This window comes from Lepus europaeus, chromosome 19 (assembly GCF_033115175.1).
Source record: "Lepus europaeus isolate LE1 chromosome 19, mLepTim1.pri, whole genome shotgun sequence".
In the NCBI taxonomy this organism is placed as follows: domain Eukaryota; kingdom Metazoa; phylum Chordata; class Mammalia; order Lagomorpha; family Leporidae; genus Lepus; species Lepus europaeus.
Window position 1 is genome coordinate 70,988,620 of NC_084845.1, and position 112,618 is coordinate 71,101,237.

Sequence of the window (112,618 nt, forward strand, 5' to 3'; positions counted from 1 at the left end):
TGTACCTGTTGGCCAGGGCGCAGGGCGCACGGAATTCGGGTGACTTCGGGGTAGCCCCACTTGCACTTAATTTACGGGGGGAGAGGGCGGGATTCGCCAAATACACATTTTTCCGAGGCGAGCGCCCCTCTGCCACCACGCTGGGGCCGCAGCTGCCCGGGAGAAGACGCATGGGTCGTTTGTCTCGGCGAAAAACCACCTGTGTCTGCAACCAGCCTCTGCAGCGAGTCCGGTCAGGGCCAGGCGGCGCGGGCGGGAGCCCCGAGGAGCGGCGGTGCGCGGGGGAGGCCCGGGGCAGGGGCTCCCCAGGCAGCCCGACTCCACCTCCCGGCTCCCCGTAGGGCGCACAGAGCGCCCTGGGTTACGCAGTTCCTGTCCCTTTAAATCTAAGTCCCGGGAAGGCGAGGCTGGGGCGCCCCGGCTGGACCCCTGAGTCCAGGCCCACGGCGCCCCTGGGGACTCGGGGGGCGAGCCGGAGGGTGGGGGCTGCGGAGGGCGGGGCGCCCCGCGGTCCCCGCCGGCGCGCCGCGCCCTAGGCCCGGCCGGGCAGCGCCCCTCTCCGGGCCGTGCGCGCGCGGGGGGCCGGGGGCCGGGCCGGGGGCGCGCGGGCGGGCCGGGCGCGCGCGAGCCGGCCGGAGCGCGCGAGCCGGGCCCCGAGCGCACGCCGCCGCCGCCGTCGCCGCCGCCGCCGCCGCCGCCCGGGCCCGCCGCATTGCTGCTGCTGCTGCCGCCGCGCCCCGCGCCCGGCCGCGGCCCCCGACATGGTGCAGCCGCCCGCGCCGCCGTCCGTGCCGCCGCCCGTGCCGCCGCCGCCGCCGCCGCCGCGCGCGGGCCCCGCCGCCGCCCCCCGGCGCCCGCAGCGCGGCAGCCGCAGGTGGGGGGCCGCGGCCCGGGCCTGAGCCCGCGCCCTCCCCGCGGCCCGCGGGCGCGGGGCCCTGGCGCTGAGCAGAGCCGCGGGCACGGCCGCGGCGCTCCTGCCCCCTCCCTGCGCCGCCCGCCGCCCCTCCCCCGCCTCCGGTCCCGGCTCCAGCGGGAGCGCGAGACGCCGGCCGGGCTCCGCGGCGCAGCTCGGGGAGCGTCGCCCCCGGTGACTTAGAGCCCGCCGGAGCCCGCGCCGCGGCCGCCGCGCGTCCGCTCGCCGCGCCTCCCCCAAGCCGGGTCGCAGCACAAAGCGGCGGCCGGGACTCCGGGCTGGGGCTCGCCTCGGGCTTTTTCACCGCGTGCGGCTCCGCGGACCGAGTTTCATGCATGTCCAGTGGGGGTAGGTTTAATTTTGACGATGGAGGGTCCTACTGCGGAGGCTGGGAGGACGGCAAGGCGCACGGCCATGGCGTCTGCACCGGCCCGAAGGGCCAAGGCGAATACACCGGCTCGTGGAGCCACGGCTTCGAGGTGCTTGGCGTCTACACCTGGCCCAGCGGCAACACGTACCAGGGCACCTGGGCGCAGGGCAAGCGCCACGGCATCGGCGTGGAGAGCAAGGGGAAGTGGGTGTACAAGGGCGAGTGGACGCACGGATTTAAGGGGCGCTACGGGGTGCGGGAGTGCACGGGCAACGGAGCCAAGTACGAAGGGACCTGGAGCAACGGGCTGCAGGATGGCTACGGGACGGAGACCTACTCGGATGGAGGTAGGTGCTGCGGGGGCTGGGGGAGGGCGGGTGTGCGGGGCTCGCCCCTTCTGGTGATCCCCGGGGAAGTTGAGCTGCTCCCTGCGCATACCACCCATCTCCCCGAGGGCTTGCGGCCCTTGGCTACAGGTTGCCTCTGCCTGGCGGGGGGCAGTGCCCCCGGGCCAACAGCCAGGTGCTGGGTGCACGGAGCCGGCCTGGGGCTGGGGAGCTGAGCCGTCTCCAGGGTGCATCATCCAGTAGCAGGCCAGAGCCCTGCGGAAGGCCCCGCTGGGGCCTGGCCGCCCCTGTGCTCCACCAAGGCTGGGCCCGGGGCGGGGGGCTGCCTGAGGGCCCCCTCCCCTGCTGACGTTGCCCCTTGGTGTGTGGGGGGGTCAGGCCCCAGGCTGCTGCTTGTTTTCCTGCCGCCCCGGGGCCGCCCTCAGCCCTGAATCAACCCGAGCCAATGAGAAGGGAGCGGCGGGGGTGCCAATCCCAGCCCAAACAGCAAGGCAGTAAACTTCCAGGTGGTTGGACCGGAGCTGCCGAGGGAGGGGGAGGCCCATCTGTGTAGCCGGAGCCCAGGGATCTCGCCTTTCAGTGGCTGAATCATGTCGGTTGTTGAGGGGACCGCGCGCTGTGCCTCGGCTGGGAGATGCCTCCACATTCCGGGCAGAGCCTGGTGCCGGAAGCCAGGGAGCCGCCTGCCGGGAGCGGGTTTCCAGGCCGGGAGCCTCTGGCGGCTCTGCAGCTGCCCTGGTGTCTGGACACCCCAGCCTGCGCTCCTGCCAGCCCCGCGTCTGCCTCCGGGGAGCAGTCTGTTCCTGGAAGCCAGACCCCACACCATCCCGCCTCCCAGACGTCCCTCCCCCATTCCGGAGCGCTGCCTGGGAAGGCAGTGAGCGCAGCCGTGGCCTGCGCTGCCGCCGCCAAGCAGCGAGATCCTGGGCGTGCATGTGGCCGCCCTGCCTGTTGGCTGCCTGGGAGCCCGGGGTGGGGAGCACTGAGCACCTGCTGCCGGGCCACGCCGAGTGACGGAGGGCCACATACTAATTATTATTTTGGCTTATGCAACTGAAGGCAGGTTTGTTATTGCCCAGAGCGGAGGCGGAGTCTGGGGCAGTTAATTATATAATGCTCCTGCCTGTCAGAGCCGTGCCCAGCCCCAGTCCCAGGCGGCCTCTTCTGTGCTGTGTTGTCTCTCGGAGCAGATCGGAGAGCTTCCCTCACCCCGGGGTGCAGGGCCAGGCGCAGCAGAAGGCCCTGCCTGGGATCCAGGCGTGGGCCTGTGCGTGCGTGCGCGCGCGTGTGTGCGTGTGTGTGTGTGCGCGTGTGCTCGCACATGCAGGCACAGCGAGGCCCAGGCAGCAGCTGTGGGTGGCTGAGGCGGGCGTGCGAGCAGCTTGGCGCTCCCAGCCGGGCTGTTGGGGAGCCCAGGGCCAGTTGGCGCCCCTGGGCTGTGGCCCCGCTGCTCTGCAGAACGCTCCTGCAGAGGGGCTCTCCACGGAGTCTGCCCGGGCACCTGCACACCTGCTTCGTGGCCTAGGAAGCCCAACCCACACGGGGCCTGGGGAGGGGAGGGTCTCGGTCGCAGCCCCCTCCAGTGTCTGTGTGCATTTGAGAGTGAGCGTGAGTTCCTAGTGACCTCTAGTGACCTAAGGACTTCTTTCCTTCATTCAGAAAACATTGCTTGAGCACTGACTGTGACCAGGTGCCCCATGCCCTGGGGGGAACGACCGGGGCAAAGCGGGTGGTGCAGAGGGGTGTGGCCGTCGGCCAGGGCTAGCGAGTCTCTGGTTCTGGGGCCAGCCGTGAGCCCAGGGCCTGAGGGGGGACTTGAGCATTGTTCCTTTCCGTGGACGGACCCCCTCGGGCTGCTTACCCCTCCCCCAGCCAGCCCCAGGAACGTTCCTCTTCCCAGGGCACCATCGTCCCCACATCCCGCCGGGTTAGGTCCATTTTGCGAGTGAGCTGGGGACATGTGAGCCGGGTCCCCCGTCTGCCCGAGGCCTCCTGGCTCAGCACTGCCCCTCCCGGGGCAGGGGGCAGTGCCCAGAGTGTCACTGTTTTCCCGAGGGACCGTGGGCCTCTGCTGTCTTGGGGGTGCAGGGAGGCAGGTGCACCTGCAAGGCTCCAGCACGGGTCTCTGTTGGCGGGCGACATGGCGCCGTGGAAAATTGGAGTGGCCCTACTGGCCTGGGACAGTCAGGCCCAGACGTCCCAGGGCTTTTCTGGACTGTTCCCAGCTTCTCAGGAAGGAGGTGACTTGGAAACATGAGCCCTCAGGGTGTGGCATTCGGCCCAGTGGAACAGGGGCTCCGGCTGTCTCCCCTGCCCCCTGGGGGGCACCCCGGGAAGCACGTTCCTGACTCCTGTCTGTCCCTTAGCTGGAGAGGGGCGCTCTGGGCTGACATCAGCAGTGCTCCTGAGCTCCCTCAGCCCGGCTCCCAGCACTGACGTTGGGGAAGTGGAGCCTCGCATGAGTAACGCTTGGTGGCAAATGGAGTCTGCGTTTGGCTGGCATTGGAGCGGAGACTGGGGCCTCCTCCCCCCACCCCGGCTCACCCTCCCTGGGCACGGAGCACAGAGGAGTTGCTTCCTGATGCGTGCCAAGCCTTCTAGTCTGTTGGTGAGGCCTAGGGGTGTGGCATGGGTGCCGGGTTTGGAGCTGTGGCCCTGGCGTCAGCCCGCGTCATGACCCTGGGTATGTTCCGGAACTTCGTCCTGAGCTGCTGTCTCCCCACTTTCACAAAGCGCTGGTGGTTCTGGTAATGTAGGTGAGGGCGGAGAACGCAGCACGTGGAAGCCCGGCCATCGTCCACCATCATGCTTAGCCCGGCCATCGTCCACCATCATGCTTAGCCCGGCCATCGTCCACCGTCATGCTTAGCCTCACGTTCAGTGAGCCTCGCTTGAAACAGTGGTGATCATGAGGACAAGACTACCTGGAGGTATCAGCTGCTGTGTGCCGGGCAGGTGCCAGGGTTTGCGTGCGCCGAGGCATTGCATCCGTAAGCTTCCGCAGGACGGACGGCCCCTTCTCCCATTTTGCACCCTGGGAAGCGGAAGCTGCCTTCAGATGAGCCTGGGTGGAACCCGGGTTCAGGCTCCAGGGAGCAATTCCAGTCTTCTGCTTCCTGGTGCCAAAGATGCTTCTTCCACTTCCGTACGCCCCTCTGGGGTCCGGGAGCGGAGTTGTAGGCACATCCGTGCACAGATGTGCAAACTCTAGGTCCCCCTCTGGTTGCACCCCCACCCCCGGGCCCCTGTGCTGTGCATCTCCGGTCAGTGCTTCCCCCTGAGGGCTTGGACACAGAACCCCGGGGACCAAAGGTACCCTTTTCAACATGCATCTGCCCACACCCCGAAAGACTGAGTCATCACGCCCCGGCCTCGCCCCCTCACACGCAGGTCCCGCTCACCGGCCCAGATTCCGCAGCCCACACACATCGCACACACCCACGGCGGGCTGCAGAGCCGCACAGGCGCCTGCGCACACATGCGCACGACACACAGCTGCCGCACGGCGACACATCCCGTGCGGTTGCCAGCACGGCCTCGCACACCCCTCAGCTCTGTCCAGCCCGAGGCACGGGGAGCGGTCGTGGGCTGTGCTTCCGTTGTAAACACACCGTGCTGTGCAGCCAGCGCCACCACCCAGCTGAGCGCCTGCGCCCCGGTGTCCGGGTGGTGCTGGGAGGAGCAGTGGACCTGTGTAAATGGAGACGCCTAGGAGGAGGGCGCAGTCCGTGGAGTGGCAGAGGCTCCCTTCTGGAACAAGAAGTTCGCCCCTGGCAACCGGAGGCAGAGCGTTTGCTCAGCCCGGCAGCCCCTGGCAGGGGGCTTGGAAGGAAACAGCAGATAACCGGTTACAGGAGCAAGAGGTGCCACAGGGGGTGCCCTCGCCCCACTCGGCCCTCATGTGAGAGGAGCCTGGGGCGAGCTGGTGGGGAGCGAGCAGCCCTCCCTGAACCAGTGGTTAACACGCCCACCCCAGGGGAGAGAGCTCTGCTCCCTCTCTCTGAGGACCCTGGCATAGGGCGGGGGTCCCCTTGCATGAGGTTTTTTTTTTGTCTTCCTCAGTTTGTTTCTCCCGGGCCTCCAAGGCTCTAGGTGTGGCCAGCTGTCAGCTGTGAGCTGATGGTTTTATGTGACCGGGTCCTTGTGGCCTCAAATGATAAAGATAGTTACCTTCGTGAGTACATAGAGGGGCGTGTGTGTGAATTGCCCTCCGTGGTCCACCTCTCTCTGGGCCAGCCACTAACTCAGCTGCTGGTTTCCTGGCTCGTTAGATGGAGCCCTGCGTGGGGGTCCCGGATTTGGCACCGTCCTGGGGCTGCGTCTCCTGTCTTCATCCAGGAGAGCAGTGAGGCGGGATTTCAGCACCTTGGACAGCGCTCCCAGCCCCGCCGGTCTCACGTCCTGCCAGCCTCCAGCTGATCGGATCTCTTTAAGCCAGACTGCGCCTCCCTCTCGCCCTCACCTGTGACCCTGCAGTGAGCTTCACCATCAGGCGTCTGCCTGGCCCCCTCTGCTAGTGGGTGGGGCCCAAGCTCCAGGAAACACCACCACTTGGGGTGCTTGTTTCCACCCCAAGACCATCCGTCTTCCTGGAAAAGCAAAGGCCTGCTGGCACCCCTGTGTCCTGGTCACTGAGAGAGCAGCTCTTAGCAGAGAGCAGAGGGCTGGGAGCCGGGGCCGGGGCCGGGGCCGGGGCCGGGGTAGGAGTGGGAGCCGGGGCTGGTGCTGGGGCTGGGGCTGGGGTAGGAGTGGGGGCGGGGGCCGGGGCTGGGGTAGGAGTGGGGGCCGGCGCCGGGGCCGGGGCCGGGGCTGGGGTAGGAGTGGGGGCCAGGGCTGGGGTAGGAGTGGGGGCCGGGGCTGGTGCCGGGGCTGGGGTAGGAGTGGGGGCCAGGGCCGGGGCTGGGGCTGGGGCTGGGGCCGGGGTAGGAGTGGGGGCCGGGGCCGGGGTAGGAGTGGGGGCCGGGGCCAGGGTCGGGGCTGGGGTAGGAGTGGGGGCCGGGGCTGGGGTAGGAGTGGGGGCCGGGGCCGGGGCTGGGGTAGGAGTGGGGGCCGGGGCTGGGGTAGGAGTGGGGGCGGGGGCCGGGACCAGGGCTGGGGCTGGGGCTGGGGTAGGAGTGGGGGCCGGGGCCAAGGCTGGGGCTGGGGTAGGAGTGGGGACCAGGGCTGGGGCTGGGGTAGGAGTGGGGGCCGGGGCTGGGGTAGGAGTGGGGGCCGGGGCCAAGGCTGGGGCTGGGGTAGGAGTGGGGGCCGGGGCCGGGGCCGGGGCTGGGGTAGGAGTGGGGGCGGGGGCGGGGGCGGGGGCCGGGGCCGGGGCCGGGGCTAGGGTAGGAGTGGGGGCCGGGGCCGGGGCCGGGGCTGGGGTAGGAGTGGGGGCGGGGGCCGGGGCTGGGGCTGGGGTAGGAGTGGGGGCCGGGACCAGGGCTGGTGCCGGGGCTGGGGTAGGAGTGGGGGCCGGGACCAGGGCTGGTGCCGGGGCTGGGGTAGGAGTGGGGGCCGGGACCAGGGCTGGTGCCGGGGCTGGGGTAGGAGTGGGGGTGGGGGCCGGGGCCGGGGCTGGGGTAGGAGTGGGGGCGGGGGCCGGGGCCGGGGCTGGGGTAGGAGTGGGGGCCGGGGCCGGGGCCGGGGCTGGGGTAGGAGTGGGGGCCGGGGCTGGGGCTGGGGCTGGGGTAGGAGTGGGGGTGGGGGCCGGGGCCGGGGCTGGGGTAGGAGTGGGGGCGGGGGCCGGGGCCGGGGCTGGGGTAGGAGTGGGGGCCGGGACCAGGGCTGGTGCCGGGGCTGGGGTAGGAGTGGGGGCCGGGGCCGGGGCCGGGGCTGGGGCTGGAGCAGGAGTTCTAGAAGACCTGTGGAAGTCGCTGTGAAGTCTGAGGTTTGCAGTGCCCCGGCTGTGTCCCGTGCGGCTGTAGGTGTACAACCGAGGGCAGACAGGAACGGCTTGTCTAGGGCAGACATGGGGACATTCCCCTCCATTCTTTATTAAGATTTTTTTAAAAATTTAGTTGAAAGGTGGAGTTAGAGACAGAGGGAGAGAAAGATTTCGCTGTATCCTCCATCTGCTGGTTTACTCCCCAGATGGCATCAATGGCTGGGGCTGGTCCAGGCCAAAGACAGGAGCCGGGAGCTCCATCAGGGTCTCTTGTGGGTGGCAGGGGCCCAAGCGCTTAGGACATTCTCTCTTTTTCTAGGTGCATTAGCAAGGAGCTGGATCAAAAGTGGAGCAGCCAGGACTCGAACGGCACTCCTACGGGATGCTGGAGTCACGGGCAACAGCTTAACCTGCTGTGCCGTGATGCCGGCCCGTCCCTCTAGTCTGCATTGGCATCCATGGACTTTTCATCTGGTCCAGCCTTTCCCAGCACAGTGGCCACTTGGCTGTTTAGGTTTAAGTTCATTAAATGCAATGCAGTGTAGAAGTCAGCTGCTTGGGGGCTGGCGCCATGGCTCACCTGGTTAATCCTCTGCCTGCGGCGCCGGCACCCAATATGGGTGCTGGGTTCTAGTCCCAGTTGCCCCTCTTCCAGTCCAGCTCTCTGCTGTGGCCTGGGAAGGCAGTGCAGGATGGCCCAAGTGCTTGGGTGCCTGTACCCACGTGGGAGACCAGGAAGAAGCACTTGGCTCCTGGCTTCGGATTGGCATAGCTCCGGCTGTAGCGGCCATTTGGGGGGTGAACCAACGGAAGGAAGACCTTTCTCTCTGTCTCTCTTCCTCACTGTCTAACTCTGTCTGTCAAATAAAAAAAGAAGTCAGCTGCTTGGCTGCACCCTCCAGCTTCCATCGCTCGGTATCCGTGGGTGATTCACGGCTGCCACATTGGACAGCACAGAGCTAGAACGTTCCACCAGCCGTGCGCTCTGCTGGGTGCCGCTCGGACGGGCGGGTGCGTGTCTGCTGGTCCTTGCTGTGCCAGGGACTGCCGCAGGCTGGCGCTCGGTGAGTGGGATCACTCGGTGAGTACCTGTGGTTGGATGCGTCCTGCAGACACGCGCGGTGGGGTTTGGCGGTTCCACTTCCCACTGTCGTTTCACACGTCCCGTTCGTGGTGAGAATGTCACACTGGTCGTAGTTAAAGGGCAGTGCCTCCCCGAGACCCTGCTGTCCACAGCCGGCCTCAGCTTCGATGTCTGTGAGCGGCTGTGTGGTCGCTCCCCGGTCAGCTGTACTGTCGCTGGGAGGGACAGCCGGGTCTTCCCTGAGCACGGCAGGTGGTGGTGAGTGACCTGCAGGCTGCCGGGGTCCCCTGCTGTGAAGTAGGCGGGACACGGAGTCATGGGGACCACATCCTAATGAGTGGCGCCCACGGCAGAGCCAGGAAGGACAAGCAGGAGGCGGGGCCTCTCGCCCGTCTACGCTGCTGCTGTTTCCCTGGCTCGACTCGCAGGGGCCAGAGGTCAGGGCACAGCGCAGGGGCGCTTGGGACGAGCCCAGCGAGCGTTGCTGTGGCTTCCAGTACGACGAAGGCCGGGAGAAACACAGACACACAACAGATAAAGCCCAAGGCATGGGAGGCACGGTGTCCACCAAAAGGAATTACGCAGCCTGGACGGGGACGGGTGGGAGACGCAGATCTGAACCGGTGTCCTCTGGTCGGCCCCCGCGGCTTCTACAGGTCAGGCGGGCGAGGGCTCCAGGCGGGGAGGGACACGCTGCGTCCCGGGGGGGAGAGTTGAGTCTGGGAGGGGAGGCAGGGTGACTGGCATCCCCAGACTGTCTCTCCCCTTGTAGGAGGCGTCTTCACCCTCGGCCTCAGTTTTCCCGTCTCTGTGGTGGACTCATACCAGTTTTTCTTCTTGACACATGCTGTATTCCTCCCCTCCCCCAAGAATGTCACAGGTGTCAGAGCCCCAGGAGGGCTCCCTGGTGCACGGGCTCTGAGAGAGCCGGGAGTCGCCCTGCTGCTGCCGCCGGTGCTTGGGCCTGTGCAGTCTCTGGCTGGCGCTGGGCCCGGGCTTCCCCGACGGGTGTGTCAGGACGGAGCGGGCCCCGCCCCTCAGTTTCCAGGTGTCACTGTTTCTGACAAGTTTCTGGTGCTACTCTGGAAACTCCACTTTGAGAACCATGGCAGTAGGCTGGTGCCTGCCGATCCCAGCCACACCTTAGGGTCCCCAGATCCGATCCCACCCACCCAGAACGTGGAAATGCAGGCTCTTAGCTCCCCACCCCGCAGGCCCCAGGGTTGGAATCTGCGAGACGCCGTGGTCCCCTGCGTGGGGCAGGTGCAGGGCACCATCTGGTGACTGCTCTGCCCAGCGTGCTGCTCCAGGTGGTCTGGGGGCAGCCTGGCCTTGGGATTCTCTTTTTGGGTTTTTAAAAGACTTTGTTATTTGTTTTTATTCATCTGAAAGGCGGAGTGGCAGAGAGAGACAGAGATCTCTCGTTTTACTGGTTACTCCCTGGACGCCTGCAATAGCCGGGGCTGAGCCTGGCTGAAGCCAGGAGCCAGGAACTCCAGCCAGGTCTCCCATGTGGGTAGCAGGGACACAGGCGCTGGTGCCATCACCTGCTGCCTCCCGGGGTGCATGCCAGCAGGAGGCTGCATTGGAAGTGGAGTCGCCAGGACTCAAACCAGGCGTCCAGAGGCCCAGACGGCAGCTTTTGAGATCGCTGTGGATGCCCAGGCAGCCGCAAGAGACTGCCAACGGGGGCGAAGGCGTCACTCGGTGCCACGATGCTGACACGGACATGAACAGGGCATAGGGGCGAAGGCGTCACTCGGGTGCCACGATGCTGACACGGACATGAACAGGGCATAGGGGCGAAGGTGTCACTCGGGTGCCACGATGCTGACACAGACATGAACAGGGCATAGGGGCGAAGGCGTCACTCGGGTGCCACGATGCTGACACAGACATGAACAGGGCATAGGCACCGGCCCTGAGGCCCCCTCCCATTGCCTTTCTGCTAGCCCTGCCGACTCCCCGAGCCCGGCCACGGCCGAGCTGTGCCCAGTTCTGCGCTTGTCTCGTTGGGAGTGCTCTGTGGGTGGCTCACAGGCCTGTGGTCTTTGGGGCGTGGCTTTGCTCACACATGCCGGTTCTGAGCAGACTCGCTCAGGGGTCTGTGCCTCAAGGACCTCTCGGGGGGTTCCCGTGGGAGTGCTTTTCTGAATGGGGTGCTGTGAGCTTCCCTGTGCCACGTGCTGGGTGGACGTGAGCCTGCGTCTTTGTGGGGGTAAATGCCCAGGAGCGCCGTCGCTGGCCCACAGGGTGGCTCCTCTGGCTGCCGGGAGGGCAAGGAAGCGGGGCCCGAGCGGCTGCAGGCTGGGGCAGAGGCCGGGCCGGGTGGAAGAGACGGTGGTGGATCTGCCGGCAGTGGAGGCGGGAGGGAGGGCAGAGCCCTGGCTTTGGGGCTGGTGCTGGGGGTCTCTTCTGTGACAGAGGGGACCTCAGAGGAGGCAGGTGCAGAGCCCGAGCTACGCTGGGGCTGTTTGGTGTGAGCAGCTGGGACAGATACCAGAGGGGTCCCAGGGCTGCACAGTGTGGCCAGGGAGGGGCAGGGCTGGAGATGCTGCACAGGCGCCCGATGGGCAGGCCATGGGCAGCCAGGGGAGCCGGCGGTGCCCTGCAGGCCAGGGACTCTGCACTTGCTGGTGCCTGGCCGTCCTCACGCTCCCGCTCCGATGCCTGGCGCTGGGAGGGTTCCGGTCACCACAGCCCTGGTTGCCACACTTCCACTCCCCACTCTGTGTCCAGGAGGTTCTGTGTCGGGCCTGCTCCCTGGGAGGTGACGGGTGGCACCAGGGTCGCATCTATCTCTGGGGAGTACGGTTTGCAGACCATGAAGCACCCCCATTGAGCTGTAAGTTCAGGGGTCTTCCGGATGCTTCCGGAGTTGTGCGCCATCGCCCGATCTAAGTGCAGCCACCTGACCACCCCAGAGAAGCCCGGCGTTCGCAGCCACTGCCCGACCTGGCCGCCCCGTCTCCTCTCTGCCTCTGCCCGCTGCGGACGTCTCCCGGGCAGAGTCGGCGAACGCGGGGCTGTTGTGGCGCTCGGCGCCGCTCCCGGGTCGGTCCACAGCAGCTTGGATCGGAGCTTCCTTCTTGTGGCTGAGTGATACTGGGCCGTGTGGCTGGGCCGGGTTTGTTTATCCACTCGCCTGCCGCTGGGCGTGTCGGCGGTGCAGGCAGTGCTGCTGGGAGCATCTGCACACAGCCCCCGGGGACACTGGCGTGGAATCGCCAGGTCAGGCAGTGACCCTGTGTCACCTCTGGGGACCCAGCAGGCCGCTGTCCACAGCGGCTGTGTCGTTTTCTGCTCCGCTGGCTGTTGTGCCAGTCTCTCCGAGCCCTTGCACCCCCTGCTGCCGACAGCCTGGTGGGGGTGCGGGGCGTCGCCCCCCCTCCCCCCCGTGCTTGCTGGCTGTGTGCTTCTCTCCTCCGTAGCAATGTCGCTCGGACCCCTGCCACCTAACACCGGGGTCCCTTGTCATCTGGTTGCTGAGCTGTGAGCTTTTCTGGGCCGGAGACCACGGTGGGTGCTCACCTTTCTCCTGCCCCCAGGGCACCCAGTGGGTGCTCACTGAGTGCAGGCCGGCTGGAGCCAGGTGGCTGCCACCTGTCGGAGGGAGCCTGGGCTCAGCAGTCCCCGTCCTGCTTCTCCCCGAGGAGGCTGTGGTCACTGCTTTCAGAGGACAGCAGGAGGCCTGGGGAGAGGCGGGCCCACATAGGCCTTCTATTGAGCACCTTCTGTGTGCCGGCCACAGGCTGGCAGAGGGCCGAGGACCTTGTGGTGCTGTTGGACTTGCGACTTGCCAGGGACTGTGTCCACCAGCCCGGCTTCCTTGTCCAGCTGATCTGATGGGGCGAGGAGGGGGCCGGGGAGAGCAGGGGTGTGGCTGGGGCCTGAGGGAAGCTTCTGGGGGTGACATCTGAGTGGAGACAGGTGAGATTGGGGGGATGGAGGAGGGCCAGGGTCCCCCAGACTTTAGGAGAAGCAGAGGGAGCCGGGTCACCAGGGCACAGGAGCACAGGGGTGCGTGAAGGGGCCAGACCCTGAGGCCCTCCGCTTCACCCCCTGGGGTACACAGACCAGTCCAGCTGTTAGAAAGCGAGAGCCAGGTCTTCGGCCACAGCACCCTGAACGCAACGCGCTTATCTCACCTGCAAACAAAAGCCAGGAGGAAGAGCTGGGACACCCAGCTGCCAGCCGGCCTGGAGGGAGCAATGCCTTCATCACCTGCAGCTCGGCCAGCAGCGGCAGCGGGGACCTGGGGTCCCTGCCCGGGGCTGTGTCCACACCGCAGGGCTCAGCTGGTGTGGCCGGGCTGCGCACCCCTGGGGACCTCAGAGGGGTCAGCTGCCAGGTGCCAGTGACCGCGAGGTGCTCACAGGGACAGGGGAGGAGAGCGGGGGAGCTGGAAGACAGGGAAGGGGTGGGAGACGGAGTGGGATGGGGGGAGAGGGGAGTCTGAGTGGGAGGGGTCAGGGGCCACAACGGCTCCCTTCCCTCTCCCCTGTGCGTTCAGGCTGCCGTCTGCACGTGTGCGCCCTAGCAGGGGCTGCGTTGTGTGCATTTGACCCTTGGGTGCCCTGGGCATCCCTCCAGGCCGTGGCCTTGGCATCCTGGGATGTCTCCTGCTCCAGGCTGGGCACGAGCCTGGCGCCAGTGTCCAAGGGGCCGCAGGGGCCGGTGTGGGGGTGTGGGTGCCGCAGCCCTTCGCCTGCTCTACCTCCACCCTCTCACGTCCAGCTGGGTGGGCCTGGGTTCATCTGGCCCAGGACTGTGGCTGTGCCGCGGGATGCCTGCGTGCGCCGTCCTGCACCTGTTGCTCCCACAGTGACCACAGCGCTGACACCTGCTCTAGTTTAAGGAACGCTGGGTTTCAGGTAGCAGTTAGTGGATGTCTCCCAGCACACTGAGTCTGTCATGGACCCCTCGGAGTCCACAGAGCCCAGGTGGGGGCCCCTGCCTCTCCCCCTTGGGCACAGGAGCTCCGTGGGCCATGGCCTGCCCCACTGCACGGCCCTTCTGGGCAGACTTTGGGGTGTTCTTTGGAGGTTTGGGAAGAGCAAAGCTTTCTGGGAAACCCACATCCTGCCAGAGCCCCCAGCACTGGGACGGAGGAGTATGGTCATTGACGGGGGTCCCGGTGTGGACAGTGTACCTGTGCCATCAGCAGCAGGATGGAGACCCCCACTCCCCTCCTCGGGCAGACGCAGGGAAGGCCCGGGCTGGAGCTGTCCCCAGCACTGGGACGGAGGAGTGTGGTCATTGACGGGGTCTCGGTGTGGACAGTGTACCTGTGCTGTCAGCAGCAGGATGGAGACCCCCACTCCTCTCCTCGGGCAGACGCAGGGAAGGCCCGGGCTGGAGCACTGGGACGGAGGAGTGTGGTCATTGACGGGGTCTTGGTGTGGACAGTGTACCTGTGCCGTCAGCAGCAGGATGGGGACCCCCACTCCCCTCCTCGGGCAGACGCAGGGGAGGCCCGGGCTGGAGCTGCCCCTGCAGCCCCGTTGGAAAGAGGCTCTGGTATCTCACAAACACGCACACGCACAAGCTATGTTGACATGTATCCATACGGTCCCCCCACAAAAGCGTCCAATTCAGTGGCTCCTGGGGCTGTCCAGCCGCCACCACATGGATTTCGGAAGATTCTCAGAATCTCCGTACGAAACCCAGCCCGTGGCCCCCCCCCCCAAGCCCAGGGCTGCCTGGCTGCTTCCTGGTCTGGCTGCCCGTGCCCCACCCCCTGGCTGTCCCCCAACACCGGGGATGCCATTCGGTCAGCCCCCGTGAGGGCTCTGGTGCACAGGTGAGGACGAGGTTCTTGTTTCTAAAAGGTCTATTTATTTATTTCCAAGAACTGAGAGAGAGAGAGAGAGACAGACAGACAGATAGAAAGGTCTTCCATCCGCTGGTTCACTCTCCAATTGGCTGCAACGGCCAGAGCTGTGCCAATCTGAAGCCAGGAGCCAGGAGCTTCTTCCAGGTCTCCCATGCAGGTGCAGGGGCCCAAGGACTCAGGCCACCTTCTACTGCTTTCCAGGCCATGGCAGAAAGCTGGATTGGAAGTGGAACAGCTGGGACTCGAACCGGCGCCCATATGGGATGTGGCGGCTTTACCCGCTGCGCCACAGCAACGGCCCCCAGGGGAGCTCCTAAAGCCCCGGGGTGTCCAGGCCTCCCGCAGCCCAGGGCAGTGTCCGGGGCTGGCTGGGTGGTATCAGGAGCTCACACGCTGAGCTCCCCAGGTGGTGCTGGGGGAGGCTCTGCTCTGCCCGAGAGCCATGGTCCTAGCCTGGAGGGGCATCGTCCTCCCTGAGTGGGGCCCCGAGGGGCCAGGGTGAGCTCGAGAACCTGCCTTTCAGCCAGCTTCAGGCAGCCGCAACCCAGAACCCCCCACCCCCGTGCCCCCGCCAGGCCCCTAACTGGCAGGTGAACTCTGTGTGCGGGCGTCAGCCACGAGCTTTGCATGCAGGGGTCCGTCTGTGCCACACAGTGACCCCCCCCCAAGCAGATGCTGTCATCGTCCCATGTTTCCGGAAGGGAGACGGAGGCCTGGCAGCTCGTCTGACAGCAGCAAGGGTTGGGCAGCCTGGCTGCGGCCACCCGGCTCTTCATTCCTGGGCTCGGCCCTGGGACTTTGAGGGAAACCATTCCCACCCGCATTTTGTAGGTCAGCAGTTCTGCCCAGGGTCACGGCCAGGCGGCCGGGGGAGCAGGACCTGCGCTCAGACCTGCCCACGTCTGCCCGCTGTGGCCGAGGGGCTTCTCCTTGGAGGGGTGCCCGCCCCCGGGGGCTGTCTCTGCTCAGGTGTAGACCAGCAGCACCGGGGAGTAATGCAGGCCACCTGCCGGCCCTGCCTCCTGCGCCTCAGACCCCGCCCTCAGGCAGGCGTGAGCCCCTCGTGCTGGGCGCAAACGTGCTCCCAGAATGCACAGGGGCAGGCAGTGTGGGTCCGGGAAGGGCAGGGCTGGGGCTGCCCCGTCCTGGCCTGCCCCTGCCCCCCCTTCCTCGCCCACAGTGAGAACCAGCGGGAGTGGTGGTGGGAGTGGGGGAGCCGAGGAGGAGTCCGGGGCCTGTGCTCACAAGGCCTGGCTGGACGTACAAGGGGCCGGGACCCGGAAGCCGGCCGGACGCCCAGGTCCTGCACACCTGAGCCGCCCAGCCGGGAGAGGCAGCCGCTCCCCTGCCCCAGGACAAGACTGCGTGCGGCGAGGGAGCCCCGAGCTGCCTGGGTGCCTCTGTTCCGGGTGAGCCCTCCTGCCAGTGTCCCTCTGCATCCCAGGCGTGTGAGTGGGGGCCCCGCGGGGGTGCCAAGACCGGAGCCAGAGTCGCTTCCCCTTCTCGGAGTTTCCGTGGGCTGCGAAATCACACACACCTGCCGTGGGGGCTAGCGCGTCAGGTTGTGCCTCAGTGTGTGCATCCCTAAAATGGGTCTGACAGCGGAGCCGTGTCTGCTGGGGTCGGGTGGAACCGGGCCAGTGGCCCACAGAAGCCCTTAACTCACAGGTTGCACTGTGATCCGTGGGCAAGTCGGGGGGGCTTGTGCTCCCTGGGTGAGGTTGGGAAGATCGCGGGCGGCCAGGGAGTGTGGGAGGGGACAGTGTGGAGCCACCAGCCCTGCAGTACCCACCTGGGCGGCTGCAGACCAGCCCCTCGTAGACTGCCCTGGGCGTGCCCCGTCAGCCTGCCTCTGTTAGGGAGGTGAGACAGCGCCCGCGGCTGCGCCGAGCTCTGCAGGTGGCCGAGTGGGGAAGAGGTGCGTGTGGCCTTGCCTCTCAGAGCCCCGTGTGCCGTCGGGAAACCACACCGCCTGGCGCCGGCTCAGTACCGGGGGCACCGCGCTCCGGGTTCTTGGCTTTGTCTTCCAGCCCTGCCGGCAGCCTTGGCTTCAGCCAGCTCGCTGCTGCTCTGTGGGCACTCGCTGGTTCTGCAGGGGGGTCTCGCCTCCTGGGGACCTCAGCAGTCCCCCTCCCCCTCCCCGTGCAGTTGTGGTCGCTGTCTCTTCCCTCTGAGGATTTCTCCCAGGACCCTTGGCTGTCCAGGGAGCAGAAGGCTGTTGGGGGCTGCGTGTGTGCCCACCTCTGGCTGGGCCGGCGTCCTCAGGGCTCGGGCTCTGCACCGTCTCCCTCCTGACCCTGTGGCTCGTCCTCAACTCGGGGGAGGGCACCTCCCGCTCAGCCCTGTGCTCGCCCTGCCCCTCAGCACCCTGTGGGGTTTCCTGGTGCTGTTTGCCCAGGGGGTTCTGCAGGAGGGGTCCTCGGGAGGGAGGGCCCTGCTCCTGATTGGCTGTCACTCTCTGTCCCGGCCCTCCGCCTGTCCTAGGGCTCCAGGGTCCCTGGTCAGGGACCGAGGATCCCGTGTGTCTCCAGGGCTGCCGTGAACTGGCGCTGCCCATGGGGTGCAAACAGCAGGGGCCCAGTTTTTGGTGCTGCAGACCCCAGAGAGGTGGCCCCCGTGTGCCGCCCCGGGGTCCCTTCTCCAAGGATGGGCGTGTAAGGGGGGCTCTCCAGCGGCTCCATCGCTGCCACCACCTCTCCAGAGACCCTGCCTGTGGGTCCTGGTGGGGTCGGGGGGAGGTTGGCAGCTCAGCCCGCATCGAGCAGATGCGGCTGTTCTGAGCCCGGCTGGAGACCACACGTGGTGCTCTGTGGAGCTGCTGGCGACGGGGGAGGCGTCGTTCCTGCCCTCTTTCCAATGCCAGTTTATCCAAAACTCTACAAGTGCCAGCTTCTGACCAGGGCTGGAGCTCCGCACTGTGTGCGAGCAGCGAGAAATGACTTCCCCGCATCACAGGGTTCGCTGTGATTTATACTCTCGTGAAAGATTCATGCCGCGGACTATTACGCAGCCATTATTAACGAGGGAGGAAGAACTGGAGGAGGGTCATGATCTATTTAAAGAGGAAGGTTCCGGAACACAGCCCTGCTGCACGCGCTCTGACGCCCGTTTGAAACAGTGGCGTCGCCTCCCTGGTCCTCTGAGGAGGGAAACCGAGTATGGGAGGTGTGCAGGTCCTCCTGAGACCCAGCGGCTCAGCCAGGGCCACCTGCCCCGATGCCAGCCCCGGGGCTGAGCCTCGGCCGCCTGGGGGCCACCTGCCCCGATGCCAGCCCCGGGGCTGAGCCTCGGCCGCCTGGGGGCCACCTGCCCCGATGCCAGCCCTGGGGCTGAGCCTCGGCCGCCTGGGGGCCGCCTGCCCCGATGCCAGCCCCTGGGGCTGAGCCTCGGCCGCCTGGGGGCCACCTGCCCCGATGCCAGCCCCGGGGCTGAGCCTCAGCCGCCTGGGGGCCACCTGCCCCGATGCCAGCCCCGGGGCTGAGCCTCGGCCGCCTGGGGGGCCACCTGCCCCGATGCCAGCCCCGGGGCTGAGCCTCGGCCGCCTGGGGGCCACCTGCCCCGATGCCCAGCCCCCCGGGGCTGAGCCTCAGCCGTCTGGGGGTCAGCTGCCCCTTCAGCCCTCGCTGTAGTCCGCTTCTTCCTCCTGGGGTGGCTGCAGGGCCAAACCCACGTCCCTGTCCTGGGACTTGCAGCAGACTGTGGCCGCCCCACCCCTTCCCCACCCTGGAGGTGGACCTCGGTTGGAGCTGGGCCCCGCCCTCCCCCATTCCCTTGCTCGGCTCCACCCCCTGCCCGCCCGCTCGCCTCACATTCCCCCTTTTCCTGGAACCCGCCCCCCCACAATGGATCCTGGTCCCTGGGTTCCAGTCTGATTCCAGCGGCTCTTAAACAGCTGCTGCAGTGCGTGGTACCCACTGCCCCCCCTTGGCGCATGGGAGCCTCAGGACCATTGTGGCCAGGGGCGGCTGGCCTGTGTGTGCGGCATGTGGGAGGGGGCTTCAGCAGGGCTGGATCGGGTCGGATTGAACTGGCGAAGAGGGGGCCGGGGAGCTGGGGTGGGGGTTGTGGGCAGAGGCTGCAGGGGATGGGGACAGGCCAGGGCCTGGGCTCTGTGTGGGCCACGCTTGGGGTAGGACGTGGCAGTGAAGTGCCACCCAGGCCGGCACAGCAGAGTGGGGGCAGCGAGGCGGTCTGGAGAGGTGTGCCCTGTCCAGCCCCTGCCCCACCGCCAACCCCACCTGCGGAGACACGAGAAGCCGAGCGTTCACGTGCCATTGCCTGGCTTTGAAACGGTGGCTCTGAGTCAGCATTTGGTAAACCCTCTGTGCAGGGCAGGTGGAGCTGGCACAGCGGTGAGGCCCAGCTCCCGGGCTGGCGGTCGGCAGTGGCCACCACAGACACCCTCTCCCCACAAAGCCGTTGGCAGTCGGCAGGGCAGAGCGTCCCTCGGTGCGCTCGGTGCCGGTGACTCGTGTGGGCCAGGCTGGGGCTCGCTCACTGCCGCAGAGACCGGTGTTGTGAGCTTTGGTCCGCGGAGGGTCGTGGTGGGTCAGCAGCTCACCCGCGGTGTGATGGGAGGGGCGGGGACGTGTAGCCACGTCTGGTAGTTGATCCTCTACACCCCGCTGTGGGGAGCCGCAGGTGACGAGAGGTTGGCCCTTTTCAGCCACGTGCAGGTGTGTGGTGTCCGTGAGTCCACGGCGCTGTCCAGCATCCCTGTGGCTTCCAAAGCCCGCCCGTTCCCCGCCATCCCAAAAAACTCCGTGGCCTTTGAGTGCCGACTCCCCGTCCTCGCTCCTCCCTGTCTGTGCCTCCCAGCCTCTGGGAGTGGCCTGTCATGCTCAGGTGGCGAGTGCTGGCCGGTGCCGGGAGCCCTCCCGTCACGTGGCTGGCAGGTGTTGCCCTGGGGGGAGTGACGTACCCAGCCCTGGGCGCTGGGGGTCTTCACTCCTGCTGGCGGCTGCTGCCAGGGGGCCGGGAGTGCGAGCTTCCATTCCCACCTCTGCTGCTTGGGTTTCTCAGCTCTGCTGATTGTGGTGCCCAGGGGTCAGGGGTCACGGGCCACGGCACCTTCCCCACGCCACCACGCCCCCAGTAGTCTGTGGACTCTTCCTTGGGGAGCTCGCTGCCTCCCGAGCCCCCACCCGCGTGCCTGCAGCTGCCCTACAGCCTGTTTGGGGGTCACTCACCCAGGGTGCCCGTGCCCCTACTGCACCACAGACCCCGGCCCCTCCTGGGAGAGGAGGAGGGAATCTGGCGGGGGTGGGGGTGGGGGCAGGGGGGCGGCAGTGCCCTAAGCTAAACACACACCTGGGGCAGCACCTGCCCCTCCTGTCCCCCACCCCTCCCCTCCTCCCCCTCCCCTCCTTCTCCCTTCCCCTCCCCTCCTCCACTTCCCCTCCCCTTCTCCTCTCTCTCCCCTCCCCCTCCTCCCCCTTCTCCCCTTCCCCCCTTCCCCCTTCCCTTCTCCCCTCCCCTCCTCCCCCTTCCCCCCTTCTCCCCTTCTCTCCTCCCCTTCTCCCCTTCCCTCCTCCCCTTCTCCCCTTCCCTCCTCCCCTTCCCTTCCTCCTCCCCCTCCTCCCCTTCCATTCCCTCACCTCCCCTCCCCCTTCCTCCCCCTCTCCCCCTCCTCCCTCCCCTCCCCCTCCTTCCCCTCCCCATCCTTCCCCTCTCCTCCCTCCTTCCCCTCTTCCCCCTCCTCAGCCTCTCCCTCCTCTCCCTCCTCCCCCTCCTCCCCCATTCCCCTCCCCCTCTTCCCCCTCCCTTCCCATCTCCCCTCCGCCTCCCCTCCCTCCCCCTCCTCCCCCTCCTCCCCTCCCCTCTCCCCTCCCCCTCCCCCTCCCCTCCCCCTCCCCCTCCGAGGTCCATGCGCTCACCCCGCTCTCCTCGTCTCCCCAGGCACCTACCAGGGCCAGTGGGTCGGCGGCATGCGCCAAGGCTACGGCGTGCGGCAGAGCGTCCCCTACGGCATGGCGGCGGTCATCCGCTCTCCTCTGAGGACGTCCATCAACTCCCTGCGCAGCGAGCACACCAACGGCACCGCGCTGCACCCGGACGCCTCCCCGGCCGTGGCCGGCAGCCCGGCCGTGGCCCGCGGCGGCTTCGTGCTGGTGGCCCACAGCGACTCCGAGAGCCTCAAGAGCAAGAAGCGGGGGCTGTTCCGGCGCTCACTGCTGAGCGGGCTGAAGCTGCGCAAGTCGGACTCCAAGAGCAGCCTGGCCAGCCAGCGCAGCAAGCAGAGCTCCTTCCGCAGCGAGGCGGGCATGAGCACCGTGAGCTCCACGGCCAGCGACGTGCACTCCACCATCAGCCTGGGCGAGGCGGAGGCCGAGCTGGCCGTGCTGGAGGCCGACATCGACGCCACCACCACCGAGACCTACGCGGGCGAGTGGAAGAGCGACAAGCGCTCCGGCTTCGGCGTGAGCCAGCGCTCGGACGGGCTCAAGTACGAGGGCGAGTGGGCCAGCAACCGGCGGCACGGCTACGGCTGCATGACCTTCCCCGACGGCACCAAGGAGGAGGGCAAGTACAAGCAGAACCTCCTGGTGAGCGGCAAGCGCAAGAACCTCATCCCGCTGCGCGCCAGCAAGGTCCGCGAGAAGGTGGACCGGGCCGTGGAGGCGGCCGAGCGCGCCGCCACCATCGCCAAGCAGAAGGCCGAGATCGCGGCTTCCAGGTAGGACGTGCGGCCGTGGCCCCGGCCCTGGGGCGGGCGAGGGCGTCTGTGCCGCGCGATGGCGCTCGAGGAGGTGGCTGTGGTGTCGGCCGCGGGCTCAGCGAGGGCTGATGTCCACGCCCCCATGCCCGCGGCCCAGGTCCCCGTGGAAGCCCCTGGCTCTGAGCAAGCCGGGTTACAAGTGCCACGTGAGACGGGCTGTGTGGATTGGTGGCTTCCCCGCCCGGGCTGTGGGAGGTTGGTGGCTGTGGGACGCCGTGTGGCTGCGGGTGGGTGCCAGGTGGTGTAGGTGCCCTCGGGGCTGGGAGGCTGCACAGGTGGCACAGGCTTCCCTGGGGTAGGCCAAGGGCTGCAGGTGGATGCTCCTGGGCTGCACTGTGACCGAGTCCCCTTACGGCTTTGCCAGGAAAGCTGAGAGCCCCAGTCACGTGGGGCCCTTGGGGTCTGCCCTGAGCGTCCTGGCATGGGGCGGGCAGCTGGGACCTGCTGTGGAGGCCAGGACACCCCCAGGTTTTCTGGATGATTCTGCACCCCCAGCTCAGGGCAGCTCAGCCCCCCGGACCCCAGTGCTGTTTCACAGGGAGCCCCTGTGGCTCCTGGTGGGGACCTTGGACCCCCAGTGAAGAGCTAAGGTGGGGCCAAGGCCTGGGGGGAAGCCCATTGCTCTCAGTGTCTGCGGCACTGGGGGTGGAGTGGGTGCCGCCCCAGAGGCCGAGAGAGAAGCGGAGTTGCTCCCTGGGCTTCGGGGCCCCTTTGTGTCCCCCAGGGCTGTCCAGACAGGAAGTTAAAGGTGCGGCCCTTAGGCCCGGGCACCCGGCGGTTTAAGAACAGATGGAGTCCGTTGGTTCTGCGCCTGGGAACGTGAAGCTTGCTCCGTGTGGGAGGGAGGAAGCCACCGAGGGAAGAGGCGCCGGCGGCCGTGGCCGATCCATGTCCCCAGCGCTCGCTGCCGTGTTCCCGCACGGCCCCTTTGTCCAGCTGTGGCCCTCTGAGCTTCCTGGGAGGGAGGTGGTCGATGGGGTGGGGGCCAGCTCGGGACTGAGTGCCTCTAGTGAGTCACCAGCCCCATGGGGCGCTGGCCAGCAGCCTTGGTGTGGCCGCGTGCACCTGTGCCTCCTGGGACGCCTGGGCCAGGTTTTACCAAGTGAACAGAAGGGCGGGGCGGGAGGGGCTGGCGTTCGAGCCCAGGCTCGTCTTCTGCACAGATGGGGTCACCAGGAGGGGCCGGCGCTGAGGGTGTTGGGGGTGTCAGGGAGTGACGTGGACCCCTGGTTCCAAGGACCCAGGAGTAGGATTTTGCATCCAGCCCCTCAGTGAGATAGGGACTGGCCGACTGAAGTGGTCACACCCGCCACCACTGCCCACCTGCTGGCCCTGAGACGTGCAGGGGTGGGAGGTGCTGCCCGTGTCCGCTCCGTGCCCTCTGTCCCCTCCTGGGCGGGTCTTTAGCTCAGCAGCACAGCCTGGCACCAAGAGTGAGTCTGGGAGAGAGATGCTGTCGGGCCCTCCCCCGCACCTGCTTCTCAGAGACCCCTGGGCCCTCATCCAGCTGGGTGAGCCCCCGGCAGGCTGGGCCATCAGGAACCAGTGGGGCCGAGCGTGTGGCTGGAGCTGACGGCATTGCCGCTGTCACTCCCTGGCCTGCTGTGGCAGGTGTGGCCCCAGGGGTCTCAGCCACTACGCCAGGCACAGGTGCCTCTCTGAGCTTACGGGTGTGGCCTGCCCTACCCGTTCCCTGGAGTCACCCCCGGGAGGCGGCGCTGTGTCCTGTGGCAACGTGAGGCCAGGCCTCCGTTCCGAGCTGCAGACTGGAGCTGTGTTTCCTGCGTTTTCTCAATGGGTTTAGAACACGGCACAAAAAAAAAAAAAAAAAAAAAAGAAAGAAAGAAAGAAAAGAAAAAAAAAAGCCAGGCTGGAACCGAGGCCGCCGTCCTCGGGAAGCCGGCAGCTGAGTGGCTGTGGGCACACGGCCTCAGGGCCCCCGCCACTGGAGCATGAGTGCCGCGGCCACGTGGGGCTGCAGAGTGGCCAGCCCTGGGCAGACCGGCCCCAGGCGGACTCTGCCACTGTGCTGGCCTGGACATTGGGTGTGGGGGGCTGGGCAAGCCATGCAGCGGTGAGCTGTGACCTTGTCGGAGCAGCCCAGCGGGAGTGGCTGAGTGGGGTTGGCCCTGCGCCTTCCGGCGGGGGTGCGGCGGGCCTGGAGCTCTCGTCCTGAGAGCAGAGCTGCTGACGACCAACCTGTGTCCCGTAGCCAGGGCAGCGAGAGCCGGGGTCCTCCCCAGGGCTGGGGTCCGAGTCCTGGAGATCTCCACGTGATTCATGAGGCCCGCAGAGCTTGTGGGAAGGCAGTAGCCGCCTTGCCCCCAGACTCTGCAGGGGTGGGGGGAACCCAAGAACCTGTGTCTCCTCCCCCAAGCTCCAGACGCTGGTGCTGTCATCGGGATCCCCAGGCCGGCCACCTGGCCGAGGAGACATGGGGCAGGGGTGGGTGAGGGAAGGTGGTCCCGGGCAGGGCAGGGGTGGGTGAGGGAAGGTGGTCCTGGGAGGTGGGAGCAGGTGCAGCCGCAGCCCTGGGGGGCTCCTGCTTTGCTAGAGCCACACGTCGGACACTCGGCTCCCCACCCCCCGCAGCCCCCCGCCAGCGCCCAGCTGCCCGGGCAACTCGCCGACCCCAGTCTCCTGGCAGCTTGTCCCTGCTCTGTGCTGGCCAGGCACGCACAGTCTTCCCGGGCCCGGCTCTCATCCAGAAGGTGCCCAGGTTGCCCGGCTGGCCGTAGAGCAGGCTCAGAGAGCACCTGGCCTGTGTGGTGGCCACACTGCGAATGCTGGCGCCAGAGCTCCCAGCCCAGACAGGGGCATGGATGCCCCCGGGGTCTGACTGGGAGAGGGGGTCCGTTGTGGCCGCTTTGCCCCCTGCTCTGCCGGCTCCAGGTTGGGGAGGAGTCTGGTGCTGTGACCCCTCGTCATGTGTGCCGAGGGTGCAGGAAGCCAGGGTGCCTCTGGGGCCCCACAGGGGTCTGGTGAGGAGACCCCCGCCTGGCCATGATGCCGCCCACAGACCTGTTGCTGGGAGGAGAGGCGGAGGAGGGTGGGCTCTGTCTGCGGGAACAGGAGCCCCACGGGGCTGGGGCTGCGTCTGCCCCTGGGCCCGCGGCGTCTGCTCCATCGCTGTTCTGTGGGCGAGGGAACCATGACCGCTGAGGCCCGCTTCCCCAGGGAGCCGCATCCCTTCCTTGAGTACCGGGGACCAGGAGGTGGCCCTGGTGTTGTGACCGAGTTCACAAGGGACCGAGAAGGAGGTGCCCACGCCACACCACGCCCCAGTCCTCCCCAGAGCTCGCCGGGCCTTCTCCTTCTTGGGCTCACAGATGTCCCAGGGTGCCAGGTGGGCGCTCCTGGGCCCGGCGAGCTGGGCTCCTGGTGGCTTAGCCCGGTGTGGGTGGGCGGTCGCCAGTAGCAGGTGCTGGATCCCTGTGTGGCCTCCACAGCTCCGCCCACGGCACCAGGCCCACAGCCAGGAGCTCAGAGTCAACCGTGTGCCTGGGGTGATCCCCTGTGCTTGGGGCATCGGGCTGGGGTGGCCAGGAACAGCGCTGGAGAGGCCGGCTGTGCCTGGTGTGGGCAGGTGGCGGGAGCGCGTGGAGGTGGCCCTGTGGGTGATGGTACTCGCAGCAGACCTGCATGCTCACGTCCGTGGTGCTTGGCTGACCATGCAGGGGCCCAGGTCCCCGGCGCCTCCACTGCCCCCAACCCACGGAACACATGGGTGATGGACCAGCCGCGTCCCCAGGGCACCTCGTGGGAGGCTGTGGACGCCGCCTGTTTGCGGCTCTAGGAAGCGGGGTCGTGACTGATGGCCGTGTTGTTGAGTTTCTCCCGAGCAGACTGGATGACGACCCCCACAGACCAGGTCCTGAGCCCTGGCGCCTCGTGGGCAGAGGGGGCTTTCCCTGTGGGGTTAAGGATTGCTTGTGGGGCCCAGAATCGTCCCAGGGTCCCACGGCAGGGGGGAGACGGCACAGCAGAGGCTCCGCTGTGGAGTTGCAGGTGGAGGAGGGGCGAGAGAGCACGGGGAAGGCCAGGAACTGCCAGGAGCCTCCGGGAGCTGGCCTGCCGCGCCCAGCCGTCAGCCCAGGGAGGCTCGGTTTGCTCTCTGACCTCTGGTGTCCAGGAGAATAAATGTGCGTTTTAAACCAGTAAGGTTGAGGCCATTTGTTCAGGCAGCTGCAGGTCACTCGGGCTGGGGACGGTGCCTCCCTCCTGGCCCTGTCTGGTGGCTGCTCAGCTCCCAGGCCCTGCAGCTTCCTGCCTCCACCGGAGCGCGGGCCCATCTGTCCTGCCGCGGCCTGGGGACGGGCGCGGGAATGCTGGCGGTGACGGGCCCGAGGCCTGCCCCCAGGGCTGTGCCTCGGAGTCCCAGAAGTCCAGTTTGTTTGTTTGTTTCCAAGAGTGAGAGATCTTCCATCAGGTGGTTCACTCCCCGATGGCTGCAATGGCCTGGGCTGTGCCAGGCCAAAGCCAGGAGTCCAGAGTTCCCTGAGTCCCCGGCATGACCACAGGGACCCAGGGACTTGGGCCATCTTCTACTGCTTTCCCCAGTGCGTTAGCAGGGAGCTGGATTGGAAGTGGAGCAGCCAGGTCTCAAACCAGCCCCATGTAGGATGCCAGTGTTGCAGGTGGCGGGTTAACCCGCTGTGCCACAGCCCCAGTCCATGATCCAGTCTTGACGTTGGGTGCATATTTGGTGTCTCGGAGGCACCTTTGGGCTGGCAGGTGTCGGGGCCCTGGGGAGCCAGCTCCTGCCCCCACATCCTGGTCCTGGTCCTCGCCCTCGCCGTGGGTCTGGACTGACCTCATGTGCAGCTGCCCGCCGGTCAGCTGGGGCGCGAGGCCTCTTTGCCTCATCCCAGGGCAGCTTCCACCCGGCCTCGGGAGGCACCTGGGACGAGAGGCAGGCGGCCATGTGCGGCAGACCCGGGCCTGGGGGTCTGGGATTCCCCGGGCCCGTGGGATGGGGTCTTCCCAAGGGAAGCTGCTGGCACTGAAAAGGCCCCAGGGGAGACCCCGGTGCCCCAGGGCTTCTCCCCCGATCCAACCCCCAGCCTCTCCCGGGCTGGAGTCCGTTCCTGGCCCCTCCACTCCCGGGAAGCAGTTCAGCTGTTTGCTCTCTGGCCATGAGCGAGAGGCTTCAGCTTGGTGGGGGGGTGGGTGGCAGTGTGTGCCTGCGGGTCACAGGGGGAGGGTGTGGTCAGGCTGCCAGCTCAGGCCCACACACCAGTGTCGCTGGTCACTGTGGCCATCGCCAGAGCCTCAGCACAAATCGCTGGGCACCGATTACTCAGCACCCTTGGACACGTGCACTCCTGCTCATGCCTGTAGGTCCCAGAGCCCAGACTTCGTGCCCCGCTGTGCCCAACCCACGGGGCGGTCAGCAGGTGCTTCTTCCTGCACGCCCTCTGTCTGTCCTGTGCCTTCCCGAAGTTTGTATCTATTTTATATATAATATACATGCTAAGGTTGTTATCTATGTGAAAAGTTTACGTACACAGAGGTTGTTATTTATTGGAAAGGGAGAGAGAAGGAGAGGAGGCAGGAGAGAGGAAGAGAGAGAGAGGTCTTTCATCTGCTGGCTCACTCAAATGGCTTCAACAGCCAGGGCTGGGCCCGACTGAAGCCAGGAGCCAGGAACTCCGTGCTGGTCTCCCCTACGAGTGGCAGGAGCCCCAGCACTTGGGCCGTCATCCGCCGTATCCTGGACTCACTAGCAGGGAGCTGGATCGGGAGCCGAGCGGTTAGGACTCGAACGAGCACTTGGGTAAGGGATGCAGGCATGCCGGGGGGCGGCTTAGCCGTCTGCACACCCCCACCTGGCTCTGTGTGGGACACGGCCCAGGTCCCCTGGCCTCCAGGGCCCCCGTGGCGGTGGGGTGGGGGGACGCTGTGCTAGCTTTGCTTGTAACGATGGTGCTGGAGCAGGCGGGGGAGGCCTCGACGGCCTTGGGCGGTCACCGAGCTCAGTTCTCGCACTCGAGGGGAGCAGTGCGCCCGGTGCTCCTGGCTGGTCTGTTTGATGCCAGCCTGGCGTGGATCCCACCCGCACCCTCTCCCCCGACTCTGGTTCCTTCCTCTTGGCCAGGTGGCGCGTGTGGTCAGTGGCATGGGCTAGAGGGTCCCTGAGAGGCCACGGGGTCTCCTCAGCCCCGCGAGAACGCACTCCCAGGAGTCCCGGGTGAGAGGCCCTCGGGAAGAGCGTGGCCGCAGGAGGGAGAGTCCAGGGTGACTGAAGCCACGTGCGGTGGGTTTGGTTTCCAAGGGGTGACCGCTCCAGGTGGCAGTGCCGGGAGCTCATGGACGCGGCACCTGCGATGGTTGTTGAAGGCGGAGCATCAGGCCCGACACACTACAGCCCCGGCCACCAGGGGTGCTCCTGACCCTGCCTGCCCATCCTGCAGCCCTGGACAGAGCGACACGGAGGAGGTGGCCGAGGCCGAGGTGGCTCGTGCTCTCTCTGGAGACCAGAAGCCCAAATCAGGGTCCGTGGGAAGGGGCTCCAGGGCAGGACCCCTCCTCTCCTCCCGGTTGCCCCAGCTGGCCTTGCTGTGGCCCGTCCCCTGGTCTCTGCCGCCTGTGAGGGCACGGGTCATTAGATCTAGCCCCACCCCCGCCGGTGGTTAATCCACGCATCTGCCAAGACCCCATCAACAGACGCCTCCCGGCTGCAGGTGGAGTGGCTGGGGGTGGGGACAGCGTTCAGCCCCGCCTACTCCGGAGCTCCCTGCGTCTGGTCTCGGGGTTCGAGCCCCATCCTCACCCTCACCTGGTGCCGCGTGTGCCCCGTGCACTGTACCTGCGTCTCACAGCAGGTGCCGGGGCCCAGGGCTCCGGCGTGGGAGGAGCACCCCCTGCTGTCAGGCACCTCCAGGCTCTGCCCTGGGCCCCTTTCTGCAGAGGCACTGGGGAGCCCTAAAATTACTGCACTTTCCACCCTGGAGGCGGGAGGGAGAAGCGGGCAGGGGCCGCCCCCATGCAGCCATTGTCTCACAGCAGAGCGCGACGCTGTGCACGGCCACTCGAGCTCTGAGCGGTGGCGCTGAGCACCGGAGGCTTCCTGTGTGCCCATGGCCACAGGTGACAGGCGTGGCTGCACTGTGGTGGGCGTGGCTGTGGTGGGCGTGGCTTCCCTGTGAGGGGCGTGGCTGCGCTGTGATAGATGGGCGTGGCTGTGCGGCGTCAGTCACATCTAACAGGTGCCTCCTTGGACCTCGCTCCCTGGGTCGGCCGCAGACACAGCTGGATCCAGCGACTCCGATGCCGGCAGGGCTCGGCTTTCCCCTGTTTCTTTTTTCTTAACACTTATTTTATTTATTTAAAAGGCAGAGTTACAGAGAAAGAGAGGTCTTCCATCCCCTGGTTCACTCCCTAAACGGCTGCAACAGCCAGGGCTGGGCCAGGCCAAAGCCAGGAGCTTATCCCGGGTCTCCCACGCAGGTGCAGGGGCCCAGGCGCTCGGGCGTCTCCCACTGCTTTCCCAGGCCACAGCAGGGAGCTGGATCTGAAGTGCAGCAGCCAGGACTCGAACCTGCGCCCATGGGGGATGCCGGCGTTGCTGGCGGCGGCCTTACCTGCTGCACCACAATACCCCCACAGCTTGTTTTTGGGCACACATCCAGGAGGGGATGATGCTGGCGTGAGCGTCCGTGTGTGGATATCCACGTGGACGGGCGTCTTCGGTTCCTTCAGGAGTGGGATGCTGGGCTGCGGAGCCAGCGGCCGTGGCGTGGGTCCCGGTTCTTGCGCACTGTCGGCTGATCACCTGTGAGTGGGTGTGGGGCGGGGTCTCACCGCGGCTGTGGTCTCCACCTCCCCAAAGGTGAACAGCATCCAGCTGTGTGTTCAGGGCTGCTCGGTGCCTTCTCTGGGGGTCGTGTACAAGTTGGGCCTTTGGCAAACATTTGTGTCCCGTGAGCTCTCTGCCCGTGAGCTCCTTGGGGACAGGAGGTGCCCGGTTCTGCTCTGTGGCCGCTGACGCAGCGGGCACCAGGAGCACACCGGTGGGGGCCGGGGCAGGGTATGTGGTAGACCCTGGGGGGGCTCCCTCACGTGGTACACCCTGGGGCACGTGGTAGACCCTGGGGGCCTCTCTCAGGGGCAGGGCCACGCTGGCCCCAGACGTAGAACTGGCCTGACCCTCCCTCAGCCTATGTGACCGTGGCTTTCGTGGCTGTGGCCAGAGGCGCCCTCTGATGCCGGCTAAGGCCTGAAAGCCCATCAGCTCCTCATGCTGGGGGTGGGGGAGTCCCCGCTGTGCCCCTCGGGCCGCAGTCCCCCGAGGAGGGGCCCTGCGCTTCAGGGCTGGGGAGGAGCGGAGTCCGGAACCAGCCATGGAAAAGTCTGTCTGTCTCACTCTGCCTTTCAAATAAATGAAAATAAGCAAACATTAAGGAGACACGGTCCTGGGGGAGCCCCGTGACAACAGAGGGGGAGGCTGGTGCTGCAGCCGCCGTGCACGGGACACGCGGAGCCCAGGAGCTGGAGAGGTGGGGGCCCCCATCCTGCAGCCCACACGGGGCCTGCAGCTCTGCCTGCAGCTGGACTCCGGGGCTGTGGGAGAAGAAACAACCAGGCTGCGGCCTCTGACAGCAGCAACCACACAGCCCTCGGCCAGCGGTCCCCACCCTGCTCCTCCCTCCCAGGCTGCCTTGAGTGGGAATCTTCCTGGCGCAAAAGGAAATTGGAACCCGAGCAAGGCCAGGGGCCCCCTGCCCAGCTGATGCGTGGCGCGGGGTGTCCAAGGAGGAGCAGCCAGCTGCTCACCCACCTGCCCACCTCCTCTGCTTCCTGGGTGCACAGCCTCCTGTGCGGTGGGAAGTGACCCTCCCCGTGAGGTCCTCATGCCAGCCCCTACACAGACACCTGGGAGCCAGGTGTGGCAGGTGGCGGAGACGGAGCCCCGCCGGGGTGAACCCTCGGGAACCCAGGCCCACTCTCCCCAGCAAAGCCCCACATCACCTTGCAGCCTCTGCGGGACAAGTGTAGCTCCTGTCCTAACAGCTCTGCGGCCCCAGGGTCATGATCCCACCTAAAAAGTAGCACCACACCCGAACGCGAATCTGAACCCCCGGTGCTCGTGGCTTCCTGTATTAGCTGAGCTGATTGGCGTGGAGCGAGACTCGCATCCGTGTTTCCGTGAGGGCTGGAGTGGTCGTGATGTGGGGGGTGACTGTGGCTCTTGCCCGCGTCCCTGGGAGACCTGCTTCTCCCCAGCGCCCCCTCTGCGTGTCGTCGTCAGCTTCCTCCTCTTAACTGTGTAATCGGCTCCAAACCGCAGTGCGGCCGATGGGGTGCTGGGAGCTCGGGGGGTGCGTGTGAATCCCCTGTCACCGTCTGCCACGGTGGGCTGTGGAGACCAGATCGGCCCCCTCCGCCGTCCTGGGCGAAGCCGCAGCCACGGTGAAACCTCCGGGTGCAGGAGGCCCTGAGACGGAGACTGACACGCATGTCCCCCGAGCGATGCGATGCTGGGCCTCGGGAGCCATTTCCAAACCCCCTCCCCCTCGCCCGTGACGCCTGCTGCATGGTGCGTGTCCGCTGGGCTGACAGGTGCGGCTGCATCGTCTGGGGGGACAGAGGCAGCTGTGAGGGTTCTTGGCCGCAAAGTCCCCGGAGCGGGGGACCAGGAGGCCTCGGGAAGGGCCAGGGTGTTAGCCACAGGCCCCCTCGAGTCCACGACCTGCCCTGCTCACGGTTGACAAGGCCGGTCTCAGGGGTCTGGGTGTACAGAGGGCCGCTGTCCTCACCGCGCCAGGAGGAGCTAACAGGGAGACGGGCGCCCGATGCCTGCCCCGTGACGCCCTCCTCCGGGACAGCCCGTAGCCGCCCACCATCCTGCCTCTGCCGCCGTCTCCGCAGTGGACAGACCGGCCGGGCGGAGGCTGAAGGAACAGCAAGCCGCCCTCTCCATTGGTCAGGTTCCTCGGAGAAAGGCCAGGCTGCCCTGCACGGCCTCCCGTTCCCCAGAGTCTGGCCTCATGTCCCGCCAGCCTCTGGCCAGCGGCCTGCGCTGCCACACCCACCCCGGCCATCCACACACGCCCCGGGCCGCCGCCTTTGCACCTGCCGCTCCTCGCTCCTCGCTCCTCGGAACACTCTTCCTCCCAGCTCTGCGAGTCCGATTCAGACGCACCTCTCTGAGCTCGCCCCGCCTCCCAGAGGGACTGGGTGCCTCCTTTCTGTGGCCGCCAGGCCCTGACTCTGCCCCCTGCGTCGGGCTCTAACCTACGGTACTGTTTTTATTTACTTGCCTTCTTGGCACCCGGCAGGTGCGGGAATGGGGGAGGGAGAAGTTGGTTTGCTAACAAAGATGGACACACCCGAGCAGGTATAGATCATGGGTTGCCAGCCCGGCCCACCTGTGCCGTGCAGGGTCGTGCGGGCTCGTGGGCTGCCAGCCCAGCCCACCTGTGCCGTGTGGGGTTGTGGGCTGCCAGCCCGGCCCACTTGTGCTGTGTGGGGTTGTGGGCTGCCAGCCCGGCCCACCTGTGCCGTGTGGGGTTGTGGGCTGCCAGCCCGGCCCACCTATACTGTGTGACCTCACGCAAGCCTTCGTCTCAGCCATGGTTTTCACGTCTGTCCGTCAGGTAAGACGAGCAGAGGACTCCGCCTCCAGGCACAGCTGGGCGGGCCCGCCTGGAGGACCGCTCGGTGTGCCCTGGCCTCCCCAGGGCCCTCCGGTGTTGCAAGCACCTGTGTTGCTGTGTTGGCCATGGCGTCTGTGGGGCAGGTTGCCCTGCGCCACCAGCCGGCTGCACAGGGCCCTGGGGGACTTCTCGGCACAGAGATGCCGCTGTGGCTTCTGCTCACTGCTCGGCCTCATCCTGTGGGAGCCAGCAGCCCCAGCCCGAGTGTGACCACACCCGTCCACTGGCCACCTGCCGTCTACTGGCTGGAGCGCCTGCAGCCGCGCCTGACCCGTCACCGCCAACAAGCCGCTGGTGGGCTCCCCATCCGTCCACCTGGGGCTCACAGGGAGGCGCCTGGGGGTCACAGGGCCCCGCCAGCCTTTTCCCTGGAGGTCGGCTGGGGACAGACGCTGCCTATGCAGAGCCCGCAGAGGCGGGGGCCTGGGGTCCGGGTGGCCCTGAGCCCTGGCTGCCTTCTGTGCCGTCCGTGAGTGGGGCCTCCCTGCTCGGCCACCCAGGAAGGAGGCTTTGCTTGGCCGGGCCTCAGCTTCCTGGTGCGAAGTCTCACCTCCCATTTCCCTAGGGAGTCAGGACAGCGTGGCAGGAGCCGGTGCCCTGGTCGTCCGCACAGGTGGCTGTGCTCCCCGTGACGTGCTGTGGTGGCACGAGCTGGCACCACGTGCGTCAGGGGTCTCAGCTGCCACCCGTTGCTGTTGCTGGGGCCCTCCCTCCAGCCCCCTGCCCAGGGTTCCCACGCATCACCCTGAGCGTGGTTGCCCAAGGTGGGTGTCGCCGTGGAGCAGTGTGGCCCAGCCATGGATCTTTCGGGGGGTGCTGGGTGCCCTGGCCCTGAACCTCCCTCCCGAGCTGGTCAGCCAAGTGGCCGCTGTGAGCCAGGCCCACTGCCAGGGTCTCCGTGCACCTGTCTCCCAGAGCCCTGTGGCCATGCAGGCTCCGTTCCATCCGGTTCCCGGCAGTGGAGGCTGCGCTGCTCTGTGCAGCCGGACCCACAGCAGAAGCAGTGGCAGGGACGTTTCTGGAAGGTTCTGCTCCTCACCACCCTGAGCTGGGGCAGCTGGGTGCCAAAGAAGGGAGCCCTGAGCGTCAGGGCAGACAGCTGGGGGCTCCCGACGGGGGCTGCGGACTTCCTGGGCGTGGGGTCTGAGGGCCAGCTCAGGCCGGGCCTGGCAGCTTGCTCGGCACGCGCTCGCCTTTCTGTGTTCCCGGCAACAACCTGGACCGGGACAGGTGGTCAGTGCCGGGGAGACCCGCGGCTGGCCAGCACGGAGTGCCTCGGATGGGGCAGGGACCCCACCAATGCCTCGGGCCCTCGCTGTCCTCTGCCGGCAGCACGCCTTCCCCGTGCCCGGTGTCTTGGCCCTGGCTGCCGTGTCGAACACCACGCACGGACTACGCGGTTTGTGCAGCAGGCTTGTACTTTTCGGTCTGGAAGCCCGCACGCCTGGGATGTGGCAGCAGCCCGGCTGGGCCCTGCTCGGGGCCTCACCCCACGTGCCACCTGCTGTCCACACGTGGCTGTCCTGGGACAGGGAAGCCGCCTCCTCCTCGTAGGCCACCAGCCCGGGGCCCTCAGGTCCCACCTGCGACCTCGCTCAACCTCAGGTTCCGGCTCCGAGGCTCTGTCCCCAAACGCGGTCACCACGGGAGTCCAGGGGCCCCCAGTTCCATCTACAGCTCCTGGTGAGAGAGGACACAGCCAGGCCACACTCCGTGGCCGGTTAGGGTCAGCCCCACACTGCACACGCAAGCCCTGTGCTCGTCTCGCCGAGGGGAAGGGGCAGACACGAGGGCACGCACCTGGTCTGAGTCCCTGGTGTGAAGCTTCTAGAACAGGGGCTGGGTGACAGCAGGACACCGACAGTTCCCGGGACAGGTTGCCTTTAGGGGCAGGAAGGTGGCACTGGGAGTGGATGCGTGGTGTCACCCATGTGCCGAGCGTCACAGGTGGATGTGGGCACATCAGGGAGCGGCGGGCTTGGCATTGTCCTGGCTGTGCTCCCAGGAGAGGGACACTGGCTGAACCAGGAGAAGCCTGAGCCCCCGCCACCCCCGGCCCCTGCCCTGTAGAGCAGCTGCGTCTCAGGTGTGACCCAGTCCCCGTGCCTATGGGACAGGGACAGCTGTCCCTTGGGAGTCAGCTGTGGCACTCGCTCCAACCCTCCCCCCACATTGGTCAAAACCCCGTCACGTGGCCCAGGCTGCAAGGCAGCTTGCCATGGAGTTCAGTCCGGGGTCCACGTGTGTAGCCACGGTCAGGGGCTTTTGCGCTGTCGGGGCCGGCGTCCCTGCTGCACTGGCCACGTCTCTGTCTACCTTTGAACTCCTCTGGTGTGGGCCTAGGGCTGACAGTGGACGGGCACAGGGAGGGAAGGACCCGGACCACGTGTGGGTGTTTGTGCAGCATGGAGGCCCCGGACAGGTGGACAGGGACACAGCTGCACCTCCAGGGCCATGGAGCCTGGGTGGTTGGGGCAGCGGCTGGCTGCTCTGCAGGCCGCCTCCTCCCTGACTCAGGGTCTCCCCTAGGTCACTTGCCCAGCGGGAGGCCCGGCCGCCTGGTGACCCATGGAGTAACCACGGGAGGACTAAGCGCCAGTCTCCGTGACCCGCTTGTCACGTGGCCCCACCTGGCGTCCAATCGTCCGTGAGAGATCAGCGCTTGGCGTTGGCAGCAGCTGCCGGGAGTCTGAGAAGGGTCCGAGGCTGAGCTTGGCTTGGCGCGAGCAGTCGACTGGTGGTGTCTGTCCTGGGCGGGCGAGGAGCGTTGCCGACTGGGCTGCCTGGGGTCCGCCACTCAGCTGGGTCTGCAGGGTGTCCCTTGGCAAGTGGACCGCACTCTGTGGACCTGAAGGACCGCCCGGGCTTCTCTGCCCTCGTTCTTGTCGCTTTTAGGAAGGGGTGACAGAACGTGCACGCCGTAAACATCGCGTCTCAGTCACGTTCAAGCGCCTGGTTCAGCGTGTGCACCCGACCCCTCCCCCAGGCCTGCCCCCCGCCCCCGGCCCAGCCCAGAGTTGAGTCTGGGGCTCAGTACCCGAACTCAGCTCCATGCTGGCGGCTGATCTGCTCCTTGGTCTCAGTGGGGAGGGGGGCTTCAGGTCCCGGCCCCATCCTGGCTGCCCCTCGGACCCTCAGTGTCCTCCTCTGTGAAGGGTAGCGGACGCCAGGCCCTGGCTCCCAGGCTGTGGGGAGGCTGAGGCCGAGTCCGCGGTGACCGGCCCCTGGCCATGTCACAGGCGCTCCTGAGCCGGCTGCAGGCATTGCACCTGCCGCCTTTGAAGTCCTTTGCAGGCCCCGGCGGTGCCCGGGTGGGCAGGAGGACTCTCCCCAGAGCAGGGCCTCACGGCATGGAGCCAGCAGCCCCCAGAGGCTGGACGTTAAAGGAGGTCCCAGGGCTTCCATTGGTGGCCAAGCTGAGGGGTTGTGATGTCGGTGGCCAGCAGCCCCAGGGACTCTGAGTGGGGCAGGGCACCTCCACCTCCTGTGCTGACCTGGAAGATGGGACGACAGGATGGCAAGGGCCCATGTCCCCTGACGCCACCAGGGTGTCCTTGGACCCGGGGAGGCTGACCTGCGTCCGGTCATCACTGGCTTTCCCGGGGTCCGAGAGTGGAGCCCCTGCTTGGGGGCTGTGGGACCAGTGGCTCCGAGCGTGTCCACAGCATCCGCTGGACACGGACTGCCTGGTGGGCGGCGGCCACTGAACAAGTGGCCATCTTTGGTCAGCCAGTAGAGGCGAGGACCCCAGGGGTGAACCAGGCCTGGTGCTGACCACTCGCCCTCCTGCCCCCAGGGCCATGGTGAGATGGGTGCTATGACCTCAGGTCGCACTGGGGAAACTGAGGCCTGGGTTGTCCAGGGTCTGGTGGCAGATGGGAGGGCTGGACCCAGGCCCAGGTGCCTGTGGGAGCGTTGAGGCCCTGGGGGCGAGCCGCACCCCTGAACTCCACCGCAGGCCGCCCAGCATCTTGACCGCCAGACCTCTCCGGGGCAGGTTGGCTGCTGGCTCCTGGCAAACAGTCGGCACTCAATGGCTGCTTCTTGAATGCAGACACTGAGAGCTGCCTAGTCCTCGTCCCACAGCGTCTCTGAGACTTGGGGAGGGAGACGCTGGGAGCCGTGTCCTCGGTGTGGAGGGGCTCCCCGCCTGCCATGGACTAGAGCCTCCTGCCGCAGGCCAACTGTGGCCCAGGCTCACCCTCTGGCTTCAGCGGTGACCCACACAGGCCAGGCTGCCACGGAGAACCTGGTCCTGGAGGTGACATTGGCTCCTTCCCGCCTCCAATGTCCTCCCGCCCCCAGAGGCTGCGACAGGCCTGGAGTGGGGAACCCCACCACCTCCCCGTGCAGCCCTAGGCCTGGACCTCCCCCTCGGGGGTCAGGGTCCCCTGAAGAAGAGGGTGAGGACGGGAGGGCCTGGGCCTTGCAGGGGCGCACAGTGTCTGTGAGCGTGCCCCTCCCCGCTGTCCCGAGACCCCGCCTTGCTCCCCGCCCCTTGTTGGAGAGCTCAGGCCGCTTCCCAGGACGTTCCATGCCCATCCTGTCTGGGCTGGCTGGGCGCTGGGAGCTCAGCGCTGGCCTCCCCTCGCAGGCCGGCCCCTCCCAGTGGGCGCGTCCCCGCCGGTGCTGAGCCGTGCAGGTGCCTGGGCGAGCCAGCAGGGGCTGTTCTTAGTGTCCACGGTGACCATGATGGAGCCTAAGCATAGCCCTGGAGCTGGCGGTGGTACTGCCTGCTGAGTGCTGATGGGGAAACCGAGGCAGGCGGGGTTGAAGGACCTGTCTTGGACGCCCTGCAATGCCTGGCCTGGGCGGTCAGCGCCAGGGCCTGCAGGCCTCCCTCATCTGTTGGGCCAGGACCGTGGGCTGGGCACGTAACCTCAGAGGTCCGCCCCCTCTCAGTCCAGTAGGGACGAGCAGGGAGGGCCGTGCTGTGGCCTCCCCGGCTTGCGGCCATGTCACTGCCTCCTCTGCCTTTGTGGTCGCGGTGTCTCGCAGGCCCCTCCCCTGAGGTGGGGGGATCGGGCCACCTCGTCTCGGGGTCCGGCCTGGCCACACCTGCAAGTGCCCCTGGCTGCAGACTGCGGGGTGAGGCAGGGGACCCACCCCTCTGCAGGCCAGCCCGTGGCACCTGCCCCGTCAGGTGACCAGAATCTCGCTCTGCTGCTCCTCCCCCGCCCTCCTGGAGAGGAGGGGCTCCTGGCCACCCCCACGATGGCCTTGGCAGCCACAGCTGGGCTCACAGGCATCGCCCTCGCAGGTGGCAGCCTGGGGCTCGCCCCCGATGCCCCCCAGTCGAGGCCCCTGAGATGAAGCAGGCAGGCGTCGCGGCTGAGTCTCCTGGGTCTGGTTTGGGGTCCCCCCTCCAGGCCCCCCTTCTGCACAGTGCTGGGAGTGGTTCCCACGCCTAGCACGTCGCCTCTCTGGAAATGCCCTTTCTAGAACCTTCTCACATCCCGGCTCTGCTCGCGGGAGCTTGGGTCGGTCCCTGAGCCCTCACCCTGTGTGTTAAGTGAGGGAGGCGAGGACGCCTCCCCACGGGTCGGGGCTCCCCAGAGAGGGTTTGCTCGGCACCGGGGCCCTCACACCAGTCCCGTCTCCGTCACAGTTCCAAACGCCCCAGGTTCCTCTTTTGTAAAACGGGAGAAAACCCGCTGTCCTGGCCAAGTGTCTGGGGACAGTGACAGGAGCAGGTTAGAGCTGGGCTCAGGTGCTGCCTCCCCCACCCTCCCCGTGGTGAGGAAAGAAGGGGCCAGGCTGCCCCCACCCCAGCTGCTCCCTCCCTGGCCGAGTCTGGCCCCCAAGGAGCCGCACAAGGTTACAAACATCTCATTAATGGTTTCCCCGGTCCCCCAAGGTTAGGGCTCCTGCAGCTCTGCCTTCAGACAACTGAAATTAGCAGCGTGGTCTGGCCGGGCCGCTCCAGCCTGAGCCACTCCAGCCAGGCTACTCCGGCCGGGGCGCTCCAGCCAGGCTACTCCAGCGGGGCTGCTCCAGCCAGGCTACTCCAGCGGGGCTGCTCCAGCCAGGCTACTCCGGCTGGGCTGCTCCAGCTGGGCCGCTCCACGCCGGTGCAGGAAGCCTCGGGGCGGGGGGCTGCCTGTCTTTACCCCCTGCTGGCTCGGACCCAGAAGAGGGGCAGAAAGCAGCCAGCTGTGGGGCGGGCGCTCACAGCCCCCGGTGCCCCTCCACCCTGCAGGAAACCCTCATGTCCGCCCGGCCCGGCAGGGAGGGGCACCGCTCTCCCCGTCCTGACCCGGCTGCCCGTCTGTCACCTGGGCAGGTGCTCAGCCTCCCGTGCACCTCCGTGTTCTCTCCTGCAAAGTGGGGGTGCCCAGGGACCTGGTGCAGGGCTCCCCAGTGCTAAACCTGGGCACAGAGGCTACGAAGTGCACCAGGGCCCTACAGCAAGTATCCAGGTGGGACTGGCTGACCAGAGTCCCTGGGGTGGCCTCGCCTGCCTGCCGACCGTGCACCTGCGCCCAGGGCTGTGGGGCTGCTCCTCCCTCCCGCTGGGCAGCTTCCTGTGGTGCCCGGCTCTGGGCGCAGCTCTGCCCAGTCCCAAGGCCCTGTGTGAGGCTCGGCGTCTCCTCTGGAGCAGAGAGTGACTGGTGTGCAGCCGCTGCACCCCAGGGGCCCAGCAGCAGGGTCAGGAGCTCCCTGGGTCTTTCTGAGCCTGGCCTCTGTCTCGTCCACTGTGTCAGCCGCAGGCTGCCCGGCCAGCTTCCCGCTCAGGTACCTCCGTGCCCGCGGCCATCCAGCCGGTCTCTCTGTACCTGCGGCCACGGGGGCTGACTTAAGGAGCCGGTGGACAGGAGGCAGTGCGTTCAGGCCTGGGGTGACGACAGCCTGTGTGCGGCTGCCTCGCGCCGACCCTGCCCTCCAGGGTTTGGGTGTGTGTGGGGGGTGCAAACCCGGATCGCAGTCTGAGAGCTTATTTGGGGAGGGGGCTGTAAGGACCTCTCAGGAGGAGTGGCCAAGAGCAGGAACTTCTCCGCGGAGCCCCAGTGACCAGGGATGGAGAGCTAGGCCCATGGGTGGTGCTGTGGCCAGAGGGAGCCCAGAGGACGATGGCGTGGACTTGGGCTCTGGGAGCCTGGGCTCACATACAGGCCCCCGTCCCCCCCTCCTCCCCCACCCCGAGGGGTCGCCTGGCTCCAGTGGGCACAGGGGGTCTGCCACGGTGCCCTCTGCCCCAGCGGGGACCTGGTGCCTGGGCCCGGCAGCACCGCCCCCCTGCGGGAGACCGCGGGGAGTCCCCTGGCCCCGGGCATAGCGGCGGGGCCGGGTGCGTGGACCGCCGGGCCTGTGCGCTCCTCCACGCGGGACCCAGGGCCCGCTCACGAGTGCCCCTCCCCTGGGGGTCCTGAGCCGGCACGCTGGGCAGGGCGCATCATGGAGGCGGGGTTGTAAGAGGCGAGTCTGGAACTTGTTTCCGGATGAGTGTTTACTTCTCCGCCCACCCCCACGCGGCTGCGGCTCGCAGGGTCCCCCCCCCCCCACTCCAGAAGGGGAGAGGAGATGCCGCGCATGCTCAGTGGCTGCTGGAGCCGCCGCGCATGCTCAGCAGGGCGGGGTGGGCTGGACCCGCTGCGCATGCTCAGCAGGGCGGGGTGGGCTGGGGCCGCCGCGCATGCTCAGTGGCTGGCTGGGCTATCGCGGGCCTGGTCCACCTTCCCTTTCTGGTGTGCGGGGGCTGGGGGCGTGGGGTGAGGGGTGGAGGCGGGGGCGCCCGGCTGAGCCCCTTCTCTGGGAGACTGCGGTGTCTCCGGAGCCGCGGTTGTGATGGTAACCGGGACGAGGCTGCGGGGGTCGTGGGCTCTTCCGACCCCGGCCGCTCCTGCGAGGAGGCCCGGCTGCCCTGGCCGCTGGCCGAGCCTGGTCCCCACGAGGCCGCTCCTCACCCTCCCCCGCCCGGACGGGCCGAGGAAGACCCCAGGCACCCGGGGGTCCGGACGCTGGGGCTGGGCGAACCGCGCGGGTCCGGTCCCTGCCTCGGGTGGACGGGGCGTCCACGCAGTGTCCACACCGGCTGGGGAGTGGGCACGTGGCTGGCCGTAAGACCCCGCCTCCCGAGTCGGGATTCCAGCTCGCTGCTCGTGCGCGCCCCCGGCGGCAGGTGGGCGCCGGGACCGGTCCTGCGGCCTCCGCGGACCTGGCCGGTTGGGTCTGCCGAGTGACCCGCAGGCGGGCCCGGTGTGTCCCCTCGTCTCGGCTTCTCCAGGAGTGGTTTTTAAAAAGCCAGTAAGTGGAGCCTCACTCGTGTAGAATGAACCGAACGACTCCATGCGGAAGGGTCGTGTTGTGGGAGCAGGGCCCTCCCAGCTCGGGGCGGTGCCCGTCGGTCCAGCCCCGGGGGAGCAGATGGCTCCTCCACGGCGGGGGACATGGGAACACTGGCCCTGCCCGCAGTCGCTGCACACCTGGACGCAGGCCACGGCCAGACCACGACCCTCACAGCAGGTGTGCAGGGGTGGTCACGGCCAGACCACGACCCTCACAGCCGGTGTGCAGGGGTGGGGTGGTCAAGACCAGACCACGATCCCTCACGGCAGGTGTGCAGGGGTGGGGTGGTCAAGACCAGACCACGATCCCTCACGGCAGGTGTGCAGGGGTGGGGTGGTCAAGACCAGACCACGATCCCTCACGGCAGGTGTGCAGGGGTGGGGTGGTCACGGCCAGACCACGATTCCTCACGGCAGGTGTGCAGGGGTGGGGTGGTCACGGCCAGACCACGACCCTCACAGTAGGTGTGCAGGGGTGGGGTGGTCACGGCCAGACCACGATCCCTCACGGCAGGTGTGCAGGGGTGGGGTGGTCACGGCCAGACCACGATCCCTCACGGCAGGTGTGCAGGGGTGGGGTGGTCACGGCCAGACCACGATCCCTCACGGCAGGTGTGCAGGGGTGGGGTGGTCACGGCCAGACCACGATCCCTCACGGCAGGTGTGCAGGGGTGGGGTGGTCAAGGCCAGACCACGATCCCTCACAGCAGGTGTGCAGGGGAGGGGCAGCCATGGCCACGACCAGACCACGACCCTCACAGCTGGTGTGCAGGGGTGGGGTGGTCACGGCCAGACCACGACCCTCACAGCAGGTGTGCAGGGCGGCCACGGCCAGACCACGACCCTCACAGCAGGTGTGCAGGGGTGGGGCGGCCACGGCCAGACCACGACCCTCACAGCAGGTGTGCAGGGGTGGGGCGGCCACGGCCAGACCACGACCCTCACAGCAGGTGTGCAGGGGTGGGGCGGCCACGGCCAGACCAGGATCCCTCACAGCGGAAGGCAGCTCCCTGCCACGTGAGGCCACGTGCGGGGCCCTCGAGTTCACGGAAGGAGCGTTGGGAGGCGGGTGTATCTTAGTGTGAAGCAGTCTGGAGTCATCCGTGGCTCCCCAGTACGCGTTCCACGGTCTGTGGTCGGCCCACTTAGTTACAAAGGACAAGAAGGCTGTGTGCTGGTGAGCAGCGTGTGCGTGCTGAGCTTCCCGTGGGGGGGTGTGGACACGGACACACGTGTGTCATGCCACAGGACCCGGCTCCTGTCTGCAGCCTCCTGTCGTGGGGTCCTGCTCCCCAGCTCTGGGCTCTGGCCCGGCCAGGCCTTCCCCTCGTGATAGGCAGAATTGTCACGGCGTGGGAACCCTAAGGGAGGTGTCTGGCCAAGGCAGACCCTGATCCAGGCCGAGCCCCGCCCAGCGCCTGCGGGCGCCTGGGGAGCTGGGAGCGCTGCCTGAGGCCCCCGGGGGAGAGTCAGACACCGTGGAGGGTGGGCCCACGGCGGCTGCGGCTGTAAGGGTGCCGTGTCCCCGCCCTTTCCCCCAGGCCACCCCCACCCCAGCTGCCAGTTCCTTGGGGTCCCCAGCAGGTCCTAGGAGGGTGATGAGGCCCATGGTGCAGCCCCCAGTCCAGCCTTCTCTGCTCTGGCCGTGGGGAACACACTGACCTCCAGCCCCCGGAGGGACCACCTCAGGTACCACCCGGCACCCTCAGCCTTCGCATCTCGTGCAGCCTTCAAATCCCAGCTCGCGTCTGCCTCCTCCAGGAAGCCCTCCCTGACCAGGTCAGCCTCTGTGGAGGTGCAAGCAGACCCTCTGTTGGTTGGCTAAGGCCACCCTGGCTTTCTGAGCTCCAGGGTTGGCGGCTGGGTCTGTCTCTCATCCCCAGCTCTATCAGGGGTGGAGGGAGGCAGAGGCCAGGTCTCTCCCATTCCCAGCTGTAGCAGCTGGGGTGGGGCTCCGAGCCGTTGGCCTGGGGACAGCGTGGACTCCCCCAGGCTGGAACGTGGAGGGAGGGGAGGGCTGTGCTAGCTGTGGGCCGAGGAAGCCCGGTGCTGCTCCCCGTGCCTAATGGGCAGTGGGGTGGGATACGTCCCCCCGATTCCCACGTGTGAGTGCTGCTGTTTGGGGTGGCGGCCAGGTCCCCACCCCTGCCTGAAGGCCTGGACGGAGCACCTGGAGGGCTGGATACGAGGACCAGGTGGGCCCCTGGCCTCTTGTGAACCCCTGTGCCCTTAGGCAAATGCCCGGTGGCTAACGCAGCCTCTCCCTGGGCCTGGGAGGGCCGTGGCACCAGCCACAGAGGCCTTCTTCTCTTCGTCTCAGAGAAGGGGGCCCCAGTGCTTTGGGGTCCACAGAGCCGGGCTCCTCCCACGCCCCCAGGTTCCATCCAGTCAGGCCTGCGGTACGGGGCGGCCCTCTGTGGCCTTGCTGGGGCACCAGCCGGGCACCTGCAGCTCTGATCACTGGGCCTGCTTAGCATGGGCCCCGTCCCCTCCCCCTCCCTGCTCCTGGCGGGACAGGCGGGTGGGGCTGTGATGGCTCTCGGGAGAAGGCCGCCGCCAGCCTTGGTCTTCCTCTGCCAGTCCGACCCGTGCTCGCAGCCTGGCCTGGGGAGCCCCTGAGTTGGTGTCTCAGCAGTGTGCTCTGCACGGGGGCCCCACAGCTCCGGAAGCCCGGGTCCCAGCCGGGTGGCTCTTGCAGCTCCCACGGGGGCTGTGGGCTGTGCCGGTGCAGTGCCTGGCACACGTGTCTCCTCTTTCCGCGTTTGCCAGGGTGAGACCTGGGAGGAAGGTGGCCTGCCTGGAGGAGCGGCCAGAGGCTGGCGCCAGGCTGCCTGCAGACTGCCCGGCACTGGGCACAGGGCCCGGCGGTGCCTCCTCCAGCTGCCCAGCCTGTCTGCTGGGGGCGGGAGGGGGCCCTGGGTCCCGGTCCGCCCGCTGCCTCCCTGGAAGAGGCGGGGTTGCCTTGGCAACGGTAACCAGGGAGAGAGGCTTGCTCAGGCTGGGCCGCCTCCCTGGGCTGGCACAGCCGCCGCAGGCCTGGCTTCCAACACACTGTGCTGGGGGCTTTCTTCTGTGGAATTCCAGCGGTCCCGGCACCCATGGGCCCCGGCGCAGTGGCTGGCCAGAGTCAAGGGCGCGAGTGTGACTCCAGGGTGCCTGAATGGCCAGCAGGCAACGCTGCACACTGGGACGTGGGCTGCAGGACGTTCCGCCTCCCAGGCCGGGAGGCCAAGGGCAGGGTGTGGGCAGGGCCACGCCGGGGCGGCTGACACGAGGGGCTGCCCTGGGCCTCTGGCCTCCATGTCCTCACGTCCCCTCCCTCTGCGTGAGGCTGCTTCTGCGTCCCAGCCCCCCCCCCTTATTTTAGAGAGAGAGAAGCAGAGGGACCACGCTCTGCTGGCCCCTGGTTCATGCCCCAGTGCCTGGGGCCGAAGCTGTGAGCTGGGACCTCACGGCAGCTCTCCCACGTTGGGGGCAGGGATGCAACTCCTGAACCACCCGCCGTCTCCCAGGGTGTGCGTTGGCAGGCAGCTGGCGTCGGCGTCGGAGCCAGGTCTCAAACCCAGGCTCTCCAGGGATGCAGGCGTCTTAGCCCCCCCGACTCGCCTGTGTCACAGGGGCACACGCAGTGGGTCAGCGCCACTCGTCCTGATGTGACGGCCTGGCGCACACCCCAGCTCCAAACAAGGTCACAGTCACAGGCGCCAGGGGCCCCAACATGTGTGTCTCAGGGGCCACGGTTCACATGTGTGTCTCAGGGGCCACGGTTCACATGTGTGTCTCAGGGCCACGGTTCACGTGTGTGTCTCAGGGGCCCCAACATGTGTGTCTCAGGGCCATGGTTCACGTGTGTCTCAGGGGCCACGGTTCACATGTGTGTCTCAGGGGCCACGGTTCACGTGTGTGTCTCAGGGGCCACGGTTCACATGTGTGTTTAGGGGGCCATGGTTCACATGTGTGTTTCAGGGCCATGGTTCACATGTGTGTTTCGGGGCCATGGTTCACATGTGTGTCTCAGGGGCCACGGTTCACGTGTGTGTCTCAGGGGCCCCAACATGTGTGTCTCAGGGGCCACGGTTCACATGTGTGTTTAGGGGGCCATGGTTCACATGTGTGTTTAGGGGGCCATGGTTCACGTGTGTGTCTCGGGGCCCCAACATGTGTGTCTCAGGGGCCACGGTTCACATGTGTGTCTCAGGGCCATGGTTCACGTGTGTGTCTCAGGGGCCGTGGTTCACATGTGTGTCTCAGGGGCCGTGGTTCACATGTGTGTTTCAGGGCCATGGTTCACGTGTGTGTTTCAGGGCCATGGTTCACGTGTGTCTCAGGGGCCACGGTTCACATGTGTGTCTCAGGGGCCATGGTTCACGTGTGTGTCTCAGGGCCATGGTTCACGTGTGTGTCTCAGGGGCCACGGTTCACGTGTGTGTCTCAGGGCCATGGTTCACGTGTGTGTCTCAGGGGCCACGGTTCACATGTGTGTTTAGGGGGCCATGGTTCACATGTGTGTTTCAGGGCCATGGTTCACATGTGTGTTTCGGGGCCACGGTTCACGTGTGTGTCTCAGGGGCCCCAACATGTGTGTCTCAGGGGCCACGGTTCACATGTGTGTTTAGGGGGCCATGGTTCACATGTGTGTTTAGGGGGCCATGGTTCACGTGTGTGTCTCGGGGCCCCAACATGTGTGTCTCAGGGGCCACGGTTCACATGTGTGTCTCAGGGCCATGGTTCACGTGTGTGTCTCAGGGGCCGTGGTTCACATGTGTGTCTCAGGGGGCCATGGTTCACATGTGTGTCTCAGGGGCCGTGGTTCACATGTGTGTTTCAGGGCCATGGTTCACGTGTGTGTTTCAGGGCCATGGTTCACGTGTGTCTCAGGGGCCACGGTTCACATGTGTGTCTCAGGGGCCACGGTTCACGTGTGTGTCTCAGGGCCATGGTTCACGTGTGTGTCTCAGGGGCCACGGTTCACGTGTGTGTCTCAGGGCCATGGTTCACGTGTGTGTCTCAGGGGCCACGGTTCACATGTGTGTTTAGGGGGCCATGGTTCACATCTGTGTTTCAGGGCCATGGTTCACATGTGTGTTTCGGGGCCACGGTTCACGTGTGTGTCTCAGGGGCCCCAACATGTGTGTCTCAGGGGCCACAGTTCACATGTGTGTTTAGGGGGCCATGGTTCACATGTGTGTTTAGGGGGCCATGGTTCACGTGTGTGTCTCGGGGCCCCAACATGTGTGTCTCAGGGGCCACGGTTCACATGTGTGTCTCAGGGCCATGGTTCACGTGTGTGTCTCAGGGGCCGTGGTTCACATGTGTGTCTCAGGGGGCCATGGTTCACATGTGTGTCTCAGGGGCCGTGGTTCACATGTGTGTTTCAGGGCCATGGTTCACGTGTGTGTTTCAGGGCCATGGTTCACGTGTGTCTCAGGGGCCACGGTTCACATGTGTGTCTCAGGGGCCACGGTTCACGTGTGTGTCTCAGGGCCATGGTTCACGTGTGTGTCTCAGGGGCCACGGTTCACGTGTGTGTCTCAGGGCCATGGTTCACGTGTGTGTCTCAGGGGCCACGGTTCACATGTGTGTTTAGGGGGCCATGGTTCACATGTGTGTTTCAGGGCCATGGTTCACATGTGTGTTTCGGGGCCATGGTTCACATGTGTGTCTCAGGGCCATGGTTCACGTGTGTGTCTCAGGGGCCGTGGTTCACGTGTGTGTCTCAGGGGCCACGGTTCACATGTGTGTTTAGGGGGCCATGGTTCACATGTGTGTTTAGGGGGTCATGGTTCACGTGTGTGTCTCAGGGGCCCCAACATGTGTGTCTCAGGGGCCACGGTTCACATGTGTGTCTCAGGGGCCGTGGTTCACATGTGTGTCTCAGGGCCATGGTTCACGTGTGTGTCTCAGGGGGCCATGGTTCACATGTGTGTCTCAGGGGCCGTGGTTCACATGTGTGTTTCAGGGGGCCATGGTTCACGTGTGTGTTTCAGGGCCATGGTTCACGTGTGTGTCTCAGGGGCCACGGTTCACATGTGTGTTTAGGGGGCCATGGTTCACATGTGTGTCTCAGGGCCATGGTTCACATGTGTGTTTCAGGGCCATGGTTCACATGTGTGTCTCAGGGGCCATGGTTCACATGTGTGTTTAGGGGGCCATGGTTCACGTGTTTGTTTCGGGGCCATGGTTCACGTGTGTTTCAGGGCCATGGTTCACACGTGTGTCTCAGGGGCCATGGTTCACGTGTGTGTTTCAGGGCCATGGTTCACGTGTGTGTCTCAGGGCCATGGTTCACGTGTGTGTCTCAGGGGCCATGGTTCACATGTGTATTTTAGGGGTCTTGGTTCAATATGCAACACACATAACACATATAACACGTAACACGCATGTACTTTGAAATGCTTAAAGTTCTTCCCAGGAGTGTAAAAGAAAAAAAGAATTTTTTTTTTTTTAAAAAGACTGACTTATTTATTTGAAATCAGAGTTACAGAGTCGGGGGGAGAGAGAGAGATCTTGATCCGCTGGTTCACTCCCCAGATGGCCACAGCAGTCAGGGCCGGGCCAGGCCGAAGCCAGGAGCCAGGAGCTTCTCCCAGGTCTCCCTTGTGGGTGCAGGGGCCCAGCACTTGGGCCATCACCGCTGCTCTCCCAGGGGCATTAGCAGGGAGCTGGGTCAGAAGAGCAGCAGCCGGGACTGGAACCGGCGCCCATGTGGGATGCTGGGTCACAAGCAGCGGCTTTACCCACGGTGCCACGGTGCCGGCCCCAGGAAGTGGGTCTTTACAAGCAGAGGCTTCCTTGCTTGGGGGTGGCAGCCGCTCGGCTGCCCGCTGTGTCCCCTGGGGGCTGTGACCCTGACCCGCTGCTCACCCTGGACGTGATGCTGGGCCAACCTTCTGCCTTTCCACAGCCTCCATGTTCTCATCTGTGCAATGGGCTCCTGCCCCGGACATCAGCGGCAGCTCCATCCGTCCGTGTGGTGCCCTGACTGGCGTCTGTCTCCTGGGGAGACGCTCCCTGCAGCTCTGCAGTCCCTTTGTCTCTGGCCCTGTGTGGCTCACAGCCCTGGAGATGTGGGGGACAAGAGGGACGGTCCCAGTGCCAGGGGAGGCAGGGGGATGGCTCTCCTGCCGAGGGCCCCCACTGACCCCCAGAGGCCGTGAGAGGGTGGGGCCTGTCTTGTGCAGGGGTGGAGAAATCAGTGGGACCTCTGGGCCGCCCAGGCTGCAGGCCACACTCAGGCCTGGCCAGTGGCTCCACCTCTCTGGCCTCACTGGGACCTGCAGACCTCACAGGGCTGTGGGCGCACCAGGTGGGAGTGAGTGTGCAGCCCCTGGGCACAGCAGGTGCACCTGCAGGACCTCTGGGGGGGGGAGGGGGCCCTGATCAGGAGAGAGACTGAGCAGTCATGTGACATCCAGACGTGTGCAGACACACACATCACCCACACATCACGCACATATACACACACCACACACACACATGTACCGTGTACACACACCACACACACATACACCATACAGATACACACACCACACACACAGTCACATGCACAGATACACTACACACACACACACTACGCATACACACAACACATACACCACACACACACATCGCACACCACACACACACTCATCACGCACACCACACACACCCCACCCCACCCCACCCCCGCCCAGAGGGGAGCAGAGACGCTGGTTTCTGGGCGCCCAGCAGAGCCCAGGACGTTGGATTCCGTCCCTGTCCTGGGGGGCAGGGCCGCGCTCGCTCCCGCCGGGCGTCCGCTCCGTCCTCACTCCTCCTGCGCTCGGGGAGTCCCCTGCCTTTGCTCCCTGAGTCCAGGGCCCTCTGCCAGGGGAGCCCCCGGGACGCCAGGAGCCGGAGGGGGGTCTGTGGTGGGATCTTGAGGGCTCCGGGGCTGGGCCTGAGCCCTGGGAGGAGAGGGGGGACCCGGGTACGGTGAGACTGGGGGAAGGTGGGTGTGGATTCGGGGAGCGAGGAGAGCCAGAAGCGGCCCTGAGGTCAGGAGGGGTCCCCGTGCTGCAGTCAGAGGCGGGACAGGAAGTGGGGGTGCGCGCCGCCGCCATGGAGGACAGGACCCCCCTGAGGCTGCCCCCCTGTGAGCACGGATGGGGGCACGGGCAGAGCGGAGGCCGCCAAGCTCCTGGCGACCGCCTCCTCCTGCAGAGCAGGCCCGGGGCGTCTCGCCCACAGGAGGCCCTGGCCCCTCGGCCTCTGCTGTGTGGCAGCCGCGTCCCGTGGGCCTCCCTGCGGCTCCTCCGGGGACTCCCGCCAGCAGGGCCCAGCCCCGCAACGGGCAGAGGAGGAGCAAGGGAGCTGGCCACGGCCTCCACCGCTGAAGTGCAGTCCTGTGGGTGGCCGGAGTTGGGGGCTGCCCAGGGCGTGTCTGGGTGGGATTTTGTGCCCCCCACAACCCCGCCCCCAGCCACCCAGCTGCCTGTGCCCACCTGAGGGCGGGGCTCAGGAGAGCCAGCACACAGCGGCTGCCGCCCACAGCCCAGGACAGCCAGCCTGGGTTGTGTGGTTCTGGGGTCGGCGTCCTCACACGGGTCTCACCGGGGTGGAATGAGGTGCGGACACGACCGGCGCCTCCTGCAGGCTCTGGGGAAACTCATCCTCCCTTTCACCTGTGCAGCTTCTGACCCAACACCCCCCCTCCCCGGACCTTGTGAGAGATGCGGGCGCTCGGTCCCGCCCAGACCTGCCAATCAAACACCCTGGTGGGGATGGGCCCGGCCACCTGGGCTCAGCACCTTGCAGGGGCTCTGGCTCACGCCTGGGTTGGGTGGCTGGCTCTGCCGTGTTGGTGTGGTTGTCTTTACTGCAGTGGCCACATCTACCTGGCGTGATGCCGGCCCGGCCGCCCAGACCATCTCAGGGCTCTTGGCCTGGGGTTTCCCGGGCTCTCGCCGTGTGTTTGCGGCCGTGTGGTGTGGGCTGGTGCCTCCCCTCTGGCACGCTGGGGGCCCAGAGTACATGCTCACAGACCCCTCAGGGAAGGGGCCAGAGGACCCACTCCTGAGCAGAGTTGTCAGGGTGTGGGGCCTTCTTGGGGACCCAGGATCTCCAGGTCTGAGAACTGGCTCAGTTTGGGTCTGGGGGCTGGGTGGGGGCTACTCAGACCGCAGTGACCTGTGCATGGCTGCTTGGGATTGCATAAATTAAGTGCATCCCACCAGCCCCTCGACCTGCTGTCTGGAACCTTCTCTGTGGCCCTCTGCGGGGGCCCCGGCCGCCCGCTGATGTAAGTGGCCCCTGGACGGTGGGTCGTACCTGGCCTTGGACTTCCTGCCTCCCACCAGCCCGGTCCCTGCACGGCAGTGGCCGCTTCTCCCTGGGTTGCTGAGCCCGCCATGGAAGCCGGGCCTGGCAGTGTGCAGGTGCCACCCCGCCCATCACGGAGGCCAGACCCTCCGCAGGGGTGAGGCAGAGCCGTGAGGAGCCCTGCAGAGGGCCGCAGCCCCAGCCTGAAGTCTCCCTGTCACGTGCTGGGCGGTTCCTGTTCGCGGCAAGCACTCGTCTGGGTTTAATTTATTCTAGGGCTGGCGCACGTGCCACTTTTCTACGTGCGTGAACATCCACACACAAACACGCATGTGCTGGCGGGAGTGAACGCGGTGGTGCTGTACCGAGCAGGGGCGTGGGCGCCCGACAGGCCCGTGTGCACCCGACAGGCCCATGTGCGCTACCGCCTGCTGCAAGAAGTCGCCCGTCGCGGGGTCGGGTCCACACAGGTGTCTCCAGGGTGCGGGGTCAGTGTCAGGCTTGGGTGAACGTCCACAAGCTCCCGAGTGCCACCCCCGGCCACGCCCCAGCCCAAGCTCTGAGACAGCGAGACCCAGGCGTGGTCAGGTGGCTTTGTCCGTCACTGTGGCCATGAAGGTGGGCCCAGCACGTGCTGTCCAGCGGGAACTGTGGCCGACCGGCTGAGCCCCACCCAGCAGCCCCTCCTCGGGGAACCGATCCCCGCGGCCCCACCCTCCCTGCCCGGAAGTGGCCAGGCAGAGGGCTCGGGACAAACACTCTGTCTGTCCTGGGCCAGGCCGTCTTACACGTGTCCACACGGACAGGAGGGACCTGGAAGGGACATGCATGTTCACCACGTGCCCTAGGACACACATGCGCTTCACGGTGACTTGGGGGGGACGTGGACCGAGTTCTGGGTCCATGCTGGTATCGAACCACAGTGCCGATGATTCTGCTCACTGAGACGCCATCCCAGGAGCTGACTGGGGATGCACCTGCTACTGCTTCCGGAACGTTCTCCCGAGAGCAGCCGTAGCCCATCTGCTGCGCTGTGCGGCTGCAGAATCCGGCTCCGGCTCAGTTCTGTCTGCGGTGCCCGGTGGCCTCATCATCAGGTCCCCTCTTCACCTTGGCCTCCAGGGAGCTCAGAGTGGGAGTGGCTCCAGTCCAGAGCTTTCTGGCTGCATCCGAGGCATTTGTCTCTGCTCTTTGCACACACACACCCCGGCATGCGCTGTCCCATCCTTGGGCCCTTCGCCAGCTGCCCTGCTCCCGTTTGGGAGGTGTGGCAGGGTGGCCCCGTGCCCTGGGGATGGACACGAGCTCAGCCTCTCAACACCCCAGCCCCTGGCCTGGCCCAGTCTCCAGCCGGTGCCCAGCCTGCACCTCCCCGGCCGTGAGGCAGGCACTGTGCACCCTGCACCTGGGAGCCGCCATCTCCCCATTGGGAGCCACCTGTGTTCAGAGCCCCACTGTGGGGTTGGGGTGTTTGGGAAGATGCCCAGGGGCACCCAAGCCCCTCCCCAGGGGACCCGAGACAGCTCGGTGGGGTCTGTGCTGGGGCAGGCGGCCTCCTGGGTACCTGAATGAAGGAGGAGGAGGGAGAGACAGCCCCTGTGGTCCCCTGCTGGTGTGCCGGCCCTGGACGCCTCTGCCCTAGGCTCCCGCAGGGGACCCAGGCAGCCCCTGCCCTGCCGGGCCCTGCTCTGTCCCCATCACCGCCAGCTGCGCCTCGGGCGGTCAGACCGCGGCTCCCGCCCTCCTGGCTGTCACCCTCTGGGAGGAGCTCACGCCACCTCTCGTGGCCTCGTGAGCCTCTGACCGACCACCAACCGGGCCGGGGCCATCCCCTGGGGGAGCTGCAGGCTGGGACACACCGGCTGCCTGGGGCTCGTGGACCGGGGCTGCGCCCGGGGCCTGCAGTGCCTCAGAGTCTGGTGCTGCTCACCGCTGTGCTCACGGGGTTAGGTCCCCACACGCTGCCTATTCTGTTGTGATTGTAGCCACCAGGTTCCGAGGAATCTTCCAGAAGGAATGTTCTCACTTTACATGGCCGTGGGACAGGGGTGGCAGCCGTGTTGAGTGACAGCTGTCTTCTTCCAGTTTTCAGGAAATTGTGTGAAGGGTGGCATTTTCTCTCGGGATCAACGTGCAGGGGGCCATGGAGCAGGTGGTGTGTGTGGCGACACCTGGTGGGGAACCTGGGGACGTGTAGGGGGCATCCCGGGACAGGTGTTCAGGGCTGTGATGAACGGGACTGTGTGTGTGCGCGTGTGTGGCACAGGTTTAGTTTTCCCGGTAAAAATTAGCACCGTGGGATTTAAATACAGGAGACTCCCGAGCAGCTTAGGGGTCTCACTCTAACACGCGGCCTCAAGTAACTGCCCCTGCGGGAGACAGGGTCGGGCGGCCTGGTCGTGTGTCCCCGGGGTTCACGGCTGAGACTCCCACGTGCCGGGGCCTCTGGGGGGTGCTTGAGCTGTGAGATGGCCGGGGGGATGCAGCCAGGAGCCGTGACCAGAGTGCGTCCCCCAGCCCCTGCCACTGGTGCCCTGGCCCCGGCCCGCCAGCTCCAGTCCCGCTGCCGGAGCCACCGGCGTGGTGTTTTGCTGCGGTAGCCGAGCAGACTTTGCCAGGGCTGGGCACTCTGCCAGCTTCCCCGGCGTCAGGACAGCGGTGCACACGGCCCCTGCACGGCCGCGTGGAGCCAGTGTGGCAGAAGGGAGAGCCCTGCCCCCACCTCCGCCACCTGCTGGGGACGGGCACAGGAGAAGCAGTGCGTCCCCTCCCGCCTCGCCCAGCAGGGGACGGCTGGCTGGCCCCTGCCCCGGGGCCGGGGCGCTCACGCAGCGTGGCCTGGGCTCGTGAGAACAGACGTGGTCCACATGGGCAGGTGCCGTTTGCTGGAAGCGCGGAACAAGAAGAGGCAGGGGGCGGGGCACGCGTGGGCGCCCGCCTCTGGTCTCAGCCCAGCCCTCCCCCGGGCTGCTCAGACCCCGGCCCTCACCACTGCCCCTCCCCCCAGGACCTCCCACTCCCGGGCCAAGGCCGAGGCGGCCCTCACGGCGGCTCAGAAGGCCCAGGAGGAAGCACGGATCGCCAGGATCACTGCCAAAGAGTTCTCCCCCTCCTTCCAGCACCGGGAGAACGGTGAGTCTGGGGTCCCGGGGCGGGGCGGGGGAGGTGGGCCCTGGGCTCGGGCCTGTGCACGCCGGGCCCCCTCTCTGACCTGGGCTCGGGCCTGTCCACGCCGGGCCCCGCACTCTGACCTGGGCTCGGGCCTGTCCACGCCGGGCCCCGCGCTCTGACCTGGGCTCAGGCCTGTCCACGCCGGGCCCCGCGCTCTGACCTGGGCTCAGGCCTGTCCACGCCGGGCCCCGCACTCTGACCTGGGCTCAGGCCTGTCCTCCACGGCTGGCTGGGTGCAGACAGCAGGACTCTGCCCCGGGAAGGGGGGTGACTGTGCGGGGCCTCTGCACGCATCTCCTTCCAACACGCGTGTTGGCGTGTGTGTGGCTGCGTGTGGCTTTCCTGCTGTCTACAACGTGAACATGCACTTGCTGGGCATGTGTGCGTCTCGCGCCACTCTTCCCCTAGTGTTCTAGAATGTTCTATGATGATGGATGTCTTCCGCACCTCCCCTGGTGCTCTGGACCGTTCTCGGGCAGGCGGGCAGGCCCTGCAAGTGCGCACGCGTGTGGCCAGGTGACGTGCGGAGAGGGCTCGTTCCAGGGCAGAGATGCACGCTGGGCTGTCACGCACCTGCTGCAGAGGGAACAGGCCAGGCAGGGTCCCGGCCGAGCTGTGCTGAGCCCCAGGCACCCGGGCTCCTGTCACCTCTGCACCCTCGGCTGGGTGCGCTGCCCAGGGCCGGCATTGCTGCCCTTGACCAGGGGCTGGGCCAGCCAGGACTCGACCCTCGAGGTGGCCCCGTGGCCTTTCCCGTGAGGCTGGCTGTGCCCTCCGGCAGGTCTACGACAGTGCACAGCCTGCACGCTTCCCCGGTGTTCTAGAATGCTCTGTGACAGTCCCGGGGTTCTAGAACGTTCTGTGACAGCGCACAGCCTGCACGCTTCCCTGGTGTTCTAGAATGTTCTGTGACAGTCCTGGTGTTCTAGAACGTTCTGTGACAGCGCACAGCCTGCACACTTCCCTGGTGTTCTAGAATGTTCTAGACAGTCCCGGGGTTCTGGAACGTTCTGTGACAGCGCACAGCCTGCACGCTTCCCTGGTGTTCTAGAACGTTCTGTGACAGCGCACAGCCTGCACACTTCCCCGGTGTTCTAGAATGTTCTAGACAGTCCCGGGGTTCTGGAACGTTCTGTGACAGCGCACAGCCTGCACGCTTCCCTGGTGTTCTAGAACGTTCTGTGACAGCGCACAGCCTGCACACTTCCCCGGTGTTCTAGAATGTTCTAGACAGTCCCGGGGTTCTGGAACGTTCTGTGACAGCGCACAGCCTGCACGCTTCCCTGGTGTTCTAGAACGTTCTGTGACAGCACACAGCCTGCACGCTTCCCTGGTGTTCTAGAACGTTCTGTGACAGCGCACAGCCTGCACGCTTCCCTGGTGTTCTAGAATGCTCTGTGACAGTCCCGGGGTTCTAGAACCTTCTGTGACAGCGCACAGCCTGCACGCTTCCCCGGTGTTCTAGAATGCTCTGTGACAGTCCCGGGGTTGTTCTAGAACCTTCTGTGACAGTGCTGCGTGCTTCCCCGGAGATGATGGATCTCCTGTGGCAGCCAGAGCCTGTGTGGGCACAAGGGGGACTGAGGAGTCGAATCTGCACTTCCATTTCCTCCTCCCCCGCCCGTGTGCAAACATGAAGTGGACACGTGGGCAGTGGCTGCGTGGTGGACGCACAGCCCTTGTGCCATGGGTCTGGAAGGACCTGGAACACTGGGCAGGGAACGAGGCTCACGAGTGCTGTGTGCTTTCTGCTGGGCGCCAGGGCCCACGAGCCGACCGCTTGACCCTGGGGGCAGCGGCACAGCCCACCCCGCCTCCCCAGTCTCCCTGCCTCCGCCCCCTCAGACCTGCGCTCCCAGGCAGCGGCAGCACCAGGCAAGCGTGCCGAGGCCCCTGGGTTGGCAGCTGCCGTCTGTAGTGATGCCACAGCCCAAGCACACCCAGGCCCGCAGCCCCGGCCTCAGGGAGGCGGCGAGGAGCCAAGCCTGGGGGAGGGAGGGGGGAGCGGCCGGCTGCTCGCTGCCCTCCGTTTCTGGCACAGGCTCGGACGGCGGCTGTCGCTCCTGGCTCCGTATCGCGTTTGCTGGCTGAGGGCGCTGTTTGGGGAGCCTGCTGCCCCCCAGGTGTGGGCAGGGTGGGCTCTGCGAGGCTGAGGCCCCACTGGACAGGCCTTGGCTGTCAGGTCAGGCTCAGCTGTGCTGGACCCCGTGAGGGGCGGGGCTGCAGCACCCAGACCACGTGGGCTCAGTGCGTGTGTGGGCTGCGCCCCCTCGCCGCAGCGCCCCTGGCTCCTGTGTGCTCCCCCAGGACGTGCGGTCATGCAGCGTTGGTGCTGGTGTTGGGCTTGCTCTGGGATCTGTCTCCCAACATCAGGGCACTTCCTGTTTGCACCTGCAGTGTGTTAGAGGCACCGGAAGTGTGCAGACAACGGCCATGCGGGCGAGGAGGACATGGGTGTTCCCATCTCGGCCGGGCCTCGTGGGCAGATACCAAAGCAGAGGGACAGGGCTTGCCCAAGGCCTTGGACACCACATGGCAGAGCTGAGATTTAAAATGAGGCCTAGCCCCAAGCCTGTGCTACCCCTGCTGCTAAGGAGTTGTAGCTGGGAGAGGCTGGTCACCTCCAGTGTCCGGGCAGGACCCCTGGCGGCCTCTGGCTGCAGAACATGGCACAGCGATGTGGCCTGTGGTCACTGGCTCAGGGCAGGGGAGGCAGAGCCCAGCGTCCACCCGCCCACCGGAGCTCGGGAGGCTGGGCTGAGCAGCTGTGGGCCAGGACTCAGGCCAGAGCAGGCACAGGAATGGAGCCACCTCACACGCTGGCATGGGCGCTTCCGGGAGCCCTGCGTGCTCTGGGGGCTAATTTTAGCTGACAGCCACCTCCTGCTATGGTGGTGCTAATGGGGTGCCGGCTTCCCTCCTGGGCGGGGGGCTGCGGGCCAGCCAAGGCTGCCGGAGGGCACAGCCAGCCTCACGGGAAAGGCCACGGGGCCACCTCGAGGGTCGAGTCCTGGCTGGCCCAGCCCCTGGTCAAGGGCAGCAATGCCGGCCCTGGGCAGCGCACCCAGCCGAGGGTGCAGAGGTGACAGGAGCCCGGGTGCCTGGGGCTCAGCACAGCTCGGCCGGGACCCTGCCTGGCCTGTTCCCTCTGCAGCAGGTGCGTGACAGCCCAGCGTGCATCTCTGCCCTGGAACGAGCCCTCTCCGCACGTCACCTGGCCACACGCGTGCGCACTTGCAGGGCCTGCCCGAGCCCGGCACCACGGCTGCAGCCCAGCCCCACTCACTGCTGCACGTCTAAACCCCAGAGATGGCACCAGTGGCTGAGCTGTGTGGACCTGGCTGTCACTTTATAACTGCTGGCCCAGACCAGCTGGAGGGCAGCCATGTCCCTGATGCCACCTCTCCTGCCGCAGGCAGAGGCTCGGTGCAACCTGGCAGAGCAGCCAGGTGCCTGGTGGCCCGGGTCCCGGGGCTCTCTGAGCATTGCGCCCGGCAGGGTGGGTGGGGCGGGGGTCTCCCGGCTGAGCCTGGGGGTGGACTTGGAGACGAAGGGATAGGGATAGGAAAGGCCGTGTTCTCGTGTTCCTCCCACTGCGTCCAGCCTGGGCCCGCCGGTCAGTGGACATGGAACCTGCCCTTTGGGGGTGGGGGGTGCGCCCCTCTTGCCCAGGCTCGTGGAGCTGCAGGGGAGTCGCAGTAGCCGGGCCCCTGCCATCCAGGCCTTGGGGGTCCTCGGGGCACTGACTGCTGCTTCCACTCCCCAGGAGCCCCCTGACCCTGCCAAGGGGGGAGCCACGGCCCCAGGAAGAGGCATGGCCGGGCTGCCTCCAGGTCCCAGGTGGGCAGACAGGGTGACCCCTCTGCAATGCGGCTTGGCCTCCCCAGTTGGGGGACGCTACCTCAACCTCAGGAGGGCCCTGCTGGTCAGGGTCAGGGTGCCAGGCCAGGCCAGGCCAGAGTCCTAGGGCTCCCATCCGTCCCTGCAGCCCCAGGGCCAGGGCTGGGAGCTGCTGCCCGCTGCTCTCCATCCTCCAGGCACCCACGGGCGGGGCCGTGGCCACGGCCTCTGCTGCACGGGATGCGAGGCGCAGCCTGGGCGCCCCGGTAACCACGCTCTGCTTCTTCCCTCACCCAGGGGTGGAGTGCCAGCGGCCAAAGCATCAGCTCTCCTGTGAGGACATCGAGGTGCTGTCGGCCGGGGCGCCCCTGCAGCAGGAGAGCCCCGGGCTGTACCGCAAAGGCACCACCCCTTCCGACCTGACCCCCGACGACAGCCCCCTGCAGAGCTTCCCCGCCAGCCCCGCGGCCACCCCGCCCCCGGCCCCCGCCTCCAGGAACAAGGTGGCCCCCTTCTCCCGGCAGCTGTCGGTGGACGAGGAGCGAGGCGGGGACATCCAGGTGCTCCTGGAGGGCCCGGGAGGGGACTACGCCCGCGGCGGCTGGGGCGAGCAGAAGGCCGGGGGCCCCCGGGGCGTGCGCAGCGGCGCCCTCCGCAGCGGCCAGCCCGCCGAGGACCTGCGCGCCCGGGGCTCGGGCCACAGGCAACCCGGGAACCCCAAGCCCCGGGAGCGGCGGACGGAGTCCCCCCCCACGTTCCCGTGGACGCCCCACAGCGCGGGGGGCGCCAAGCTGCTGGAGCGCGACGAGGAGCGGCTGAGCAACTACAAGCTGGAGATGAGGCCGCTGCTGAGGATGCACGCGCCCCCCCCCAGACGGCGCTGCGGCCGGGGCCCCGACGACCGGGGCTTTGGGGTGCAGAGGCTGCGGCCCAAGTCCCAGAACAAAGAGAACTTGAGGCCGGCCTCCGCCACGGAGCCCACGGTGCAGAAACTGGAGAGCCTGCGGCTGGGCGCCCGGGCCGAGCCCCGGCTGCTGCGCTGGGACCTGACCTTCTCCCCGCCCCAGAAGTCCTTGCCTGTGGCGCTGGAGTCCGACGAGGAGACTGGGGACGAGCTCAAGTCCAGCACGGTGAGCGGGCGGCCGTGGCCCTGGGGTCTCTGCGCGCTCCCTGAGGCTGGCCCTGCCCCTGGTGGTGGTGGGGGTCGGCAGGCCCAGAGGCCGGCAGAGGGCTTCGGACGCCCCCTACAGGAGAACGGGCATCATGGGCCCCTACCAGCTGCTCCCGGTCAGCAGGTGCTGACCGCCCCGGGAGCATCCCTGCTCTGCAGGGGGATGGCCGAGGAGAGGGCTTGAGCTCAGCCAGGCCCCTCACCGTCTAGGGGTGTCACCCTGTGGCAGGTGCCCGTTGGGCCGTTGTGGGTCCCACCTGTGGCCTAGGGGAGCAGCAGTTTCCCCTGGCCCGCCCAGCAGGGGCCCAGCTCCTGGCTGAGGCCACGGTGACCTGCAGCCAGAGATCGGCCCCGAGGCCGGCTTGCTTGTACAGCTTTGTTTTGCCCGCCACAGTCGTGGGCGGCTGTGTGGACGCGGCACGGCGCGTGGGGCTATTTTAGGTGCAGGGGGTGATGGGCAGGCGTGAAGGTTCTATACTTAGCTGAGCCACGCTGGTGTCCAGTGTGTGAGCGCAGGGACCAGCTCCAGACCGCCTCCTGGTGACCGGTGTGTGAGCGCAGGGACCAGCTCCAGACCGCCTCCAGACTGGGTGGGGGTCCCAGGAAGCGCTCTAGCTGGGGCTGCTGATGGAGACCCTCCTCCGACCCCAGGGAACCACCCAGGCTCCGAGCGACGGGCGCCAGCCCCCGCCTAGGGCCAGGATGCCGTGCTGGCATGCTGTTTCTGGTTTTCTTTTCTTGATTTTGTTCTGAGTGTCGCGTGAGCTTTCAGGGTGAGGCTAGGCAGGGTCTCGTCAGCCTTGGGGCTGTGCCACCCGCTGGGCCCGAGGGGAGACGAGGTAAGAGCCAGGGGCCTCCAGTGCTGTCCCAGACGCTGGGCTGCGGGAGAGCAAGGAGCTGCAGCTGTGTCCGTGGTGCAAGGGGAGCCGAGGCTCGGGGGCTTCCTGGGCCACTGTGCGGCCGGCCGCGGGCACTGGTGGTCCCACGGGCACGCTCGGGGTGCAGGACTGAGGCCCACACAGGGTCCTGGACGCCCTGTGTGTGGTGTATGTGGGGTGAGCGTGCAGTGCCGTGTAGATGGTGTGCGTGTGGAGGTCTCCGGCTCTGGACTGCGCCAGGCTGGCGGGTCACGGCCTAGGGGCTGTGCTTGTAGTGCTGGAGGCTGCTAGGAGACCCCGGCCAGGTGGGAGTGCCGGCGGGCAGCCAGGAAGGTAGTTCCAGACCCAGGGACTGGTGTTTGTGGCTGGCCCGGTCACGGGCAGCAGCTGGGCTGTGCTGGCTGCCCATGGGGAGGACAGGGTTGGGCAGCAGCCGAGGGGAACCGCGGCACGGGGCTCTGTCCAGTCACCACGGCACCATGAGCAGGGGCACACTGGCGCCCATGGCCCCTCCTGGTCTTCGACCCCAGCTGGATGGGCTCAGGGCAGCTGTGGTGGAGTGCCCAGGGCCTGGGTAGGACGTGGCCACTGAGGCCTTCTACCCCGCGAGCCGGCCATGGCTGTCTCGAGTCAGACTTGTGGCCGAGCAAGCCTTGTTCTCCCTCTTGAGTCTCTCAGCTGAGGCTGGGCCAGCAGTGATGGAATGGCCCAGGCTGCAAGCCGGAGGGCGTGTGTGGTGGTCAGACTGAGGTATGAGGGCAGGAGCCAGGCAGCCTGGGCAGTCCTGCGGGTCGCGTGAGCTCAGGCCTGTCTCCGAGCCCCATCCCGCACCGCTGGCTGTGCTCACGGGACGTTCGGTCACACCTGAGACGCTGTGACAGTGCCACGGCACTCATCAGTGCCACGCTGAAAACACCCAAGGGCAGGGCTGGAGGTGAGCTGCCTGCGGCCTCGCCAGGGTGGGGACGAGAGCGGGGCTCTCGGGTGTGGACAGGGCAGGGTGGAGGACAGCGTGACGGGATCCCAGCACCCCCAGGCTCTCTGGGGACGGGAGCAGGAGGCGGGCACAGGTCTGCTTGCTCAGGGCTCAGCGCCGCCCACTGGAGCCCAGCAGGCCCTGTCTTTCTTGGAGCACCTGCTGGGATACGGGGAGGCAACGCGCAGACCCACAATGCACCAGTCTGAGTGCCAGTCCGCAAGCTCCACCCCTCCTTTATTCTGGGAAACGCCCTCCCACAAGGCACCCCCCCCCCCCCCCCCCCGCTGCCCCGACTCCACTTTGGGCCTCTGGGTTGGTCTGCTCTGGACGGGTCGTCAGCAGGGTTGGGCCCTGAGCATCGTGTGTCAGGGTGGATTGATGTCGGGCGCAGGAGCGCTGCTGTGGGGTCCAGCATCCTCCACCCGAGTGCTGGGGCTCAGGTCTGCAGGGCGCCGGGTGGGGTGCACTGCGACTCCATGTCCTAGGGAGCTGCCTCCCGGAGCTCCTGGGAGCCAAGGCACGCCTCGGGGTCCCTGACGCCCCGCCCCTTCCTGCAGAGTGGGTCCAGGCCTCACACCCTGGGGGCTCCTGGGCCCCCGTCACGTTCTGAAACCTGCAGAGGGGCCAGACTTGGGGTGTAAAGGAGCCTCCCCAAAACCAGTCCGTGGTGACGGGCCGGGGGACAGTGCAGCCCAGATGTTGAAGCTGGGCTGGCCCGTCTGCCCACCCCGGAGCAGCCGTCTGGGACGGTACACACGGCGGCTGCTTTCCCGGTCATCCTGTGGCCAACCAGGGCAGCTGTGGGGACAGCAGGACGGGACCATGTCCTGGGCAGGGCTGTGGTGGACGCACCATTTCTGGTGCTGCGGTGTCACCCGTCCTGTTCCCGAGGGCCAGCCAGAGCAGTCACGGCTGGGGCAGTCGGCGGCCAGGTATGGTCTGCAGGCTCACCACAGCCGGGCGACAGCTGGCATGAGGAGTGGGGACCCTGACAGCCCAGCCGTGGATGCCAGCAGGCTAGATGGTGAGCCAGGCGGGGGGTGGGGGTTTGGGGGGAGGAACCAGCAGGAGGCCCGGCTGCAGCCGTGCGGCAAGGGGAGTCTGCTCCAGGGACCCCGGCTACCCGGCGGGGCGCCACCTGCACGGCGGGGGTGGGTGCAGTCACTGCTCTCTCCTTCCCAGTTTGATTCTGGGAAAGTAGGTGGGGGGCGCCGTGGGGCCCCCCACTCACCCCTCCCTTCCGCTGCAGGGCTCGGCGCCTGTCCTGGTGGCCATGGTGATCTTGCTCAACATCGGAGTCGCCATCCTGTTCATCAACTTCTTCATCTGATGGGACTGCTGCGGCCAGGGGCCAGCCAGACCCCGCCCGGGACGGCCCAGCGGCCGCCGCGTCTCCAGAGGACAGGACTGGATTACTCACAGTTTGCCTTCTTCCCTGGGTGATGTGTTGGATTTTAGCCAGGAGCCTTTGCCTAACACGGCGCTGTGTGGTGTGGCAGAGGCCGGCGCGCCAGCCTCCGGCCCCACGTGAGGAGAGAAGGGCCAGGCCCCCAGCAGCGCGAGAGGCGGAGAGTCCCTGGCTTTGTTCTTCCTAGCCGGAGGGTCGCTGCCCGTGTGGGTGCGAGGCAGGGGGCAGCAGGGTGTCCCAGCCCAGGCCTCGTCCGACTCTCAGTCGGCTGCGTCAGGAAGGAGAGCGAGCCCGCCTTCTCGGCACTGCCCCCCCGGCCCTCCTCGGAGCCGCCTCCCCACTCGGAGTCTTAAGCAAAGCCCTGTCTCCCCACCGTCCACCGCCACTCGCCGCCCGCCCCTCCCCGCGCTGACGCCGAGGGGCTGCCGAGCACGGAGCCCACTCCGCTGCGGCCGGTGTGACAGCGCGCGTGGGCCCTGAGCTCCGTGTGCCGGACGTGTCCCCGATGCCCGGTTACTGACCTCCACGGGTTCTCACCTGTTTGTTCTGTGCCTGCCTCGACCTCCCCGACAGATAGCATTGTGCCCCTGCTGCTCAGAGGGTCTGGCCCCGGACGGCCCCGAGACGCTGTTGCATATCAAGCCCTCCCCGGTGTACGACGTGACTCGTTCAGTCCCTCGGAAACAGGTCCCCGTGTCTGCCTTCGCGGCCAGGGCTGTCCCTCCAGCACACGAGAGGCCGGGGTGGGACGCGCCTGGGTGCCGCGGCCCTCGCCCCCGTCAGGGCCGTGTGCGCGCCCGCCTGGGGGGCCGGGGGGCCCTCCCGCCTCACGGACTCGCCTTGCTTTGCTCATGTTTAGCTGTCTCTCTGCTCCCTTTCGAGCAGATTTCTTTACTACACTGCACTGGATTGCTATATTTTTAACCAGAAATAAACGAAAGATTAGAGCATGTTCCAGTTAAATCCAGTTTTACTGTTTTCCCTTTGCCACTCCCCGCCCCTCACGGTGCGGCTGGGCTGGGGGCCGGGGAGGGGTGGAGCGTTTCCGGTAGGCCACTGCCCAGGGACACCGCATCTTTCTGAACGTCCTCCCTCGTCCTTTCTCTAACACGGAGCGGTTGCCACAGACCTGAAGTGAGCCAAATGAAGACCCCTGCCCCGCAGCCGAGGCTCCTCGCGCTGGGGTCCGCGGCCCGTGATCTGCCTGCTGCTGGGCCATCAGACCATGCTGGCTGGTACGTTCCGGAAGCTGCATGGCAGAGGCCCAGGTGTGCCCCCCGCTGGGTGCGCTGCCCCCCCCCCCCAGGCGCCCGCTGCACGCTCCCCCGTGCCCGGGCAGGACCAGGGGGTCCCAGTGGACTCGATGCAGCCGCAGCGAGTGCCTGGAGACGCCCTGCAGCCTCCCACCCTGTCCTGCCCTGGACGACAGGCAGGGCTCGAGGCGAGTGGGGAGCACCAGAGCAGAACCGTGCCGGGACACGCTGGCACCGAGCGCCAGACCCGGGCGACACGGCAGTGAGCTCTTGAGGACTTTCCCTCCCGGACAGCCGCTTCAGGCTCTCGGTGCAGAGAAGCTAAGAGACAGCCGAGAGCCCGCGCCCGGTCCCTCCCGCCCCAGGCACCCTGTGCCTGTGGCTCACCTGTTGCACACTGGACTCACCTGTGCCTGTGGGGACCTGGGTGCCCGCCAGCCCCGAGGGATGCCTCCCCGCTCCTGCATCTCGTCATCTACCACGCCGGACTCCCAGACACATAGAGGAAGCAGTGAGTGCCACAGCGGTTGGGGCTGTTGACAGCACTGTGCCCGCGACGGCAGAGGACGGCAGCCCAGGGCAGGGGCCGCTGCAGTGTCTCCCTCCGTGCTCTGCACACACCTCGTGGCCAGAGCGTCCTGTGGAGACCGGCAGAGGGCGCCCACACCGCCTGCTCGGCCCTGCTGGCTCTCAGAAGGGTCCAGTCCAGTCCAGGAGTTACTGAGCCACGGGGGAGTCCCGGGTGTTAGACTTGGAGTGGATGCGTGTAGGGGGCGGGGGTAGGTGAAAGGCAGCTGTGTGCTTTCTTAGGTTGTGGTTCCAATGTTTACCTGGTGATAGCGCCAGCATGGCCCCCCCGGACAGGACCTGCTGGGCGTGGACCCCAGGGACAGGAGAGGCTGAGGCCCAGCCACCCCCAGGACGCCGACAGCCCCTGCTCTGGCACACCTGGGACTGGAGGGTGGAGTCCCTGCCTGGTCCGTGTCTTGCTCCTCTCACGCTCACCGTCAAAGCACCTGCTAGGCCTCTGGGTGACGTCCATTTCTACAGCTGACCACGATCTCGACCCTTAGAAGGCATGGCCACCATTTTCATCCAGGATCTTAGGGCTCAGCTGCAGGAGCCTGAGCCGGCTCCCGGGCGCTGCCGTTGCGGCGCTGGGCGGTGCAGCTGTCTCATTAGCTCTGTCCTCTTGCCCAGGCCCAGCCAGGTGTCAGGTGATGCTGTCAGTCCGCCAAGGCCACAGTGAGCTGTGCCCAAGTGCTGGGAAGTACCACTAACTCAGCCTGGAGAGATGCAAACAGAGGACAGTGCCTGTTTCTGGTTTTTTTCCTTCTCCCCTTAAAGCCAAGTTGTGTCTTGCCCCCTGCCAGGACACGGCGAGCTCAGCAGCAGCGGGGTGCTGGGCGCTGGGAGAGCGCAGGCCCGGGGGCAGGAGGGTGGTGGGACACTCCCCAACTCTTCTGTCCCTACTGGGAGCAGGGGGTGCGAGGCCGCTGCCCATGGCGCGGAGTGCCTGTGTCCTGGGTTCCAGGGACGGGGCGACCTCCTGGCTCTGCCCCACCCCAGCCACTCCCCACCGGCCAAGACGCATGCCTGCACACATGTACTTCACTCGGCGGGCACTGCACCCCTGCCCTCACCACTGCCACCTGCAGGTGCAGGTTGCCAGCCACCCCACCCCCGCTCGGTGACAGCCGCAGGCCAGCCCAGGGAGGCCACACCGCGTTCTGCCCTGGTCATCTGCCCGTGAAAGCCACACCAGCCCCGGGGGCAACACCATGGCCAAGTCCACCCAAGGTCATGGCTTTCTCAGCCCATGGCTTCCTGCATCACACTGCCCAACCCCCGACCACCACAGCACCTGCAGAGCCCGCGGCCTCCCCCTCGCGCCGTCAGGAGGTGGGGCTCCCAGATCACCTATGAAAAGGCAGAGGCCAGTCTGCACGGGGTGGGGGTGGGGTGTGTGCCGGCTGTCCCCAGACACAGGGTTCAGGCTCAGGGGAGGTCGGTGGGGGGGGGGGAGGTGGCACGGCAGGGGGAGGCCTCTGGGTGACACCTGCCCTTTGAGTACAGCCTCACCAGAGCGGCTCTGCCTTGTGCCTCCCTGGGCTCCAGGTGGGCGGGGGCACCTGACTCCCCATGCTGACCCCAACCCCTCCGGCTGGACTCGCAGCCACCCGCGGCTCATGACCGAAGCCACACTGGCTGGGGCCGCCCTGCCTGACGGGGAGCTGTGACCCTGGTGTAGACGCCACCTTGCAAGTTCTGATGGGAATTGGCCGTAACCTGCCTTGCCTTTCCTGTGCGTGTGAATGGCTGACAGTGCGGCTGTCCCGGGCACTGACAGGGACGGGGACCGTGTTCTGACTTAGATTAGCGGCTACAACGCTACCTCGGCCTTCTTTCCTTACAGCTGGAAAGACAGCTCCGTCACTAACGAAAATAAAAAGTTGTTTTCGTAACCAGCGTCTACTCTCTCCGTCATTCCACTACCACACACCTCCCTGTGGAACCAGGGGACGCGGCTGGAGAACAATTTTACTCTTTTGGTAATAAACTCCATCATCTCAAACTGGAAAACGTGTTTAACGTGGCTGCAAGTCGGTCTTTGCTGGCAGCTCCTCCCAGCCGTCGGCACGGGGGCTCAGCGGGGACGTGGAGGACCCCGCCCCCACCACCTAACCCCACCCTAACCCTAACCCTGCACCACGGGGAGGACGGCCCCCCCTCTCCACCTGGGTCCCTGCCTGCCCGCTACCAGGTGAGCAGACAGAGGACAGGAAGTCAGGCCAGGCTCGGCTCCAGCCACACGCCTCCTGGAGCCCGTGTTGGCTCCCCAGGGCCTCACTGCCCGTGTCCCCAGCTTCTCAGGGAGGGCCCCTCAGCCCGTGCTCCCGCCTGGCTGAGTTCCTCTGAGCCACTGCGCCCCTTCCAAGTCCTCTCTCTGTGGGCAGAGGGTGAGACCGGGTACGCAAACCCCGGCCCTGCACCAGGGCCACCTGCTCACCACCAGGCTTCCTGGCTGTGCTGGTGGACGCAAGGGTCCCACCTGAGGGACCAAGCAAGGCCTGGCCTCCAACGCTGCTGCAGCCGCTATACGCAGACACAGCAGGGCAATGAGATGGCACTGGGCGCCAGGACCTGCTTTCTCGTGTCACCCCACCTGGGCCGCAGCCGACACTGGAATCTCCCGTCCCCGCACACAGCCACGCTGGTCAGAGCCCCAGCTGTCTTCCTGTCAGGGAGCTGCCGCCACAGCCCACTCCCAGCCCACCGGGGCAGACCCGAGTGAAGTCACCAACCACAGGTGTCACTTTGCCACTGCCACACACTACACTGGTTTCCAGGCACGGCTCTCACCCATGCACGTGAATATGAGGTGTGCCAGCTCCTCACCTGGCCCAGGTGGTCCACAGAAGAGGGCCTCCTCCTGCCACAGGCCTTGGACATGCACCGACGGGCACCCCACCACTGACTTCCGCCTGTCACGTCCAGGACCTGTCAAACCACTGTCAATGCCACCGTCGTGTCTGAAACAAAAACCCTCGATGCCCAGGATTTAGAAACCAATCGCTGATTTCCCGTCAATTCAGCCCATCTAACCCAAGAAATCTAAGCCTCTGCCCAATTCCTTCACAGGAGGAGACCTCCACAGGCAGCCCAGAGAACCGAGCCCTATTTGGAATGCTGGGGACCCTGGTCTGCTGGGCTGGTGTCGGAACACGGGGGACCCTGGTCTGCTGGGCTGGTGCCGGAACACGGGGGACCCTGGTCTGCTGGGCTGGTGTCGGAACACGGGGGACCCTGGTCTGCTGGGCTGGCGTGGGCAGAACCCAACAAGTGGGTGGGAAGAAGGGGTCTTCATCACCAGGAGCCACTCACCACGCCAGGGCAGCAGTGGGGGCCTGCGCACCAGCTCAGACATGGCGTGCGGCCACCTCCAGCAGCTCCAGGAGCAGAGGCGTCACGGGCATCGGGCCCGGTGGAGCGCCTGTGTCAGGCCGTCTCGGGGAGCTCCTCCAGTTCCTCCTGCACCACGCCAGCCTCAGAGTGGCCCCAGAGCCTCAACCCAGTGCTTTCCGTGTGGGAAGTTGCATTTCTTCTTTGAGGCGTCTGTCCTCTTTCTTTTGGTTATCCAAAATAGATCTTCTTCCTTCAAACTTCGGATCTCACAGGGTCCCTGCTAACAGCCGACTGTGCTGCAGCTGGCGGGCATGGACAGCAGCAGGCAGAGCCCTGTGGCCCCACGACACCGTTCACCTGGCTTCTCAGCCATGCCGAGCACGGTGGCCAGCTCAGCCCGGAGTGCCACCCAGAGCCCCTGGCGGGCCAGCATTCCAGAGAAAGCCAAACTCAACCCCACACCGCACACAAACCACACACATGGCCGGAGCCACATGGGCAGCCGCCACTGGCTCTGCCGAGCACCAAACCGGAGCCTCCCTTGAGCCGCATGGGGAGCCTTCCTGCCTCTGGGCGCTGTCGGGTCCCGGGAGAGGGCCCGGGGCCGCGCCAGTCCTGCCCAGAGGCACGGAGCGGCTGCAGATGCTGCAGGCACCTTCAGTGCTGAGGCCGTGCGGCTGGGGAAGTGACAGGCTGCTCCCAGCCAGCTGTGGCTCAAGCCCCCACCCTTAATTTCCAGGCGGTGGTCATGGTAGGTTAGGGAAGTAAGAGCTCTACCCTCACGGTTGAAGCACTGAACATGAAGTGGGGAAACTGCATGAACTCGAACCCTAACTTCTGGCCCCAATCATGCAAATAGAAACCAGGGTTCTGCCGTTCCCCTTGGAGCAGGCACCGTCACCCCCAGGCCCCCGCAGCGATGGGGCAACGGGTGCCCTGCGTGGCGGGCAGGTGGCACTGGATGGAGGACGGCACAGGCCTTGTGGGTCAGCCTCCCTTCCTTCCTGCGTGCCTGGGGGCAGGGAGCGGGGGCTCTACTACCTGCTGCCCACAAGGTGGGCACAGGAGCTGCACTCCACCCAGGCAGCAAAAACCTCCACCCCGAGACCCAGAGTGAGCCCCGACAGAGGGCCGAGAGAGAAGCGAGACAGTGACGCAGGCCCTGGGCTGCCCTGGGCATCACAGCAGCAACGCCCCGCTTGACGACCACGTGTGCCCTGGCGGAGCCGTGGAAGGAAAAGGCCCACAACACGCAGCTCAGCCGCTTTTATTAGAGCAGAAACACTGGCTGTGCCGGGGCTGCCACAGACCATAAACCTGTGCTGCTCCTTCAGGTCCAGCTTTACCTCCACGACACCGAGACGCCCAGGGGACTCAGCCGCACCGCAGTCTGTCACGTGGGGCCCTTTAACTGGATCCTCAGCTTCCGTCGCGGCCCAGGCACGTGCAGCACGGCCCTGTGTGGTGAGGGCCACGGCCCAGCGGCCTTCACCTGGCGCCGCAGGGAGCCGGCGATGTCCCTTCCGCGGGGCGTCGGGCCGCATGCTGTCCGCGTCCTCTCTCTGTCGCCACCTCTGAGTGCGGGGGCTCTTCTCACGGGCCGAGAAAGAAACAGCGTCAGCAGGGAAGGCCTGGGCAGGCGCCGGCCTACACCACAGCCCCAGCACGCGGCCAGGCACACTCTGGAGGGCCACAGGGCGAGAACGGAAGCCCGGGCCGGCTGTCGTGGCGCAGCAGGGCAGGCCGCTGCCTGGGATGCACACACCCCTGTCGGGGAGCGGCTTCGAGTCTCGGCTCCACTGCCAATCTGACCACCTGCTAACGCTCCTGGGAAAGCAGCGGGCGACGGGCCACGAGCCTGGGCTCCTGCACCCATGAGGAGAGAACTGAGCGCCAAGTTCCTGGGTTCACCTGGCCCAGCCCTGCTGCTGGACACACTGGGCAGTGGAGCGGGGATGGATGCTCTCTGTCACTCTGCCAGACACATCAATCTTCTTTTTTTTAAACAAGTAAAAATTAAAATTTAGGCCTGGGACAGACGAGGTGGTACGTGAGATTAGGCTGCCACTAGCAACACCACAACCCATACCACGGTGCTGGTACCAATCCTGGCTCCTCTGCTTCTGATCCAGCTCCTGGCTATGCGCACCCTGGGAGGCAGGGGATGGAGGCCAAGCACACGGGATCCTGCCCCCCCCCCCCACGTGGGAGACCCAGATGGAGCTCCTGGCTATGTGCACCCTGGGAGGCAGGGGATGAAGGCCAAGTACACGGGATCCTGCCCCCCCCCCCCCCCACGTGGGAGACCCAGATGGAGCTCCTGGCTATGTGCACCCTGGGAGGCAGGGGATGAAGGCCAAGCACACGGGATCCTGCCCCCCCCCCCACGTGGGAGACCCAGATGGAGCTCCTGGCTATGTGCACCCTGGGAGGCAGGGGATGAAGGCCAAGCACACGGGATCCTGCCCCCCCCCGCCACGTGTGGGAGACCCAGATGGAGCTCCTGGCTATGTGCACCCTGGGAGGCAGAGGATGAAGGCCAAGCACACGGGATCCTGCCCCCCCCCATGTGGGAGACCCAGATGGAGCTCCTGGCTATGCGCACCCTGGGAGGCAGGGGATGAAGGCCAAGCACACGGGATCCTGCCCCCCCCACGTGGGAGACCCAGATGGAGCTCCTGGCTATGCGCACCCTGGGAGGCAGGGGATGAAGGCCAAGTACACGGGATCCTGCCCCCCCCCCCCCATGTGGGAGACCCAGATGGAGCTCCTGGCTATGTGCACCCTGGGAGGCAGGGGATGGAGGCCAAGTACACGGGATCCTGCCCCCCCCATGTGGGAGACCCAGATGGAGCTCCTGGCTATGTGCACCCTGGGAGGCAGAGGATGAAGGCCAAGCACACGGGATCCTGCCCCCCCCCCCCAATGTGGGAGACCCAGATGGAGCTCCTGGCTATGCGCACCCTGGGAGGCAGGGGATGAAGGCCAAGCACACGGGATCCTGCCCCCCCCCCCACGTGGGAGACCCAGATGGAGCTCCTGGCTCCTGGCTTCGGCCTGGCCCAGCCTTGGCTGTGTGAGGTTATTTGGGGAGGGAACCAGCAGAGGGAAGCTATCTGCATGACTCCCTGCCACTCTGCCTTTCAAATAAATAAAAAGAAGATTTATTTTAATTATTTGAAAGGCAGAGTGACAGAGAAAAAGAGGGAGAGACAGAGAGAGAGCTCTTGCATCTGCTGGTTCATTCCCCAAATGGTAGCAAAAGCCGGGGCTGGGCCAGGATGCAGCCAGGAGCTTCTTCTGGGCCCCCACGTGGGTGCGGGCCCCAGCACTCGGGCCGTCTCCACTGCGTTCCCAGGCGCACTACTAGCGGGAGCTGGGCTGGCGTGGAGGAGTCAGGACTGAACCAGCACCCACGTGGGATCCGAGCGCTGCAGGCCGGCGCCCGCTTGAAAAACCTGCGCTGCCTAACGAGGGCGTCTGCAAAATGAGGCCCAGTTTTACTGAACAAGCGGTGAAGATATAAAGCCTCTCACTCGACAGACAGGCCCGGGAGGGGCTGGGCACAGGCCACTCACCTTCCTCCTCTTCCTCTCCACTGTCCTCGTCGTCCTCCGACCCCTCGGCGCTCTCGGCTCCCTCACTGTCCTCGTCAGAGTCCGTCTCCCCCAGCCACTCCTGAGTTCCTTTCGGACCAGAGCAGACACACAGGCTCCTGGTGGGGCCTGGGACGCCAGGGCCGCTGCCCAGCAGTGCTGAGCCACTTCCTCAGAGGCTGCCCCTTTCTGTGTGAGACGCGCGCGTGCCAAGAACTCTAGCCCTTGGCGAAGAAAGTCTGCGAGCCCCGGCCTCAGAGCAGAGACGGGGAACAGTGGCAGGCTGGACGACCCCCGCGTGGCACGCCCGCTGGACACAGGGCGGCCAGTGCAGGCCCCGCACCTGTGCTGCAGCCTCGGCTCTCAGGCCACTGCTCCTGCTAACGTATCGGCCCTGCCCGGGGGCAGGGTGCCCTGAACGGCAGGCTCCGGTTTACCTCCCATCTCAGATCTTAAAGGCACGGTCCAGCAGCAGCTGAGGGTGACAGCAGCAAAGCTGGGGAGATGGCTGCGGTGGGGGCCCGGAGGCCTGGGCACTGTGGACCAGCACTGGCCTTGCCCGCAGCAGCGGGCACAGAGAGGCCGGAGTGGGGCTCTTGCTGGCACACAAACTGCTGTGCCCCTGGCAGCTCGGGCAGATGCCACCGAGCCTGGCGTCCTACCACCACCATCACCACCCCCACCGCCAGCTTACCTGGATCCACGTCCACCAGGACCTTCCACTCCTCCATCCTGTGCAGGTCCAGGCAGTACAGGTCCCCGAGGGTGACCTGGCGGTCACCGGCCTCAAACATGCCCCCGTAGAGGTACAGCAGCCCATGCTTCACGGCCAGCATGGCGTGGGAGCGTGGGCTGGGCCCGACCTCAGGCCCGCCGGCTGCCTCGGCCCCGTCCCCGTCTTCGTCCTCCTCCTGGGGCTGTCCCACCGGGCCCGGGGCCGCGAGCATCTGCTTGATGGTGACCACGGTGCCGTCCTCGGTCACCACCTCGCTGACCACCTCCAGGGGCTGCGGGGCGCTGGCTCCCCGGCTCTCCGGCTCACAGGGCCCTGCCAGGTCCTCCTTCTTGCCCCGCCTCCGTTTCCTCTTCTCTGACTTAGGGCCCTACGACAGAACAAGCGTGGGCAGTGAGCTGGCCAGCAGCCCTGACACGCGGATCTCAGGACGCAGGAGACGACACGCCCGCTGCGTGTCAGCTGCGCGCTCAGCCCTGGGCGGGGAACCCTGCCCCTCACACGGGGCGATGTGACGGCCCCAGGGACGCCAGGCAGTGCTCTGCCCTCAGCGGAGAGGCCTGTCCTGAGGAGTCCCGTCCACCGCCAACTGCTGCAGAGCCAAGACGCTGCCACACCGGTACCCTCTGCTGTCAGCAAGAGGATAAGGCAGGCCACAACCCCGCCCAGCAGTGGACCTACTCTTGCCCAGCGCGTCACGAGGGCCCTCCTGTCAGGGCACCGCCTGTCTCCCACTCCAGGGCAGAGCAGGTCAGGCCCTGCCATCCCAGGTCCCCTCCTGCCTCTCGTGAGATGGCCCCGGCCACACCCTCCCCAACCTTCCAGCCATCACCGCCATGCCCGAGACAACGAGGGCCCCTCGGCCTTTGAGCCTGGGCGCAGTGGACCTGACCGCCCCCAGGAACGCGCAGAGGCCCCGAGGTCGCAGCCCAGGACTGCGCCCGCAACGCTCTCAGACGCTGCACGTGGGCGCTTCCCCGCGGGCCTGGTGGCCACCAGAGGCCCCAGACAACTGGCTTCACTTCCTCCCGGGAGGGACCCTCAACCACACCCTGTGCGAGCTCACGCCGGGCAAGCTGAGGGCTGTGGCAGGGACAGGGATCCACCCCCCACCCCGGGAGCGCTCAGGCTCCAGGCCACAGGCCCCTTGCCAAGGAGGAGGCAGCGCTGCCATGCCAGGGGCTGAGGGCTCGGGGGCCCCGTGGAGCCATGGGGACGCACAGCCCTCAGGGCCTAGCTACCTTCAGCTGCCCCGCAAACCAGCGGTTCCTGGTGGCGTCGTAGAAGTGCAGGTCATTGAAGAAGTCGCCCTCCAGGCGCTCCTCCTCTTCCTCGTCACACACCCCCCCGAAGAGCAGCGTCTGCTGATTTGGGGCCACGGCCACCGAGAAGCCAGACCTCGGGCTGGGCTTCACTCCAGAGGGGTGAATGCGGGCCCACGTCCACTTCCCTGCGGGAGGCAGGGAGACGGTGAGGGCCGCGAACAGGCCGAGGTCAAGGGGCCAGGCCCACCGCGCCCCCTTCCTGATGACTGCGTGTCAGCCCCACAATGCCAGGGCAGGACCCAGACGCGGCTGGGAGGCGGCCCCTCAGCCAGGAGCAGGCAGCGCGCCGGGGAGGTCTCGAGAGGCCGTCCTGAGGCGCAGACCCTGAGCAGGGAGCAGGCAAAGCCCTGGGCGCAGCCCCTCTGTCCGGCTTCACACCAGACGGGCCCCGTCCCAGACCCCCAGCGCGGTCTCTGCTGTTTCTCCTCGGCCGCACTCCAGTGCGTGGCAGCTCCCAAGGTGCACCTGCGAGGCTGTGGGACAAATCTCCCACCACATCCGGAAAACTGAGACCAACAGACACTCAAGAAACACTTTCCAAACAGCTTGGGGTGGGGGTGGGGGTGCAGAAGCCAAACCACGGCAGCCCATCTGGGAGACAGGTCTGAGGCCCGGCTGCTGCCCCTGGGAAGGCAGCAGGAGGTGGCTCGGGTACCTGGGCCCCTCACCCGGGCGTGGCCCAGCCCTGGCTGTGGACACATGGGAAGGGAGCCACCTGGCAGATGAAGCTCTCCTGTTCTTTCTTCCCTCCTTCTCTTTTAAACAGATGAAAATGAACGTTTTTTAAGAAAACCTAATGGCAAGCAGTACTGTCCATCAGTGCACAGCCCAGCCACCAACAAGCCATGCGTCAGCTCCTTACAACGTCACCCTAGCACCTCAGGAGCCAGGGAAGCAGGAGGCGCCAGAGACCCACACACAGGCCAAGATCCACATGCTTCCAGCCCCACCAGCACGTGTGCTCACACGGCACGACGTTGCCCTGCAGCCAGAGGCAGCCCAGCCACCAGCTCCCCTCACGATGACCCCCACCCAGGTCACATCCATCCTCCCGGGAAGCACCAGCACAGGCATCCAAGGCCCCGGTGCGCGGCCCTGGCGGCCAGCCTCGCCCTATTTCCTGAGGGACCATGGCCCACCACCAGCAAGGACAAACAAGACACGGCTGGCGGGAGAGGCCCCTCGCTCCCCACCCCCCAGGGCCACACCTAGGCAGGGCTCCTGGGACTTCGGAGTCCTTGAGAGCCCATGAAAGGCCGCTACCGAGAAACGTTGGCCAGTCACCTAGAAGCCCGGCCTCCACGCAGGAACACAGAATGTCACAGAGCGTCTGGGCCGTCCAGGGTCACGCTAAGGGCTCACCCACGGTAATCCCACTTCGGCTTTTAAAAAAGCCCAAGAGACCATTACCGCTGCCCTGCGTTCTACCAGGAAACCGTATCCTCAGGCCCAAGTTAGCTGGGAACACAGCGACCGCGAGGCACCGAGGCTGCTGGCAGAGCTGTACCCAGCGCCGATTCCGCCCTGGTCCTCAGGGCAGGGGCCCACAGCATCCTGGGCCATTTTCCTGGAACTCCCCTGTTCACACACGAGCCCTTGCCTGGCCAGGGCTCCGGCCTGCTGACTCTCCAGACCCCGGCCCTGCGTGCTACTGCTCTCACGAAGATCACCCGTGGAGGTCACCTGCACTGCCCAGGGCACACCCGTGGGCCACTTCTGTGTCCAGACAGGCAGGCATTTAGGGAAAAGCACCCCTGGACGAGCAGGCTGGCCTCCAGCTCCGGGCAGTGCACGGCCAGTCCCCACCCGTCCACCAGAGCAGGGCGGGGGCAGAAGGCCCGCCCCCTGTGCCCCCTGTGCGCGCCAGTACCTTCTCTCCCGTCCTCCGGCTTCAGCAGGAACATGTCTGAGTGCTGGGTGCCGTGGTCCACGTCCTTCTTGACTCGCTACAAGACAAACAGAGCCGCGTGAGAACCGCACTGGAGCTCCTGCCACTGCCACAGCCTCCAAGCCTGCAGGCCCCCGGGGAGGACCAGGAGGGCCCACGTCACGGAGAAGCCGAGAGGTGACAGCTCCAAGGTGCTGCCAGCCGCTCCTCCTGGCACCCCAGCAGGTGTGATTCATCAGCTCAGAATGGGTGAACCTCAAAGTCTGCATTCCAGTGACCATCAACCATCAGGGAGGGAACACTCCAGAGCTCGGCCGTGTGTAGAAGGGGCTATGCCGGGAGCCACCCGGGACGTGGGCTCGCTCACTTGAACTCCTGTGTTCTCCAGTGCCATCATCCTTCCAACAATGGCTCCAGCCGCGCATAGCAACCTGCAGATGCCACTCACGGCCCACTTAGGGTGTTCTGAGCCTTGAAAGCAACAAAAGCCGCTTCTCTGCCCCTTGGTCTTCTGCTTCAGTGAGCCTCAGCACCCCCGCCCGTCTTCTGTGACGCCCACGTCCCAAGGCACCTGGGGCATCTGGGAAGGACTCGGAGAACGCTGGCCCAAGGTGGCGAGAGCAGCAGTCCCCTGGAATGCCTCCTCTGTGTTTGTACTATGAACTCAAAAGTGGAGTGAGAGGGAGAGTATCTCCTACCGCTTCCCAAATGCGCTAACAGCCAGGCTACACCAGGCAGAAGCCAGGAGCGCCACCCTGGTCTCCCATGTGGGTGGTAAGGACCCAGGTACTTGGGCCATGCCCTGCTGCCTCCCAGGCCTAACAGCAGGGGCTGGATTAGAAGCCAAGGAAGGGGCCCGTGCTGTAGCACAGCAGCTTAAAGCCTTGGCCTGCAGTGCCGGCATCCCATATGGGTGCCTGTTCGAGTCCCCGCTGCTCCACTTCCGATCCAGCTCCCTGCTATGGCCTGGGAAAGCAGCAGAACATGGTCCAAATCCTTGGTCTCCCACCCGCGTGGGAGACCCAGAAGGAGCTCCTGGCTCTTAGCTTCAATTCAGCTCAGCTCTGCCCACTGCGGCCATTTGGGAAGTGAACCAGAAGATGGAAGACCTCTCTCTGTGCTCTGTGATTCTTTCAAATAAATAAAATTTAAAAATCTTAAAAAAAAAAAGAAAAGAAAAGAACAAAACAGCAGCAGCAGCCGCCAAGGAAGACCCCGGAGGTGAGGCACCCTAGGTGGTACCCCGACTCACCACAGAGACCCCAGCTGGGATCATCCATCAGGGCTTTCACTGTGAAGTCACTGCCCCCCCTCACACGGGGCGGGGGGACGCTCCACCTCCCCCAGGGGCCGGCTTCTCCATAACTAACTTAGGGGTCCCCTCCTGGGAGGAGCAGCACTTGAGCCGGAGGGAGGTCACTCCCCAGGCCACGCTCCTGCTGGCCCTGCCCCCACAGCTCTCTAAGCCCTGCTCTGATGCACGTGGCTGCCGTGTGACCTGTGCGGGGCTCTTATGCCGCACACCCTTCCTAACGACCACCACGGCTCCACCCTGGCTCTGCAGCTCATCTGGACACGTGCGCACTCCAGACTGGGAAGGAAACGACGCAGGAACCCAGAGGTGTCGCGCCTCCACCGGAGCCTCCGTGCTGTGACAAGGCCACTCTGCTCTCTAGGGATGAGCCCCCGAAGCCGCTCAGGTGAGGCGTCCAGAAGCAACAGGCAACTCTCAGAGACGTCCTCTGGCCCAGCGTCAGCCTGGCACAGCACCAGCGGCGTCTCCACAACACCCCTGGCTGAGACACTGCAGCCAGAGCAGCCGAGATGGGAGGCTGGGAGACACTGGCTACCCACGACGCTCCCCAGCGGGCCCAACAGCAGCACTGACCACCTGCCTCAGCCACACATGCCCTGGCGGCAGGCCCGCTCACCTGGCTCCAGGACCTGACATCTGCACGGCTGGTTCCAGGGCCGGGCAGCGACTGCCAGGCAGTGGGGGCGGCGCTAAGGGGAGCAGGGCCTCAAGGCAACAGGACAGGGGCCCAGGATGCTGCTGCTCCCCCCGGGCCTCCCCACGTTCACCACCAGGGGCAGAGATGGGTTCCACAGAAAGGAGCAGGCTGCAGAGAAACCGCCCTCACTGAACCGGCCACAGCCTCGGCCAGCACCTCAAACCAGACCCGCCGGTGCGACTGCCCCTCCTGAGGGCTCCAGCGGCCCCAAGGACCTGCGCATGCTGCGGGCGGCACAGAGAGCAGGAGGGGGCCCCAGCCGCTGGCCTTGTCCCCGCGGGACGGCTGGACTGCTGGGCTTCCTGATCAAGGCCCCAAGACCCCCTGTGCGGAGCCCTGGGACCGTCTCCTGGGAGCTGGTCAACCTGACCTTCTACATAAGTCTGATGGGCTTCATCTGCTTCTGCTGATGAATAGAAAAATGAAGGCCGTGTCCCCGCAGCCGACCAACCACGCGGCCAGGACCAGAGTGGGAGCAGGGTGTCCCCACCCATTTCTCCTGCAACAGTCACGGCAGGCCCCCGCAGGAAACCCAGCATGGACGCTGCCCACTGCTCAGGAGCACCCAGGGGCAGAGGGGGTTTCCCCTGGTGTCCAGGGCGCAGCGGCTGGCTCCCGACACAGCCAGCGACACCTGCTTCCTTGCACACGGCACATGGCCGAAAGGAAGAAATGCAAAGCGGTCAGGGACATGCAGAGTCTAACAGCATCAGGGAGGAGCTGCCTGAGCAGCCGCGCAGCAGGACAGGTGCACCTGCTCAGCACACCTGCAGCAGGCGGCGCTCACTCGGGGGCACCGGCTAGAATCCCTGGCAGTAGATAGGCAGGGAAGCCCACAGTACTCAGAAATCAAACAACACTCTCAGTTCAAAACAAGAAACCGAGGGGGCAATCACAAAACACGAACATTCCTAACTTGCTGATAAAATTCATAGAGTGTAATTCAAACAACCTGCATTAGGAAAATTTCTAACTCCAAACATTTACACTCAAAAAGGACCCGACACTGGCCCGGGGTGGGCGCTGTGGCACAGAGGGCGAAGCACCTCTCACAGCAGGGTGTCCACTTCCAGTTCCAGCTGCTCCACACTTCGTCCAGCTTCCTGCCGATCGGCCGGGGAGGCAGGTGACGGTGGCTCCAGCACCTGGACACCAGCCTCCCACGGGCAGACCCAAGCGCAACTCCTGCCTCCTGGATTCCCGGCCAGCCCTGGCTGTAGCAGGCACGTGGGGAGTGAACCAGTGGACGGAAGATCTCTCCCACTCAAATAAAAAATTATAAAAAAAAAAAGTCGCCTCAAAGTGAAGCTTGAAAGAGCAGAGAGAGGGCTGGGTAACCGGGGCAAGAGCTTCCGCTTCCAGGCCTGTCCGTCAGAGCCGGCCACAGGAAGGGAGGCGAGAAGCTCCTCAGACAGACTGGACAGACGCTCACCCCTGGCGAGGCAGCAACCCCACAGCTTTAAAACAGGAGAGAACACGCCAACAACTCTCCACCGGCAAATCTGGCGACAAGACGAACGGGGCAGCTCACTGAAAAACCTGGCCAGCCCCAAACCCACTGAGGAAACGGCACAGTCGTCACACGCCTCTGGACAGAGACCTTCCAGGCAGCTGGCTGCAACGGTAGACGCCACGGGCACCCAGGGAATCAGCACCAGCCACCTGACAGCTCTGTCCCGACAGGACCCCCGCCCACCCTCGTGGGAGGCAAGGAGAGCCCAGTGAGTCCTGCCAGGAGCAGAGAGAGCCCCAGGGCAGGCCCTCACTCAGAACACCAGCGGCCCCAGACCACAGACCGAGGAGGGCGCGTCACACCAGCACACGCTCCGCCCACCGTGGGGAAAGCAGCCAGGGTGACGACCAGTCAGCCCACTGCCGACCCCCTCGGGAAAGGCAGACAACAGACGCGGCATGGTTCAAGACCAATTCCCAGCACGGACCTTGGGGCCTGCAGGACGTCGTGCTCTGAGCAGCAGCACCGTGGTGTGGAGCTGAGGGCGCGGTTCAGAACGCATGCCTGCCACACTGAAGGGCTTGGGTTCGAGTGCTGCCTCTACTTCTGTTCCAGCTTCTTGCCAGTGCACGTCTTAGGAGGAGCAGGTGCTGAGTCGAGTCCTTGGCTCCCTGCCACCCATGCGGGAGAGCCAGAGTGAGTCCCAGGCTCCTAGCTGTGGCCTGGCCAGCCCTGCCTGCCGTGGGTATCTGAGGCGTGAACTGGTGGATGGAAGCTGTCACTCTGCCTTTAAATAAATCGACAGCAAGGCACGGTGCCCAGTCTCCTACGGTGGAGAACGGCCTGAGGTCCACCCTGTGCGTCTGTGTGCCGCGCTGAGGCCTGCCCATCAAAGCTCACAGCCTCAAGGAAGCAAGGAAGCCGTCCCTGCACACCGCTCTCCCAAGGCCGCAAGACCACAACCTACACGGTGAACACACGCAAAGTAAAATGTGCTTGCACTGGCAGCAACCAACTGGAAGGTGCTACCTCCATCAAGTCCACTCACGTCTGCATCAACGAGCAAAAATCTAACCAAACGGGCGTTAAGACACAGCCACAGAAACTGAAGAAAACTGGAACACGTGGAGACGGTTCGTACAGACGTCCAGGCCCCACAGCCACGCACAGTTCTCAGCCCTGGCCACCACTCCCAGCAGGCTGCAGGGTGCGGACTGTCCTGAACACCACTCCCGGGGCAGCGACTGACAGCCCGACACTCAGCGTTCCGAAGAAAGGCTAAGACCTGGAACGGCGGGACACGAAGAGGCTGGCTGGCCTCCCTGCCCGACTCAAGATGTCGCTTCAGACGACTGGGGCCAGTGTCCCCCACGGCAGGAAGACGAGCAGAGGACCCAGACACTGACCAACGCACGCTTCATCTGCCTTTCACACTGGCCGCCAGAGCACCCACGGGGAAAAGGTGACAACAAGCGGCCCTGGAATAAATTACCGTCTTCGGGACAGACCCAGGCAGCTCAGCGCCTCCCTAACCTACTGACCACAGAGCTAGAGCCAGCCACCTGCAGAGAGAAACCTGAGAAATCTCCATCACTCCAAGTAAACAAGGCCTCCTCCGGCAGAACAATCATTAGAAGGCAAGGGGTCGGCGCCGCGGCTCACTAGGCTAATCCTCCACCTGCGGCGCCGGCACCCCGGGTTCTAGTCCCGGTTGGGGCGCCGGATTCTGTCCCGGTTGCTCCTCTTCCAGGCCAGCTCTCTGCTGTGGCCCGGGAAGGCAGTGGAGGATAGCCCATGTGCTTGGGCCCTGCACCCACATGGGAGACCAGGAGAAGCACTTGGCTCCTGGCCAGCCGTGCCAGCCGTAGCGGCCATTTGGAGGGGTGAACCAACGGAAGGAAGATCTTTCTCTCTGTCTCTAACTCTGCCTATCCAAAAAAAAAAAAAAAAAGGCGGCAAGGGCTTCTGAAACCTGGCTGCCAGCTGGGAGGAGAGAAAGACGCACACCCCCCTAAAGGACCCCTGCAACCCAGGAACAAAACCACAGCCCACTGAATACAGCCAGAGACAGGAAGACACTCCCAGGAAGATGCACGGTCGACCGACAAGTGCCTCACATCAGCAGAGATCGGAAAACCATGAATGAGAGCCACAGGGAGAAGCTGCCACAGGACGGCCAACACGCACACGGAACAGGGTGTGGAGCCAGCAGACGCTCAGGGATCTTCTGTGCAACCGCTGCCAGGCCTGTGGGGCCACTCCTCGGTGTTCGCCGGCTGACAAAGCTGCAGCCACGCAGAGGCCTGGAGCAAAGTGCACACGACAGGCAGAGGCTGGCCTCGGCCCGGGTGCGGCCCAGGGAGCCGAAGCCTGCCATGGAGCAATCACACACGTCAGGACAGACGACGTGTTCCACACAGAAGACGTGTTCCACACAGAAGACGTGTACCACAGACCACACGTGTTCCACAGACCACACGTGTTCCAGACGACATGTTAAACAGAGATGACATGTTCCACGGACCACACGTGTTCCAGACGACATATTCCACATACGACGTGTTCCACAGACCACACATGTTCCACGGACCACACGCTGGACCCCACGTCCATCAGCAACTCTCTCACAGGCAAACCCAACGCAACAGAAAACCACAACAGCAACCACCCCTGGGCCGACTGTGCGTCTGTGACGGCCACCAGCAAACACCCAACAGGAAGCTGGATTTATACCAGCGCACACCTCACACCTCTACGTCTGAGTTCAGGCCCAAGTTCAGACTGTGCCACACTGGAGGTCCCCCGACAGTGGGGAACCACACACAGCACTGCCCACGCTCAGTCCCCCACAGTGGGGAACCACACACAGCACTGCCCACGCTCAGTCCCCCGCAGTGGGGAACCACACACCGCACAGCCCACGCTCAGTCCCCCACAGTGGGGAACCACACACAGCACTGCCCACGCTCAGTCCCCCGCAGTGGGGAACCACACACAGCACTGCCCACGCTCAGTCCCCCGCAGTGGGGAACCACACACAGCACGGCCCACGCTCAGTCCCCGACAGTGGGGAACCACACACAGCACTGCCCACGCTCAGTCCCCGACAGTGGGGAACCACACACAGCACTGCCCACGCTCAGTCCCCCGCAGTGGGGAACCACACACAGCACGGCCCACGCTCAGTCCCCCGCAGTGGGGAACCACACACAGCACGGCCCACGCTCAGTCCCCCGCAGTGGGGAACCACACACAGCACTGCCCACGCTCAGTCCCCCGCAGTGGGGAACCACACACAGCACTGCCCACGCTCAGTCCCCCGCAGTGGGGAACCACACACAGCACGGCCCACGCTCAGTCCCCCGCAGTGGGGAACCACACACAGCACGGCCCACGCTCAGTCCCCCGCAGTGGGGAACCACACACAGCACGGCCCACGCTCAGTCCCCCGCAGTGGGGAACCACACACAGCACTGCCCACGCTCAGTCCCCCGCAGTGGGGAACCACACACCGCACTGCCCACGCTCAGTCCCCCGCAGTGGGGAACTTCTAGGTAGTCACCGCCTGCTCGGAGAGCACTCAATGGTGAGAAACCACCAGCAATGACCACCTTCAGCTTAGGGTCCTGAGTAGCAGAACCCACACAGCAGTCCCCGCCCCTGGCTTAGGAACAAACCATCCCCAAGGCAGAACCACTCCTCCTACAGGGTTCTGGGGGACGCGGGTCAGAGGTGGCATGCTCTTTAACATCCCAGAACGTTCAAGGAGGAACACGTGGGCACCACTTCCCATCAACGCCACGAGACTGCTGAACCTGCAGCCGGCAGCCTCCTGCCCTGGCCCACGCCCCAGCTCTCACCTGCTTCGAGTAGCCCCCATAGACGACAATGCCGCCCTGGGGGGTGACGGACATCTGGCAGCCTGACCTGGGCGTGGGCCCAGTTCCGGAAGGGCACAGCTTGCTCCACGTGAAGGTGTCCAGATTGAAGGCATACACGTCGTTGTAGTAGATGTAGTCCCTGGTCAGACAAAGAATGCGAGCCACCGTGGTCGGTGACAATGGGAAGACACGGCAACACAAGGACAAAGTCTGGGGTGCTGGTCGGGAGCTGGTGGTGAAGACGCCAGTCAGGATGCTGGGGGCCACGGTCCCACCCTGAGGCAGCTGGGCTGGATTCCAGGCTTCCTGTAATGCAAACCAGGGAGGCAGCATCGGGGGCCACTGGGAGACCCGGCCGGCACTCCCAGCTCCTGGCTTCACCTGGCCCAGCCCCACCTGCTGTGGAGTGGGGCCACGGGAGACCCGGCCGGCACTCCCAGCTCCTGGCTTCACCTGGCCCAGCCACACCTGCTGTGTGGAGTGGGGCCATGGGAGACCCGGCCGGCACTCCCAGCTCCTGGCTTCACCTGGCCCAGCCACAGCTGCTGTGGAGTGGGGCCATGGAGACCCGGCCGGCACTCCCAGCTCCTGGCTTCACCTGGCCCAGCCACACCTGCTGTGGAGTGGGGGCCATGGAGACCCGGCCGGCACTCCCAGCTCCTGGCTTCACCTGGCCCAGCCCCACCTGCTGTGGAGTGGGGGCCATGGAGACCCGGCCGGCACTCCCAGCTCCTGGCTTCACCTGGCCCAGCCCCACCTGCTGTGGAGATCTGGGGAGGAAAACAGCTCACAAGAGAACTCTTGTCTTCTTGCTTCTCTCTTCCTCTTAAAAATTTTTTTAAATAACTTAAAAAATTAAAAAGTAAACCTGATTTAAATTAAAGGTAAGCTTTCTATCATTTTTCTAAGCTATCTGTTTAAATTCACATGAAAGACGGCAAGCACGTGCGAGCTTGCACTGGCAAACTAACAACCGCGCTGGCTCACGGAGGCGAGAACCTGAACCCACAGTCCCGCAGTCCTCACTACCGACAGAGCCACTGCCTGCAGAACGACGCTGGGACACTCCGGGCACAACTGCCGGACAGCAGGGAGGCACCCATGTCAGTGCATCCACAGAACACACCCACAGTGTGCCAACACCCAGACCAGACCGCGGACAGGACTGGAGGACGGCAAGGGGCCAGAGCGAAGGAGAGCCTGTGTGTGCTCCAGCACAGCAGGGCGGCATCCTGAGGCTCCCCAAGGCCGTGCCCTGCGACTCACACCCGAGGACTTGGGCTCTACGGGCACTCGAGAAAGGCGCCAACACGCTGGCTGCGGGACTCGACTGTCCCAGGGAGAAGCACAGAGCACACGGCTGCCGCGAAACAAGAAACAGACCACACACTGTTCACGCTGCACCCGAAACGCCCAAGTCTGGGCTCAGGGCAAACCCGCACAGAGCCCACAGCCACGCAGAGCAGCCACAAGGCCGGCCTGCTCTGCTGAGCTCACCCAGCGCCACAGGCTCGCCAGTGTCATGAAGACATTTTATTTATTTGAGACATCGAGTCACAGAGACAGGGACAGACAGAGATCTTCCATCTGCTGGTTCATTTCCCAAATGGCCACCACAGCCAGATCTGGGCCAATCCAGACCAGGGAGCCAGGGGCTTCTTCTAGGTCTCCCATGTGGATACAGGGCCTAAGCACTTGAGCCATCTTCCACTGCCTTCCCAGACCATAGCAGACAAATGGATCGGAAGAGGATCAGCCAGGACACAAACTGGTGCCGTAGGCAGAGGCTTAGCTCACTACGCCACAGCGCTGGACCCTGCTCCACTTCTGATCCAGCTCCCTGCTACTGCACCTGGGAAAGCAGTGGAGGCGACTAGAATGTTTGGGCCCTGTGCGCACATGGGAGACCCGGATGGAGTTCTAGGCTTCTGGCTTTGGACTGGCCCAGCTATCTGGGAACTGAACCAGGGATGGAAGATCTTTCTCCGTGTCTCCTCTTCTCTGTCTTTCCCAATCTGTAACTGCCTTCAAATAAGTGAGTCTTTAAGAAGGAAGAGCGGCAACTGGCCCGCAGAGCGCCGCTCGTGCCCCCGCACCTCTCCCAGGACGTGCACTGCCTGCCCACAGCCGAGGGCCTGTCGGAAAACCGCTTTGAAAGCCTCGCTGCGTTGTGCTGCTGCTCGGGCTCAGGCTTCACACTGCAAATTCCCAGTGAAGAAACCCTGTCGTGCGTGTGAGATCAACAGCAAATGCTCTGAGGAAAACTCGAGAAAGCTGGCATTTAAAGGTCAAGCTCATGTTTAACAGACGGTGACTGCGCGTCTTCCAGTAGCTTCATATTTTCTGTTTGAAATATTCCCTCAATAATTTTAAGATAACAACTGCTTTGCAAAACACTGATCTGGGCGGTGCTGTGGCGCAGTGGGTTAATACTCCGCCTGCAGCGCCGGCATCCCATACGGGCACCAGTTCCTGTCCCGGCAGCTCCTCTTCCGATCCAGCTCTCTGCTATGGCCTGGGAAAACAGCAGAGGATGGCCCAAGCGCTTGGGCCCCTGTACCCACGTGGGAGACCCAGAGAAAGCTCCAGGCTCCTGGCTTCGGATCAGCCCAGCTCCAGCCGTTGTGGGCACTTAGGGGAGTGAACCAGCGGATGGAAGACCTTTCTGTCTCTCCTTCTGTCTGTAACTCTACAAACAAAAACAAGAACAAAAACCTGCGGCACCGGGTGAGTTTAGCAGAGCGCAGGCCAGCCTTGTGGCTGCTCTGCGTGGCTGTGGGCACTGTGTGGGTTTGTTCCCATACGGGCACTGGTTTGTGTCCCAGCTGCTTCTCTTCCGATCCAGCTCTCTGCTGTGGCCTGGGAAAGCAGCAGCAGATGACCCACATGGGAGACCCGGAGGAAGCTCCTGGCTCAGATCGGTCCAGCTGCAGCCGCTGCGGCCATTTGAGGAGACAGACATCAGCAGACAGAAGCCCGCTCTCTCTGCCTCTGCCTCTCTGTAACCCTGGCCTTTCCAATAAAGGAATAAATGTTCTAAAAGAGAAACACTGACCCGAAGACAGCCGGAAGTTTAAACCAGTGCAGCTGTGACCTGCACTCGCAAAGCCTGCAGTGCCCACTTAGCCCAGGCCCTGAGTGAGCGCGCTGACGCCCTGTGCCTGCGTCCCGACAGCTGCTCCTCACGCCGCGCGCCTGTCCCTGTCTTCTGTCAGCACATAATGCCTGCCTCTTTCTCGCGCATCAAGTCCTCACGAAGTCCAAACTCTTCTCCAAACTCACAACACTCAACCAAGCACCTGGCGGCACAAAGAGGCACAAAGAGGCACAAAGAGGCACACCGACGGCGAGCAGAGAAAGGACCACGGCCGACGAGGCCGACCACGGCCGACGGCTGTGCCAGGACGGCTCTGCTGCTCCTCACCTTCAACCCGGGACAGTCGTCCGTGCCACTGCAGCCTGGTCTTGGCAAAGAGCAGAAACACTTGCTGCACTGCCCCCCCCCCCCCGGGAGCGTTCCTTATTTAAAGTGAAGTACACTCTTCAAAGTCTCTCCCTCAAGAAGCATTCCAGAGTTCAGAATCTCCTGGGGCCTGGCGTGGCACGGCGGGGTAAGCCGGCCCTTTCCACACCAGCATCCCGTACTGCAGTGCCGTCTGAGGACCCGCTGCTCCTCTTCCAATCCAGCTCCCTGCTAATGCCAAGAACTCAGGCCCCACACCCGTGGTGGGAGACCTCTGGATGGAAGTCTAGGCTCCTGGCTTCAGCACAGGGTATTGCACGCTTTGGGGGAGGCACCACAGGGTGAAGACCTCCCTCCCTCTCACCCCGCCCCTCTGTCACTGTGCCTTCCAAATAGATAGATCTGTAAAAACAAAGTGTGACCTTAGATCCCATGAAGAAAAGCCGAAGCCTGAAATGCACCCAAGCTGGCCCTCTGTCTCAGCCACTCCTCACCCCAGCGCCGACCTCCTCACTCACCCCAGCACCGCCCTCCTCACTCACCCCCACCCCCACCCTCCTCCTCACCCCCAGCACCGCCCTCCTCACTCACCCCCACCCCCACCCCCCTCACTCACGCCCACCCCCACCCTCCTCCTCACCCCCAGCACCGCCCTCCTCACTCCCCCCCCAGCACCGCCCTCCTCACTCACTCACCCCCAGCACCGCCCTCCTCACTCACCCACCCCCAGCACCACCCTCCTCACTCACCCCCCAGCACCGCCCTCCTCACTCACCCCCAGCACCACCCTCCTCACTCACCCACCCCCAGCACCACCCTCCTCACTCACCCACCCCCAGCACCGCCCTCCTCACTCACTCACCCCCAGCACCGCCCTCCTCACTCACTCACCCCCAGCACCGCCCTCCTCACTCACTCACCCCCAGCACCGCCCTCCTCACTCACTCACCCCCAGCACCGCCCTCCTCACTCACCCCCACCCCCACCCTCCTCACTCACCCCCACCCCCACCCTCCTCACTCACCCCCAGTACCGCCCTCCTCACTCAACCCCCAGCACTGCCTGAATGCATTTTTGTGGACCAAGAATTACCAGGAAAACACCTGTGCAGGTGGATTCCCAATGTGACACGTGTGTGCGTGATGCCACCCCAAGGAGCAACAACTTCTGTGCTGTTTCACCAGAAAGAAACAAGGGGGCAGGGAGGCCCTGAACGACAGCCGCCACTCGGACACGTCCGGGATGTGGCAGTCACTGCTCTCCCGAGAAAGGTCTTCACCGGGGTCCACGGGAGGCTCCCCGGTGAGCAGCACCGGCGTCACCAGGGAACTTGGGGAAGTGCAGATTCTAGGCCACCTCCAGGCCCGCTGAGCCAGAGCTGGGCAATCAGTTCCAACAAGCCTGACCCCAGCTCAGGGCCCGGAGTCCCATCTCAGACAGGACTGGCCAATCAGCAACGACTGAGAACGTCAAGGAGAAAGCAGAGCCGTGAGGCCCTCCCAAGTGCACAGCCCCTCCAAGTCCAGGGCCTGGGTGGCTGCCAGGCTGCCCCGCAGGGAGCTGGCCCTCAGGCAGGCGGGCATCACCCTCCTGGGCATGCACACACCCTCCCCCAGGAAGTCCACCCCGCTCTGCTCCAGCAGAGCCACATTTTCCTGACAGCACCAACCTTGCACTCTCATGGAAGCCACCGAAAAGGATCAGGTGCCTCTTCCAGGCAACCATCCGATGTCCGCTCCGACCCGATGGACCCCCTGGGGCTCTAAAAGGAAGGGAAAAGATTAAAAAGGTGTTGAATCTCTCGTCGTTTTTACTTCTTTAACAGTTGTAAAAATTTTTTTTTTTTAATAAAGATTTGTTTATTTGAAAGGCAGAGTTACAGAGAGAGAGGTAGAGACAAAGAGAGAGAGGTCTTCCATCTGCTGGTTATTCCCCCAATGGCTACAACGACCAGGGCTGGGCCAGGCCAAAGCCAGAAGCTTCTTCAAGGTCTTCCACGTGGATGCAGGGGCCCAAGGACTTAGGCCATCCTCTGCTGCTTTTCCCAGGTGCATTGGCAGGGAGCTGGATCAGAAGTGGAGCAGCTGGGACTTGAACGGGCGCCCACATGGGATGCTGGCACTGCAGGCTGGGGCTTTAACCCACTGCACCACAGTGTCAGCCCCCATAACATCTTTTTATTTATTGGAGAGTCAGAGAGATAGAGACGGACAAAGTGAGTTCCAATGCATTTGTTCACTTCCTAAACGCCCCCAGTCGCCGGGACAGGAGACAGGAGCCGAGAACTCGTCCAGGTCTCACAGGCCAACGTTAAGAACCCAACCAGCTGAGCCCTCACCGCTGCTCCCAAGGTCTGCACTAGAAGTGGCGCTGAGCCGGAGTCAGAACCAACCAGGCACTTGGTCTCGGCGCCTGTGCCTTCGCCACCAGGCTAAAACGCCCACGTTCCAGTCGCTTCTCAAAAAGAATTTTCATGCTGATTTCTGTTTTACAAGCACTTACAAAGCCATTCTGTTAAAGAGTATTGCTACTTTAAAACTTCTAGAAGAAAACAAGATACAGTTTCTAAACTCTCGGAAGCTAAGGACTCTCTCAGCAAGCACAAGACAAACCAGAACCCATCAACATAGGAAATCTCGAAACACCACTAACAAGTAATAAGACAGGCTGGGGCTTGCACGGTGGCGCAGCGGGTAAAGCCACTGCCTGCAGAGCCGGCCTCCCATCTGGGCGCTGGTTTGGATCCAGGCTGATCCACTTCAGAGTTAGCTCTCTGCTATGGGCCCCTGCACCTGCGTGGGAGACCTGGAAGAAGCTCCTGGCTTCGGATCGGCGTAGCTCCGGCCACTGCAGCCAACTGGAGAGTGAACCAGTGGATGGAAGACCTCTCTCTCTGCTTCTCCTTCTCTCTTTGTGTAACTTTTTTTTTTTTTTTTATTTGGCAGGTAGAATTATAGAAAGTGAGAGAGACAGCGATAAAGGTCTTCCTTCCGTTGATTCACTCCCCAAATGGCCCCACAGCTGGCGCTGCGCCAATCTGAAGCCAGGAGCCAGGTGCTTCCTCCCGATCTCCCATGCGGGTGCAGGGCCAAAGGACCTGGGCCATCCTCCACTGCCTTCCTGGGCCACAGCAGAGAGCTGGAATGGAAGAGAAGCAACTGGGACTAGAACCCAGTGCCCATATGGGATGCCGGCACTGCAGGCTGAGGATTAACCAAGTGAGCCACAGCGCCAGCCCCGTTTAACTCTTTCAAATAAATAAATAAATCTAAAAATAATTAAATAAAAAGTAAGAAAGGCAAGTCAGAGATGGGGAGAAAACAGTTTCACATACAACTGACAAAGACTTGAACCCAGAATGTACAAAGAATCCTACCTCGGCCGGCGCCGCGGCTCACTAGGCTAATCCTCCGCCTGCCGCGCCGGCACACCAGGTTCTAGTCCCAGTCGGGGCACCGGATTTTGTTCCGGTTGCCCCTCTTCCAGGCCGGCTCTCTGCTGTGGCCAGGGAAGGCAGTGGAGGATGGCCCAAGTGCTTGGGCCCTGCACCCGCATGGGAGACCAGGAGGAAGCACCTGGCTCCTGGCTTCGGATCAGCGCGGTGCGCCAGTCGCAGCGGCCATTGGAGGGTGAACCAATGGCAAAGGAAGACCTTTCTCTCTGTCTCTCTCTCTCACTGTCCACTCTGCCTGTCAAAAAAAAAAAAAAAAACCAGAATCCTACCTCACCAGTAATACAGACAATTCAATGAAAATACAGACAAAAGCTTTGAACAGAAAGTCAGATACAAGAAAGTGGAAAAAAACAAAAAATGAATAAAAATATGAAAATATGTTCAACAACCCCTCTCAGGGATGTACAAACTGGCACCACGATGGGGAGGGAGGCGGGTGCACAGGGGTCAAGACACCACCACAGCCCCTTCTCTCCAGGCAGGGCGCTGGGTTCGATGCCCGGCCCTTCCTCTGCTGATCCAGTTTCCTACTGGTGTGCACCCTGGGAGGCAGCAGGTATGTGGGTCCCCGCCACCCCCATGGAAGATCTAGACTGAGCACCCAGCCTGGTCAGCCCCAGCTGCTGGTGTCCAGGGAGTGAGCACTCTCTCCCCCTCCTTTTTGTGATTCTCTTTCAAATAAAAATAAAAATAAGTTAAAGATTTTTTAAACCACAGTGAGTTCCTACCCTATGTTATCTGAGTACCGAAAATAAAAACACCAAAAGATGATGGAGACATGGCACAAATGGAGCTCACGGCACCGGGGAGAATGAGAAACGCTACGGCCTGGCCTCACGGCCAGCCTCTCACCATATGAAACGCGGACTCAGTGCCGCACACGTGCTTGGCAATCTCAAACGAGACCCCTCCAAGACAGGAAACACAGCAACACGCTCGGAGAACCCGCACGCACTTTAGAAGTTCTAATCACAACTATCAAAAACGAAGAGCAAGGGGCAGGCTAGGAGACCCCCCAGCTCCGGGCAGCAGCGGTGAGTACAGCCTGAACCACACGCTCACACACTTCTGTAACACGAGTTCTACCTTGCCATTTATTTGCAGGCATGCTAAACCACTTCCCCCAAAACTCACTTGCAGGGTTGATATAAAACCCCACAAAGGGTGGGCACCCTAAAAAGCACACCCACACACACAATCTCAGAATGCAAAGGGAGCTGAGCCTACCCACTCCAAAGCCCTCCCTGCTCCCAGATCCCAGGTCGGGATTCAGCACACGTCACCAAGGGGGCGCGGGGTCCTTCCCCTGCTCCAATCCGGAGCGACCCCGGTGCTTCCGATCTTCCCTCCAAGGCGCCATCACACTCTGCTACCATCCCCTTCAATGCGCCACTCACTTGATCACCATGCTGTCCAGAGAAAGCCAGCGGAGGCCACCAGCACCTTTCTGTAGTGACAGCCTCCAGGCCTAGCCTTCTCGGCGGCCTCGGCGCACGCAGGTGCCTGCCGGGGTTCCAGCTCCCCCGCTCCTCTGATCTCTCAGCAAGTCACACCTTGGCCCGAGATCCACATGCGCCCTTCCCTGCGAGGGAGATGCAGCCCACTCGAATTCCATCTAGCTGGACTTGGTTCACGGAAATACGTTAGTTCTCCATGCACTCACAAATTTAACAGCCATACAAGCTTGCCAAAAATCCCAATTTCAAACATGGACAAGGCTTAAAAGGTGGCTCAAGGAATCCCAGGATCCCCTGCCCACAGCAGGAGCTGTGAAAACCCCCAGGATCGCGCTGGGGCCACCCTTGGCTGCCCACCTGCATGGGGAAGCCGTCTGTACGAGCTGTCTTCCCAGCACTAGCAGACAATTCATCCACAATGCCCTCTCCACCGGAGCCAAGGAAACAAGCCACACCCCCAAGCCCTGCACAGGCGTTCGCAGGAGAAGAAGCCCACCACCTGCGTCAGGCAGAGGCACACTGCTGTTCTGTGAAGCTTCCTCACCTAGACAAGAACCGTGGGTGCTGGGCATGGAAGGGCACCATGACAGAGCGGCGTGAGCCCGGCCTGCAACACCGCCGTCCCACATCAGGGTGCAGGGCCAAGCCCCAGCTGCTTCACTTCCGATCCAGCTCCTGCCGATGCACCTGGGGAGCGGCAGAGCGTGCTATCGGATGTCCCCCCCCTGCCCAGATCTCCACAGCGGGAGGGACTGGTGCCGGCTGGATCACACCCATGTCTCCCATGTGGGGGCAATAACCCAGCTACCTGGACACTCACTGCTGCCACCCTGCCCACTCGAGTGAGGACCCCTGTGGCTCCAACACAGAATCCCACCCGGCTGAGGAAGGCATGAAGGAGACACTTCATGTGTGTGGCAGCAGCCAGGCAAGGCACCACCGTGTCTGTACCTGGAACGGAAAATCTAAGATCCCACTCCCCTCTAAAGAAATAAAACCCCGGGAAAAGCCCACGTGTATCTGAAACTCCACCAGGCTCTGCCAGTGCCAGCCTCCAAACAAGGAATCCTGACCGACCAGCAGGTCCCACTCAGAGGCCTGCACGCGGCACAAGTCCACCAGTGTGGTGCCAGGCACCCCCACGGGTGAGCAGCCAGCTGGGGTCCCAGGGCTCTCCCAGGACCCCGGGCTGGCATGTGCACAAGACCCACAGGCACTGAACAGCTCCAGAGGCTCGGCAGGTGGTGGCTTTACCCGCTACGCCACAGCACCAGCCCCAAACTCCACTCTCAAAAGAAGCACTTTTGGGGCTAGCGCTGTGGCATGGCGGGTGAAAAAATGTGTCCCATATGTTAGGAACAAGCAGTCCACAGGAGGGAAGCCTCTCTAAACCACAAGAGGTGCGTGTCCCTGATGGCGGCGCTCTGCCTCCCCTGCCTTCCCCACCCTGGCCTCCTCCATCCCAGTCCTTCACGTGTGAAATTAACCCTGCGAAGGAGTGGAAAACGCTAAGAACCATGTGCAGAGGCGGAGCCACACTCAGGACACCCACACCCACACTGGAGAGCCCGGCTCAAGTCCTGGCTGCTACACTTCCCATCCGGCTTCCTGCAGGTGGACTCCTGAGAGGCAGAATGTGGAAAGTAAGTACTCGGTGCCTGTCACTCACAAACGAGACCAGGACAGCGTTCCAAGAAACGGCTTTGACCTGGACCAGCCCTGGCTGCTGTGGGCATTCGGGAAGCGAACCAGCAGACATAAGCGCGCGCACGCGCACTCTCCCTCCCTCCCTGTCACTCTGCCTTTCAAATGAAATGAAGATAACTTAAAAATCGAATGCACAGTGTGGGGTCAGAACTCCTGTGCTTCTCCAGCAATCTGAGCCCAGACCACGTGACCAATCATCACCAGAAACAGAAATCGATCTTAGTTTTGCCTTTACAATTTCCTTGCCTTTTCTTGAAGATCCATTTTTAAGATTCAAGAGGAAAATGCACCAGCAGTTCTCTCTCAGGAGCGGCCATTAGGTCAGCACACTAGTAACCAAGTCCCACTAGGAGCAGCGCCCCTCTCGTCAGAGCCGTGCGAGCTGCGGCCTAGCCATCCCACTGCACTCTCCGCGCTCAGACACACGGGCTGAGCACTGCCAGACAACCGAGCTAATGCTCTCACGTGAGGCATCAGCAAATCGCAAAAGCAACACCCACGCTGCCTTAACCGCTCCGGACCCAGGAGGCACTGAACGTGAGTCTCCCTTCTTCAAGGGCAGCAGCTCGCTGTTTCCAGGTCAGGGAACAGCACTCAAGATCAGCACGCCATCCACCAGGGGTCCAGCACCATGGACAGGGCATGGGGGAGCATCAAGTTCCCCACCTTAGGCCTGCTGAATGGACGGACCTCCGGCGTGGGGAAGGCTGGGGTGTCTGCTACGTGACCGCCAGAGGTGCCCTCTCCAGGCTGGCGGCTTTGTGGGCCACTGTGCCAGAGGCCAGAATCAGAAACGAGCGCCCTTCACTGGCCGGCCAGAGGCCTTTCTGTCGCAGGTGCAGCATTTAAGAGGTAGCATGTGCCGCAGGGGGGACATGGAGAACCATTCGGGAAAACGGGAGAACAGCAACCCAGCACCAGCAGAGGTCAGGACTCACCTCTGAGCACCGGTGGGGAGGGGTCTTTCGGAGAAGGGGCAGAGGTAAAAAGCTGTTACAGACCCCCATGCCCTGGGGCTTTGCACTGGGCAACCCCAGCAGTTAGCCTGACCGCTGACAGCTGGCAGGATGCCCAGACACATCCCCGCCTCCTCCCGCCCCCCTCCCGCTGACCAGGTAAGCTGCTCCCGGGTGTGGCGCAGGCCTGCCTGGAAAGCTACCTCCAAGCTGAGTGGAGAGGCACACTGGCGCCAGTGTGAGTGCTGTCCTAGAGGTCCTGTTCCCATTACACCCTTCTCCCTGCCCTCTAAACGCGTACGTGGCTGTGAATGAAGTCGGCCATGTTCGCTGAAACTTGTCTCCGGTGCTCCTGTGGGACGGACTCTGGCCCTGCTCTCCCAGACAGCGCGGCTTTGCAGGACTAGCATGCCAGACAATAGTATTGATTTACTTTTTAGATTCATTTAGTTGATTTGAGATACAGAGATACGGGGCTGGGGGGAGGGGGGAGAGAGACCTTCTACCCACTGGTTCTCTCTCCAGTCGGCTGCAATGGCCAGGGCTGGGCCAGGCCAACGCCAGCGGCTAGGAGCTTCTCCTGGTTCCCCCATGTGGGTGGCAGGGGCTCAAACACTTGGGTCATCTTCCGTCGCCACTCCCAAGCCACTAGCAGGGCGCTGCATCAGAAGTGGAGCAGCCGGGACTCCACCAGCACCCACCCGGAAGGCCGGCACTGCAGGAGCGGCTTCACCGGTCCACAGTGCTGTCTGCTCTGGGCCGTGTTAAACTGCACTGAGGATAAGACACAAACCTCACGACTGGAGTCAGCACACGGCGGTCCTGACGGAGAGGAAGAGGAAGAGGAGGACGTCGACTCCCTAAATGCCACTTATGGAGGCATGCGATGCAATCGAAACAGTCAGGATTTTTAGAAAGTATTCAGAAGACTGGTAGCGAAGCGCACAGAAAACGCATGAGAAGCAGTGTTGGGTGAGAAAACCTTTCCAAGTACCAAAACGCGCCACAAAGCTACAGTGAGCAAAACGGATGCCAGGACAGGCACAACGCAGGAGCAGCGAATCAGAGTCCAGGGACCAGCCAGGCTTTCCCTGGGCCGTGTGTGCACGCTCAGGACCCCTGTGAGCAAGCACAGGCAAACGGGCACGTACAGACGTACTCACGCGTGAACACGACGGGCACACGTGCACACCCAGAGCCTTCCTCAGGCATGCACACGTGCTCTGCACCTGGCCTCTTTCCGCGTATTTCTGTACTTTCTCTGGTAGAAAGGACAGCAAGCACTTCCCTGTAAGGCACATTCCTCAAAGCGAACTTGGGGCAAAGGACACGCACCCACACGGGAGACCTGGTTCAGGCTGCTGGGGGGTGCACCAGTGCATGGAAAATCTGACACTCTGCCTGCCAATGCCGTCTACGAAGTAAAAATAAAAACGCGCTTGGCAGCTTCCACAACATACCTTTAAACATCCTCACCTTTTATTACGATAAGAAGGTGTCTGAGTAAGGGGACACCTGCAGAGTGGGGACAATTTCTGACCTCAGGCAGCGCTCACACGTCCTGAGTACAACTGGGCTGACAGCAGCAGACAGCTCACGTCACACACAGAGGGAACGGGCTGCTCCCTGGGCGGCTGCATGTTCTTGTGTTCACACGTTCTCATGTTTACATGTTCTCATGTTGTCGCTCCCTGGGGACAGACCCGGGGACAGGTACACAACTGGGCTGGCAGCAGCAGACAGCTCACGTCACACACAGAGGGAACGGGCTGCTCCCTGGGTGGCTGCATATTCACATGTTCACATGTTCTCGCTCCCTGGGGACAGACCCGGCGACAGGTACACAACTGGGCTGGCAGCAGCAGACAGCTCACGTCACACACAGAAGGGAACAGGCTGCTCCCTGGGTGGCTGCATGTTCTTGTGTTCACACGTTCTCGTGTTCTCATGTTCTCGTGTTCACACGTTCTCACTCCCTGGGGACAGACCCGGCGACAGGTACACAACTGGGCTGGTAGCAGCAGACAGCTCACGTCACACACAGAGGGAACGGGCTGCTCCCTGGGCGGCTGCATGTTCTTGTGTTCACACGTTCTCATGTTTACATGTTCTCGTGTTCACATGTTCACATGTTCTCATGTTGTCGCTCCCTGGGGACAGACCCGGCGACAGGTACACAACTGGGCTGGCAGCAGCAGACAGCTCACGTCACACACAGAGGGAACGGGCTGCTCCCTGGGCGGCTGCATGTTCTTGTGTTCATACATTCTCATGTTCACATGTTCTCGTGTTCTTGCTCCCTGGGGACAGACCCGGTGACAGGCACACACCTGGTGAAGCCAGAGGCAGGGAGACCGTGTCTGCTAAAGCTCCTGCAGCCCTGCAGGGGTGGCCTCAGAGAGAGCTCCTCACCCGTGCATCTTCTCTCGGGGTGGCTGACTGCACCTCCCCTCAGGTGAGGGACATGTGCCTCCAAGGTTGACAAAATGCTAAAGAAATACCAGTGAATTCCCCGAAATGAACAAACAAGCCAATAACAACTGTGCTTGGAAAGGAGTAACTAAAGCAAAAGACACAACAACATCCCATGCTTTGGGTCTCAATGCTTTTATAAAGACGCATTTATTGGGGCCGGCACTGTGGCATAGCAGGTAAAGCCGCGGCCTGCAGTGCCAGCATCCCATAGGGGCAGCGGTTTGAGTCCTGGCTGCTCCACTCCCGATCCAGCTCTCTGCTATGGCCTGGGAAAGCAGCAGAAGGTGGCCCAAGTCCTTGGGCCTGCACGGGAGACCTGGAAGAAGCTCCTGGCTCCTGCCTCAGACTGGCACAGCTCTGGCTGTTGCAGCCATCTGGGGAATGAACCAGCGGATAGAAGACCTCTCTCTCTCTGCCTCTGCCTCTCTAACTCTGCCTTTCAAATAAATAAATCTTAAAAAAAAAAAAAAATTATTTCAAGGGAGAGGGCGAGAGAGAGGGCGAGAGAGAGGGCGAGAGAGAGGGCGAGAGAGGGATCTTCCATTTGCTGTTTCACTTCCCAAATATCCCCAACAGCCATGCCTAGACCAGGCTGACCCCAGGGGCCCAGGGACTCGGACCATCTTCCCCTGCCTTCCCAGGAGGGGTCGCAAGTGGCAGCTTAGCCTGCTACAGCGCAACAGCTCCAATACTTTTAAAGGGAACACGGCTTGAGTTTCGACTTCGTCTTATAATCTATGTTTAATATGAAAATAATTTCCTGGCTGCTATCCTGCCACAGTAAACAATCTTGCCGAAAGCGAGCCTGAGAGAAACGCAGAACTGGGGACACAGTAACCTCCTGCACGCCCCGGCTCCTCTCTTCCCCCAGCAGCCGAGAGCGGCAGTCTTCACTCGCCCGCTCTCGTGTCCGGGCCCCAGCAGCCCTCACAGGCTCAGGACTGGGGGACTGAGCACACGCCCCAGTGAGTGGCCCTCGTCCTGCCAGAGTCCCAGGACTTCAACAGGAGGCCCCACCACGGAACCCCACGACAGCCTGCTGCTTCCCTGGAGCAGACGCTACCAGAACTGTGCCGGAACACCCCCGCTCGGGGAGAACGAGGCACGGCTCCACAGCTGCCGCTCTGCCAGGCTCCTTCTGTTACAGGATTCGTCCACACAAACGTGGTCTCTGGCCACTCAGACCCGTGGCGAGCGTGCCACCAGCATCAGAGAGGGGGCATGAAGCACACCCACACCCAGCCCAGGTTACTGAGGAGCGGGGCATCCCGCCCCCACCAGCCCACCGCCCCTCCACTGCACGGGAAGAGCGCGCTCCCTTTAGCAACAACACATTTCTGTGGGGTCAGCTCCTCTCCAGCAAGTGTGAGACCCAGGGCGGCCTCCAAGGTAAACAGGGCTCCTCCGTGGGAGCAGACGGCATTACACATGACAAACGAGGTGCTGAGCAGAGAGGAACCGGAAAACAAACCCGAATGCAGCGCTGGAGCCCGCAACAAAGCCAGGGGCCAGCTGCCCCAGGCCGGGGTTTTCTGCAAAGCGTCCAGAGAGAGCATGAGCCGTCTCCTCACGGCCCAGTCACCCAGCAAGTGTGGCATTTCAGGACTGCACCTGGGCTCCCCAGCCCTGCTGCTGACACCCCACCCCCACCACGTCGGCCAGCTTACCTGACTGGCTCCCAGGTCTTGTTGGCCAGGTGCAGCTGCTGAGACCCCCCCCACCCCGTCGGCCAGCTTACCTGACTGGCTCCCAGGTCTTGTTGGCCAGGTGCAGGACCCAGAGATCCTTATAGTGGTAGAACTGCTCCCCGTCGGGGGACGCAAACTCCCCTCCGAAGATCCACAGCTGCCCACCGCCTTGAGGCACCACCACAGCCTGTTAAAGGGAAAGCGACAGGTCAGGGTGACCACAAAGAAGCACAGCCAGCCCCAGGTGACGGCAACAGCAGCTCTGCCCACTCAGAGCCCTCGAACACTGCCCCATCTTGGCCAGCCCCAGGTGACGGCAACAGCAGCTCTGCCCACTCAGAGCCCTCGAACACTGCCCCATCTTGGCCAGCCCCACATCTCCACCTGCTTCCCAGGGCGTTCCCAAAACCCCAAGGGCACACTGTCCTAGGTCAAACATCCAAAAAACCTGCATGATTTCCTAGGTTCAAAGACGAACAGCCACATAAATTCAGGTAACACCATGTGTCATCAAAATAAACGGTCACTCTGGCCTCAGAATCAGCCCTAAAGGCATTCGGGTCTGGCTAAAAAGTCAATGAGAGTATCTCGGGCATGGAAAGACAAGATACTGTGGCAAAAAATAACTTAAATGAAAGATCTCTGTGAGTGAGATCCCGGTGGAAAGAAGGGGCCATCAAAGAAGGAGGTACCTTTCTCTGAAGGGAGGAGAGAACTTCCACTTTGCTTATAGCCCTGTCTCAATAATGTCAGAGTTTATGGACTCAAAAGGTTTCCACAGCCTTGGCAGCTCATGACAAGAGCCTCGGGTGATTACTGATGCCGTAAATAAGAGTGTCAATTGTTAAATCAACAACAGGAGTCACTGTGCACTTGCTCCCCATGTAGGACCTCTCTCCTTAATGTGTTGTACTATGAGAATTAACGGTATAAGTACTACTCAAACAGTACTTTATACTTTGTGTGTCTGTGTGGGTGCAAACTGCTGAAATCTTTACGTAGTATAGAGTTGGTTTTCTGTATATAAAGTTAAACTAAAAATGAACCTTAATGAAGAATGGGATGAGAGGGAGTAGGAGGCGGGACGGGAGTTGAGGTGGGAGGGCAAGTATGGGGTAAGAACCATTATATTCCTGAAGTTGTACCTATGAAACACGCACTCATTAAATAAAGTTTACAAAAAACAGTTCTACTCCCCAAATCCAGACCTAGGGAAAACAACAGACTACACACTGTCTTTGGCCTTGTAACTGGTCTAAAAGACAAAGAACAGGATGTCAAATATCGTACTCATCAGACCCACCCACAGGACACGTTTCTAGGTGCCAGAGTTCAATGGAGTAGATTCGAACTGTAATGATCTACAGGCAAGACTTCATAACCAACGTCTGCTCCCATGTCTCTGGCTCACTGTGGAACGCTCTGGGGAAACAGCAGGTCCCCCTCAGCGACACAGACAGCACCGAGCCCCAACCCAGGAAGTCTTACGAGGCATCCAGGCAAACCAGATCTGAAGAGAAACCGGCAGCAAAACCAACCCAAGCTGGCTGAGGCTCCCACAGCATTAATTCTGCAAGAATGCAATTAAGATCTGTGATCCCCCGAGCCAGCGGAGCCACAGCAGAGCTGCACGGGAAGTGTGACTGCTCCGTCGGGACACCAGCAGCCCCACTTTGGCCCCAGATCCCAGGGCACACCAGAACCCAGCTGCACCCCAGGGACCTGGGACGGACTCTTCCTCCTCCAGGACCAAACAGTCCGCAGCGCATCAGGCAGGGACAGAACATTCCGCCCCAGGCTCAGGACGGTGTGGACGCAGGAGGGCTGACCAGGACCGCTGCGTCTGTTTAGGCCCTGCGCGTCACAAACTCACTGACACCTGCCCCAGTCCCAGAGGAAGGGTGGCCTGGAGGCCCGCTGGCCCACGTCTACAGGAAGCCCCCTCGCAGGCCTGTTCAGACCAGGGGCTCCTTCTGGGCCCGCGGTCAGAAAACAGGGCAGCAGACACCGGGAGGCCATGTCCTGCGCCCTGGAGACCACGCCCACCCCGTTCTCCACAGTCAAATCATGTTGAGTGAACTCGGCTGTCCGAGGGGCACAGGAACATCCGGACGCAGAAGCACTTCCCCCACAGGCCCACCCAGCAACACCGCTGTGTCCCCAACGCCTCGAAGACAACCCCCCTAGGCCCACCCGGCAACACTGCTGTGTCCCCAACGCCTTGGAGACAACCCCCCTAGGCCCACCCGGCAACACTGCTGTGTCCCCAACGCCTTGGAGACAACCCCCCTAGGCCCACCCAGCGCCACTGCTGTGTCCCCAACGCCTTGGAGACAATCATCCATAGGCCCACCCAGCGCCACCGCTGTGTCCCCAACGCCTCGAAGACAACCCCCCCTAGGCCCACCCGGCAACACCGCTGTGTCCCCAACGCCTCGGAGACAAGCCCCCATAGGCCCACCCAGCAACACCGCTGTGTCCCCAACGCCTCGGAGACAACCCCCCTAGGCCCACCCAGCGCCACTGCTGTGTCCAACGCCTTGGAGACAACCCCCCTAGGCCCACCCAGCAACACCGCTGTGTCCCCAACGTCTCGGAGACGACCCCCCTAGGCCCACCCAGCAACACTGCTGTGTCCAACGCCTCGGAGACAACCCCCCTAGGCCCACCCACCAACACCGCTGTGTCCCCAACGCCTTGGAGACAACCCCCCTAGGCCCACCCAGCGCCACTGCTGTGTCCAACGCCTTGGAGACAAGCCCCCCTAGGCCCACCCAGCAACACCGCTGTGTCCCCAACGCCTTGGAGACAATCCTCCATAGGCCCACCCAGCGCCACCGCTGTGTCCCCAACGCCTCGAAGACAACCCCCCTAGGCCCACCCGGCAACACCGCTGTGTCCCCAACGCCTCGAAGACAACCCCCCCTAGGCCCACCCGGCAACACCGCTGTGTCCCCAACGCCTCGGAGACAAGCCCCCATAGGCCCACCCAGCAACACCGCTGTGTCCCCAATGTCTCGGAGACGACCCCCCTAGGCCCACCCAGCAACACTGCTGTGTCCAACGCCTCGAAGACGACCCCCCTAGGCCCACCCACCAACACCGCTGTGTCCCCAATGCCTCGGAGACAACCCCCCTAGGCCCACCCAGCAACACCGCTGTGTCCCCAACGTCTCGGAGACAACCCCCCACAGGCCCACCCAGCAACACCGCTGTGTCCCCAACGCCTTGGAGACAACCCCCCTAGGCCCACCCAGCGCCACTGCTGTGTCCAACGCCTCGGAGACAAACCCCCATAGGCCCACCCAGCAACACCGCTGTGTCCCCAACGCCTCGAAGACAACCCCCCCTAGGCCCACCCGGCAACACCGCTGTGTCCCCAACGCCTCGGAGACAAGCCCCCATAGGCCCACCCAGCAACACCGCTGTGTCCCCAATGTCTCGGAGACGACCCCCCTAGGCCCACCCAGCAACACTGCTGTGTCCAACGCCTCGGAGACAACCCCCCTAGGCCCACCCACCAACACCGCTGTGTCCCCAATGCCTCGAAGACAACCCCCCTAGGCCCACCCAGCGCCACTGCTGTGTCCAACACCTTGGAGACAAGCCCCCCTAGGCCCACCCAGCAACACCGCTGTATCCCCAACGCCTTGGAGACAATCCTCCATAGGCCCACCCAGCGCCACCGCTGTGTCCCCAACGCCTCGAAGACAACCCCCCTAGGCCCACCCGGCAACACCGCTGTGTCCCCAACGCCTCGAAGACAACCCCCCCTAGGCCCACCCGGCAACACCGCTGTGTCCCCAACGCCTCGGAGACAAGCCCCCATAGGCCCACCCAGCAACACCGCTGTGTCCCCAATGTCTCGGAGACGACCCCCCTAGGCCCACCCAGCAACACTGCTGTGTCCAACGCCTCGAAGACGACCCCCCTAGGCCCACCCACCAACACCGCTGTGTCCCCAATGCCTCGGAGACAACCCCCCTAGGCCCACCCAGCAACACCGCTGTGTCCCCAACGTCTCGGAGACGACCCCCCACAGGCCCACCCAGCAATACCGCTGTGTCCCCAACGCCTTGGAGACAACCCCCCTAGGCCCACCCAGCGCCACCGCTGTCTTCCCCAGGGACGATTCATTTCCTTCTAGAATAACCATTCTCCTACCCCCACACACTGCTCCCCTCCTCTCACCATCTAGTGGGAACCATGAGCCCACAGAGTCCTCTGGACTCCGACAGGCAGCGAGCCCCCTGCAGACCAGCGGCTGCCTGCCACAAACGTCCGAGGGACTTTTACCCGAGTACTTCACACCCCGCGGTGAAGAGGAGCACCGCACCGTGAGAAGTCCAGGTCACAGGACGGCGGAGCCAGGACGCTCGGTAAGGCCCCGCCTCCGCACAGGCCCCGGTCACCCACAGCCTCTCCAGTGTCCGGCAGGCTCTGAGCGGGAGAGGAGGGAGCAGGCCGCAGTCAGGGCTGCCATTACCTGGTGCGCACAGCGCCGCGGCGGCGGGTTGGGGATGTCGACTTTGGTCCAGGTGTCCTTCCTGGTATTGTAGACATAGAGCTCGTTGTACAGCAACGTCTGCAAGGAGGAAGAGCAGTGTCAGCGTCTGAACGACGTCCTGCCAGGCCCACGGCAGGAACTGCAGTGGTTCCCGTTCCCGGGCAAGGTAAGTCACGCACGGCAGGAGGCCAGCAGCGGGTGCCCCGGACAGCTGGTGTGACAAGGTCACGTCCCACAAACCCACCACAGCTCCAAACATTCTAGGTCAAAAGTGCACTTAGTACACCTGATGCATCCCAAGCGTCCTAGCTCAGCCCAGCCCACCTCGCGCGTGCTCAGAGCCCTCACCTTAGCCCACGGTGGGGCAGACTCACAAAGGCCACTGTGTGACTCACTGCCGACTATCTCACCCCACTGACCAGGCACCGTACCGAAAGTGAGCCAGCAACGCGGTCTAGCACCGCCCCCCCCCCCCCCCCCGCACGTGCAGTGCTCAGGTGTCTAACCCAGCCAGCCCAGGGCACTGCCCGACACACCTGGTACCCCACCCAGCCAGCCCAGGGCACTGCCCGACACGCCTGGTACCCCAGCCAGCCAGCCCAGGGCACTGCCCGACACGCCTGGTACCCCACCCACCCAGCCCAGGGCACTGCCCGACACGCCTGGTACCCCCACCCACCCAGCCCAGGGCACTGCCCGACACGCCTGGTACCCCAGCCAGCCAGCCCAGGGCACTGCCCGACACGCCTGGTACCCCAGCCAGCCAGCCCAGGGCACTGCCCGACACGCCTGGTAACCCCCATGATGCCAGGCGTCTGGGACGCGGGGTGAGATTCCCGTTCTCCTAATTCAGGCCTCAGTTTTGAAGATGAAAACCCAGAGACGATCAATGAAGCCGAACGCACAGGGTCCCACAGGCTCCTGTGACGAGACCGTCTCACACACAACTCAGAAGCGTGGGGCTTTCTGGGCTGCTTGACACAAAAGTGAGCCCTACCACAGCCAGCACACTCTCCCACATGGCTCTGAAGGCTGGCTGTGAAACGTGAAGACCCACCGGGAGGCTGCGCAGCACGAGTGAGAGGAAGCGAGACCCTTGCCGCACCAGCGCCAGCGCCAGCACAGGCACTGGGTCCCCAGGCAAGGACCGTGCGTCACAAAGGCCTGATGCTCTCGGTGTGGCACGCTGCCTCCGGCCAGCTCGCCTTCAATGAGGCCCAGGAACACTGGGAAGAATGGGAAGAGAAGGCAGGGGCCGGTGTCGTGGCACCGCACGTTCTCCCACAGCAGGCAGCCCATGCTGGAGGGCTGGTTCAAGCCCCAGCTGCTCCACTCTGACCCAGCTTCCTGCTAACGTGCCTGGGAGGCGGTGACGACGGCACGAACACCGGAGTCCCCGCTACCCACGTGCCAGACCCAGGTGGGAGGTCCTGGCTCCTGGCTTGGCCCGGGCTCCGCTGTGTGGGCATCTGGGGTGAAAAACAGATGGACGATCTCTCTCTCTGCACTTCCCTCCCTCCCATCCCCCCTTCCCTCTCCCCTTCTCTCTGTATCTCCTCCATCACTCTGCCTTTCCAATAAGTCAGTCTTAAACCAAAATTTTAAAAAAAGAAAAATATATATACTTTACTTTTTGGCCATTGAAATATTCACCTCCGAACAGGATCAATTCATCTTTCTCAGGATGAGCAGAGAGAGAGGCATTCAACCTAGGGGAGACAGCACATCAGCACAAGATCAGACTCCTCGCTGCTCTCCACACGATCTGGCCTCCCAAACACATGCAGTTTTATTTTTCGCGGTTTTAGAAAGAGGCCAAAGTACCTGTGTATTTAATAACTTCTTGACATGGTAAAAGAATTCCACACTACGGCCCACGGGTGGCAGAGTGAAGAAGGGCAGCGAAACAACCCAGGGAAGGCGAGACATGTCAGGCAGACGTTCAGAGCCCAGTCCTAAGTCAACGCCACACACAGGGCGGAAACGAATCCATCACGGGCTCCAGGAGGTGGGGCCTAGCAGGAGGCCCTTCAGGCACCGGGCAAGGCTCCGCAAGGCAGTTCCCACGGGAGGCCTGGTTACGAAGGCCAGGGCCAGGCCCGGCGGCTCTCCTCCTGCCCACACGACCACCGGCACCTCAACAGGGCCAAACCAGCGGGACTGCCGGATCTTGGACCTGGAGCTCTGAAACTGAGCGAATGAACCTTCCCTCCCCGTAAGCTTCCCTTTCTCAGGTGCTCCCCGGCAGTGACAAAGCTGACCACTGCGACACCGGCTCCCACCCGACAGGCCTCCAGGGACTGGCAGCCTCCAGGCCTGTGCGGGAAGGGGCCAGGGTGCCGGCTCCCTCCCACACAGGTGTCCGGCTCCTGCACTGCTGGCCAGCTCCCACTCCCAGGACAGCCCTGGCTCCACACAGACCAGGACCAGGCTGCGCACAGCAACGATGCCCCCTCACACCCACACTCTCCAAAGCTGTCCTGTTTAGGGCCTGTCCTCTGATGTCACCACCAGCACTGTTTTAAGATTTATTTGAAAGTCGGAGTTACACACAGAGAGAGGACAGGCAGAGAGAGAGAGAGAGAGAGAGGTCTTCTATCTGCTGGATCACTCCCCAGTTGGCCAGAACTGCGCCGATCCGAAGCCAGACGCTTCTTCTGGGTCTCCCACACAAGTGCAGGGGCCTAAGGACCTGGGCCATCTTCTACTGCTTTCCCAGGCCATAGCAGAGAGCCGGATTGTAAGAGGAGCAGCCAAGACTCAAGATAGCGCCCATATGGGATGCTGGCACTGCAGGTGGTGGCTCTACACACTACGCCACAGCGCCAGTCCAAGCACAGTTCTGAAACCAGCGCAGGCCTTTCAGTCAACATCCCAGCAACCTTCCAACCACACAGGACAACAGCACAGCAGTGAGGCCAACTGTGGATACACTGGCACACAAGGACAAGGGACACACTGCCAGCCTTCTCCCCAAGTCCTCCCCACGCCTGCTCCCAGACACGCATCCCTAGCGGCACCGCTCAAACCTTCTCGAAGCACGTTCCAGGGTCAGGGAACCTTGGAAGCCTGAGAACTCTTCTCCTAGGGGTTTACTGCACACAGACATTTCTCAGGCTGAGAAACATGGCTGTGAACAGGTGAGTGAGCAGGAGGTGGCGATCTCACAGCCACAGGACAGAGGAGCCGAGCACATCACACCAGTGGTGCACCCGAGACACTCAGTGCTGAGACGCCAGACCCTAAAGGACAAACGCTGTGTGGGACTCCCAGTGTAGACAGTTCACAGGGACAGGAAGACTAGAGTGGGGGCGGGTCTGACAAACCCACGGGTACCAGGTCACTGCTACTCGGGGCAGCGGAGAAGCTTGGAAACGCGGCAGAGCGCTGGCTGCACGGCACTGCCAGCATCAGTAACCCACCATCAGCGACCGGGTTTTAAACAGCTACAATGGCTACCTTCTGCAGAAGAAACGGTGTTTCCCACACTCCTCCATCACAAGACTTTTCCTTAGCAAACATCTGCTGATTCTTGGTGGGAAACCACACGAGGCCCTGCACAGGCATCTTCATACTCCGGTCTCTCAGAGCAGGCAGGGGACTCCTGCAATGGCCTTGCTTCCCAGACAACTCACACCTGGGCCAATACCCAGGGATCCGCACGCCCACAAATGGCTAACTTCTAAGGCTTCCTCACGTTACGGAAGAGACGGAGTCAGACGCCAGTGAGCACCGCACCGGCTCCCTCCCACGCAGAAGCGCCCAGCCAAGCCAGGAACAGCCAGCTTCTAAGTTACATCCTGCTGCAGCCTGGGACTTCCGGGGCAACACTGCTTTAGGAAAAGTCCTACAGTATCGACCTCACCCCACCCCCTAAAACAATCCCCATTCCAAGCAGCTCTCCTCAGGAGGGCCAGGGCACACAAAGGCTGAACTGCCACTTGCGATGCTGGCATCCCCTATGGAACGCTTCTTTGAGACCCAGCTGCTCCACTGTCAATCCAGCTTCCTGCTAACTTGTCTGGAGGCAGCAGAGAGCAGCTCAAGTGCTGGGGCCGGTGCTGTGGCGTAGCGGGTAAGGCCGCCGCCTGCAGTGCTGGTATCCCATATGGATGCTGGTTCAAGTCCTGGCTGCTCCACTTCCGATCCAGCTCTCTGCCATGGCCTGGGAAAGCAGTAGAAGATGGCCCAGGTCCTTGGGCCCCTGCAGCCGCATGGGAGACCTGCAAGAAACTCCTGGCTCCTGGCTTCGGCTCAGCATAGCTCCGGCCATTGTGGCCATCTGGGGAGTGAACTAGCAGATGGAAAATCTCTCTCTCTCTCTCTCTGCCGCTCTGTAACTCTGCCTTTCAAATAAGTAAATCTTTGAAAAATAAATCAATAAATGGGCCATCAGGGTCCATGGTAAGAAGTTGGCTGAGCAATAAATTGTATATATACAAAAGGGGGAGGGGTATGTACAGCCACGGTCACAGCACGGTGGAACGTGTGAGGCCCAGCCTGTCAACCCAAGGGAAAAACAGCCCAACTCGCAGTGTCCTCTAACTCAGGGGAATACACTCTTTTCCCTCTTCACACGCGGCTTAACCAGAGTTAACTGCAGACTTCGTGACTGATCACGCAGGCAAACTCCACAGACAGGTAACGCTTAAGAATTCCAGGGACTACAGGCAAACAGCTAGACCTGCAAGCCCCAGACAAGCAGACCACCAAGTCCAAGGAGCCTGATGCCCAAGGGACCACCGCCCGGTCAGGACCTTCAGTCAGCGGCTCTAACAGTCAGGCCTCAGGTCACGGAGCCACCATCTGCTCAGCTGGGAGCTGATTCGCCCAAAAACCAACCAAGCCCATGAGCCTGCCCAGCCCCCACAGCTGCCCCTCCCTCCTCTAAGTGCCCTGTACCCTACAAACCTAGAAAAGCGCCCAGAAGACACAGGTTCTGCGTTGCCCCAGGACCGCCAGCCCCGTGAATAAAGCCATCTCCTTGCACCAGCTCTAACCCCTGGGAGCTGGAACTCCAGAGACAGACAGGAGGCTGCTCAGAGGCCGCCCCGCCCTCCTGGGTCTGAAGTAGGGGGTTCTGGCCCTGAGCTATCGGCCACTAGGTCCCAGGCCTCCCCCAGGCTGCGACAGCGCTTTCAGTCCATTCTGAGAGACATGAAACAAAACACTTCCAGCTAAACCAACAGGCCCACGCTCGGAACGACGCAGTGTCTCCGCACTCCTCTCTAGGCTCCTACCCTGACCCCTCTACTCTGAGTTGCAAATCTAAGAATCACGCGGCCCTGAATCCAAACGTGCAGCAATCAGGATTCCCAGGCTGCGCAGCGCCGCTCCTTCCACAGCACCTGAAATCCACACACCTGTAACTCGTCCACCTAATTCACAAAGTCATCTACAGCCGCTTATGTTTAACAAACTTTCCAACAACAATACAATTAGGAAGCAACAGAACACAGAGGCACGGTATTCTTCAGACTGTCACCTGCAAGGCCCACCTGTAAGATTCGCTCAGGACCCAGGCGCCGCCCCAGGACGACAGTCGCCCATGGCGGTGCCCCAGAGGCCTCTCCCGCCAGCACTGGCCCTGTCTCCAGCTCCACAGCCTCCACAGGTTTTCAAGAGTGAAAACGTCCCAGGTGCCTGCTCGTCACAAACCCACCGTGCTGATTTAAGGCACTTTCCAATTTGCAGTCCAAATGCTAACACAGGAAACCCGTCAGCTTACCGTGGTGAGGGCGGGGGGCACGGGGTCTCCACGACCTGGGTCTTCCTGGCGTCCAGAGTCTGGAAGTGGGCGATGAGGGCCTCCAGGTCTTCCTGAGGACACAGAGCGGCCACATGTGAGGCTGGGGAGACTGCGCAGCTTCCTTCCTGGTCGCTCTGTCCAGGGGGAATGGCCTCCCCCAGAACCCTAACCGCTCTCTGTTTGAAACACATGTGATGGCAACACCCAGGCCCCGCAGAGCCGGACCTGAGGCAGCCTCCTGGGCGGCGTGGACGCCTGCGGTCCTCAGGACCACTTCACTCCAGCTCAGGCCCTCACGCACTCGCTCCTGGTGCAGGAACACCCCCTGCTCACAGCTCCAGAAACCCCCCAGGCTCCCAGGCCAGCCTGCGTCGTGGTCTGCTGTTTCTTGTGTGCATCTGTATATACCCCCCTCCCAGAACAGAGCATCGGCTCTGGGGAGAAAGTCTGCCCTGCAGGGCCCGGCAGGCATCGGCAGGGTCCCCCCGGGGGAGGAGGTCTCTGCGGTACAACCCCGGCAGCCGACTCGGGAGTTAGGGTGAATGCCCACGGGGCTGGCCAGCCCTGAGGGGGATGCGGTGGGAGGAAGGGGCACTGGTCAGAGAGGAGTAGCTGCAGGAGTCCTGGGTGCGGCTGGCACTACTGCCACCAGGCTAAGGCCAACCCAGCGCACAAGGGGTGCTTCCACGTCTCTGTTGGGAGCGGGCTCCGTCAGAATGTTCTGGACACTGGGGCTGCAAACATCAGGTGCAGGAGGCGGTGCCGTCCATCAGGAGGTGCACAGCCTGGCAGGAGCCAGGTTCCACCACCGCCGCCTCCACTCCTTGCCCACGCGGCAGCAGCCACTGCCCCCGTTTTGCTGAGGACCACTCACCTGGGGGCCCACACCCGGCACCTCTTCACCTGGGGGCCCACACCCGGCACTCTACGGCACCTCTTCACCTGGGGCCCACACCCGGCACTCTACGGCACCTCTTCACCTGGGGCCCACACCCGGCACTCTACGGCACCTCTTCACCTGGGGGCCCACACCCGGCACTCTACGGCACCTCTTCACCTGGGGGCCCCCACACCCGGCACTCTACGGCACCTCTTCACCTGGGGGCCCACACCTGGCACCTCTTCACCTGGGGGCCCCACACCCGGCACTCTACGGCACCTCTTCACCTGGGGGCCCACACCTGGCACCTCTTCACCTGGGGGCCCACACCCGGCACTCTACGGCACCTCTTCACCTGGGGGACCCCACACCCGGCACTCTACGGCAGCACCTCTTCACCTGGGGGCCCACACCCGGCACTCTACGGCACCTCTTCACCTGGGGGACCCCACACCCGGCACTCTACGGCAGCACCTCTTCACCTGGGGGCCCACACCCGGCACTCTACGGCACCTCTTCACCTGGGGCCCACACCCGGCACTCTACGGCACCTCTTCACCTGGGGCCCACACCCGGCACTCTACGGCACCTCTTCACCTGGGGGCCCCCACACCCGGCACCTCTTCACCTGGGGGCCCACACCCGGCACTCTATGGCACCTCTTCACCTGGGGGCCCCCACACCCGGCACCTCTTCACCTGGGGGCCCACACCCGGCACTCTATGGCACCTCTTCACCTGGGGGCCCCGCACCCGGCACTTTACAGCACCTCTTCACCTGGGGGCCCACACCCGGCACCTCTTCACCTGGGGGCCCGCACCCGGCACCTCTTCACCTGGGGGCCCACACCCGGCACTCTACGGCACCTCTTCACCTGGGGCCCACACCCGGCACTCTACGGCACCTCTTCACCTGGGGGCCCACACCCGGCACCTCTTCACCTGGGGGCCCACACCCGGCACTCTACAGCACCTCTTCACCTGGGGGCCCCATGGGCACTGTGTTGGGGGAGACAGAGGTGGGGTCTGGGGGACTCAGGTGGCCCTGTCAGTGACAGTCTCTCCAAGGCAACAAGGAGCCGACACGCAGAGAGGTAAGGCCACAGCTCCCGGAGACCTGGGAGAATGGCAGTGTGGCTGGAGTGGGGAGCCAGGCGGCCGGGGAGCCAGGCAGAGACCAGCACAGTGGCAGTGCCGACCAGGAGAGCCGACACATGATTCTGGGGCAGGATTCCAAGCCGTCTGCAGGACCCCCTTCCCGATGACCCCTGGCCTGTGACAGGATGGGGGATCACCGCTGTGGCTGCTTACAGGACGCGCTGACCGTGAGAAAGGGCTGGGCCTAACACACGGCCAGTGATCTTAAAGGGCTGTTTTGAGGATGAACAGAGCTGATGAGCAAGGTCCCGGGACCCACAAGCTCTCTCCCGGGAAGCAACGCCCTGGGTCGCTGAATGCCGGGCACCACAGGGGACAGTGGAGAGCAGTGACCGTCACCTGCTCCTTCCTGAGCGCCTGCTTCGTGCCAAGCTGTGCTGAAGACGCCACACAGCTGAACCCACTTCTGCGCCTCAGAGGCCGGCAGCCAGCTGCGGCGGAGTGGATTCGAACCCAGGCCCTCGAGGGGCAGAGCCCGTGCACGTGGCTGCTCAGGAAGCGGACAGCGCCAGCGCCGGCCCCGCCATGTGACTGGGGAGCAGAGGGGGACAGAGAGGCCTCGGAAACGCTCAGCACCGGGCGCGCGTGATCCTCTGGCCTCTGCCCTCCCGTCCAGCGGAGGCGTCACACCGCACGATTCACCGGGCGGCGAGGACGGCCCGCGGGCACACAGCACGCGCTCCCGATTCTCAGAGGAGCCCGTGAGCAGCAGGCGGGACGCTGGGCGCAGGTCCGGCCGCGGGGGACGGACACCCCCACGGCGGCGGTCACTGCGAACCCCAACAGTTCCCGCGGCTCCCTCTGCCTCTTCCCCCCGGGAGCGCACTGTGCCGGACTCCGCGCCTGAGCTCGGCAGCCGAAACGGCCACGCAGCTTGCGCTGGGGAGGGGAGGCGGGCAGGCGAGAACGGCCTGGGCCCCGCCAAGGGCCGGCGCCCTAGCGTCCAGGGCGGGCAAGGAAGGCCAGGCACGCGCGGGGTCCGGGAGGCGGCGCCGGGCCGGACAGCGGCCCCCGCCTGCGGCCCCCGGGGGGCTGTGTCCGCACCCGGCCCGCTCACCTCCTCCTTCCGCGAGCGCTTGGACACTTTCTTCTCCATCTTGGCGGCCGTCTTCTCCGCACCGCGGCCCTTCTTCTCCTTCTTGCCCTTCTTGCCCATCGCGCCGGGTCCGAGGCGGCGCCAGCCACCAGGAAACCAGCACCGGCGCGGCCGCCCGCAGCTGGCGCTCCCGGGACGGCGCGGCGCGCTGAATGCGCGTCACTTCCGGCACGCCCCCGGCCGCTTCCGGGCGACGGCGGGGCGGGGCGCGGGGGCGTGGTCTGGGCGCACCTGCCCGCGCCCGCCTCCCTCACGCCCTCCGGGGCCCGGGGCCGCTCGCTGCGCGGAAGCACGCGGGCTCAGCGCACTGCTCGTCCCCGCGAGGGTTTCCACGCGCGCAGACAGCGCCTTCCCCCGGCCGTGAGCGCCCGTGTGGGCGCGCGCTGGACCCCGGAGGGGGCGGCTGCGGTCCTGGGCGCCGCCGCCCTGTGGACCGGGAGGGAGCCCGGCCTCGGGGAGTCTGGGGTGACGCCCCCTCCGTGACGAAGCGAGGCTGGCGGTCAGGTGCGGGGGCCGCAGGTCCTGCCCCCCGCGACCGGCGCTGTCCCCCCGCTTCTCCGAGGGCGCGGGCCCGAGAGCGCTCCGGCCGCGCGGGGAGAGACGGACTGCCGCGCCCGGAAACTTCCCGGGGAAAGCCGCCGCCTGCGGTGCCGGCATCCCCCATGGGCGCCGGTTCGAGTCCCGGCTGCTCCACTTCCGATCCAGCTCTGCTGTGGCCTGGGAGAGCAGAAGAAGATGGCCCAGGTCCTTGGGCCCTGCACCCACGTGGGAGACCTGGAAGAAGCTCCTGGCCCCCGGCTTCAGATCGGCCCAGCTCCAGCCGTGGGAGCCAACTGGGGAGTGAAGCAGCGGATGGAGAACCTCTCTCTCTCTCTCTCTCTCTCTCTGACTTTCAAGTAAATAAATAAATCTTTCAAAAAAAGAAACGTCGGGGTGAAGAGGCTTAATATTACTTAGAAGACGCCATCGCGGACCTGGGGAGCGATGGGAAGGAGGGAGCCCAGAGGTGGTGGGGTGGCGGGAGACAGAACCAGTTTGATCGTGAGGGAGCCGGAGGGTTGCCCGCGTGTGCTAAGCTCCGGGAGACCGAATTCTCACGGCCGCCCCCAGGAAACAATTACGGCCAATCCTGCCGCGCTCTGTCCCGGCGGCCCTGAGAGGCTGGGCAGGCTGGGAGACGGCCGAGCAGCTGGCAGGTGCAGGTGCAGGGTTCGGCACTCCTATTGCCCACAAGACTTGAGGCTGAACTGGAAGGCACTGGCTTCTCCGTGTCAGGGTGACTTACTGGCGAGGGTGGGGATAGAACACCCAGAATGAACTCTGAAATAGCAAAGCGAGTGACTGCAGCGGATGCTGGGGAAAGTCAGGGTTTTGAAACTTTCATGGGACATCTTAAATACAGTGTGTCCCTGCCTTCCAGACCGTCTGGCGGGTGAGCAGGCGCCCTCTGCTGCCTCCAAGTTGAAGTTCAAAGAGGAAGGATGTCAGGGAGGACTACGCTGAAGGAGAATCTGCTCTGATCATCATCAGCGGGACCGGAAGTTCTCCCGAGGGCATCCTTGCACGTCTCCCGCCGGGGAGGTGAGAACAGCAGGCCAGGCCCCTCCGACACGGCTCCTGGGAGAAGCCAGTGAGGGCACAAAGATGGAATGGAAAGAAGGCAGACAAAAATGTTAGAGGTTCTGCACCTGCGGACTGAGGTCCTCATCCTGACCTGGCTGACGGTCGCCTAGCAACCTAGGGACGCTGGCAAGGGGCTGCATTCCAGTGAGACGGCGCTGGATCCGGTCCCCTCGGATTCTTCAGAACCGGTGCTTCTCTGCTGGTGGGGTTTTCCAGCTGCGAGGAGGAAGGGGCAGGTGCAGTCTCAGTGCTCCGTGCTGGGGGAGTCCTCTCCTCCTGGGGTGCTTCGTCAGCTTGTCTCTGAAATAGTTCTACCGCAGAGAACGCACCGTGCTTGACTCCGGTCCTTCCGAGTTGACTGAGACGTGGCCCCCAGACAGCGATCCCCGCCGGCATCTACCTGGGGGAGACCGCTATTCAGACACCACGGATCCTCACTGCGCGTGTACTGCCCATCCACAAACACTCCACAGGGAGGAACATGAGCATCGCCAACCACAGCTAGAGGCGTGTCTGCTCACTGCCTGTGTCTTTTGAGCATGTGCCCGGCCGGGAAGGTGGTGGAGAGGGGGAGGGAAGGACGAGGGGACCAGGCGGGACCTGTGGGGGCCTCTGCCCTCCAGGAGGGCTCATCACTGGGGAGGGGATCAAGGGTTGCAGAGGAACTTGCGTTATGGTCCTGAGACTCCACAGGGGGAACCACCATAGCCCTGGGTGGGTGGGGCATCGTCTTAGTGGACACAGAGACTTCTTGGCATAATATTCAGATAAGAAATAAAAGTGCAGAATTTCACGTGTGCCGGCGAGTGTGCAGGCGAACACCCGTAGAACCCTTGCCGCAGAACGGACGCCTCATCCTGCGCCTGCCAATCCTTGCTGCCCTCCCGGCCCCACCCCCGAGTGACCGGTTCACCAAACACGAGCATGCAGGACGTGCGCTTTTTCTGGGGGCGTGAGGGGACTCCGGCTTCCTGCACGGAGCCTGGTTCTTCTGAGATTTGCCTCTGATCGTTGCTATGGGACTCCATAGTCCCCGGGGGCTGGCGCTGTGGCGCAGCACGTTAATACACCACCTGCAGTGCCGGCATCCCGTGGGGGCGCCGGTTTGAGTCCCGGCTGCTCCACTTCTCGTCCAACTTTCTGCTGTGGCCTGGGAAAGCAAAAGCAGAAGCTGCCCAGGTGCTTGGGCCCCTGCACCCGTGTGGGAGACCTGGAGGAAGCTCCTGACTCCTGGCTGATCGGCCCATCGTACCTACATATAAGGGAATTCTTGTATATACTCAGAAATAAAATATTCAGAAATAAAAACGGAAGGAATTATTGTTTTAAAAGGTTTATTTATTTACTTGAGAGGCAGAGTTACAGAGAGAGGGCTTCCATCCACTGGTTCACTCCCCAGATGGCCATAAAGGCCCGTATAGGAGGCAGGCACTGCAGGCTGGGGCTTTAACCCACTGCCCCTCTTTGTAAGCAAGGTGGCAAAGGTCAATGAGGAGAAGTACATCTGATAGACTAGGTGGGTATCAGGAAAGATCTGCACACAGTTTTTGTAGATGTGG

At 64.3% G+C, this 112,618-nt stretch overlaps 2 protein-coding genes across 4 annotated transcripts; one reads left to right on the forward strand and one right to left on the reverse strand.

Annotated features, from left to right (window-relative positions):
* The first annotated feature begins 1,209 nt into the window (after positions 1 to 1,209).
* Positions 1,210 to 61,166, forward strand: JPH3 (junctophilin 3). Its single transcript, XM_062177540.1, has 5 exons — positions 1,210 to 1,630; positions 20,312 to 21,089; positions 52,361 to 52,485; positions 56,662 to 57,494; positions 60,642 to 61,166. The coding sequence occupies exons 1-5, from the start codon at positions 1,249 to 1,251 to the stop codon at positions 60,720 to 60,722; spliced, it is 2,199 nt and encodes a 732-aa protein (XP_062033524.1). The 5' UTR covers positions 1,210 to 1,248; the 3' UTR covers positions 60,723 to 61,166.
* Positions 61,167 to 67,210: 6,044 nt separating this feature from the next.
* On the reverse strand, positions 67,211 to 109,568 carry KLHDC4 (kelch domain containing 4). Of its 3 annotated transcripts, none has more exons than XM_062177542.1 (12): positions 109,398 to 109,568; positions 106,283 to 106,374; positions 102,185 to 102,263; positions 100,534 to 100,632; positions 96,098 to 96,234; positions 85,980 to 86,072; positions 80,827 to 80,986; positions 73,484 to 73,559; positions 71,530 to 71,738; positions 70,250 to 70,658; positions 69,538 to 69,645; positions 67,211 to 67,548 (listed from the first exon to the last, which is right to left on the reverse strand). In XM_062177542.1, exons 1-12 carry the CDS (start codon positions 109,494 to 109,496, stop codon positions 67,448 to 67,450), a joined length of 1,662 nt encoding a protein of 553 aa, XP_062033526.1. In that variant the 5' UTR covers positions 109,497 to 109,568; the 3' UTR covers positions 67,211 to 67,447. The 3 variants fall into 3 exon arrangements, with proteins under 3 accessions (XP_062033526.1, XP_062033525.1, XP_062033527.1); XM_062177541.1 differs by having other exon boundaries at positions 67,211 to 67,551; XM_062177543.1 differs by lacking the exons at positions 96,098 to 96,234; positions 100,534 to 100,632; positions 102,185 to 102,263; positions 106,283 to 106,374; positions 109,398 to 109,568 and adding an exon at positions 96,027 to 96,055 and having other exon boundaries at positions 67,211 to 67,551.
* Positions 109,569 to 112,618: the final 3,050 nt, after the last annotated feature.

Bases quoted from the DNA above. Each gene is read 5' to 3' on its own strand.
- JPH3 (XM_062177540.1), top strand. From the start codon at position 1,249: ATGTCCAGTGGGGGTAGGTTTAATTTTGACGATGGAGGGTCCTACTGC. The intron at 1,631-20,311 runs GTAGGTGCTGCG...TCGTCTCCCCAG, and splicing joins GGAGACCTACTCGGATGGAG to GCACCTACCAGGGCCAGTGG. The intron at 52,486-56,661 runs GTGAGTCTGGGG...TCCCTCACCCAG, and splicing joins CTTCCAGCACCGGGAGAACG to GGGTGGAGTGCCAGCGGCCA.
- KLHDC4 (XM_062177541.1), bottom strand. From the start codon at position 109,496: ATGGGCAAGAAGGGCAAGAAGGAGAAGAAGGGCCGCGGTGCGGAGAAG. The intron at 100,633-102,184 runs GTAAAGTATATA...TCCTCCTTGCAG, and splicing joins AATATTTCAATGGCCAAAAA to ACGTTGCTGTACAACGAGCT. The intron at 80,987-85,979 runs GTTGGTGCTGTC...TTGTCTGACCAG, and splicing joins GGCTTCCATGAGAGTGCAAG to GGACTACATCTACTACAACG.